This window comes from Glycine soja, chromosome 3 (assembly GCF_004193775.1).
Source record: "Glycine soja cultivar W05 chromosome 3, ASM419377v2, whole genome shotgun sequence".
NCBI classification, from domain to species: domain Eukaryota; kingdom Viridiplantae; phylum Streptophyta; class Magnoliopsida; order Fabales; family Fabaceae; genus Glycine; species Glycine soja.
Window position 1 is genome coordinate 28,489,697 of NC_041004.1, and position 124,683 is coordinate 28,614,379.

Genomic DNA, 124,683 nt, shown 5'->3' on the forward strand with positions numbered 1-124,683 from the left:
ACTGAAGATCAACTGACAGACATATTCACAAAGCCTCTTGCAAAAAGCATATTTGAAGATTTAAGAGAAAGACTTGGAATTTGCACCTACTGAAGCAAGGAGGAGTGTTTGAATGTGTGCATCAGTAGCTTTGATTTTTTATTTTTTACTTTCATGTTTAATTTATTTACCAAGTTTTAAGGAGTTTGTTGTTAGGTAGTTTGACTGTTATGTACTGGTCATTTAGTGGCTTGAGCTTAGTTGCTAAAGTTTAGCTAGTTAGTTGTTATTTTCTGTTTTTTCGTTTTCAACTCAATCTATTTAAGCAATATCTGATGCAATCAATAAAAGTGTGCATTTTTTGTTATCTACAATATTCAACTCTCCTCTTCTTTCATATATCTCCAACAATATAGGTTTTAATTAAATCCTTAGAATATATATTTGACTCACTTAAGCATTCTATGATTAAGTCTTAGACATAGACATGCACTTTTACTTCATAATTTGCATTCTAACTTAATGTTTCTGGTATGGCATTTGTGAACACTTTTCTCTCATATTTAAGTTCTTTTCTCATTTCTAATTGGTCACCAAGAACAGACTTTATAGCCAACACAACCTTATGGTGCTCAATTTGCTAAAAATGACTTCCAAACTAGCATTTTGTGTTGCATAAAGGTCAATCTGTATAATTTCATTCCCTAACTTGGTTGTTTTGGTTTTGTATGTTTAGATACATTCACACCAAATCCAGGCTCAATTAGCCTCAACAATAAGCCTCCAAGACAAATTGCTAACCAATTATGCACTAAAGAACCTAAAAGAGCAAAAATCACCTCCAAATGAACCTTTGGTCTCACAATTTATCCCAAATCTGCATAATTTGAATATCAAATGTGATTAGTCTAGTTTTTGTGTCTTCACACTCCTTTCCCATGTCTTAGTTCTATTTGCATCCACCTTAAGCATCCACAAATAAATTGATGACAAATCATGTACCCAAAATACCTAATTTATCAAGAATGACTTCCAATGAACTATTTATATGCATGAACTTGAATAAATTCTGCATATGCGTAACCTATACTTACATATATATCGAGCATCCCTATACTTACATATTGAAATCTAACCTAGTTTGCATCATCTTATCATGAATACCCATCACATCCATGGACTCCCTAAGCAAACATTCCATTAGCAAACAAAAATACAAAAGCAAGCACCTAAAAGTTAAGTTAGAATTACACTTATAGGTTCATACAATAATCAACTGAAACAAAATGACCTACAAAAGAGTAACATAATGTTCAAGTCAATACAATAAATGACGACCAAATGAATACTCATCTACTCATTAAATATGATTTAAAAGTTAAATAAGTGCAACATAAAATTACACATTGCTCATTTACTTCATTCCCCCATTTTAGCTTTAAAATGGCAAGCCACATGGACTTCCTAATCGGGGAAGCACCACCATGTTCCTTCTGACCAACAACAATCAACAGCATGTGTCAATAATCTACTACCTAGAACAAATATTTCAATTCTCATATTAAAAGAAGGGGAAACTGGTCACAATGAAAATAAGAAAATTAATTAACATACACCAACAAAACCCACAACTACAAGAGTAAAAACCTTTCAAAAATCAAAACTTTGGCGAGTTTGACCTTATAGTGTGAGAGTTAACACTAGTAAAGACACATACAATGATAGAAGTGGCGAGTAATAAACCAAGTAAACTATGATAGAACCAAAAGAGCTTCAACATTTTATTTCATCAAAGTTTTTAGAGATGTAAAAAATGAAATGCGACCTTGTACAAAAAATGATGTTCCCACAGCTACTGAGAACATAAAAAACCCTTCTCTTCAGAGACAAAACTCGCATTTCACCTTCATGCTCCAGTGTTTGGTCTCTTTTGTGACCCTACAATGAAACAAATATGAGGATGAGAGTGAGTGTGGTTTTGGGGGAAAAGAGGGAAAAAGATATTGACAAAGAGAAAGAGTGAGAGATGCAAAATACTTTGTGCGGAGAATTAGGGAAAAGAGGGACTGAGAGATACGGGGAAAAAAGAGGGAAAATGAAAAGTATAAATGGGATGATTGGGTTTTTCTTCTGTTAGTCACAATTACGATAAACGTGGCTATCTAATTGTGCCAAATTGTTGGTTTTCTCATAGTGAGTGTTGACACTTGAACTTGTATATTCATGGAGGGAATCTTAATACTTATGAATTCAACAACGTCTTCTTCCATAATTCCCGCCCAAACTTCCTTCCAATATCATCCTACGTCAAACATTAAGTTCTTAGGCCTCTTTAGTATTTTAAATTAAATATAAAAAACCAATATTTTGATGCCTCTTTCGATTCCTCCTTCCCATTAAATGCTCGAAGACTCATCAATATCAAATACATGATTCGATTACATGCAATGCAAACCTATAGTTTCATGAATTCCAATAAGTAAGAATAATGTAAATTGAATATAGAATTTATTAAATTGTTTATCTACATTCTCAAATTGTATCTCTCTCTCTCTCTCTCTCTCTCTCTCTCTATATATATATATATATATATATATATATATATATATATATGGGTTTGTTAACATACTCAAGAATATGTATGTTAGCAGACTACACCAACATTTTAAGATAAATATATTCATAATTTCTTTTGTTTTAGCCAATTCTTTTATGAAAATGTACATTTTCTCTCAATTCCCCTCTCATAACCTCACATCGATTTCCTATTATTCCTTCACGTAAATTATCAGTGAAGTTTCTTCTTCTTGGTGCTCTCACTCTGTCTCTTTGGATTCCACTGTTGTTGCTTGATGTCTTAGAGTGATTAATTGATGCCTTTTTTGTTAGTGCTTGATTCTACTGCTCTCACTCTTTGTCTTTTTCAATTTATACTTTTCATTGATCTCTCATATCACAAGGCAAGGAAGGTAAGTGTTTCTTTTCCTTTTTTTTTTTGGTTTACAACATATGATTTGCACCTTTTACCTATCGTTGGTGCTTAAGCTCATAACTTTTATCATATGTCACAATTCATCACCTTGCACACAGATACTGATGTACTATTTTTCCAAGTAAAGAAAATAAAACTAACTTCAACCCAAGTAAATAAAAAAGATAGGAATTGAGAGACCACAGTTAGAAGCTAAGAAAAATAAATAATAAGTATTCATATCTAGTTCCCTTTTTAATTTGATGAAGTCATAATAGAAAACTCTAATTATTCACCAAAAACAAATAGAAAACTAACTTTTTTCAATAATGTTTCATTTGCTGTTTATTTTCTTGATTGAGCATGTATTTTTGCATTTTTATTGTATTTGAGTCTTATGTTATTTGCATTCTAGGCTGCTAATTTTTATCGTTTTCTTGATTAAATTGTTATCTTAATTAAATAATTGAAACTAACGCAATTGTTAAGCTAGTTGTATACTATGATGATGTGAAAATTATTGTAGATTCATGTAGCATTCTCAAATTTCTACTTGCTCTATTTTGCGAATCCAATCATTCTCAAAATGACATTTGAAGATACAAATGATGTTGATGATAGACCCTCAAAACTTCTTAAATATTGTGTTTCTTTGTGTGAAGATGATGAAAATGTGATAACCTTTCAAGAGTCAAAAAGGAAACCTGAACCTCAATCAGAAAACATTGATACATGGGTTCCTTACGAAGGGCAAATATTTAAGAGTGATGAAAATGGTTATAACTTCTACTCTTTATTTGCAAAGAAAAATGGTTTTTCAATCAAACGTTACCGTGTCTGCAAATGTAGTAAAAGTAAGGGTGAGAAGAATTCTTCAGAAGTCTATAGGAGGGAGTTTGTTCATCATCCTACTAGTAATGTTAAACCTTAGAAAGTCATTGAATTGGAAAGACAAAGGAACCGAAATAGCTCAAGATGTAATTGTAGCACAAAATTATGGATTGCTAAAAGAGAAATTGGCTTTGAAGAACAATGGGTAGTTACATGTTTGGATAATACCTATAACCATGAGTTGTTGGATGATAGAGAGGTTTAGTATCTTCCTGCTTATCATGACATCCCTATTAGTGATCAAAATTGCATATTATTGTTGTCAAAAGTTGGTTGCCCTGTAAGTCTCGTAATAAGAGTTCTTGAGTTAGAGAAAGGAATAGATGCAGATCATCTACCCTTTTTGGAAAAAAAATATTAAGAATTTTATTCAATCTCAAAGTGGTATTGGTAGAGAGCAAGATGCTTCTGAGGTTCTCAAATTATGCAAAAGTTTGAAAGACACAAATGATGCCTTCCAATATTATTTCACAATAGATGAAAGTGTAAATTTAAGCATATTATATGAGTATTTGGATATTCAATTTGTGCATATGATGTTTTTGGAGATATGGTTGTCTTTGATACCACAAATAGAATAAATCATTATGATATGCCCCTTGGACTATGGGTTGGAGTTGATAATCATGAAAATTCAATTTTCTTTAGTTGTGTTCTTCTACAAGATGAGAAAATATGCTCCTTCACATGGGCTTTAAAGGTAAATTCCTATTCTTCATCATCATCATCATCTTCTTCTTCTTCTTCTTCTTCTTCTTCTTCTTCTTCTTCTTCTTCTTCTTCTTATTATTATTATTATTATTATTATTATTATTATTATTCTAACTTTGGGATTTTAATATTTTTTATTTTTAGAGTTTTGTGTCTTTTGTGAAGGGAAAGTATCCACAAACAATTTTTACTGATCAAGATCTTACACTTAAATAAGTTATTTCAACGGAATTACCAAACACAAAACATGCATTTTGAATATGGCATATTGTGGCAAAGTTATCAACTTGGTTCTCTTTTCCCTTGGGTTAAGGATATAATGATTTATTAGTTTTATAGGTTATATCATTTAGAATGTGCAAATGATTTTGAACAACAATGGAAATTGATAGTTGAACAGTTTGATCTGAGTATGGGTAGACATGTTGACTTACTTTATTCTCTTCATCAATCTTGGGATTTAACCTATTTGAGAGACTTATTTTTTCATAGGGATGACGAGAACTGGACACTCAAAATCTATTAATTCATATATAAAAAGATTTTAAGATGCTAAAACAAGTTTGGTAGATTTTGTAAATCAAGTATGAACTACCTCATATGTCTTGTTTTGGGCATTTTATTCCTTGAATCAATTAGCTTATAAATTTGGTATAATTAATTTGCTTTTGTATAGGTTAGTGTTGCAATCAATATTAGAAATCAAGTTGGAGAAGAGGCAAGAATGTGAAAGAAATACCATAATCCTCCAATTAGAATAGGTTTTCCCGTTGAGGAACATGTTACAACTATACTTACATCTTATGCCTTTGAGTTGCTCCAAGATGAGATCGAGCTATCTACAAAATATCTAGCAGCTAAAACTGTAATGACTCTTACCTGGTGCAACATCATAGCAAACTTGATGGATGTCACTTCATACGTTGGATAGAAGAAGAATAAATAGAATTTTCTTGTAAAGGATTTGAATTGTTTGGAATATTATGTACACATACTATTAGAATGTTATTGAAGAACAATTATTTTTGTCTCCCAACAAAATATTTTTCTTTTCGATGGAGACGAAAAAGTTCATTAATCTCAAAATCTAGTCACTTGATTAATTGTAATGATAAATCCTATGTTGAGATTTGATCTTTAGTTCAATGTCTTGAAGTTGAATGTTTAAAGAAAGAAGATCGAGTTAAAGTTGCTACTAAGGAGGTAGAAAGAGTTATTGAGTTGGTAAAAGGCATGGCTGAAGTTCAAGAACATTCAATTGAGTTGGAACACGATGTTTCAAATAACAATGAGTATGATGTTGAAAATCCAATGATATCTAAAGCAAAAGGTTGACCAAGAGGATCAAGGCCAAAAGAAAGAGTTGAAGTTGCAAAGACGTCTCGTCATTGTCATTTTCCTAATTGTGGTGGGACCAATCATGATTCGTGAAATTGTCCAAATAAAAAGAAAAAAGTTGAAGTTTTGGATTCTCAATATCCTAATAAGTAAGTTATAATCATTATTTAACTTATTTAGTTGATTCTTGAACTTATGGGTGCTAATCTTTACCCGATGCATATTTTTTATTTTTATAATTTTGTGTAATCTAATACGATGGAAAAAGGTTGGAGAAAGTTGTCTTAAGAGTCAAAAGAGTTGTTGGTGTGTCATTTTAATTATATTAGCAAGGTATGTGGTGTTTGACTTGCCTGTTAATGGTAGGTAATACTACCTTTGTTGGAGTATTTATTTTTTATCTTTAAAAATTGTAAGCATGACCCTTTTAACTTGTAATTCATATCCTTCTCTGGGATTATTCAAAAGTGAGGTGTGAAGAATTTTTCTTTGAGAATATTCATATAATTTTTTGGGCTTTTAATGATTGCGGGGATGCTTTGCAAGCTATAACTCTTCTTAAATTACTAATGGTGTTTTGAATACATGACTACTTCTACGATCACATGAAGACTTAAGCAATAGCTTTTTTTTAAAACTATTACTAACATCTTGTTATTATTGAAATGTTATCATGACTATACAAATATACTTCATTTTAGGAAGAAAATGAATTTGAAGCAGTATTGATCATGTTTATTTTTCATATTTCTCATATTAGTTTTAGCCTTGATAAAAATTAGGCTTAAATATATTTTTGATCCTTAATATATACCTGAATTTTGTGTTTGATCATTGATAAATTTTTTTCTTCCCATCTACTCCCTGATATTTGAAAAATTTTGTTTTAAATCCCTACTGTCAGTTAAGTGGTGACATGCCCATTAAATATTTGATAATGTGATTTGTAGTAACTCAAAAATTGACAATATTTGTTTCATAATCAAATTAAAAACAAATTTCTTTCTCTTTCCTGTTCCACCCTTCTTTTTTGTCTCTCTCTTTCGCCCTCTTCTCTTTCTTCTTCCTGGGTGGAAATTCAAAAAACCACCCCAAAACTACACACTAGATTTGGGTTTCAAATCTGGGTTTCCCTCTTTTGCATTAAGGGTGTGGTGGGGTTTAGGTCGAGGCACGGTGGTTGCAACATGACGTGAGACTTGATGATTTCCACCATCGACATTGACTCTATCACCGTCTTCGATGCCGATGGATTCTCTGCCCTGCCAAGGCTGTTGATCTCGATCTACGAAACTTACTCTAGCAACCAATTGAATCTTGATCCTAGGAGAACTCTGACATGGTGGATGGCAGCGGACGGAGCCCCTTGCTATTGAAGCCAGTATAACTCAAATTTGTTCTTCTTGTCTTCCCCTTGTACCCAAAGCACAATCATCGGGTTGAACAATGAATGGCTCTTGGCGTTGTGGCATCGGCAGCAAAAGCCTTGCCTTGACGATTGGGTGGCGATGACCTTTTCGATGAAGTCAACGTGGCAGCACGGGAAAATGATATCGTTCTGTTCCTGGATATGAACGAAGTGTGTGCAAAGGTAGCACCAATACGATATCGTGTCCGAGTTCATTTTTGCGATGCAAAAGTTTAGAGTGAGAAAGGATATATCAAATGAAATTTTATATTACCTAAGGGGTGAGGAATAAAGGTATGTTTCTTTTATTAAAAAAATTGAGATTTGTTATGGAAGATAAAAGTCGATAGGAGAAGAAGGTAGGTGAAGGGTTGGTGGATGACTTAGAAGAGGGTTCTCAATGTTTGATTTATTTATTTTTTACTTTAATTAATTTTGGCGATTTTTAAATGCCATAAAATTTAAATTTGTTTTTGAAACAGATATTGGTAGTTTTTGAGCTGCCAAAAATTGTGTTATCTAATATTTAAAGGACACATCATCATTTAACTGAAGGCAAATATCTAAAACAAAACTTTTCAAATATTAGGCAATAGATGCCAAGAAAAAATTTATCAGGAATCAAATACAAAATTCAGGTATATATTAGAGATCAAAAACATATTTAAACCTAAAAATTTAATTGCTAAATTAAGAAGAACAAATGTCTTTTTATGATAAAATGTAAGTAATAATTAGTAGTTGTGAGTAAACTGGATGATATTATGCAATTTAGGACATATCTCAAATTGACCGAACTTGAATGAATCCAAAGTAAATAACAAAAATGACTCACAATTCTACATTTTTTTTTCACTATCTCATGTGCTAAAGTAAGAAGTTAATTCATCATGACTCCTACCATCCCAATTCACTTACAAGGAATAGGAATGATAAGAAAACAAACACAATTTCCCTTAATAGAATAGCCCGAGGCACCATATTCCAAAGGATTAAAATATGCTTAATGTAACAAGGGTGCAATACCATTGAACAAAGCACAACACCTATCCATAAGAAATCTAATGATATGGAAATATAAAGGTTAATGTAGGCATAATATAGTCATATATATCCAATCATAGAATGAGCAAGAAAAACTTTTTCCTTTTCCCTTTAAGCGAATTCCAAGATCTTAATGTAATAGAGACAACAAATATAACAGTAGCTCAAAACTCATGTACTGGATAACAATCAATTTTGTTCATCAAGAAAATATACATATTCACCAAGAGCTTTAATTGAGCATAAGGATTTCTTCGATTCAAGACAGGAAATAGTTCAACCTATACATGCTTATAAGGCTACATTCACAAAATTGAGCATTAGTTTAACCTATACATGCCTGTAAGGCTACAAGAAATGGATTTACCCCCATTTCCTCTTTTAGTACTCCATAATCCAGGCCAACACATCAAAACATCTCAATATTCTGCCATACTCCTCCCACCATTCCTCTTGCCACCGTTCGCCGCTCATGGTAGCAGTTTCCAATAGCAGCGTATAAGTTTCTCTCCCTTTTTTCCTCAGCACTTCGAACTTCTCGTCCACCAAATAAGCTACGATGGGGAGTGTCGATGATAGAAGTAGCATTTGCACAAGAAGCCTCCCCAAAACACGATTCTTCCTCCACCGCAACATGGTCTTCCACACAACTCAATCGTGCCTCACCTCATAGAAATATTCTCCAGCGATAAGGAAACACATTGTTGTAGGGTAGGTGTGTGTCAGGTTGATGGTGCAAAATTATTGTCTCTGATATAGTGAGAAGATTGTGTCCATGATGCATCATGGAAAAAGGTTGGGGGAGGAAGCAAAAGGGCTTTCAGATACATACTCAAAGATGGGAGAAAAGAACGACATGTTTTGTAGAGGGGAGAAGAAAGAAAATGTATTTTCGTTTTTTTTAATTAAATATCTGATATGACTATAATATCCATAAATAATTGACTAAAACAAAAGAGATTATGGACATATTTGTCCTAAAATATTGGTGTAGGCTGCTAACATACTCTAACATGTGAGTATGTTAACAAAACCCATATATATATATGTGTGTGTGTGTGTGTGTGTGTGTGTGTGTGATAGTTGTGCATCTCAAAATAATTTGTGAGAAGTATATATCAAAGATGTTTTACTTTCTTTAAATCATACTAATTTATAGCAAAAATGTGTATTTTTATATATTTTTTCTTATTACATTTTATGCTTTGCACATACACTATCTATTTTTATGGCTTTTGTTTTTATGATTTTCATATTACATATATCCTATAGAAGATTATCCTTATTACCATAATGATGAAAAAAGTATCAAAGATCTCAAAAGGCATACTTATTGATGTGAAATATCTCCATGTTACATAAGTGACTCCAAGTGAGTTAATTAATTGTTGCAAGACCAAAAATTTTGTGCTTTTTCATTCATGGGCACTAATCAGTTTTGTATTGTATTGTTATTTTTTTTTTATAAAAAAAGATCCATATGAAAATGCTTTTGAGGTCAAGTGGAAAAGAAAAAAAAAACAAAGTATACCTTACAAAAGGAGCTAACAAAATTATGCAGTTTTATGATATTTTTGAAGGAGGGTGATTGACACTTATGTATGTTAGTGAAAAATTTTCATTCTACAAGTAAAAGATAGATATGGTGATAAAGTTTCATACCCTAAGGGACCTAATCACTTGAAACCAAGTAAAGATGACAATATTCCAAATGCACATCTTAACGCTTTGGAGGTTGGATGCATGTTTTTGTATCAAATTTTTATGAAGTTGTCCCCCATGACATTTCAAAAGGTTATTTGGTTAGAATTTTCAATTGAAATTTGTAATCTTTTTTTAAAATGTTGAAGAAAATACTATAATAATATTTTTCTTTAAACATTGTCATCTAAATTCTATTCCAAAGACAACAATTATGTTATGCTATTTAACCAGAAGGGTAACAATTGGCTATGTAACATAATTTGGTATGAAGAAGATAATTTTTCATGCAGTGGTTGGTTTCTTGTTGTGAAACTAATTTTGTTGTTGAAGGTTGTTCCATCAAAATTGGAGTTTATGAAAAAAAATTAATCAATTGTACTTTCAATTATTTTATATATATATATATATATATATATATATATATATATATATATATATAAGTTGAGATGAAATAAAAAAAATCGATGTAGTATCTTCAACCATTGATCAAATAAAACACGATCAGTTGTAATTATTTTAAATATATAAGATAAGATGATATAAATATTTGCTTTAAGGATCTTCAACTATTTACAACAATATTTTTTTTACATAAACTAAGCACAATTAGATGTTGAAGACAATAAATCATAAAAAATAATAATAACATTTTATGATAATTGTTACAAAAAAAGTAACAAAATAGAAAAAATGTTAAATTTATTTAAAATATATGAAAATGACTCATTTATGATAGTTGTTAATAAAATAGTAAAAAAATAAACAATAGTTTAATTCATTTAAAAGATATAAAAATATTTTAATGATAGTAGTTTAAATAAATAATAACAAAATAAAAAAGTTCAATTAATTTAAAAGATATGAAAATCTTTTTATGATAGTTGTTAGAAAAATAGTAACAATTACAAAAATAGTTCAATTAATTTAAAAGATATGAATTTTTTTTATGATGTTTGAAAAATAGTTCAATTAATTAAATTCACGTTAAAATTAAAAGAATATGACTATGAATATCGTTTTATGTTATTATGTGTGATATTAATAACAATGTAGAATCCATAAAGTTCCATTTTCTTTTTAAAAGTCTCTTCAAATCCATAAAAAAGGATAAATATGTGATTATAAATATAAATAACCTATTTCAACTTTGCTAACCTGGATCATATCAAAAAGTGGATAAGTAGTATCTTTGGCACATAACATTTGTAATTTATCCCACCTGCTTTTGAAATGACTACACAATTTTTATTAATCTCTAAAATATTCTTTGACAAACACAATTGGAGGTTAAAGATCCAAACTATAAGACTTTAGACTATACCAAAGTTCCAAAATCCAAATGAAACTTCAAGCTTGGAAATGGTCGTTCTTGATGAAAATATATCACTATTGTCTTGTAATCATATTTTTGAAGTTCAATGTCACAAAAAAAAAAACCTCTCAATAAAGTTGCTTTATTTGTATAGAACGAAACATGTGTTTGTTAGGAAGAAATATATAAAAGTGTTTGTGGAATTGATAAAGGAAGAAAATACTTATGTATTTGCAAATTTGTTGGTATATTTAAATGATCAAAAATTCAACTTAATGTTTGTAGGGGAAATAAATTATCTCTAATGCCTTTTTTGGAACAAAGCTAAGCTCAACTTGATATTGTTGAGGAATTCCAAACTAAATACTATATTATTTTAAGATTCCTTATACCATTATAAATTTTTATTTTATGTGGTGGAGTGGTTATAATATATATTATTTATTTGGCTCGTTATTACAAAATATGATGAAGGGGGATTGAACATCAACTTTCTCGATAAGTGAGCCAAATTTTTCTACAACCATTCATATCATTAGCTAACCATTTGTTATAGACCATAAGATCATGCACTGTCAATTCATATCATACCTTCAACAGAGATAACTTTGAAACAAATGCCTTAAACTATTATGCATTCTGCTAATAGAGGTTGATGCCATTTTTTTATACTTTTGAACAAAAACTTATCCAAATCAGTTATCAACTATAAGTATAAAGACTTGATACAAGTTTTCAAAAGTAGAATGTGAAGAAAAAATTAAAGTGAAACTACTTATTAGAACTCAAACATTTCCCTAATACTAATACGATTTCATTTTACAAGGCACCAAATAATGACCTCTTGACTCACCAATTGCAAAAGGGTATATGAGTAGCCTTTTAGAATTTTGATCATATTCAATAAATAATGCCTTGAAACCATTCAACAATAACAATATGACTCCTTGAGATTGAGACACTAAATTGTATAAGTAATGGTATAATTAATAATTAATATTTAATAATCTAATAATTTTTAGAATTGTAACTTGATTTAATATATAATGCCTTGAAACCATCCCACTTAACAATAGGACTCCATGAAATTGAGTTATTTAATTGTGCAAGTAATACTATAATTAGTAATTAATAACTTTTTATTTAAGCATTTGTTTAAATTAATTATATAAGTATTCATCAATTAACTATTTAAGTTTTACTAAATTAAGTAGTAAAAAATATTTATTAAGAACTATTAAATACTTATTAATTGATAATGATTTACTAACTGTTAGTAATTAGTAATAATAATAATTATTGTATAAAAGAAAGTTAAACAGATGTCTTGAGCTTAACCCATTTTTTACATTAAAAATCTTATATCATTGATTATAGCAACTTTAAATATTGACTAGATATAACATTGGCACAATATGACGACAACATATGATGCATTAATTTCAATAAGTAACAATTGATTTTCAAACTATATACAAAAATATTGGACACATATATAACTACATAACTATTAAACTAGAACTATAACCATATTACAAAATAACCATTACTGAATATCTGAAGTCCTAATGTTGTATCATTTGCCTTCTTTATGGAGAAGCTTAGACTATATATACTATATTATTCGATCAACATTTTATTCAAAACATTTTAGAAAAGTAGTGTGTTTTGGAATAATACATTTTTTAATGAAAGTAAGTGTTTTTTTTGTCAAAACACGAAATTTGCTTCTACTAGATTTGAAGAATGGATAATAAGAAATAATATTAGGAATCTCATTCAGCACAACACACAATGGTCTAAGTGGAAAAATAAGTTTTTCAAAGTTTCAAAATTTATCAACTGGTCCAAGTAATAGTTCTTTTTCTGAAGAAACAACTCCCGAACCTTCGTCGGTTTCTTCAAAAGGTATCAACTAAAAATTGTTGTAGCCCTTCATGGTATTGATTTCGAAGTTACAAATCAACATTCTAATGAAGTTAACTATTGTAATTAAATAGAGGGGAGGCAAGACATTTATGATAAGTTCAAAATCTATAGGAATACTAACTTCAAGGTTGCCATTATTTGATGTTACAAATGGTAACTTGAACAATATATTGCTATCATAAATTTCAATTTGTTTTTATTGAACAATTTTTTTTATTAACATTATTCTGTAATAGTTGTGATAATATAGGATCTTTAGCACGTGGATTGAATCATGACATAATCAATCCAAATAATAAAATTGATGCTAAAAGATTTACAATAAAAAAAATTGTGCAACTATTAGACCTCTATCTACCTATGCTTATAAAAACACCAAATTGGAGTACAACAACCAAAATCACAGCCAAATTTCAGTTAAAATTTCATTATATATTTTAAATTTTGAGCATATTTCCAGCAATGTAATCTAGGACTAAGCAATCATTTTGAGGTGTAAAAATTGTATATATATTCTTACATTCAATTTTACATATATTCAAATTATTTTGCTGATAAAATTTTTTTGTTTAAATATTCATCATAATTATTTTATTCAAATGAAAAGCTCCAAAAAGAACATAAGGATTCACTTAGCCTTGACAAATGTTTCAAATGATATTTCATTATTCATATTTAACCAGTAATAATGAACCTTTGTGTAAGTTTCAGATTAGAAAATAAGTCATTTAAATATTGTTATGTTCTTATTTTATTTAATTGTAACTTCCTATAACTTGAATCACAAATAATGAGGTAAATCATTTTCAAGGCACACTAACCATTCAAGGAATTTAGTTATATATTATTTGCATTTTTAGAATATACATGTAGACTGAAACTAACATAATTATCTTTTAATCATGTTCAAACAAATGCAACAATTTCAATGATGTTTATTTGCATTTCTTTGATTCTTGGTGCCAACCAAGACTTAATCTCACAAATGAAACATGATATCATTGGTGTATAATACTCTAACTAAAAGAAAAATTAATATAAATGGAAAATTTCCATGTATATTCTTTTTATCTTAATTTATTTAAAAGGTCATTGAGTTTTGAATTTTTATTATTGTTTCTTATTGTAGATAATAATGTAAAGTATTGGTACATTGGTGAACCAAAATGCATTTGTGTGAATTTTATGGTGCATTCATCTGGTTTGAAGAAAGAGTACAAAAGTGTTTTAGGACTAAAAATCCTAAGTTTGCATTATGCTACATGCAGGATAGGATGATTTTGCCTCAACATATGCCTCATCCACAACCATCATATGAATTGTTTCACAAGAATGATAACAAAAGCAAATAATTCCTTGAAAATATTAGGGCATTTAATAGCATATTTGTCTTCACATCTATGGGGGATAAAGTGATCAAGTCTATAAACAATGAAAATGTTCCTCCTATGTTATGAGTGTGGAAAATTTTCATCACATTGGAAGTTTGTTGCCTAATCCAGAATGTACACCTAAGTTTTCTCAATTGTATATATATGACACAAATAACGAGATAAGAAATAATATGTTTGTTGTGAGGTATGCATTTTCAGCACCATCATTATTTAAATGAGATTGTTTGTTCCACTATATGTTTTCATTTTTTTTATTATGTTTGTAATTGCATAGTAGAATGGAGTCAAATAATGATTCAAATAGAACATCAATAGTTAATGATATATATATTTTTGGATATTTTTATCCATATGCTAAAATTTAGAGTTATTAGGTTGCTGCAATGTATAATGCCTAAGCCAACAATGAAGTTAAGAATTTTGGGAAAAAGAGATCATGATTATAGGAGATATAACCTTCTAGTTGCGTTAGAGGTTGCATCTTTAATACCAGGGGATTTTGATTTCGCAGATGCTAAAAAAATATGTGATAGTTAAAGCTCATTATGGACTTTGAAAGTGTATATCAATTTTTGAACCTGCTTATATGCCTTTATAATACCCTGTTTTTTTTTCCTCGAGGAAAAGATGGATATAGAGATGATATATAGTTCAAGGAAGTTTCAGAAATAATATAAAAAGACAAAGGGTAACATAGAGAAAGTGGTTTGTTTACAAAATCCAACAAAAATAAGTTAAGAATTTGATTATAATGTTTGGAAAACGTCTTTTCCAACCATTTCTAGTAGACACTTATAGCACCATAGAGTCATTAATATTAAAATGGTTTAAAACACACCAAAATGAGAAAACCGAAATTTACAAGGGTGTTTTAGAGGCAATTCTTAGAGGTGAAACTGATCCATTAACATTAGGAAGGAGAATTGTGTTGTCATCATCTTTTGTAGGAGGAGCAAGATATATGCATAAGAATTATCAATATGTTTTGACAATATATCATATATGCATGGATTGGATACCAAATTTATTCATGACATTTACATGCAATCACTAATGGCCAAAATTGTCAATATTCCTTTCAAAGCACAAGCTTAAACCAGAAGATAGACCTAATTTACTTTTTCGGTTGTTCAAGATAAAAATTGATTATCTAATTAAAGAAATAAGAATGGAGAAATATTTGGAAAAGTAAAAGCATGTATAATTTATTTTGTTCTTAACTTATTGATTGAAATAACTTATTTCTAGATTCTGTTTTTCATTTGATTTATGGTTATCCTTATTTTTTTTCAGCTATATATACAATTGAATTCCAAAAGCGAGACCTACCACTTGCTCACATTTTTTTATTTATTTACGCATGTTGATGCTAAGCATGCTCATCCAAATGATATAGACAAAATAATAACTGCTAAAATTCTTGATGAAACAAAAGAACCTGAATTATTTAAGGTTATTACTTCTTTCATGATCCACAGACCATGTGGATCTCAAAATTTCAAATCTTCTTGCATGCAAAATGAAAACTACATAATTTTTTTTCCCAAAAAGATTTCAATCATAGCACTACTTAGACCATGATGTGTATCATGTTTCTAAAAGGAGAGATATTGGACTTGAGATTAAAAAGGGAGAATACTTTTTGGATAATAGATTTGTTGTGTCGTACAATAAACAATTATTGTTGTTGTTTAATGCTCACATCAATGTTGAATGGTACAACCAATCTAGGTCTATAAAGTATTTGTTTTAAGTTATGTTAACAAAGGTTATGACAGAATTACTACTAGCTTTTACAATAGTTCAAAGGAGGTTGATGAATCACAATGTATTGATGAAGTCCAAATGTATTACGACTTTAGATATTTGTCATCATGTGAAGTTGCTTAGAGAATATTTAGCTTTGATATTAATCATAGTGAACCTTCCATAGAGGGGTTGCCATTTCATTTTCCAGACGAACAAGTAGTTGGTTACAGAGATGATGATCCTATTCAGGAAGTTAATCAAAAATATCTTGAAGCAATAAATTTAACTTATAGTTATTTCCCTCGAGAGATATTTTACATGAGGACTTTGCTTAATTATGTCAAAAGACCACATTCATACTCTCAAACTAGAACAACCAATAATATTGACTATCCCAAATTCAAGGAAGCATGTTATGCTATGGGATTGTTAAATGATGACAAAGTGTATATAGATGCAAATCATGCAATTGTTGAATCAAGTACTTGGTACTCTAGATATTATATGCGAAATTTGTTTGCAACCTTATTATTTTCAAATCAACTAGCAAAATTAGAAATTGTTTGGAACAATACTGGAGAATTTTTTTACTGACGATATCCTGTAGATGCAAAGAATAATTCCTTAGATTCCAGGTTCATTACTTGTACTTTTACACCATAAATTCTATCTTTTAGGATTCATTATATTTTTCTGAGATTTGTTTACATATTAACAATTAATCTTATTTTTGTGTGTTAAATTTAAATATTAGTTTTAAATTTGGTTAGCTAAAATATATAATATATGCAAATTTGGTTCTTACTAACGAATAATAAAAAACTTTACTATGGTGGATTTGATTCTTTCTTGCAAAGCAATAATAGAAGCATGTCAAATGTCAAATTGGCCTACAATGCCTCAGCCTAATTTGTCTAATGTTGCAGAAATAGGCAATAGGCTAATTTATGATGAGTTAAATTATGACACGAATTTGTTGGCTGAACAACATTCACAATTAATGACAACAATGATTAAAGAACAAAGGACGATATATGACATTATAATGGATAGAGTTGCTAATGATAAACCAAGCCTGTTTTTTGTGTTTGGTTATAGAAGCATAAGGAAGACATTTATTTGGAGATCTTTGTCTACAACATTGCGCTCTAAATGAGAAATTGTGTTAACTTTTACATCTAGCAGGATAGCTACTCTTCTCATCCTTGGAGGAAGGACTAAAATTTGAGGTTTGCCATTCCTTTAAATGTTGATGAAAACTCAACTTGCGATATTAAACAAGGAAGTCAATTAGCAACATTACTTTCAAGAACAAATATAATTATATGGGATGAAGCACCAATGACACATAAACATTGTTTTGAAGTTGTTGATAGGACTTTTAGGGATATAGTTCGTTTTGAAAATAATACAGATACAACTATTCTTTTTGGAGGGAAAGTTGTGGTGTTGGGGAGACTCTAGGCAAATATTACTTATACCAAAAGGAACAAGACAAAAAATTGTTAATGCTACAATTAACTCTTCATATCTTTGGCATTTTTGTGAAGTTGTGACTTTAAATACCAATATGAGGCTGCAAACGGGAAGTTCTACTGCAAATGTAAATGAGAAAAAAAAAGTTTTTTTTGATTGGGTTCTAGGAGTAGCGGATAATAGTATTGGAGAATGTAATGATGTGAATATTGATTTTCCTATTCCTCATGCTTTAATTGAAAAAGGTAATTTTGAACTCCTTAAAGTGATTGTCAATTCTACTTATCCTACATTTTTGGATAACTTAAATGACAAATCATACTTCCAAGAGAGGGATGTGTTAGCTCCTAAGAATGATATTGTAAACATTGTCAATGATTACATGTTTACATTGATTCTTGGGGAGGAAAAAACTTATTTAAGTTTTGATTCTCTTCTATTAGTTCATGATGGAAATTGATATTACAAGTGATGTCCACAACCTTGAATTCTTGAACAAAATTTCTACATTTGGTCTTCCAAATCATATGTTGAGTCTTAAAATTGGTGTACCTATTGTGCTATTGAGAAACATAGACCAAGCATCAGGTCTTTGTAACGGTACTCATTTAATCATTACCAAAATGAGGAAATATATCCTTGAAGGAGACATAATATCTTAAAGTCAAATTGGTTTAAAGGTTTATATTCCTTGGCTTTCTCTAACATCTTTTGATGTGAGGCTTCCATTTAAGTTTCAACGAAGACAATTTCCTTTTAGTTGTTTCATTTGCAATGACTATTAATAGAAGTCAAGGGCAATCTTTGAAGCATATGTTGGAGTATATCTTCCTCAAACTGTTTTCTTCCATGGTCAATTATATGTCGCTATTTCAAGAGTTACATGTAGGCAAGAATTGAAAATCATGATAACTGATGGAGAAAAAAAAGATCAAGATAACACTTCTAATGTTGTTTTCAAAGAAGTTTTCAAAAATGTACGACAACAGGTCATTTGAAATTAACATTTTCATAATATTTATTTAGATTATGCATGTTAATTATTTTATCATCATAAGTATTAAATATTATGGTCAACTCTGCATTAAATCAAGTGCTAACATTTACTAATGCTGATTGCATACTGCTTTAGTACATTGTTAACTCATTGGCAAGTGCCCCAATTTGTCTCAAGTAGTAAAGTACTCGGAAGTCCGAGTGTCTAATCCGACTTTGTTTGTACTTAGATTGATGCAAACCCAATTTGCAAACAAGAGATAAGTAAAAAATATAATGAATTTAAATTAAAAGATAAAGAAAGGTAGAAGATAAGATAAAGATTTAAATTAAAAAATGATAAAAATAGAAGATAAAGATGATGATTAAAGGTAAATTCAGAATTTAAAATATGTTAGAGTCTAGCATGCCTACCTACCCTTGATGCAATGTTAAGATATTTCCCTATTTAATGTTATTCCAATTTCCACCCACATCTACTAAGACACTCAACCCTAATCCCTCATGATGAAGAGCCTAATTTATCTATTCTCTTTCCCAAATCCTTTTGCAAAGATAGAATAGTAAATCATATGAAGTATGAAGATGTATGCAGGGGCAAAACAAAGTCACTTTATCCCTAGCAATGAATTGTTTAGATGTCATTTTTCAGTTCTTTTAGAAATCACCATTTCCCAATGTATAACCCCTAAAACAAATGCATGGATGATCAAACCATACAGTAAAGATGAAGAGCAGAAAAGGAACAATAAAAACAAAAATTGCATTTAATAGATAGTAAAAGAGATTACATTACAAGGGTATTGACTACTAGGCTCCCAACAGAGGGGTTTAGCCTCTCATGGTCATAAGAGACTTTATACTTTAAGGGCTGATGTGGATAGAAGAAGAAAAAGGAATGGAGAAAGGAAGAGAAGGATATAATGGACATAGAAAGAAGTTTTTCCATATTAGAGATGCTTAGGCTTAGGATGTATTCATTAGAGAGCTTTGAGTCTTAGTGTGTATTTCTCTTTTGCTTCCTATTCCATTTATAGGCCTAAGGTCTTAATTTCCACAGACCTCATGCTTAGCGCGGGCTTTCGTACTAAGCGCGCCTTTGAGCTTCTACATGGGTCTTCTTCACGCTAAGCGTGAGCTGGCCGCTAAGCGAGAAGACGCGATGTGCTTGTCTTATGCGCTAAGCGAACTATCTCAATCTTCAACTTTTCTTCAAGGTTTTTTCTTCAAGTTTTTGCATCAATTTTCCTTTAAAACACTTGAAATTTTCTTCTTTTAACTTTTGCTAATAAAAAATTACAAAGATATTAATTTATTCATTATTTCATTAAAAAAATAATAAAGCGAAAAAATTATAATCATTTTTAATCAAAATTAACTTAGATCTTACAATTATCATACATTCTATTGTTCTGCCATGCAATTTAATAAAAAGGATTAACTTCCTATGTCTGTAAAATATTGCTTAGTTCCTAACATATAATATGAGAGATATGATGTACCGAGATACATTGATGATTTTTAATCAGAAAATATGATATATCAAATTGTAATGGTTATCTAAAATAAATTTCACTATACTTGCAGGTTACTGCTTAAATCTAAAAATTGGATTAGAATCATATTCTAAAATAACTTCTTATATGCCTTACTACATAAAGGCGTTACTACATAAAGGTCTATGGGAAGGGACAACAAGAAACTTAACAAGGACTAATAATAGAGCATTCAACCGTATACATTATTGGAGTTTTGACAAATACCAGCTTTGTTAATCATACATTCTGCTTTTTATTAATTGATTCAAAATGCATTTTAAAATGGCAGTATTATTTTGAAATGTGAGCTACTTCATATATAAGGCACTCATTGGTATCCATTTTGACTTTTTCAAAATTATAAAATATTAAAATGACAATATTAAAACCTACAATTGTTTTATAAAGTTTTTTTTTTAATTTACAACTTATGGTTATATATAACTTAAGAACTAAAAAATCATATTTCAAGCCCGTATGGGTTCTAATCTAGTTAGTGGAATGAAGATTAAGCTTGAGGAATCTTAAATTTCACAAAATAGCAATGAACAGCTAATGGACACGAAATAGGAACTGAAAGATGTTTTGTGTTACAATATGATAGTTTTGCCCTCTTTTTTGCACTTCTTGTAACATTTGTAATCGAATAAGGATTTGCCACGGGGATTTCCGAAGGTTAATTTGTATGTTTAAATTAAAAGTCTCAATTTGGTCTTAAAAAAATGCTCAATCTTTTTCAAAAAGATCCAGTTTCTGCAAAAGTTAGAAAAGGAAAGTTTCAATTTTATTTAAAAAACGGTTTAATCATTTTTTATAATTTTTTTTTCAAGAGTCACAAAGTATATATAGGTTTCAGCTTTTCAAGAAAAGATCAATTTTTTTTATAAGAGTTTACACGGTAAAATAATTTTACCTTATTATTTAATTACTCTAATTTTTTTTTACACTGTTGATCCATAGGCTATTCTCTCTTAATTATTTTTTTAAAGAATCAACCTTGGCAATAATTATCAAAAAAAGAAGGATTCATTCTTAATTCTACTAAATTTAATTGAAGTTACAAAATAAGGATTAGAACAAGTGTTGCTACAAGCTTATTACATAAATTATGTTAACATGGGATTGGAATGTGATTCCCAAATTCTTGAGACTTTCAGTATGAATATGTTGTGGTAATGTATATAATTCTTGTAAGCTTCATACATGGTTAATCTTCTTCAATCAACCCTTTTTCCTACTTACACTCTTTTAGCTTTACACAAATCAAATTCTTAATTAAACAACTACATCACACTTGCACGCCTAATGACAAAAAAGAATAGCAATGAGAAAAGGGCTAATCACATGTTTAATGATAAAATGTGATCAAACCCAAGGATGCCTCGAATAATCCTTTGGTGACACCCCAAATCAGCAAACAATGATGAAGCTTCTATGTCCAGATAGCAGTACACTGAAAAACCATGTGTTGGAAGGCCCCATTCTGATTCACTGTGTAATAGAAATTTTTATTAATATTTGCACTATTAAGGTATGCTTCATCAGTGGACCTAAATGATGATTCTTAGTGTTGTGATGGGTAGAAGCAAAAACAGCAAAGCCTTCAGCTATTTCCCAATTATTTATTGCCAAAATGTTGCCCTTTCCTAACTCCCAAATGGATACCCCATGCCCCCACTCTGTCATTGACTCACTGCCTTTTGGTAAAGCAAAAAAAAATATATAAAAAACAAAAATTAATGGTATTTTTTGTCCCTGGAAAATAAGTTATTTTTTGTTTTTAGTACCCAATTTTTAAAATCATGATTTTCCATCCTAATATTTTTTTAAATGCTTAGATTTTAGTCTCGAAAGCTATCATTCTAAGGGACGAAAATTTGAGGTTTTGGAGACTAAAAAATTATAATTTTCAAAGTAGAAGACTAAAAAAAAGGACCCATTTTTCAGGAATGATAAAGACTATTAATCCGAAAAAAATATGGATTGAAAATTTTATGTGAACAAGCCAAAACACTACACACCACCGACCTGTATTTTAAACAATGCCTTTATCCTTGACAAGACCCACATTGTCACATTTGGTTTGGCCCACCTTTTGCCCCGCGTCTCCTAAATTGAAGGTTTATCTTTTTTGTTTTTTGTGAAAAAAACAAACGTGTTGTTCTACGACGTGGTGTATTATAATTAGTTTATCCATACTCTTAAAAAATTTTAATTACTTATTTAGTTCGTGTAGTAGCAATCTTCATACTTTAATTTTTATACACAAAAATTATTCGTTTTAATTCCTTCTCCATATACTTTTGATTTGTTTTACTTCTTGTCGCTTAAAATTGTAGGAACTAAAATATTAAAAATTTATATGAAAGGACTAAAATGAGTTTAAAAAATATACATATTAACTAGAGAGTTAAATGAGTAATTTTTAAATGTATGAAAATATTAGTAAAAAAATATAGGATAATAATATAAAAATTATGTAGGTATAATGACTAAATAAATAATTAAAAAAAATACGTAATTAAACACAAGTAATTAATATATTAAATTTAACGTTAAATCATTTAGATAATATTTAAATTTAATCATTAATGAAAATAATTATTAGTTAAATTTTATTGATCGAATTTTAAATTAATTAAAACTCATTTTTTCTGATTAACAAGAAGATTGAGAAGAAAAAAAAAGTTTTTAAAATGTAATCAACATTACTAATATACTTCACGCAATTTGATCACGCCAATTAACCTAAGCTAGCCCTTGGTAATCAGTAATTACTTTAGGGTGGGTCTTCTTCTTAATGAGATTATGGTAGCTTCTTTGTTGTTTGCTATTTGGTAGGATGGGCAAATCCCAAATGGAAAAAGTTAAGAAACTCACGTGAGCCATCTTTTCAAATTAGTGCATCACAACTGTGCATGTATGGTTCATGAGGTGCCTTCGTTTAGCTAGGCCCATCTCTTAAAACATAATAACGCAGAAATAATTGAGAAGGACACTAGTTTAGGTGAAAATGAAAAAAAAAAATGAATGACTAAGAGATAAAGGAAATAACAATTTTGTGGAGGTACAAAAGATTATGTTTGTTTTTCATTTTTTTAATATTCTATTAATTAAAAAAGACAATATAAGTCGAGTTAGAAGATACCAAATGGGCAAATACCTCGAAAATAAATTTTTAAAAAGGCTTGAAAGGTGACAAATTGAGTAAAATATTCAATTAGAGTGAGGGAAACTGTTTAAACTGTGAAGTGTGCTAAATGTAAATGTATATCCCTCAAGCAAGACAAACTATTTTTAAAAATAAGTTAAAATAATATTGTCGGTTTAGTTTATTTTTCTTTAAAATATACTTGAGTATAAAAATAAATGATTTCATTAACAAAATTATTCTGAACATGCATGCACCTATAATTTGGAGAAAAAGCGTCAACTTCAAAAAGAAAATTGACTTCCTTTTTGGTACATGTACGAAAGAACATAGAAAGACTAAGCTCTAACAAAAACAAATGCATGTAGCAGCATTAGCCAATAGAAGCTACTCGTTGTCATGAGTGAAGAGAGCCATTGTATACATTCTTCATCTTAATTTGTTGGGTCCAACCTTTGTTGAAAAATTTACATAGTTGTTTCCTTCTTGCAATGTGAAGAATATCTCTAAGATAATAAATGAGTGATTATTGTGCTCAAGAACACATGCACAAAGACATTGTTAATTAACTTTTTAGATATACTCTTACGACTAAAGATTTTCTAGACAATTACTTTTATTTTATCTCTAGATAATTACACTTTTAAGCTTAAATTTTTTATTTCTTAGGTGTTGTTTGATTTTAGGTCCTCTACAATGCATGGCAACCCACCACAAAATATTCTTATAAATAGGTTATTGTTAATAATGTCAAATATGCCTCAGTCACAATTATTATCATTGGAAGATTCGGAAGATACAAGGTTGATTGAATGGTTAAGAAAAAAATATATTATAAGTTTAATTTTTTTGACAAAAATTAATAAATTAATAATTAATATTTATTAATAAAAAATTATTATAATCGTGCTAAAATCTTTATTGAATTAAGTGTTAAAGTATCTTTAGGAATATGTCAATCATTCATCACCAGCCATACATTATGGTGCCCCAAGGAAGAATCACCGTAAAAGCATCTTAAAACTTGATTGAAGACAACACCAAATACCTTTAGACAAGATAAATTACTAATACTCTCAATCATTATTAGTTTTTTAGCTACTAATTTATTAAATATGATGAAAGAAATAAAATTCTTAAAACAACTTTCTAATTTTAATGATTTTATCAAGCTAAATTATATGTGCATTAGACACATGGATTTTTTTTTCCCATCACCTAATTAAACTACCAAAGATATATATTCCTCCTTTAAATAATGCTTATGCATAAAAAATGTTAACATCAATTACATTACACTGCACAAAAGAAGAACACTGTGTTAACATCAATTAGAGCTTCAATTAAATCTGTGCTTTAGAGGTGACTGGTCAATTGTTGAGACCATATATATATATATATATATATATATATATATATATATATATATGTGTGTGTGTGTGTGGATGAGATATCGAGTCGCTAACAACTAAAGTATAACAATAATTGAATACAAAATTAACCACTTATAACTGGAACAACGACGACTGTTATATATTAATTAATCTTTAACTTAATAACAATAAAATTTAAGTCCAGTAAAAAAAAGTCCTTCACTAACAAATATGATGCTGCAATAATATGCAAGAATCTACCAAATTAATCCCGATCAACATTTTTTCTTTCTCTTGATTTATTAATATTTTGAGAGCTACTTCAAGACATGCAGTCACTCTGAAAAATAATAGCAGTGCAAAATTAGATTCTTAAAGTCACCAAATTTTAGTTACTTCAAAAAAACATTGGAGCACGTACTACATTCCATTTTAATATCGACTAATTAATTCAACTTGGTCAAAATTCTTATAAAATAATTTGACTGTTTACCTAATATGCAAATGCCATATTGGTGGCGCAGGACCTTAATCTATTTTTAATAAGAAAAAATGTAAATAATATAGAACCTTGGTACATAATTTTATATATAACATAATATACACAACATTCAATAACGATGCATGTAAATGGAATCTAAATTTAGAAGCGTACATCCATTACCAGCCATTGATATGATGATATCAATTACTTCTTTGGCACAGCTTGTGCTGTTAATATATTTTACCTTTGCAGATAAAAAAAAAATCAATTACTTTTCTTCACGTTTTCTCACTGGTAATTTGTACTCTTACAACAAAACACTTACAATTGTAGAAAAAAAAGAAAGAAAGAAAGAAAGCGCTTTTTCTTTTTGTTAGAGAAGACTATAGACCTTTTTATATATATCCATTTTGCACTGCTTGTTTTTTGCTTTTCAGCCTTTATGCGGTTGTTCTTGTGCAATTGAAACTGTTTATGCTCCTTGGCTTGGTTTTAACACCACTTGTCTTAAAGCTAGGTTGCGTTTTAATATAATATTCTCTTTGCATTTCAAAAATAAATAAATTAGACACTTATAATTGATCCTTCATTGGCTCTTCCATTAAGAGTAATAACTTTCAAATAATGTAATTAACTATATTCAATTTGTTACAATTCCTTCATGAATGTCAAATCAAAACCTATACATTATACTCTATGTACATTTATATTCAAAGGGTAATCCGAAGAGAATTTGTGTTCGTTATACTCTATGTACATTTATATTCAAATGGTAATCCGAAGAAAATTTATATTTGATTTTTATTGTATATAAAATTTTCTTGAGTCAGAACGATATTAATTTCTGACCTATCGAGTTAAGAAATACCCTTTATTTTTGGCTCAAAACAAAAAAAAAATATATTCAAATGCTAATTTGTAACACGTGATTGCTTTTATAAGAAATAATATCAAGGATTATTTGTCCTTTCTTAAAATCACACACTTAGAGGAGATATATGTCACTCCTATATTCATCGCAAAAGCATCTACTAGCTAGCACACAATAAGCCATTTAAAATTTCTTGAGAAGACATCACGTGTTTAATTCTAACACTTTCTTTTTTTTTTTGAAGGAATATACTGACATTTTCTAAACAATCTGTAAATTTTCGTTAATAATGATTTTAAAATTGATTACCCCAAGACAGATATCTTATTATGGCAGCTGCTACAATTGCAAGTAATCAAATGGATCTAGAGTCTAGACCCTCTCCACTCTCCAGCACTAATTTCTCTCCTCTCTCCAGCCAATATGTGAACCATAGGATTAATCTAAAGGGTCAGTTTTTAAAAGGGGAAAAAAAGGGACACAAGACAATTAGGCAATGAGTTCAGCTTAAGAAAAAATTAAAGGAAAAAAAAGGCTGAACGTTCCTATAACATTCAGATTTAAAATAATATTTTTATGTTTACAATTGACAATTTGTATTATATTTATATTTTTATTAATTACTATCATCACCAAAATAATAATAGATAAATATTTATAAGTTGATGCAAATTAAAAAATTTATCAAAGAGTTAAGAAAAAGTAAGGGAAAAGAATAAAACTAAAATTTTTAATTACACTGATTTGAATTTTACATATAATTTTGAAAATCAGTTCAAACAAAATTATGTGTGTACTATTTATTTATAAAGTACAATATCAATTTTATATATATATATATATATATATATATATATATATATATATATATAAATTATGTGTATCTTTTTTAGTTTCTTTTCTTCTTAAGCTGAACTGATTATCTAATTGCCTTGTGTTTCTTTTTTTCCCTTGTAAAATCTGACCCTTTAGTTAATCCTGTGGTTCACACATTTGGCTGAACAAGAAAGAGAGAAAAGGGCATTGGAGAGAATCAAAATTTGTAATAAATTACCCTATATATGTAGCAGTCAATTACTCTATGCATGATACAATTATCCAGATGGCAAAGAGGCCAGACCAATATTACTACTGGTTCAACAATGAAGTTCTCCCTAATCTTGCTCCACATGCAAGACCTTTCCATTATCAAGACTTATATGTCCAACCACTCCAAACTCCTCCTAAATCTAATTCGACTAAACATTCCTCATATTTGTTCCTCTTTCTTTTTTGATTGATGACAAAAGAGGGAGAATTTTAAGAGACTAGAAGAAGAGGAATTAGAAGCAGAATAGAAGTAGATCACATATGTAGAAGTAGGAGTTTGTGTTTTGTAATGGATACAATCTATGATGTATGTCTTGATTACTAATATTTTGTTATGATAAAGTGCATTGATGCATGGCATGTTTTGCTTGATGAATGAGAATCCATAAATTTTTCTACTCTCCTGTATATTAACTCTAATAAGAAAGAATATCACGAACCAAAATAATAAGAAAGGGAATACAGATTGAAGGGGAGTAAGATAAAAAAAAATTAAACAAGAAAAGAAGCATTTGTCACTACTAGAAAAACGCTGAATAACAATAAAATCATAGACCAACAAAAGTTGGTGACAGACCACAACTGAAACAGTTGCCCAAATAAGCAACCATATTTGCAACCGAATTTTTCAGTTGCAAACCATATAGTCGCTAGTTGGTGACAAACTGCGATCTGAAACAATTTCATGACACTTGTATTGTTTAAAATAAGTTGGAAAAATATATAATAAATAACATATTTACATAAATATTGGGAAAATGATTTTAGGGTGGTACAAGGAGAATGTTGAATAAAGGTCCTCCAAAAACTTAAGTTTTAATGACAACAAACTTTCAAGAAGAAAATCATAAGTTATATGAACTTAGCTTTTAATGATTGCTTTAAGATATGCTTTAAAGGTCATGACTTAATTCAGAAGCATGAAGAAAGTTGTAAAGTGTTGGCATATAGATGAAGTTTTCTTGACATAGATTTTGCATAATTAGAAGCAGAACTACTACAAAGCGAGAGCTAATCAAAAGTTGTGTTTGATCAAAAGCATGATTCAATGGGTAGCTTTAATCAAGGGGTAGATATTAGAAGTTGCACATGACTAAAGGATCATCAGTAGATGAGTTACTGAACAATTGAATAAGGACATAAGAGTTTATACTATTCAGAAGCGCATAATAAAGTTTACAAGTCATAATGCATGCACCCATCTACTGAAGCATAGATTCTAAAGTAGGAAGTTCTCTAGAAAACTTGAAGAAATTTAGAAGAAGGGAAGTAGAAGACATCAATAAGTCCTTACCAGAACAAGCGATCAGAAGACAAAGATTGAAGCACAAGCACTACAGTAATCAGAAGCATCTCTAGAAGACATGTTGTAGAACAATCTTTAGAAGACATCCCATGAAAAATATCAATAAGTCATAAGGAACCTCTAAGACCACACAACAAGAACCAATTGATACATTTCAAATTTGAAATATGCAATTTGTTGAGAGTATAAGAAAAAAGTAGAGAAAATATGCAGTTCCAGTAGATCGGAATTCAAGTTGCAAAAGACTTGGAGGAGAAGATAAATTTAATTGCTAGCTGTGTGAACTTGGACAACTCATACAACATTTGATATTTTTGAATTCTACCTCTAACAACTAGAAATTGTTAGCTCTAAGGCTATATCATGAAGCAAATTCAAATGAGCAAAGAGTAAGGAAAGAGTGTTAAATAAAGAGGGTAAGATAAAGAGTCAGCTCAAGAATTACTGTTATCAAAAGAATCCTTCTTAGCTAAAAATACTTTATGTTAGAGCCAGAAGCCAATTTGAAAGAGTGTCTGTAAACACCTTCATCAAAGAAGTCATAATAGAAGGTACCCCAAAAGGTGTAATTTGTCCAAATTATCATTCCTTCATCTAGCTTATGTTCTTCATGTAGCATTCAGACTAAATGACTCTTTGAAATTAAGTCGTTACTTCCACATGGTACGGGTAACATAGGAGACATATCTATTTTTGTTGGGGGAAATCCTTAGAATTACCACAATGATTAATTGTTGCTTTTGAAGTTTGTGTGAACATAAGTGTTGTGTGAGTCAAGTAGCAGTTGCTACTTTGGGTGTGAAATCTGAAAAGACTTTTTGAAAGAAAACTTAGGTAAAACTTATAGAGGCTTGGAGAATATTGGTTTAAGAGCCTGCAAAGGCTTAGAGAATACTAAGTAGAACCAGTAGAGGTTTAAAATATTAGGTTGTGGATTAGCCTGTAGAAACTAGCAAAGAATATTGAGTGCAACTTGCACAACTTATAGAGATTTAGAATACTGAGTGTAGGAGCCTGTGGAGGATTTAGAAGAAAGAATGCCACAAGTTGAGTGCTTGATCTTAGTGGAGAAAGCCTACAAGTGTATACTAGATATAAACCAAGTTGGGGTGAACCAATATAATTCTTAGGTGTGATGTATTCTTTTTTTTTGCTTCTCATTTACTTAGGCTTGCTTCATATTCATTTTGAGTTTTGAAAAAACGTGTTTTTACAAAAGTATATATAATTGATATTTCATTCAAAGGTTTTGCAAAATTGTTTTAAGATTTTGAAGCAACTATACTTTGCATTAGACAAGGGGTAAGGGTTTTGAGATGACAAGAGCAAGGGTAAGAGTTTTGAGAGAGAGGAATTTCTAGTTAGAAGGTTTTGAGAGAGAGGGAGGTGTTGGAGCGAGGAGTCATGTGGATGGTAAGGACGTTAGGATTTTGAGAAAGAACGATTTTGAGAGAAAAAGATGAGTGCAATGAGTGAAGATGGTCGAATTTGAAACATTGTGTAAGTTTTAGAAACAAATTCAATATCAATTAATATAGAACCGATGTTAAAAATGCAAATCATGCATTGACTTCTATATATATAATTGATGTTAACAATTCATATCTTACATTACATCAATTCCTATGGAACGGATGTTAACAACTTGTGTTGGTTATTTTGAAAATCGAGATGATACTGGATAAATCTGAAGTCGTGTATAACACTTTCAGATTGAATCAAATTTTGGGATTCAACCAAAATTGTTCAATCGGATAAAATCAGAAGATTATAATTCAAGAGTTTTGTTTTGGTCTTGTATGTTTTGTCACCCGTTATGCTTTCTGAACCAGAATGATTATTTATGATCAAAGAACAGATGGTTTTTGGCGGTTGATGGAAGTTATTTCTTTTTAAAAACTGTCGTTGATAGAAGTTTTAGTAACTTCCATGTAACTTCCAACCGTTGATGGAAGTTTTAGTAACATCCATGTAACTTCCAAAATTTGCCTAAACCGAACATCTCGTTATTACATTAAAACAAGGGTGCACTCTTATTTTAACATAATAAAGAGATCAATTACACTAAAATGTCCAACAAACCTCCCCCATTTTAGTGTAATTACCGATCAAATCACCAAAGTCATAACATACAACAAACTACTGCATAGATGAAATATCGCGACGATTGAATTTCATCTTAGCAAATTACACATTTCAAATATTCGAATATCAGGGTGTCACTAAGGATTGAACCCTTTCTATTCATAATGAATACATGAAGATAATTTGCACAATAGTTTATAACATTACTCTTGCTCGACACTAATTTACTAGCCTGTGTCCCTATCCTTCATAAGCATATCAAAGCCAAGTCCCAGCTTCTTGAAGCGGCTAAACTTCATGCTTATATAGGTAGTCCTTTTCTTTCTTGCACCTGCAAATGCAATTTTTCAAAAGAACCATTGAGAAGTTATACTTCAACCTCCTTAACTTGCAGAACCGAACACATACCTTTTGGGATACTTTCGATGATGTGTTCCAATCTCTACATGTTAAGCTTTCCACATTGAATTCAGCACCTAATGTCATATTAGATGGGAATTGGGTATCTTAACATAAGAGATTTCAGATGGACTTTAATCCTAATCCCACAGTCGACCTTTTCACGAGATCTCTACTTAACCCTTTGGTTAAATGATCGGCCAAATTATGCTGAGTTCTCACAGCCCTACATCCCCAAATTTTGAGATAACTTAAATTTGGTGTGTTTTTGTGCCAAAGTTCATATGGGGTAACCTTATTCCTTTTGTTAGGAATTCGGTTCAACAAGTAACAGGCTGTCAACATAGCCTCACCCCAAAATCCTTCACTTAAACCCGAATAGGATAACATGGAATTCACCATTTCTTTCAAGGTTCTATTCTTCCTTTCGGTTACACCATTCTGTTGTGGTGTATAGGGAGCTGTAGTTTGATGTATTATTCCAGTAGATTGAAAATAAACTGGATCATAATACTCACCTCCCCTATCCGTACGAAGAGTTTTGATTAGCCCATTTTGACGAAGTTCTACCTCTTTCTTATAAATTTTAAATTTATCAAGAGCTTCATCTTTTGTATTTAATAAATATACATAACAATACCTTGATGCATCATCAATAAAAGTAACAAGATATTTTTTATGACCTAATGATGGAGTAGCATGCAAATCACACAAATCACTATGAATAAGGTCTAAGACTTTAGTCTCACTTTTAACATCCTTAAAAGGTTTCCTAGTGATCTTGGTCAACATGCAAGTTTTGCATTTTTCAATGTTCATATCAAAAGGAGGAATCATACTTGTTTTTGACATATCTTTTATTCTTTTGTAATGAACATGTCCTAATCTAGCATGCCAAATTTCTGATTTTGTCATATTAGTTATAGAACTACACGAGGCCATACAAACAGATTCATGAACAAAAGGAACATCAATGTTTAATTTAAACATTCCATTACAACGATAACCAAATCCAACAAACGAACCATGTCTTGACAAGATGTACTTGTCACTTTCAAGTACTTGCTTGAAACCACAATTATTTAAAACCATACTAGACAATAAGTTCTTACGAATACCAGGTACAAATAAGACATTATCCAAATACAAACTTTTTCCGGAAGTAAAAACTAAATTCACACAACCTAATCCTAGGATTGGTTCAGTTGCAACATTGCCCATCTTCACAATAGAGCCATCATCGATTGGTCTAAATTCCTTGAACCAACGACGATCTTTGCACACATGGCTTGTTGCTCCCGAATCAAACCACCAAGCAACGTCATCATCCTGCACATAGAATGCATCAGATATTAGTGATACATAATTTGAATTCGTATTCGAATTAAAATTATTCACTACAATCTGACCTTGTTGCTTTTCAGGATCATTAGACCCACTTAGACCAGCCTTGTTCTTTCCTTTGAACACCCGACAATCCCTCTTTAAATGACCAGGTTTCCCACACTTCCAACATGACAATTTTATCTGTTTGTTTGGACCTTTGTTCTTATTTCCTTGAAATTTTCGTTTGTTACCTTTAGCATTGTAATTTTGCTTAACTGTTCCACTTTCCTCTACCATATTAACGGAAGAGGAACCTGCTACGTTTTTATCATTGACTTTGTCAATTTCCTGAGCCCTCAACGACTCCTCAATCATGAAATGACTACCGAGTTGAACCAGAGTCAACTCTTCCTTCTTATGTTTCAAGGTATGCTTGAAGTCTTTCCAAGAAGAAGACAGTTTATCAATTATAGATGAAACTGCAACGGATTCATCCATTTTCAAATCATGTTGAGTAAACTGACCCAAAATCCGCAGCAGTTCATTATATTGTTCCATAACAGACCTCGAATCAATCATTTTGTAATTAAAGAAATTACTAACTAAGAATTTGTTACTTGAAACATCTTCTGCCATATACTTGGATTCAAGAGAGTCCCATAATTCCTTAGCAGACTCAACATTTTGATAAATATCAAAGAGAGAGTCAGACATACCGTTCAGAATGTGTCCACGACAAATGTAATCGTCGTTCTCCCATTTCGAACGCTTCCTTGCTTGATCCAGAGTTTCGTCTTCCATAAACACCGACATCAGTGTACTCAGCACATACACTACCTTCAATGTTGTCAAGATAAAGTGCATCTTCTTCTGCCATATTCTGAAATCCTGCCCTTCAAACTTGTCCAACTTCGCAAACTTGCTTGTCATCTTCGAACTATCGTTCGTCATCTCGAAAGCTTTGATTCAATCTTTTGTTGGTTATTTTGAAAATTGAGATGATACTGGATAAATCTGAAGTCGTGTATAACACTTTCAGATTGAATCAAATTTCGGGGTTCAACCAAAATTGTTCAATCGGATAAAATCAGAAGATTATAATTCAAGAGTTTTGTTTTGGTCTTGTATGTTTTGTCACCCGTTATGCTTTCTGAACCAGAATGATTATTTATGATCAAAGAATAGATGGTTTTTGGCGGTTGATGGAAGTTATTTCTTTTTAAAAACTGTCGTTGATAGAAGTTTTAGTAACTTCCAACCGTTGATGGAAGTTTTAGTAACTTTCATGTAACTTCCAAAATTTGCCTAAACCGAACATCTCGTTATTACATTAAAACAAGTGTGCACTCTTATTTTAACATAATAAAGAGATCAATTACACTAAAATGTCCAACAACTTGCATATAATTGCAAAAATATCATTGTGTTACTTTCTATGTTAATTTTTTACACTAATAAAAAAAATACATTTTCACATGAATTTTCAAACATATTTCAAATGGATTTTAAACACTTTTTCATACAATTTTCGGACTAAAAACTAATTCCTTCTGAAAATCCTCGATGCAAGTTAAAGAATTCATCTGAAGTTTCGTCAGAAAATTTTTCAGACAGATTTGATACAAACTTTGGGCAAACATATAAATCAGTGTTTATATTTATTTTTGGTTTTAATGATATATTTTTCAGATTTCAAGCAATTTTTATAATACTATGTATTAGGATTTTGTTAATAATATTCAGAAGAGTTCAGACATTGAATTTGGGGCTTTGAGGAGACAAACATGCTACAAGCATTAGTTTATAATATAAAAAATTGGAAAATGCATCTAGAAATTCATATCAAATGTCCAGAAACATTTTGCGAACATTATGCTTTTGGATTCTGTCGAGTTTCTTAACTCGAGTGGCGATTTGCGGTAATTCTCCTTCAGACACAATGCGGACGTTCTTATGATCATCCCTTAAGATTTTTAAAAGGAATAATAACAGTTACTACTATTTAAGATAATAAGTAAGAATAGAAACATTTGATAAAAAATAAGCTAAAATAGAAACATAATTAATGTATTTATATATAATTAATATCACAACAAATCAAAATATAAAAATGAGATAAAATAGATTATAATAAAGATAAGAATATAGGGATATGAAACGTTATGTATTACTATAAAAATGTAAGCAATTTCACTTCTGAAAAAAATAAAAAATTAATTTAATTTATCAATAAAAATTTATTCAGATTTTAATTTTTAAAAAAATCCTAAATATTCCTAAAATATTTTTTTTTCAAGATAAAATTCAATAAAAAATATTATGATTCTTATTAGTAACAAATTATCTCTCTCTCTCTCTCTCTTTATATATATATATATATATATATATATATATAAATTATAATGCATATTAAATAAAAAAGAATAGCATAATGTAAATATATTATATTTATAAATTGTAGTTCACATATTAATTTATTTTATATTTATATTAATTATATATTTAGATTTTTAGATATATTTTTCTATATATGTTATATAAGTATATAATATAATAAATAAAAATTCTTAAAACAATAATGTATTCTAACAAAGTTTTAGATGGATTCGGACGGGTTTAAATTTCAGACAAATTTCCGACAAATTCTAGGTTCAAACAAATTTCAGAAATATAAATTTCATTAAAAAAATTCATATTGTAAAATTGACACAAAAGTTTCAAGCGGAATAGATATGAATTTGATACAAAATATGTCTAAATTGGAAAGTCTGTCTCAAATTAAATCTGTCTGAAATGTCTTTGAAAATTCAGACAAAATTCATTTCGTCCGAAATTTCCGTCTTTCTAGTAGTGTCAATAACCGTTATACAAATGACAACGTTACATGTATTTAGTGTAGTAGTGTAAAAGACCTTCATACTATCACTGTGTTATTTATAAATATATTTTTAGCTCTATTGATAAAATCTCAAATCTAATTAAATTCTAAAGGATACTATGTATCAATTATTTAAAGATTGAATTAATTTGTAAGTTTCTGAACTATTTCAGAATTTTTTTAATAAGTCTTTGTATTTTAAAAGTTTGTAATTAGGTCTTTTAACTTTTAAATCATCTTCCTTAAACATATTTTCGTTATGAATTTCATTTATCTCATTGAAAATTTTGATATAAATGAATGATCAAGTCATTAATTTAATTGTTTAATAGGTATCCAAATTGTTTTAAAATATTAATTAGTTAGGTATTATCTTTAACAGAACTTAATAGAAATATGGTTAAGGACGAAAGCAATTTAAAAATTCAGTAACCTAATTATAAAACTCAAATAAAACAAAAACGCAACACTAGAGTTATTAAAAACAACTCACAATAATAAGTGCTACTATTATGTCATGAAATGGAAAGTTTTTCAAACAATAAAGATAGTTTTAACTCAGCTTTTATTAAACTTTAAGTTCATTTCTTACCCTCATTTTATTTAATGCATTTAAGAAAAATAGTTAAACTTTTGGCATAAATATAAATTTAAGGCATCATGATAAGAAAGATAAATGACAAATAATTATAAAAATAATTCAATATGGTGCTCGAATTACGATGAACTACAAAAGTAATATGGTGCTTGAATTATCTGACTGTATATATAGCTTTGCTTTTCTAATTACTATTTTTATTTTAAAACTTATAAAATTATATTTTTTAAAATAGATTAATTCAAACACACTATTTTCGTTTTTCAACTCCAAATATTCTTTAGCTGGAACTAAAAACTAATCCTCCAAAATACTGAAATTTATTTAAATAATTAATTTTTTCAGCATATGATTTATTTTATACATACAAACCTATATATTAAATTATTGACTACATACTTAAAAACATGATTACATGTCAATATACATTACTTTCCTTACTACAAAACTTCAAAAGAAAAAAAAATCATATTTAAACCCACTTAAAAAAGAATCCGGAAACAGCCTCTTTGTATATGCAAGGGTAAGGCTGCGTACAACATCCCTCTCCCATACCTTCGCATAGCGAAGAGCCTCTGGGCAATGGGGTACGAAGTTTTTAAACCCACTTAAAAAAAATTAAACCCAAAAACTACCATCTGTGTCCAAAATTAACATTTGTATATAGCTTTGTTTTTTATAAAAAAAATAATTTTTTTCATTTTAAAACTCTTAAAATTGTAATTTTAAAAGAAATTAATTAATCACACACTAATTTTGTTATAACTAAACTTCGATGAGTCTATAAAAAAAAAACTTTAATGAGAGTCAAATATAAATCCAAAAACTAAAGTTTAGTTGTCCAAAATTTAGTGGGAAGTATCAACCATATGGTCCATATCATTAAATATGAAATTAAACATAAAAAGCAACATGTCCAACTTCCAAGGTTCGGTAACTTCGCTTAAAAAAAGACACTTGGAACAGTTGAGATTAATACAACAACTTACCCAGATGTAACCGGACAAAAGAGAATGATAATATAGTATCTTATTTTTTTTCCATGACAACGATATAAAGTATTTATTAATTTTATTAATAATTAATTTTTATTAAAAAATTTACCTGATTATTTTAATTAAATTTTCTCTAATAATAATATTTTTTTTACCTATAAAACTCAAACTTAAGTCATTATTTAAGAAATCTGATAATTTTTTCTCGTATCAATTCAGCTATGTATTGGTAAGTCATACCAAAGTTTAAACTTGGAAGTGAAAATTTGAAAATGTCTTTTTAACGGGCAACAAGTAGGGTCCCACCCCAAATGTTAGGAAGTTCAAACATAGGACATTATTGTAATAATAATTTGAATTTTCTCTAATTTTCTCTCTCAAAGAACAACTTTGAACTCTGACAGCTCTGAACTGTCCCATAGTGTTGGCATTGGCAACTCTCTCACTTCACACACACACCTTTCTTCATTCCTACCACCATACTTCAAGAAGCCTTTTTAAGACTAAAGTTAGAGAGAAACATTGAGATAGAGAGAAAAAAAAAAGAAGACGCAAGTGTTAGTTAAATAGGTACATTATTGCATTACATAGTTACATTAAATACATTGACATCGCATTACATACACTTCTCTAGTAATATTTCTCTCTTCTTCTCATTCAGTTATTCTTCATTTCCCATATTGATTCATTTTGTAGTTGAAACAGAAAAAGCTGAAGACATGTCTGGTCATTGGGGGATTCTTGTTTCCGATCCATGGCTTCAGAATCAGTTCACACAAGTGGAGCTTCGTAGCTTAAAGTCCCATGTAAGTTCCTCTTGGTTAAGGTTTTAAATTGGGGTCGCGTTCGCGGTTGCAGCTTTGTCATGGTTTTTGATATTGTGGGAAATTGTAGACAAATACGACCGATGTGATTGTGAAGACCACAAAAGCCTTGATGTCGTGGCCAAAATCACGGTTGCAAACTGTTTTTTAAGAATTTGATCTTGGTTGCAAATTGCAATCCCATTGATGGATGTGCTAGAAAATGTTAGAATCTCATGTTTTGAAAAATTGGATTTTTTTTATGTTGTTTTGTTGATTGGGCTTCTGGGTCAAGTTATGATCAGTGTGTGATTGGTATGTGTTTGTGTTTGTGTAGTTCATGAGCATGAGAAGGGAAAGTGGGAGGCTTGTGATTGCGGATTTGGCTTCCAAGATGTCAAGGGTGAAGGTGGTGGGAGAGAACCTGAGTGAGGAAGAGAGAGCTTCTTGTGTGAAGGATTTGTATCAGAACACTGAAGAGGAGGTTGATTTTGAATTGTTTCTCAAGGCGAGTTTTGTTTTGTAATCTTGATTTGCTAATCATCTGTTAACGTATCATCCTTCTGATGGTAGTGGATCTTTTGGGTTTTTTGAAATTCTATATCTATATTATGCATCACCTTTTTCCTTTTCATTTTTGTCTGATCCCCCTTACTGTTTTCTTTTTGGCAATCTTAAATCTATTCAATATCATTCAAATGTGGGAGAAGAATATGTAAGAAAGGAATACAATTAGTATTTTGAAACTGATGTTTCTGTTGCTTTAGAGCCCCGATAATAATCAAAGAACGGCTTATTGATTTAGAAGAGTTTTCTTTATTTTGAAGTACATTGAAAAAGAATAAAATAAAAAAAATTAAGAGAGGGGAATACTTTGAAAAAGTATATATGGTTTTGATTGTCCTTGTTTGAATCCTTCACTTTTAGCAAGTTTGTTTGCCAACCCAAACACTTTGCCAGAATGAAAAAAAAAAATCTTCTTTTGGTAGAATTGTGTCAAACCGTGCAATTTTACCCTTTGTTGTTGATAAAAATCTAATCCAAACAGCATTTAAAGGATATGCTTCCTATGTTTTGACTTTTTTTTAATCTCCTTTTTTTCTCCCTCAATTCAAAAGTACATTTTCATCCTTCATTTTGCTGAAATTTGCATTGAATTTTCTAATTATACTGGCTGCATGCCTGCATCTTATGTAAATGTATTTAATGTATAACCATATATTGTGTAGTATTAATTGAATCAGTAACCAAACAGCATAAGGGATATAGTTTGGAACTGGTTCATCACGTATAGAGTAGAAAAATAGTAGACGCATACTGAACAATCAGTTATTGTGGTCAAGTCAAATTTTGATCCAAGGATTACTTGTAATTGTGACATAATGATGGCAGGTCTATTTGAAACTCCAAACATTTGTGAATTCTAGAACCGGAAGTAGTCCAAAGAACTCGTTGGCATTCCTCAAGGCAGCTACAACCACATTGCTTCACACAATAAGTGAATCTGAGAAAGCGTCATATGTAGCACATATAAATCACTATCTAGCACAAGATGAGTTCCTCAAGAAATATCTTCCTATTGACCCTTCAACCAATGAGCTCTTTGAAATTGCAAAAGATGGTGTTCTTCTTTGGTACTGTTCATTTCACTTGGTTTACTATATCCACTGCTCTTGGAAATTTTGTTTTAAAAATAGTTACATGTTGTTGCAGCAAGCTTATCAATGTGGCAGTTCCGGGGACCATTGACGAACGGGCGATCAATACAAAAAAAATACTCAATCCATGGGAAAGGAATGAAAATCACACACTTTGCCTCAACTCTGCTAAAGCAATTGGATGTACAGTAGTCAACATTGGCACCCAGGACTTCATTGAAGGAAGGGTATGCTTGTAGGCATTCAAGTTTCCACCCATAAAAGCAGAATTATTGTGGGCGTGTACACTGCAGAACAACAAAATTTAAGATTAAATTTAATTTATAAATGAAATCCTTTGTTAAGTTATGAAATAGGAATTTTTTTATTTTAAAATCAAATCCTTTGTTCAGAAAGTTATAAGAATTTTTTTTTTTTTTTTTTTTAATTTTAGTTGTGTATACTACAAAGAAATCTGGTCAAATTTGATTATTTCTGGATCAAAGTAATTCTCAATCAAGTTACCCCCTTTTTTAAATGATTCCAAATACTGGTAAAGTATATTTATAACATGATACATTTTTTTACAGTCACTGCCTTTCTCTATTCTTTTGAAAATGCTACACATGAAATAGGATATTATGATGGCAATTACTAATAGTATTCTGTTATATTAGACTCAGGAAGTTTCTGCATTATTAAATTTAATCTTGTTTGCTGTACATCAGCTTTACTAGCATAATCTAAGTTCGCTTTAAAATAGATACAGACCAACTGTAGATTCAAGTATGAAGTTTTCTTGAACCAAAAAGCTTAAAAGTTATGTTAAGAGACCTATGTGCCTAATGGTTAAAGATCTTAAAAGTTAGGTTAAGTCACACATGTGCCTAAACTATGTTGAACTGGTTTATGAACAATTGTGTTTGAGATGTTTGCCAAGTGAAAAACATGATGCATGTGAAAAAAGGGGGTCAAGATTTATCTGTGATATTTACGAAGTTTAAGTGAGTTGATCAAGATATCTCTTGAGATTTTTTTTACCTAGTCATTTTTGTGCATTAGTATTTGATCATGGTAGTCAATTTCACATGAAGTGGTATCTAATATGTTTTTGTTCTCATTTCAGCGTCATCTGGTGCTTGGGGTGATTTCTCAGATTATTAAGGTAAACAATCATTAATTATACACAAGTTTATGGCCTTTTGGTTTAGATTTGTAAAAACATTTGTCAGATCCAACAAATAAATCTGGAAAGTTGCTATTTAATATAATTTTTGGGTTAATGGAATTAATGGTAACTACTGCATAATGCATGTTGCAATTTGTGGTGCCTGCTTTTGACATTCCTAATGGTGGTGATAAATTAGATACAATTATTGGCGGACCTCGATTTGAAGAAAACTCCTCAGCTGCTTGAGTTGCTTGATGATAGTAAGGTAAATATTTTCTTTCGTCATCTCTTCATATTTCCATTAATTATTGTATATGTTGTCTTCATTTATTTTTTTTTAAATTAACAGGATATGGAAGAGTTGATGAATCTACCCCCAGAAAAAATCTTGTTAAGGTGGATGAATTTCCATTTGAAGAAAGCAGGGTACAAGAAGATTGTCACTAACTTCTCCTCTGATGTGAAGGTAACTGAGTTTTTCGTAATTTGGTGAAAAGTAAATGTATTTATATTCTATTTTTTGCTATGGACAATTAGAAACACTGTTCATTCAGTACTATCTCAAATCCTAATGCAAAACTTGTGTTTTGTTCACTTCCTCTGGAATAATAATTTGATCATTTGATCCATGAAGTGAAGACACTCTCTTGTTTGAAGTGTTGTAATGTTTGATTGTTTTTGACTCCAACACTTTCCTAATATCTATTCGACACATGTCGAGTACTCCTCATTATTTGTCCAATTAAAAAATAATTGTCAGCTTACACACTTGAGCCAACACCTCTATACGGCTTGAACACTTGTGCCAATACCTCTGTTTGGATATAGACACTAGGATTATAAAAAAAAAAAACTCATTTTTTGTAGGAATATTTGTTACTTATTCTTTGCTCAGTATCCCCACAGACATAACCGTTAGATAAAGCCTTACTAGATTGGCGACTCCTAGACTCAAACCCTGACATTGTAGGTAAAACTTGCCTTAGTTGTAGTCCACTTATACTGTATCCATCTATTGTCAGGTTTAGGAATCTTTATTTTGTTATCCAATTTTTTTTTCTTCATTTTCAAGTTGAAAAATAGATAACTCTTAAGTCATAGGAAGTACAGGAAATTTACAAGTTTAGTCAGTATAGGTATTAATTTTAACCTAAGCTTCTCAATGCATTTCTTGTAAATAGCTGCTTATTGCACTTCTATGGTTCTGACCCTGCAGGATGCTGAGGCTTATGCACACCTTCTAAATGTTCTGGCACCTGAATACACCAATCCCTCCACATTGGCAGTTAAAAATCCCTTTGAAAGAGCAAAGTTAGTTCTTGAACATGCTGATAAGATGGGTTGCAAGCGATACTTAACTGCAAGAGACATAGTGGAAGGATCACCAAATCTTAATCTTGCCTTTGTTGCACATATTTTCCAGCACAGGTGAGAATAACCACCATCTAAACATTTAGAACATTTCATTTTTTGGATGTGGATAGATAAATCCAAAATAAAAAATGGAACATAATTCCAGGCTTTCATTAACTATTTTTTTTTATCAGTGGTTATTTGTTATTGACTTGTCTATTTGGCTAATATGCTGTACTTAACAAAAAAAATAGTCTTTAGTAAAATATCAAACCTTAGCTAAATTGTGGTTAAGGTCTGATAAGTTTGAATACACCCAACTTTTCTTTTGGTTTTTAAGATATATATGGAAGCTAACTCAATTTCCCTCTTGTAGGAATGGACTTTCAGCCCAGACAAAACAACAAATGTCTCTCCTTGAGACATTTCCAGATGACACCCAAGACTCTAGAGAAGAAAGAGCATTTCGCCTATGGATGAATAGCCTTGGAAATTCAACATATATCAACAATGTCTTTGAGGATCTCCGAAATGGGTGAATATCTCACATTTTTACTAGTTCTCTTGTTTACATTTTATATTATGCTTGAACTGGTTTTGTCAAAAGCATTTTTGTATAGAATTGAAACTACTAGGAAACTAGCACCAAAAAAAAAACTACTAGTAAACTATAGTTAATTGAAATTTTTTATTTTTATTCACATTACATTTCATATTTTAGTTAACTAATGTAATTCCTTTAAATTTCATTTGCTATGTTGAAATTATTCTGGCATATAGAAAACACAGTGATTCAAGATAGCTTCCTTTTTTCTTTTTTATCTTTTTTGGTCTTTAAATGAACTTAATGATGTTGTGTGCTCTATGTAGCTGACCTGACCTAGTGGGATAAGGCTTTGTTGTCTTTTGATTCTCCATTGAGTTGTGATGATGTTGCTTCTTTACAGGTGGGTTCTTCTTGAGACTCTTGACAAGGTGTCACCAGGGATTGTCAATTGGAAGATTGCTAACAAACCTCCAATTAAGATGCCATTCAGAAAAGTAGAGAACTGCAACCAAGTTGTGAAAATAGGGAAACAGATTAAATTTTCGCTGGTAAATGTTGCTGGAAATGACATTGTGCAGGGAAATAAAAAATTAATACTAGGTAGGTTGACCTCCAAATTATGTGCTGTTACCTAGTTGTAGTAAATCAATTTATCTATTGAGCATACTCCATTAAATTCAATGATCCCACATAAAGAGTCTAAATCAAATACTATTTGATTATTTTTTAGCTTATCTGTGGCAATTGATGCGATACAATATCCTACAACTTCTCAAGAACTTGAGATTTCATTCTCGAGGGAAGGAAATAAATGATGCTGATATTTTAGAGTGGGCCAACAGCAAGGTTAGCAGCTCTGGAAGCCAAAGCCGCATGGACAGTTTTAAGGTATTGAAATTGTACAGTCCATTCACTCAAGCATCTGTTTATTAATTTAGATTTTTGGCCACATTTTCTTTGTTAATAATGTCTATTTTAATTGGCATTTGGTAAGGTTGAAAAATGTATTTAGTGATCCATACAACAACAACCTACTCTTTTCTCACTCAGCTACTGGATCACGCGACATTGTAGTATTCTATTGTGAATACTACAATGGAATTATGTTGATGCTGAATGTGAAATTTTGAATTTGATGCTTGATTTGTGGAGGAGCATTCCAAATTAGCACAAAAAATATCTTGAGAATAGCAGGATTGGTAAAATTGCCAAACACAATTTTTGTAGCATATTGCAACAAACAAAAATTGCTTAAGCATATGATTTTATCTGTATTTTGTAGTGAACATACATTGAAATACTGTCTTAGATAACGTTATTTCTTTTACAGAATCTGAATTTTCTTGAAACAGCATTTTTAGCCTTCAGCGTACTATAATCTAATCGCTTGGATTAATTGGCTTGTTTAATATTGAAATCACACGATAGCCTTGCCAAGTATTTAGAATAATTTTGTTTAACCAGTATATTTCTTTTCTTGTAAATATTCTATGTATTGATGTTGCATTTTTCATTTTTGACTTGTATGTGTGCCATGTGTTCTGGTTTAAATGATTACAAAATAAGTTCATTACTTAATTAAGTATTACAATTTCAAATTTCAGGATAAAAGTTTATCCGATGGAATATTTTTCCTTGAGCTTCTTAGTTCAGTGCAGCCTAGAGCTGTGAATTGGGGTCTTGTAACCAAAGGAGTAACCGGTATGTTATGCTTTCTCTTTACTCTTTCATGATTAAACCACTGTATAATATAATTTAATATAAGTGAATCATCATTTACCATTATTGTAATTGAGTAGCATACACCCAGTTTTGAAAAGTTTGATTGGCAGATAAAATAATCTGTCTGTTTTGGTTTTCTGCTATATATCATATGTTCTTGACAAAATTTATTAATGTAATATATAAATCAGGAAATTGTCTTTAGCTAAGCTGAAGTTATCTCTTGGCTGCCACACGGAATGAACTACAAGATTGTGTCTTTCACTTTCAATTACATAACTGATGTGTGGACTTGTATGTAATTGAAAATCCTCACTTATAACTTCTGTATTACATGCTTCATGTAGACCAAGAGAAAAAAATGAATGCCACCTACATTATCAGTATTGCAAGAAAGCTTGGATGTTCTATATTCCTGCTTCCTGAAGACATCACTGAGGTAATTTGGAATCACTACTAATGTTGCTTGCGCTTTTCTTTGATATGCACCAAAATTATTACTATTACTATTATTAACTAAACTTCTGAAACATTCAGTTGTGGTTTCAACTTTCAGCTTTATACAGCTTTTGGGGAATTTCTTTAAAAAAAAGTCAAATAGCATTCATTAACCCATGTTGTTTGTTTCTAACTATGTCAACTAATTAGAAATCATCCTTAGATTATAGTAATTATTATAAAGTCAATATTTTGTAATAGATTCAATTCAAATGCATGTAAGGCTCTTTTATATTATTATCCAATCACAGATTATCATGTATAGTAAAATTGTTAATGCTTATAATAGTTACTTTAAAACATACATTTTGAATGATTTCTAATTGATTGATAGTTTAGAAATCTTTACACTGTCCTATCAAATTACTCTTTTAATTGTACGACAAGCTGTGATTTTGACGAGAGTGAAAAAAGATTTTACATTGTTAATGTATTCCAATTAAATTCTTTTTATTTGCCAAGCTTACTTTATGACAAATTGACAATGCTGTTACACAATTTCAGGTGAATCAAAAAATGATCCTTACACTAACGGCTAGTATAATGTCTTGGTGCCTAAAACACCCTCGTGAAGAAAGGACAGTGGGAACTTCAGATAATGAGAGTGGGAGTCAATTGGAGACTACATCAAATTCAACACTAGATGACTCTGCCTCTGATTCATCAATAGATGAGAATGGGAACATGTAAATATATGCCTCGAGTGAAACCGTTTTTTTCTTTTTAATATATACATATATTTGAACCACTCTTTTTAGTTGATCAAAAGATCAATGTATGACACTAGGTAATTTAATGGTTTCAAAGCAAATTTTGTTCAAGCAGCTATGTAAATAGTGAGGTTTTTATTTTTTGCAAGTTTGGAACCTCAGTTATGAGGAGTGCTTTTTTCCATATCCACTTTGAAAGAAGAAAAAAAAACGCTACTGAACATTCAGTATTAACCAGAAACGAGTTAAGCATACTTTTATTTTTTTATGAATTATTATGCATTATTTCTAAAGCATGTTCAGAAAAATAGTATTCTAAATGCAATGAAAGTTTTAAATAGATATTATTATAGCTTAAATATGTTTTTAATCTTTGATAAATTTTTCCTTCCTATTTTTTGAAAAGTTTTGTTTTAGATCATTGTTGTTTGTTAAGTAATGACCTGTTTGTTAAATATTTGATAATGTGAATTGTGATATCTCAAAAAATCATCCGTATTTGTTTCAAAATCAATTAAAATGAAAAATAAATAAATCAAACATTGAGAATCTCCTCCTTCGCACGCTCTCATCTTCCACTTCTGTCACTTATGACATCTTCTATCCTGACATACATATTTATATAATATCATACATGAAAATGCATAATTAATTAAAATGATTTTATTCAATAAACATAAAGGAGTTTACGTGGGTAAAAGGTTCACATTCGCGTTAATCATCAAATTAAAAATTTATCAAATAAGGGTATGAAAACATCTCTAGACCAAAACAAGGTCATCCAATTTTTTTTTACAAAAGGAAACAAGTTAAGCAATGAAATAACATAAAGTAACATGCTCAAAACATTATGCAAATAATACAAAAACCCATGTCACAATGTCACATCCTATCAAAGCATTGTGTTTCAGCATCCTCTAACATGAGATTCTCCATAGTCATCCACCTAACCATCTACTCCCATGAACACAAATTTTGAGATCATCATAGGATCCAACACAAACAACATACATGGAGTCAGTTATCACATTCCTAATTAATAGAGATAAATGAAATAACATAGATATACATATCATATAAATGAAATACAACTTACTTAAACATAACTCACGCCATTCCACTACTTATCATGTGACACTTATCACGTGACATCATATCTCAACATCACACGTCTCACATTTTCACATCATTTACGTACTCAAGGATCAAAACATAATATCACTCAATCAATCAATATCGATCAATACACAAGCGTTATGCAACAAATATACTAAGACTCGATCTTATATGCAATGTGGTATCATGTCGGTAAAAAACCTCGTCGGGCGACCAGGAGCACATGATAAGACGACCACACACTGGTAAGTCAAGTCACCTTCACTAGGTAAAATCATAGGGAGATCAATCAGGGTCACACTGTTTTGTGAGAATGCTCCAATCATGTGAAATTGACACATGCTTAAAGGAGCACTCAAATCGAGTGTATTTACCCCCAAGGCCTAGACTCCGAAGAGTCCTTGAGAGCCTCTCCCTCCTAATTTAGGTCCAACCTAGGAAACATTTTAGCACACAGACTCTATCTATGAACTGTACAAAATACACGATTCCTCAATTATTTTCAAAATAATTTTAACTCGTCATGCCTCAAAGTGATTAAACCCATCATACTCCCATAGTGGATCCCATCACAATACCCATCGCGTATTAACTCGTTGTCCTTAAAAGGTTTTACAATCATGTGATTGTATGATTCATAACTCACAACTCAATGCACACAACATCTCAATACGCATGTGTGATCTCACAATTTAACACACACTCAACTTGTCACTACATAGAGTTCATCGCACTTCCATAATTTCAAGACAACACGTTATCACGTCTCATCCATTATATACATGTCACACAATAATAATATTAATATGTTATGTTCATATGATTAAACTCCTTAAAAAATTTCACATAATCATATCAAAATCAAATGAATCAAAAATCATAAGTCAAAAATATGAAAACACCAAGAACACTCAATTTTATCAATTAATTTGCATCAGAACATCAATGGTCCTATCAAACACAAAAATCTCGTAATTATAATTGTAAAGGAAGAATCAAAATACAATAAACATCCCAAAATAAATTACAATTTGATTCTCTAAGGATCCCTACACATGTTCATTATAACCCCAATTGTGATAAACTCATCCCTTACCTCTAAGCGGGTTCATGTGTGTAGTATAGGAGTGATAGTGACATCTCTAGCAGTTCTCTAAGATTCCTCAATTTTTTCCTTTGGTTGCTCCGTTAGGGTTTTCAAGCATTAGAGAGAATGAGAAGAGATTGAAGCCTCCATTTTATTGTCTTCTTGTGAGGGACATTTCTCTCCCTAAAAGCACTATTCCTTAAATCCCAACAGTAGGGATGTGTGAAAGTGAGTCTCAAACTTGGTGTTCAAATTTCACGATGATCCAACGGTTAAGAAGTCTAGTATTATAGTTTTACTCGGACAAGTTTAGGTGTATAAGGAAAAAGAGAATTTCGTGCGAAAAACATTTCTCTCACCACACGTATTATTTTTTAAATCCCAATGGTGGTTATGTGAGAAAATGCGTTCTAAACCAGGTGTTAAAATTTCACGATGATCCAACAGTTAACGTGTTCCGGATCATAGTTTTACTTAGACAAATATGAGTATATGCGGGAAAAAGAGGGAGTTTTGGACAAGGAGAAGAAAAAAAAAGAATTTGAGAGATGTATTATAAATGTAAAAAGTGACATAATATGTTTCTATTTATAGCTGGATATTCAGTCTATTATTTACTCTATTTTTTATATTATTTTATAAAAAGAAACCCTATTTTACTTCCTATCAAATGAATAAATAAAATATTCTTTTTATTTTCTAAGAACATATTTATTTTAATTACCTTAAAATCATTATTTTAATTAATAAAATTATTTCTCCTTATTTATTTAATTACAAAAAATCTTATTATTTTTCTAAAATTCTATTTATTTTTAAATAAAATATTTTTTTTAATTTATTTTACGAAAAATGAGGTGTTACACCACCCATCACCCCTTCCCCCTCGACTTATCCCCCTCCCAACTCCTCGACCTTCTCTATCGCCAACCCAACTGCTCCTTCACCCAACCCAACTACTCGACCCACCCCTCCGTCTTCCACGAGCTCCTTTGCCAACTCAGCCACACCAGCTCCCACCTCCTACCACTCATCCTCCTCGAAACCTATGCCACCTCCCACCACCTCCACACCAAAATCAACCCTTTCTTCCTCCTCATGGAGTGCGACTTTGCTGTCAAATTCGACATGCGCTTCAACAATGTTGCCCTCAACCTCCTCATCGAAGCCAACTAGCTCAAGCTCGTCGAAATGCTCCACTCGAAGATGTTCACTGACACACTGTTCCACTCGATGTCTCCACTTTCAACATCACGGTGCCAGAAGATTACTACGGTGGTGAAAGCCCATGATGGTGGTGGAGTGGGAGCCCACCATGGATCGGCGCCAACGAAAATGCAAAGGACACAAGAGTGGATGAAGGTGGTGGCACGAAGAAGGAGGTGGTCGCAGAAGAGGAGGGAGAAGGTGAGGACCTTCTCTTAAAAAAAATTGAGATCTATTTCTTTTAAACAGAAATGAGATATGTTTTGAAATAAATACTAATGGTTTTTGAGCCATCACAAATTACGTTATCAAATATTTAACACGACATCATTTAATTAACGATATGGATCTAAAATAAAAAATTTTAAATATTAGAAAATAGATGCGAAGAAAAAATTTATCAGGGATCAAACGCAAAATTCAAATATATATCAAGGATACAAAATATATTTAAGTCTATTTTATTAATAGAGTAAAACTCTTTCATCTTTCTGTTAACAAAATAAGTTATTTAAAAAGGTAAATTGCTTACTTATACGTATTCGTCTATAGATTAGCATTCTCTACATTTTTTTCATATTTTCGGACTTGTCAAAAAAATATTTTAACGGAAAAACTAATCAAATTTCACTAAAAGTTATTTTTTTTCACTTAAAGTTCTAATATCACACCACATTTTTATACAATCTTTCAAATTTACGAAGTTTGCTGTAAATTCTCATTTTAAATTTTTTGTAATTACTTTATATCTCAAATCCATTATAAACATCTAAATATCTACGCATAAAATAATAATTGAAGGCATCAATTAGAATAGTTATAGAAAGGACAAAATTTACTTTTAATTAATTTGAAGAAAAAACTAGTGAAATTAAAATTACACATTTTAAATTGAAAGGTAAAATCTAATTGAGTCAAATAATTTAAATTTGAATTTTTTTAATCCTCTAAATTTAAAATTATTTTTTTAGTCATTAAAATCTATAAAATATTTTTTTCCGTCCTCCACACTATGAGTCAAAAATAAAATAAGAGATTCATAATTTGTAACTTTTCATCATCTGAATTTGATTTTCTATTTTCTATTTTAAAGTATGCTTTAAGAGGTTAATTTTGAATTTTAAAGCATGGTTTTAGAGGTTAAAAACTATCTTAATCAAATAAGTAAAAAATTTAAAAACACAATAGCTTTAAAATTTGCTTTAATTTTTGTTTTATTGACTTAATTTAATAGTTTAAAACCATCAAAATATATACTTTAAGATAAAAATAAAAAAAATAAATTCTTACGGTAAAAAATGCCAAAAAATATGAATATTTTATTTATTATTTGACTCACTTTGCAAAAGGACTAAAAAAATATTTTGTAAATTTCAAGAACTTAAATAAAAAACTTCAAATTTGAAAAACTAAAAAAATGACTCTCATTTAAGAGACTAAAAATATATTTAATCATAATTATTTATTAAAAGTTTAAGAAATTATATGTATAATGTGCATTTATTTGTCTAACAGTAATTGTAATGTAATAGTCTAATGAAAATACTTAACTGGTACGCAACAAATTATACTCATTGTTTTACTCACCCAACATACTTTATGTTGTGAAAACCCGTTTTTTAAAAATAGTCCTTATAATATTTTTTTTAACATTAATCCTTACTGATACTTAGTCGTCATTAAAAGCTGAAATAACCAAAAAGTCAAGGACTACAATTAAAAAAAAGAAGCATTAGGACTAACATTTTTTTTTATTTATTCGTACCCCATTGTCCAGAGGCTCTTCGCTATGCGAAGGTATGGGGGAGGGATGTTGTACGCAGCCTTACCCTTGCATATGCAAAGAGGCTGTTTCCGGATTCGAACCCATGACCAACAAGTCACCAAGGCACAACTTTACCGCTGCACCAGGGCTCGCCCTCAAGCATTAGGACTAACATAAAAACGAATAATGTTTATTCAGTAAAAAAAGAAAAACCAATAATGTTTACAAAGACTAAACTAAATTAAGTAATGTGTCCTTTACAACACAGGCTGAAGCAAAAGTTATCAACAATTGGAATAGTTCAATGAGAACTAATGATTCCTAGTAAGATCTTATCTACCAAGCAGAAAACCACAGGACCCAAATAATTGTTGCCTTCGTAGGCAAAATCATGAATTGCTAAGCAAATTTTAGCAAAAACGTATCAGAAAACACTTGGAAACAAAATAAAATTATTCTCAATTCCCAAACATAGGTACACACACAACCTTGTGAGAATGTCAATAACACCTATACTTGAAAATCACACTTCCTTGTGCATAATTGCTTAAATCCAAGTTAAAACCCATCATAAACCATTCTTTACATTTTTAACACCAAGAAGCCATTGTGCAAGATGAGACAGATATGGCTCTGCCTGGGAGTTACTACTCAAGATTGATCCAAGACTCTGAAGCTCAGTATTAAACTCTTTCTCAAATTTTCTGCAATTATTTATTTTGGTCAGAATTTTCACATGACAAGAAATGATTAGTATAAAATAAAATTATTACTTTTGGCAAATGTATTGATTTTGGACTTACAGGACAGAATCGGTGACTGCCACATTTCTGGTGGTTGACTTCAGGACCTGACCTGATTTCCATTTGGCTTTATTCAAGCCTTTTGAATCATCAATAGGTTCAACTGGATTATGTAATTCAATAGAAGATGAAATAAGCCATTGAGTTGCTGCTGCATATTGTAGGCACATGGATTTAAGCCTCTCCACCTTCTGCATTTGAGAAAAACCAATCATGAAAATCACAAACCTTTCCAATTAACAAATAGCACATATCAGCCTGTACTTCCTTTTGACCATAAAATGACGAGTCACCTTATCATGTAAAACAAATAATCAAGAGAACATATTTCTGATTAAATTTATCAAAGTCCACATGTATCACAAGGTAAATAGCAAACCTGAAAGTTTCATGTTAATACACGTCCATCATTTGCCATCTACACTCCCAGACATGCTTGTAGTAGTATATGGAATTTAAAAATTATAGTGTAGCAAGATTACTATCATATACATAAAAACCCTCTCATTTAGTTTTTATCACAAATTAGAATTATCTTGCGTTTCATAATCTTGGTTCTTGTGTAAAGTGTCTTTAATTTGAGAACCAAGAGATTAAGGTTTCATAGCCTGATCCAGACAATGAGCTGAAAATCTTTTTCAGTCACCAACTGATGCATATGCCAAACTCCCTTTATCATGCGACATTAGTTTTCAAGTTTGAAATAGGTAATACAATAAGACTGTAATTGCATAACTATTAGAGTGAAAAACAGAAAATTATATAATAACAAACAACAAACAGAAACTAACCTTCAGCAGCTCAGGTAAAAGAAGTAAACACTCTCTCAAACATTTATCAAGGAAAAAATCATGATGTTGTATAACCTGTTTCAGACAGAAAATGTCAGACTTTATCAAGCATCCACCACCCCACCCAGCTGAAAAATAAAACCCACACAGAAAAAAGACAGACATACACATTATTTTTATATACATAGCATGTAATCTCTAACTGTGTAGTAATACTAATAACTTTGCATCAGACAGGAACCTTGGAAGAACTACATCACAAAAGTTAGCAACTGTAGTTGGAGAGCTCAAGGCCTTATAAACTCTGCACCAGAATCCCATAATTCCAATGAGGAACTCAAGTCCCACATGCTTTGCAATTGGATGCTAACATTCCACCACACTCCACAGCCCTAGTGCCCACACAGGGATGACTATGCAGTATGCACTAGCCTGCCTCCTAGGTGAACACTGCAATGCCAGCATCAACACTCGGGCCACTCATTTACAGCTAAGTGATATGGTGAAAAGTGAAAACTCTAACACCAATTGATGACCACCTTGAGAGAAACACGCCACAAAAAGGTATTGTAATTGAAGAGCCCAAAGTCTTATGAACTCTACACCAAAATCCCATACTTCCAATGTGGAACTAAAAGCCCATACCTCAATTTGGTCTTTACTATCTTTGTACATGGGCAAAAGTATGTACTTCATTTTAACAAAATCTTAGACTTGTAAAAAAAATATTATGTACATAACATGTGGTATGCATCAGTTTTGAAAATGTAAGACCACAATAACTTACCTCATCTATGCTTTTTGCTGACTGAAGTTTGTTATACATCAGATGCCAATTGGGTTCAATAACCTAAAAAATAAGGAAAATAGTCATATACCAAAAATCCACCTAATTGCTCAATTAGTCACAGTTTGGACACCAAATGTATGAAAAGAAGAAAAGGCTACACACTTGTACCCAACTCTAAACGTCAAAGAAAAATAAAGCTTGCCTCAAATGTCAGATAGTGCAAAAGGCTATTAATAAATTTAAGCATGCTCCTGCAAAGAAGAGATGATCTGGAGATAGCAGTTCCATGTGTATTGAGAGCACGAACTCCCTACAATATAGTACCAAAATGATATGAAAGAAGATGAACACAACAGACCAAGTAAACTAAAGTAACAGCACTCGTAGCCATACTTGATGTACTTGCCATGCTCCACATAACTGACGGTCAACATGTTTGCAGTGGAAAAGAAATCGAAAAAGTAATTGGTACTTTATAAGGGCTTTGCTTGATAACACTATAGACAGTGGCCAGTGAACCTGAAACCAGAACCAAAAATAGAAGCATTAATGATGCAAACACAAGGAAGACTCTGAGAAACTTATAGAGAAGAAAAGACCTTGTAACTTAGTGAAAATGTTTCAAGACCAGTGATGCTAACAGGCTCCTCCAGATCATTGTCACCAGAATTTCTCAGAGTAACCTCAAGATCATTAAATGTGCCCAACCTTCTAAGCAGAGAAGATCTTTCCTGAAAGTGAAATGTTTGCCTCGTGTGAATATACTGAAGTTTACAGCTCTGAAAGAGTTTCTTACAAGCTGAATTAGTTACTTGCCACAACACAGGTTAAGCCTTCATGAAAAGGATCTGCTGCAGCTGCTGTAGTACGCAATGCAAGGTCTAGAAGAGACTAAACAACAGAGAGGAAAAACAAGAAAAGAGAAAAGGAAAAGCACATACTTAGAATCTAGGTCCCTTTCAAAATTAAAATAGACAATTGCCAGTTTAAATTTACTAGGAGAATAAAATTTTTATGGTAAACTGAAGGATATTTCATTACTATACCTGCAGCTTCTCAACTGAGACTTCATCAGGCTTTTTAGCCAGTTCATCTCGTGCAATATCCATAAAATGTACTAAGAAATCACCCTGTGTGATAATGAATATTATGTTATAATACAATGAGTATAAGCCAAGAAAAAGGGTGTTTCTGAAGAGTACATTATCATTGGGAATTGATTTCCGCAAGGAAGAAGAAAACCAGTCTTTGATATGCATCTGTACAATTATGGATAAGCCCCTAAATTAGTCTTTGGAGTCAATCACTTTAGTCCCTGACTTTTAAAGATTCTCATTTAGTCCCTGACTTTGTAGTCATTCATTGTAGTCCTTAATGTCAGTGAAAAATGAGATAGAAAAGGCCTAAGGACTAAGGAGAGTGCCTTTTTACAAAATTAGGGAGTAAATTTTAAAAAGGGACTAAAGTGATTAACTGATACAATCTTAGGACTAATTTGAGGGTTTACTCATACAATTACATTGCCTTTGTCAAATCAGCAGAACATTTTCTTCCAATGAATAAATCATCAAACACCCAAAACTCAGAAAGTTCAAAACAAAGACTTCTATTTTGTAAAATCTTTTTTCCAGCACACAATATCTTACATAGAATACAGATACATAAAGGGGAGTTTAATTTGAGAAAAGGTCTCCTGTTTCCATTTTAATTACACAAATGTTACATCATAACATATAACTGCCTAATTCCAATTTAATATAAAATAATTGTGCAATAAGTTCCTAATACAAAAATTGTAACTTCCTAAGTCAGAACTTGGCCTATCATGTGCTCATGCAAGAAATGATCTTATGAGTTATGATTAGTGGGAATCATTGTAACTTTAATTGGAAAGATTTCCAAAATAGACAAGTATTAATGCTTCTGAATGCTTTTCCACTGTATTTTTCCTTCCTTTCAATTGACTTGTTAGTTGCAAGAAACCTCTATAAATGACAGTGCCTATAGTAATTATCATTAACATAATCATAATGCCATCTTCAACGGTTCCATAAAGCCCCAAGAATATGATATTCAACTTGATAACCTTAGGTACTGTCAAGAGCCAAAAAAATTATGCTTGATTCTTAATTATCCCAGCTATTTTGTTCCTAGTTTCCTAAGTCCTCCTTTTCCATCTTATAGCCCTCTCTATTTTCTTCTAGCCAACAAAAATTAGCAAATCATAATTGCATCCCCATCAAAAGTTTAAATCCATCTAATTACTGAATTTCATGATTAATCTCATGAATCATGATCATAAAGCAAGGATGCAAAATTCTATTGCTATTAGAAAAGATTCAGCTCGTATAATTTGTTTAGAAAACTAAAGTACAAGCAACAAACATTACATCAGCATTTAGAACTATGTTTATCGTTCTGTTCTATCCAAAACTGCATTGAAAATACAAATAACCCAGTTATGCTTAGGGTGCATTTGATTTGCTTTTTTTCATTTTCAATTGATATTTCATGTTAATAATTACAAAATTGTCTCTTTATTTTATATTTTCAAGAATTTGCGAATGAAAATAAGTGAAAAAATGTCATTTTTGTAATTATTAGTGAAAATATATCAACTGAAAATAAAATTAAAAAAACACTAATGTCACTTTTGTTTTTCCAGCATAGCTAATGGGTGTCTCCAAAATTAACAAAAATGATCATGATCATACCTGATCAAGAAGAAGGTAGTGTTTTATAGAACGCAGCCTTCCCGTTAGATCATACTAAACAAAAACAAAATTTACCATCAGAACTAGGATTTTTTAACAATAACTATTGCAAAAGTATTAGAATATAAGCTGAGAAACTTATCACCTTATTTATATTCAAACTCACCTTATCCTTAATGAGATTCAAGAGTTCACCGCTTGCAAAGTTATAAGCAGCCTTAATACATTCAAGATAATGATGATTTGAGCCAAAACTCATTAGTTTTGAATTTTCTGATGGAGGGACCTAAAGTAACAAGTAATTACATTTAGTGAAGAAATCACTTTTACAACAATAAAATGTTTAATAAGCAACATACAATGTTAAGGGTTGAAAAAAACAAATATTTATTTTATATAGTACATGCAAAGTACAAACATAACAGTGACAAACCTGGACATTATGTCCGCATTCTCTCATGACATTTAGATATTTTCCTGTCGTCAAAATTGTCCCCGCAATATTTGCAAGGAAACTAGGAATTCCATCTTTGAGGCTGTAACGTTGTCGCCAATACTTAGCTTCATAATCTTGAGTGAGACTCTCCTATAGAGAATTTTAAACTGAGACCGTATGAAAAACAAGTTTTGATATTTTGGGCTGTTATAAATGATAAAAGATTTTGATCTACCTTTTGAAGAGATTTATCCTCTGCGATGAAAAATTCACCGTAAGGATCATCTATTACACCTTCGTAAACCCATCTTCAGTATTGTTCAATTCCCAAATGAACAAGAAAGTGAAATGCTAAACAGAGTCAAATAAAGCTTAATAACAAGCACACAAGACAATGGTAATTATTTTGCAAAAGTGCTAAATATTTTTTTTTATCGCATAAAAGGCCTTCTTTGAACATCCATGCCAACTGATGTTCATTTATCAACCATCCAATATAGAAAAAAGAAAACTCTACATCGCATTCATAACATAAGAAAGTCTACATCACATTCATAATAAAAATTAGGAATTTAGGATAATTGACCAATTAAACCAATAAAACTGAAAAAAGTCGGAAAACAAGATTTAACTCATTTTTAACATCTTTTTCTGATGCCTCGGACATCAGAAGTAACCAAGCTAGCTCTATGATTAGTCAAGACAAGTAATACATAATAAAGCATTTGAAAAGGATGCTTGGAAATTATGTCCCCATAGTCACCACAAAAATTGAACATTAACTTGACTAGGTGTATGGCTTTTCTACATTTTAATGATCAGGTCAAGGTTAATTAGATTGGACAATCGAACATAGCCAAGGCTTTGTGCAAGCATCAAGAGTAAGTCTACAAGGAGGAAATGGGAAGATAAGTGAGGGTTCCTTTCGTATGATATGAGGGTTTTATCTATGAAAGAAGAGAAAGAAAATGAATGATTTTCAAATGATCTGCCACTCCTATGCCAAAAATATTCCTGCCATTTTGGGTGATTTTAAACATCCAAATTTCAAACAACAGAAAAGAGAATAATTACTTAACCTCCACCCACCCCAATTCTCTTCCATTTTCTTCCTTAAACATCTTCCATTCCCTTCTAACATCCAAACATACCCAAAAACTAAAAGAAGATGAAACCATGGATGGCGTGTTTCCATGAAAGATTGGTGCCAGACTAATTTGATTAAGAAAAGGGGAATGTGTGTGTGTGTGTGTGCACATGTGTATTTAAAGAAAACAACCTATTGACCAATAATATATATATATATATATATATATATATATATATATAATCTTATCATTTGTAATCTTTAAAGAAGGAAAATATTTGCTAGTCAAGGATGAAGAGCAAGGAGACACCTTTCTAGTATGCTCATGTAAGCACTACTCGCACATTGTGCCATTTTCTCCAGCATCATCCTGACAGCATTGTCTCCAGCCATAGCCTTTGCCTAGATACAACAGAACCCACAGTGGAGAGAGTTAAGTGCTTAAAGAACAGACTCATGAAACAAAAGGAAGTGTTGATGTACACAGAGAATGGTAGCAAATGCAAGGGAATTTCATACCTGGCTCTGCAGTAAGTTAAGAACAGCAGAACCAGAAATATTGTTAACTGAAGCCCTCTGTATGACAGTGGATAATCCCTGCATAGACCTCATCATGGGCTGAAAAATATCATTGAAAGCACCATTAGAAAGCAATTGCCAAATATTTACATTTAACTCAAAAGTCAAGACAAATCCATACCTGACAATAGAACCACAATCCTTGAAGAGAAAGTCTTCCTAGCCGAAATTGGTGTTCGAGCTGTGCCACCATAGCCTGGTAATCCTGGTAAAGATAACCCCATGATGATAAAAGTAGGTTCATATTCAAATAGTGTATTTTGATTTTTTTTATCAAAGCAATATGATATGTGCAGAAGTGCTGCAGAGGCAAACATCAATGATGTTACTTTATGTTACTAATTGTTGTCTAGTACAATCAGTTTAGCTTGTTCATTCTAGTCATTTCTATGTCAGATGATCATCACAAACCTAAGGCATGAAGTTCCAACAAAAAAGGCAAAAGAATACAGAACATCATGGTATACAACAGAATCTACCTAAAAATTACTACTTGTAGGTTTACCTTAAGCAAGACTAGTTAGCCCATCAGACACAATAACAGTTTTACAATAGAATTTATGGCCCAGTTTGACTGCTTCGAAACAAAATAATTTATGGTAGCCAATAACCATTAACTGCCATCTGGTCACTGGTCTACTCAACCCACCCCCATTTTTTAGTTTTTACCATTGCCCTTTTGCTTGTTAATCAATTTCATCTTACTATTTTTTGTTTTGTAATGAGGAACAGACAATCATCCCCAATACTTTGCTTTGGTCAAGCATAACTGACATTCATTTTGGTTATTGTGAGATCCTTCATTGGGAGGGCAGGCCTTGGTGCAACAGTAAGTCTTACAATTTGGCTTAGGGTCTAACTCAACCCCACAAAACCGGCTTATAGGGTGAGGACTACCCAAGCCTTATAAGGACTAAATTTGTCATATCTCTAGTCAATGCAGGATCTCAACACACACTCTGGAGCGTGGACAAAGGCAGGTGGCTCAATAACAACACCCCCTCATGCCTAGGAATTGACATTTAGGGTGTAGAAAAATACAGGTTGCCCAAAAACAGATCCAGGATAGGCTCCAATAATCTTAGATTTTGGGCTTAAGGCTTAACTCAAAAACAAAAACCCAACTTGTAAGGTAAGGACTGCATTGATCATATATCTAGTTGATGTGGAATCTCAACAGCAAAGTTGTTGCCTTGTGACCTGGAGGTCATGGATTCAAATTTAGGAAGCAACCTTGCCCCATGCAAGAATAAGGCCGAGTACATCTACCCTTTCCAGACCCCACTAGGTGGGAGTGGGAGCCTCATGCATTGAGAAACCTTTCCTTTAATCATTTGTTGAATTTCAAACATAAATGATTAAGCGTGTCCTATTGACACCTCAATCTAAATGTCGGATGAAAATGCTCAGACCTTACAGAAATAGACACCACAATACAAGAAATATTCAAAACATAGCCCAAATGCCCAATTGGCTGATTCCAGCTACAAAAGTGAATATGTATATCTAAAGAAACAAACAACCATTTCATGCAGAATGTAAGACCAACTGACTCACTATTCAGGAAAACCTACGAGAAGAAGTGCTCTCAGTGCAGCAGAAAAGGCATGATTAACCAGGCCACTCTGGAACTGAGACCTTGACTCCACAAACTGGTTGATCAACAGAAAGCTCTTGCAAAGAGGGAATATCCGTTTTGCCAACTCCTGCAGCATAAAAAATGTCTCAGGCACTGTTACATACAGTCTATCATTCAACGTGAATGTAGGATGCATATATGAAAATTAGAATGCATAATGTGGTTATACATTATGCAGATAAGAAATTATGTAATGGGCACCCCTTGTACTCAAAGCAAGCATGTTCCCTATTAATAAAATTCATTGCTTATGAAAAAAAACACCATTACATTGCCCATAATCTAAAGTCGTGCTGTTTTATAATTGCAGCTCAAAATATAGTCACAAACATTATGAAAAATCTCACCTGCAGGGCCAAATCCATTGATGGGTCAACCAGGAAAGTAATATCATTGCTCTTGCCACAAACTGTTTTGATTAAGATGTAATGTCCCTCAACGCCAACCATGGCAGAGAGCACATTATCAATAACAATAAGCTCCTACATTTCAGGAGAAAACAAACAAATAGCTGAAACTTCTACAGCATGAAACTCTAAGCTGACAATGAATGCAGATATCAACAGTACTTCAAAACAGAAACTTCAACAAAGCAGAATACACATACATATAAATACATACACAAAAGGAGACACTTAAAAATCCAATCCTAGAACTGTACCAAGTCAAATCAGGCTTTGCTTAATTTGTACACAAAAGTAGCTTCTCAGTTCCCAGTCAAGTTCACTCGTCATTTTCATCATAACCTTTTAAGAACACAAAATAAACTAATCCAGACAAACATATTACACAAGCCACAAATGCAGAACAAAACCTTTGGTAATTCATTTTCAATACCTTCTCTAGCAGTCTTAATTATCACAAAAAAACAAAAAAAAAACGCATTATAGTAAACTCCATCATTCGGCAAAACAAAACTCGCATTCTCTGAATTCCTAGCACTGCCACAAATATTCCTTAATAAAAAAAAAACTAGAAATTTGTTATTTCCCTCACATTAGGGCAAAATTGTATGCAGCATAAGCCAGTTGCCATAATTAACAACGAGAAACACAACCAATTCACGCAATAAACACATTCCGAGAGAACAAAACCTGACAACTAGAGCCAAAACCTAAACGTAAATTCGCAATGAAGCATAAAAAATGAGAGGGAACACGCACACAATAAAAAACAAGAAAAAAAAAAATGAGATCACAGATGCCCTCCAACCTACTGCTGGCTTAGAGACTAATCCCATGCACGACTACTGCTGGCCAAGGAAATTTTACACATGATAAAAATCAAACAGTGGTTCTCTTATTAAATAGATCGTTCTCACTCATGTGAAGCCATGAGTTATTACATCGTCAACCCTTTTGGGTTGAACAATGCTTCTTTCTAACACTGAATTCGAGTGAAATTAGTTACGAAAATTGAAATAAAAGCAATTAAATTGAATAGCAGAAAAAAGTGAAAAGATAAATAGAGGTACTTGAACCGATGGAGAGTAACAGCCTATTGGCTTTTCGAAGTTGGCAATGGCGGTTTGGCTCATTTTGAAAGAGTGCAGATCGGAGAGACATGAAAGAAAAAAGTTACATATGTTGAGTTGTTGAGTACTTCCATTTTTCACATTCTCTTAAAAATTAAAAAATGACACGTTGATAAATTATTTATTATAAATTTAAATATATTTATGTCTTAATAATTTAATATTTTTTTTATTTTCATCCCTTTAATATTTGTTTTTAATTTTTATAAAATATGTTTATTTTAATTTTTTATAAATAATATTTTTGTTACTTTTAAAAATATTTTTTATTTTTTAAAATGTTATCTAAAGTAATTTAAAAATAAAAATAAAAAAAATATTTTATAAGAATTAAAAAAAAATATGAAAACTAAAATAAAAAGAATATTAAATTACAGAAATAAAAATATATATAACCCTTTATCTATTACACCTATATAAATTTCTATGATACACGTGTTACGTTTTTATCAATTTTTTCCCGCTCAAAATTTCAAGCTTTTATATTTTTTTTTTCAGATTGTGGAATGCATTAGTTACACGAGAATTTTGAATCTCTTCCTTCTTTCTCTCACTCACGGCCTCACCCATTCATTCCCTTCTTCTGTTCTCTTCCATCTTTTTCTCTCTTATTCCAACAATCTCTCACCGAAGATCCTTCCGATTATTGTTTCCGACCCCGATTCCGATTTTGCTTTCTGAAAAAATTCCATTTATCTTTCTCTTTGATTTGTTTCTGATTTAGAATCTCTTACGCTCCTCATTTGCATCTTCTATATCCTAAATCCCATATTGGTTTACTATTTATGCTTTTCGACTGATCTGAAATCAGAAAAGGGGATGCCTTTGCCCGCCACCGTTAACTACAACTTCTTCGTTTTTTTTTCATGATTTGTAGTGATCTACAGCAACAAAGGTAAACAATTTTAGAAACACAAATGAAGATAAGACTCAAGAGCTAATAGAGCAGCCAAGCAGGTACTAACAACTACTTTCATTTCATTTTACTGTTTAATTTTTCTATGTGCTGCAATGTTAACTTGTGCTTATTTGTGTTTTATTTGAACACTAGCCACAGACAGCTTTCAAATTTTAATAGTTATATACAATATAAATTTTTTAGCATGGTTCATGTTTTCAAGGATATTGTATCATTAGAATTAAAGTCAGTGTTCATAGTATCATATATAATAGCTATGTTTTTCATGATAATATCAAGGTTCTATCAATTTTATTAAAGGCAGAAAGATACTTGGATTTGGACTGCTAATTTTACTGTGTGCTTTTTACCGATTCTACATATTTATTTTGAACCTTATGATTTATAATCCTACTTTCTTGGATGGTTCATGTTTTTTAAACAATTGCCAAATGTTTTTGTAAAATGTGGTTAGTACTAGAACTAACGCACACCTAATAAATAGGAAAAGTAAAACACCTAATAAGTACTAGAAGTAAAGTTAGTTAACCCAATTATAACACTATGGAGAAAATTGTCACAAGCAAATTATGGTTTCTTTATCAAATAGGGATAAAATTTTACATAATTTTTTAATTTGGGATATATTTTAAAAAATTATTCAAAACGGGATAAGCTATGACTTCTAACTCAGAAGTTGTAATACCTGTTATGATTTTTTATTTAATTTTTATTTTTTTAATTGAAGTGGTAAAATTATTTACAACTTCTATTAAAATATTTTTTTATGACTTTAAAGTTGTAAATTTTATTTTTTTTTAAACTAAAGTCATAAAATTATTTATGACTTTAGTAATTTAAGATTTCTTTTTTGGTTTTATGACTTTAAAGTTGTAAAACTTTTTTTTTAATTTTTTAAATATTTACAACTTTGAAGTCATAAACTTGTTTTTTTTTTTGTAAACCTATTTTTTAAAAAAAATTTACAATTGTTTGCGATTTTATTTTTATTTTAAATAAAAAAATATATATTTAAATATATAATAAATAATATTAAGTTGACTTACTTATTAATATATTTTTTATGATTTTATTTGATATGTTATTATTTTATTTTAATGTTTTATTATTTAAAATATGTTATATATATTTTTAATATAGTTTACTTTAAATGTTTTTTTATTAAAGTTTAAATAATCTATCAATAAAAATTAAAAATAATATAATTGATACATTAATATAAAACGCACAATACAAATGAAAGAAAAACATAAAAATTACAAGTTATTTTAGTCACGATGTATTTATTTATATAAACAGTTAGTACAATTATGTCCTTCACTTTTACATAATGAACATTTCTTGGGGTTATTTGGAATTAGTTCGTCCATCTCATTATATATTCGAGTAGTGATCGGTCTGCTTGATGTCTGTCATCGTTTCGAAGGATCAAATATAAAATATGGACTTAAATATTGAGGCCATGTGTCTTCACTTCCAAGGGAATGAAAATGATGTTGATAAACTTTGAAAATGTTTTTCCAACTTGTATACAAGGTCAATAAAGTCATCATAATTTAAATTGCAAAAAGAATACACTGCAATTGCATGCGAGCAAGGTAGTCAAAGTGTTTGAAATTGTCCACAATCACACGACCATTCATTCAATTTGATAGTGCATGTCATTGCTTGTCAACCAAGTCGCATATTTGTAATTTCTTGAACCTCAAACTTTCCTGTTTCTTGAACATAATGTGAGGTAGCAATGTGTTGATTTTCTTGCATCATGACATATACGTCTTCAGAGTACCTATGTCTTGCCTTTATCATATTCATGATTTTGATGTCGTTAGTAACAAATGAATCATTTATTTTATTAAATGTTTCACTGACTAATGCAGTAATAGGTAATGTTTGGGCTCCTTTCAAAACAAAATTCATACATTCAGCAAGGTTGGTAGTCATATGGTCATATCGTTTTTCTTCATCGTAGGCCAGAGTCCATTTATTCTTAGGAATTTGATCCAACCAATCTGTTGCTTGTGAAAACTCTGTTCGCATAGCGAGCAACTTAGCCTCAAATCGTGGTTTCCTCATCTCATACCCTATGCGAAAAGATAGAACAATGAGTAATAAATTCAATGAACATGTAATAAAGCAAGAATATAATGCATGAAATAGGAAGAAACATACCTATATTGATGACTTGTTTTTTTAAGTCAATATTTTTAAATTGTTTGTTTAAATTTGATGCAACGTGACGAATGCAATATACAGACGAAACATCTAGTTCATTCCAGCCAACACGTTCAGATTGTAAAGTTACTAGCAAACGACTCTCCTGTCTGATATAATACACAAATTTGGTTGCGATGTAACATATCTTCGCAAATAATGCAAGAACCACATTCAAGCTTCTTTAATCTCACTCAACAATTGCAAAAGCAAGTGGAAAATTATTCCTACTATCATCTTGTTCGATGGTAGTCAACAAAGTACCACGATATTTGCTAGTTAAAAACGTCTCATCTACTTGCACAAGTGGCTTGCAATATTTGAAGCCTTCAATGCATGAATTAAACGTCCAAAATACATGATTAAGAATCATCCTAGGAGGGTCAACGTCACCTTCCTCCATTGAAGTTGAAGTTTTGTATTTTACTACGGTACCTGGTACAAAGTGTTGAGCAGTTGTCAACCATACAGGCAGGTAGTTGTATGATTGTTCCCAACTTCCAAATATCATTTCAAGGGCTTTTTGTTTAGCTGTCCATGCTTTTTTGTATGGAACAGTGTAACCAAACCGTTGATGCATGTCTGTAATCAAGGTTTTGATTTCGATACCCGAATTTGTTTTCACTAAATGAACAATATTATGGGCAATTAAAGAAGAATCTAACCTAATATGATCTTGTGATATGATAGAATTTGTATAGGTGTGAATACCGTTTAATTTCTTCAATTCTCACCTTTTGTGTATTTTGCTTAACTATACTCTTACCCTCCAATAACATCTATTCCATATTGATTACACATGACAACGTACTTGTCACTCTTGTTCTCGACCACATCAAAATTAAATGAATACATAAAATGAAATTGTTTAATGGCATTCACAATTATTTGTTTTGATTCAAATGTCAACCCTTCATAAAGGTCATTTGTACTAACACTCATTGTCCTTTGATAAGGATTTGAGTACTATTGATTTTCAGAAAGTTGACTACTAATAGTTTCAAAATATGAAGATGACTCACTTTGATTGCTTGGTTCATCATGTTCATCAAAATCATGTTGTTGCTCGTCATCACTGAAGTCATTAACATTATCTCTTATTATGGGTTTTTCACTAGCCATTTGTAAAAAAAAGTTATTTATTAGTAAAATGGAATCATTGGATTGTATGTAACGTAAAAAAAAACCTTTTTAAATACCTTTTCTTGTATGTAACACTAAAAAAATTATGTCAGTATGACTCTAAGAAACACGTCAAAATTAGAGAATCAATTGATTGTTTGGATGCAACAGATGCATCGAAGTGAGAATGAACCTTCCTTTTATAAGTTTCATCGAAGTGAACAGTGTTTGTTGAACAGTTCATGCTACATGTATCCACCAATATTCTAAAACATAAAATAATAATTTAACAAAATTAATTTAACATGTACAATAATTTATCTAATTAAATCATAAATTAATAATAACTAAACACTAATATTCTAAAACATAAAATAATAATTTAACAAAATTAATTTAACATGTATAATAATTTATCTAACTAAACCGTAAATTAATAATAACTAAATATTATACTAAAACATAAAATAATAATTTAACAATACAATAAAGTAATAACGAAATCAATACATGATCTTAGATTTCAAGAGCTAATAATCTAATGGTGAACACGACAATCTAATGTATGATTAGGTATACCGATATAAGTTTTAAATAATATTTTTTGTTGCTAATTTATAGTAATTTCATGCTGATATTCTCTTTTTATTAATCTTCTAATCCAAACTATTATGGGTCTTTGACCTTGCTGAATTAGTGGATTATTAGTTCAGCATGCAATCTAATTAATTACTTTCACTCTTAAATACATCACAACACAAACAATGGGGAATAAAGCTACTAAAGATTTATTGAATAAATTCAAAACTCAGTGACGAGTTTTTTTCAATGGTAAAAAATAAGAAATATTTAACTTGAGTGTTAAATGTTTATAATAAGAAAGTAATTATTTAATAAATCCATGATGCAAACATAAAAGTTTATTATTTAGTGACTTAAAAATCATCCAATAATCATTGATGAACATGTTATTAGCTTCTCATAAGTGGAATATATGTTTAAGCAAAATTTTCATTTAATTCAATTTTGGTTGAGATTATATATATATATATATATATATATATATATATATATATATATCATTAGCTAGATTATCGTCATCGTAAAATTGAATAAGGTCTAAGAGTTGTAGCTTAAGTGATATTCAAAATGCAAACTGTAATGAAATAATATTTATAAGAAATCATGGATTTGGAATACCAATTTAGCAAATGTCTCGTGCTTATCCACGCCATCCAAGGTATCAATGATTCAATCTACACCATTTAACAATTCAGCAAATGCAGGTATTAGCATGCCATTAAAGTGCTACAAAGAAAAAGCAGAAAACAACAAAAAAAAGTAGAAAACAACATGCCATTAATGCAATATATTGTTCACTCAATGTGCAACAAAGAAAAAGCAGAAAACAACAGTGATTTAATCTCGTGAACCTACCACATGACTTCAATTTATGATTCCTGAACCTATCAAGGAAATAGCTAGGACTGAAAAAACATGAGCATGCAGTGTTTTAGTGTTTGCACATGGTAGCTTTAGAACAAGCTTCGTAGGCTCCAATAATTTACACCCGTGCAGGTTGCACATGCATGAATAGTATAAAAGTAAATTGGTGTGTAATACGCATGCACATGCTACTCACAGATGCTATATCTTGAAGCATGCTTATAGGTATATGAAATGATATATGAGACCTAGGAATCTTGTCATTCAGAGTACCTATCTCGTGAAGGTATCTCATGAAGCATGCTTATATAGTCATTTATGGTGAAATGATTTATGATACATGGAATCTTGCTAGAAATAAAGTAGTCAGTAATAACTTATGTTGTCAGCAATAATGGTACTCTAATAACTTAAATCATGGACCAACATGCTTTAAGTTGTGTATATTAGACTTCAACAAGTGTGCAACAATATTATACAAGTTAACATATTAGAAGGTTTTACTTTTGCAAAAAATCATTGTGTCCACGAGTACCTTACACCACCATTTCATTCTTTCTCATTCTTATTTTCATCATTCTATCCATTTACCAATGACATATGCACAACCCAGACCAATTGATGACTCCTTATTGCGCTTACAAGACAACCATATTTCAAATCAAGTGTGGGAAGGCCAAGAGAGAATCGTTCGTCTGAGGTATACTTCTGTTTGGGCTTTTACCCACTTGGATCAAATAGATAATCGAGTAAAAAATCTAATCACGTTAGCTGGTTTTGGTCATGTTATAAATGTTGAAAAGGTTGATATTAACCAGCATTTGGTTAGTACGTTGGTTGAACATTGGAGAACGGAGACGCACACATTTCATTTTCCACATGGAGAGGCAACCATTACTTTACAGGATGTGGCCCTACAATTGGGCTTGAAGATTGATGGATTGCCAGTAACCGGTTTCATCACCGGTGATGTAAGTGTTGCTTGTCAGACATTACTAGGGAAAACTCCACCTGACAAATATGTAAAGGGTAAAATGATTTACCTAACTTGGTTGCGGCAAAATTTTCAGCAACTTCTCGTTGATGATGATGATGTTGTCATTGCACAGCATGCTAGAGCTCATATAATTATCTGTTTAATTATATCATATCATTGCATAGCAACTGGCCGCGAGACATTTATCGTAGCAAATATGATGCAACACAGTGGATCGTAGCAGCTCGAGCATATTTATTGCATCTAATTGGTTGCACACTCTTTGCTAACAAGAGCACCACACACAGCAATGTGGTATTCTTGGATGCATTTTGTGACCTCAAGCAATCTGGAGGCTATTTATGGGGAGCTACTGCACTGGTCCATATGTATGAAAATTTGAATGTTGCATCCAAGCATACGACAAAACATCTTGCAGGATATATCACTCTGTTACAAGTAATTATAATTATTTTTGTCATTGTTGTATGTGTTAAACTTTATATGTACTATTGATTAAAACTTTATTTGTATTTTTTAATATGTGCAGTCATGGATCTACGAGTATTTCCCTACAATTGCATCCATTATTGTTGATGAGGATTACCATGAGAAGAAACCATGTGTTTCTCGCTAGAAGTCTGGGAAGGCATTACCAGTGACGACCTATCGTAAGAGCTTGGATAGGTTGACGCCAGATGCTATATGTTGGATACCTTATGGTGACCACCATACATTTAGAGAATTTGAGCTTATTTCATTATTTTTTGGACATATCAGGCGGGGTTCATCTATTGTCAGACACCAACCAGAGAGGATAATGCGATAATTTGGTTATGTTAAGATCATTCCTCCACTCCCTATTGCTCCATCCTTATCCACACATGAGATTGACGATATATGGCTTTAGTTTTCAGAATACCTTGCACCTGTTGGACAAATTTGTAGTTCTCTTGGTCAGTGTGCATCAAACTACTTGGAGAGGTTCTATAGGATATTTCACCCATTCATGAGTTTGCCACAGCTTAGGGAACCTCCTAGACATCCACCCATGATGCATGATGATACATTTATTGTACCAGATCCACCTATGTTGCCCGCTCACTCAGCAGTTATGCCACAACCACATGCACTTGCAGTTGTCGATCCAGACATGCCTCAACATGCAGCGGCATAATATATTTTCAATTCACTATTATTCATTTTTTGTGTGATGCTTCCATTAATTATGTTTTACTTTTTTGTCAATGTCGTAGGCCGCTTGCCAAAAGATAGCATAAAGTTTGGAACACATGATCAATAGAGGATGGTCACTACTAGAATTGATGCATACACTTTGACTGAGCATTATCTAAGATTAGCCAGGGTGTCACTAACCAAGGAAATGTTTATGTTCAGACCATATGAAAAAGGGATACACAGGACAAAGATGATGGTGGATGACAATGAAGACAATTGCAATTAACTCAATATTATAGGATATTTGTATGCAATATGATTGAGCAGTGTTTAATATTTTTATGATTTGACTCATTATGTATATTATCCATATGGTTTTCATTTGAGTTTATGTGGTATTTCGTTGTTATGTTCTTTGGCTAAATACATTTTTTTTACACTTAAGCCCTAACATAAGTATACCCTAAAACCCTAAACACTAAAATAAGTATACCTAAAACCCTAAAACAAGTAAACCCTAAACACTAAAATAAGTATACCCAAAACCCTAAAACAAGTTAACCCTAAACACTAAAATAAGTATATCCTAAACCATAAATCCTAACCTGTAAACCCTAAAACCTAAAATAAGTAAACCCTAGATCCTAAACCCTATCAACCATAAACCCCCTAAACCCTAAAATAAGTAAACCCTAAATACTAAACCTCGTCATATGAGCGTCCATTCAAAGTAATGTTAATTACCACATTACATGCATTATCCATCATGTCATAATTATTTAAGTTACAAACATTGTCCAAACAATAAAAAAGGTTCAATCTTCTCCTAAATCAACATATTGTGTGATCAACCTCATGAAATTGGTATATCGATGCATTCTACTAATATAAGGAGTAGGTCACTATTTTGCTTGATAATGACAATATGTTGACCATAACAAAGTTGTTGGTGGCAAGGGACAAGCATCTCTTAGAAATACCTATTACATAGACAAATACACACTCAAATGTTCATAACACATGTTATAATAAAAAAATGAACAAATAGGATGGTCATTGTTATACCTGAACAAAATGATTGTCATACACATGACTAATACATATGATGTGATGTATAAAACTATATGTCGGTTGTTGACTTCTAAGAGAAAAAAACTATCCATGAATACGTAACAAAAAACTTATCCTTGATGCAATCACATAACTCATATCGGTTATATTCATCCGCTTATCATTGGTAACCTGCACGTAACAATTTTAATCAGTATTATTTTTAAAAAAAATTATCCATAAATATGTAACAAAAAAATTATATACCACGAATAATCCATTAACAAGTAACGATCGCTTTAACTCCTTATATCTGTATATGCCACCAACCAGGTGTATATACTCATCAGACCATTGTGCAAGTTCTTTTAGCAAATAGTTGCGAACCAAAGACCATGAATCTTCACCCATACCTAATAACATAGCAATTGCATGATATCCACAATTCAGCTTTGACATCGAAAATGTTTTCAATGAAATCATGAATACATGGATGAAATTGATCCAACATCGGCATCTTCCTATTCGGTTTTGGTTGTTCAGATGAAGATGCATAATATTTCATTGAAGAATTGCTATTTTGCACAAAATGTAATGCATCGACATACTCCCAGTAAGACGGATCACACTTCATTGATCTTTGTTGTTTGGTTATGTGTTTCTTTTGAACACCTTTTGTTTTGACCTTTTCAGGAGGAGCACACACGAAATTTAGATCAGGGTAGGAAATTTCCCGAAGTTTACTCGTTAGAGTCACTTTTACACATACATCAAGCTCTTGAAACTGCTTGGATATGGCTTCCATCTCTTCGGTTATGCAGACTTCGGGCTCAGATAAACATTGGTAAAAAAAACTTAGCCTCTGCCAAAACATATGGATTGTGTCAAGTGGTATGCTACCAAAAACATATCTAGCTAGCTCACATGCACATGGAAGACCATGAGTAGTTCTCATTATACGCCCACAACGAGAACTATCAATGCCAACATAATTTACTCACTCAAACTCAACCACAGTTTGGTTTAACGCATACCTTGATACCATGCCAATTAGTCTCTTGTATAAGGTAACTTTAAACACATATCCGACCACATGTGTGCTTATCTCAAAAAATGCCTTAATTTGAGTGTATTGTAGAGTGATCATGTTGTTCATAGCTTCCCAAACACTACACAGGTCTCCAAGGTTATTCTACAGTAGTCTTTTTAAGGCCCAATTTGCACACTCAACTCTGCATTTGAAAAACACAAACAATTATTTTTATCCATTAATGTGTTGTTATTAAAACCAATATACATTTACAATTTTCATACATGTTAGTTGTTGTGTTTCCTAGATGCATCACCTTATTCGTCCAGGCTTTAACAAATCTTTGCTTGTGGGAAATTAATCATGTTTGCTTGACATACTCAACAAACATTGGTCATGGTGAGCAAACCATTTCAAACTTCATAAGGTAGTCATTGAACTCTTGCTCAGAAGGATAATCCACCAAACTCTCATATGCTTCCATGATATAATCCCAAGCATTTTTTTGGCCCGCAAGGTTTTTACATTTTGCCTTCACATTCTTATCAATGTGAAACCGACACAACAAGTTAGTTGCTTAAGGGAAAATAGTTTTCACTACATTCATCAATCCTAAATCTCTATCGGCAACAATAACTTGAGGGATTGCATCACATCTCAGAAAAATACCTTGAAACTATTCTAGAGCCAAAGCAATATTGTTAATACGTTCTCCCTCTAAATAGGCAAATGCAGTTGAAAATCTCATCCCAGTAGGTGTCACACCAACAATGTCAAGTAAAGACAGCTTGTATTTGTTTATTTGTTGGTACTATCTATGAGAAATACCAAATTATAAGCATTGGTTAATTTCAATGCATCTGGATGAGTCCAAAATATATCATGTTAAACATCTTCATCCTTCACTCTATGCCAATGAATATATTGATCGCCTTTAAGAAACTTCATTAGTTGTTGCATCTCACTATTAGTGCCTTTTATAGAAGAACAATATGCATATCTTGCAATGTATACTTGCTTCATTGTTGTATAATTGTTGGCATTGTACTCCTTCAAACTGAGAAGAATATTCTTTGGTTTGATCATTGACTTTGTGGTATCACCAATAATAATCTTCTCATCCTTAGTCAGTCGACCAACATATGGATGTCCAATGAATGACTTAGTCAATGCATGATTATGAGTCCCACATATTAACTTCACCATCCATCCTTCACCTCCCAACACTAGTTTCGCTCACAGCTTAAAGGGTCACCCAAATTTTCTACTATCATTCATTGTTTGTATTAAATCTTTCTTGTATACTCTATATTTTCCACTCCTCTCACAACCAATTAAAACATATGAGGTCCTTCCTCTCTTTCCAGTATCTGTGTCTAACCTTATTATCACCGCCACAAAACCAATATCATACGCAACAGAGTGAATCCATTGCAAAATGTCATCATGGATAGCAAACACCTACAAAAGGAATAATACATGTTTAGTCTTCAAGGGACATTCATTTACTTACTTTAACAAAATAAAAAATCATGTCAATACCTGACAAGTATTAAAGGCATCAGAACAATCAATATTTTTAAATACACCAAGTTCCTCTCCATTGTCTTCATTCATATTAACTTCTTCAAACATTATATTGTCATATATCCACTAATCTTCGTCCATCCTAATAAAACATTAAAAAATAAATCAATGACAAAATAACAACATATAGTGACACCATACATAATTTTACTTATTTATAAATAAATCTATTTATTTTAAAAAATTACATGTTGAAATTTATTTTAAAATCTTCTACACTAGATAAGTATGTCGATATATCAATAAATATATTTTTTAAGATATACTATCACACAATTTTATTATTTTTCTACTACATATACTAATATATTACATTGAAATTGATAAGCATATATATGAAAATTTATATCTAAATTTTCATATTTTATACACTTGCATAAACTAGTTAATGTAATAATATTTACCTAAATATTATAAAAAATATAACTAAATTTTAAAAAACATTAAAAATAAAATTTATTAATTTTTTAAATTTTTTTAGGTTATACGGGTTGACTATCCATATTATCAATTCGTATGAAATTTATGGATTATTAATCCGTATGAACCATATGGATTGTCAATCCATAAGTTTTATATGGATTGTTAATCCGTATGTTTATTACGTCACAGATGGAAGTTGAAGTTGCAGATGAAAAAAAAACTTATCTCATTTATCGTTGCACTACAATACCCACACGATGACAACCACAAACTACGAATGACCACAATGACAGTTCACCTCGACCAAACCATCCATAAGACGAAAGGAGGAACTTAGCCGAAAGGATACGAGATTGAATGGTATATGAAGAAAAAAAACAACAAATGTAAAACAAGAAGTTAATAGGGGTATCTTTGGAATTTTCAAAAAATTGTTCGATGTAGAAAAATTATGTATGGTGTAGGAAGAAAATCCTCCACATTTATTAGGAAAAAAGTTATATGTTGACAAAAAATAGCCAATATATAATTTTCTCATTTAAAATAAATCATTTCTCTTAAAATTTGTTTTAGGTCTCACTTGTTGGATGGATCCTTAGCGAAGCCTAAAAATTATAAAGTTGAAACTAAAGCATTCAAATATTTATATTTCTATTTTCAGATGATTAAATTTGAAAAGATAATTTTATTTAAACATATGACATGATTTATGAGGATATGTTCAAAAAGAAATTTGATATTTGTGTAAAGGATTGGAAAACGTAAATAAAAGTGAGATTAATTTATTAATTTATTAAAAGAAACATACAATTGTTATAATTTATATCTCTAAGTAATCTTATGGCTAAAACTCATAGGCATAATCTTTATTCAAACATAAAATTTTAAATATAAAGCTTGAATCATTATAAATAAATGTGAGAATTCAATCACATGTTTGTATTACACCTATCAAAGGATACAATACACATGTCAATCACACAAAAATTTAGATAACACATGTTATATGGTGCTTCATAAATATTTGGTTTGATTACAAAGCATAATTAAAATGATTAGATTTATCATTTTATATACCTGAAATATTAATTTTTGTAACCAATCTGAACTTTTATGCAATTTATACATGTATTTCAACCTTTGAAAGCTACTCTACACGTGTAATCCGAACCTATGATCGAATTATCATATTTATTTAAAATGATTTGCAGAATAAATTTTATGTTGATTAGTTTTTTTTTCCAATGCCTATATTTATCGATTGGTTTAAATGTTAGGCTAAAATATGTTTTTTATTCCTAATAAATATGTGATTTTGTATTTATTACAACCAACTTTAGTTAGCTTAGCTTAATTAGTCCATCATGATTAGTTGGTTAAGTTGTTTTTGATAATTAGTTTCTCTTTTTTTTTATAATTTTGTTTAAGCTTTGTGGCTAATATTGGATCTGTTATTGTATATATTGTACATTGTACAATGAGCTATAATGAATGAGAATCATTTTTCTTCTCTATGATCTTGGCTCTCGATGGTCGAAACAAGTTGGGCTACGTCGATGGCAACATCCCAATTCCTGCTTCCAGTGATACTACAAAGCTTCGCATGTGGAAAAGAAACGACAACATTGTTGTGTCGTGGATCTTGAATTCACTCACAAAGGAAATTAGCGCGAGTGTCATTTACTCAACCTCTGCACCCAACATTTGGAATGATCTTGAGAAATGTTTCAACATCAAGAACGGACCCAGAATCTTCCAATTGTGGAAAGAATTACTCAATTGTGTTCAAGGAACGAACTCAATCAACATCTACTTCACGCGATTCAAAGGGCTTTGGGCTAAGCTGGGTGAACTCAAGGCCAATCATAGTTGTAATTGTGGCAGGGTTGCTCCACTTCTTGCTTCCATCAAAGGGGAATTTGTCATGTCATTTCTGATGGGGGTCAAAGAGAGTTTTGCCCATGCTTGAGGTCAAATATTGTTGATGAAACCGACTCCGAATATTGATGATACCTTCTCATTATTTCTTCAAGATGAAACTCATAGGCTTGTTGGTGTTCAACCCAATTCTGCTCCTCCTGCTGAAATGGCTTGTGTTGTAACCCAATCCAATGCCAAGGGAAAACCTACTCGCAAGGATAAACCGTTCTGCTCTCATTGCAACATCCATGGACACACAAAGGAAAAATGCTTCAAGATCCATGGATACCCTCCAAGCTTCAATAAATCTGGGAATACTTCAGTTGCAAATAACTCAGTGAATAACATTCTTGAAGCTGCATTAGGAGAACAAAGTCAATCTTGGTCTCAACAACAATGCCAAAAAGTTCTTGCCCTCCTTCAAGCTCAAATGGCACAGTTGCCTGGTGCCTCTCAGCAAGACTCCTCTGACACTGCAAGTATTGAAACCATAGGCATGCCAAACTCTACTTTAAATTCCCTTTTCAAAGCACCTAATGCTTGGATTGTTGATTCTGGAGCAACAACTCACATTACTTGCTTTCTTGAATTTCTCTTTAACTTCAAATTCTTGAAAAACAAGCTTGTGCTTCTACCAAATGGAACTAGAGTTCAAGTGGTTGGAACTGGTTCTGTTAGGATAAATTCTCGCATTGTTTTGCATAATGTCCTTTATATTCCCTCTTTCCATGTCAATCTGATTTCTGTGCCTAAGATCACTCCCAATTATAAAATTGGTGTGTTGTTTGAAGACACTTTTGTTCTTTTCCAGGACACTTAAACACACAAGACGATTGGAAAAGGTGATCTCCATATTGATATGTTTCTTCTCTATCCAGAGCACACACTTACATTTGTCGCTTCATGCGCACTTATGAATTCACATTCTTCAAATTGTAATAATGTAGTTACAAGTTGTAATGTTCTTAATGAACAATCTTTGTGGCATTCATGTTTGGGACATGTATCTGACAAGATTTTGAAACTTTTTGCAAATAAAAATTCATTGCATTTGACATCTCATAGTTCCAAAGATTGCATGGTCTGCCCCTTGTCCAAATTTAGAAGGCTCTCTTTTATTTCAAATAACCATTATTCTGAGTCCTCATTTGATCTCATACATGTAGACACTTGGGGACCATATCAACATGCTACTCATGATGGAAAGCATTACTTTTTTACTATTGTTGATGATATTTCTAGGTTTACATGGCTATATTTAATGAAAAATAAGTCTGAGGCTACTCAGTTGATCAAGAATTTCTTTGTTTTTGTTAAAACAAATTTTGACAAGCCTATAATGCAATTGAGATCTGACAATGCCAAAGAACTAGAACTTGATGACTTTCTAAGTGAACAAAGGACATTTCATCAATTCAATTGCCCTTATAGGCCTGAGCAAAATTCAGTGGTGGAAAGAAAGCATCAACATTTGTTGAATGTTGCTAGGTCACTATTGTTTCAATCAAAGGCTCCAATTCGTTTTTGGGGAGAATGTATAAACACTGTAATTTTTCTAATTAATAGAGTACCTACTCATGCTCTTAAAGGCTGTTCACCATATGAGATTCTCTACAAAAAGCAACCACCATATGAACACCTTAGAGTCTTTGGCTGCCTGTGTTATGTTGTTGTACCATTGCATCAGAGAAACAAATTCTCACCTAGAGCAGTTCCTACTGTCTTTCTAGGATATCCTTTTGGTTATAAGGGGTATAAACTATATGAGATAGTTAACAAGAAGTTTATTATATCAAGAGATGTTGTTTTGTTGAACATAAATTTCCCTTCACATCTGCTAGTGAACCAGCAAGCATTGAGGATCCCTTTGAGCACATTGTCTTGCCCAAACCTCTTGAAACACACACAATTGACCCTCAAACAGAGCTTGTATCAACTGCAAGTGAACCTCCTGTCACTGTAGAAAATGAACCAATTCCTACAGTTGAACCCACTATTCCTGCAGATGAACCAAATGAGCCTAGTAAAAAAAATGAACCAGCCACTGTGACATAACCTGATACTGTCCTTAGAAGATCAACTTATGTATCTAATGCCCCCTCCTACCTAGATGCTTACATACATCAAACTACTTACCCTATGTCTAACTATATGAGTTTCTCTTCTCTATCCACTCCTTATCAAACATTCATATGCAATATTGATCAACATTACGAACCAAAATACTATCACCAAGCTGTAAAGTATCCTCAATGGAGGAATGTTATGAATGAGGAAATAAAAGCCTTGGAAGAGAACAAGACTTGGTCCATTGGCACTTTACCTCCAGGCAAACAAACAATAGGCTGCAGGTGGTTGTATAAGAACAAATTCAACTCTGATGGTAGTCTAGACAAGCATAAGGCATGTCTAGTTGCTAAGGATTACACACAACAGTTGGGTGTAGACTTTGCTGACACTTTTTCACCTATAGCAAAGTTGACTACCGTCAGGTTATTGCTTGCCATAGCAACTCAGAAATAGTGGAATCTCACACAACTTGACATCAACAATGCCTTCTTAAATAGGGATTTATTTGAAGAAGTGTACATGGATCTGCCCTTAGGTTATCCTGGAAAGGGGGAGCATCAAGTGTGCAAGTTACACAAGTCCTTGTATGGCTTGAGGCAAGCATCAAGCCAGTGGTTCCAGAAATTTTCCAATTCCATCATCAAGCTGGGATTCAATCAATCTATTGCAGATGGCTCTTTGTTTTCTAAAGGGAGCAATGATTCTCTGATTCTCCTATTAGTCTATGTGGACGACATCATCATAGCTCCCAAACAAATCTCTAATTAAAGAAGTCACTGTTCAGTTGCAAGGGTTGTTCAAACTCAAGGTCCTAGGTGATCTAAAGTATTTTCTTGGTTTGGAAATAGCTAAGTCTGTAAAAGGCATTCACTTGAACCAAAGGAAATATACCCTAGAGTTGTTAGAATATACTGGTTTCACCAATTGCAAACCTGCAAAAATTCCAATGGATCCTAGTCTTCAATTGGATGCCACTGCAAGTGAAGTTCTTGAAGACCCTACTCAATTCAGAAGATTGTTGGGAAGGTTAATGTATTTGATTATCTCAAGGCCAAATATTATTTTTCCCATAAACAGGCTTAGTCAGTTTATGCAAGCTCCAAGGACACCTCACCTTCAAGCTCTTCATCAAGTCCTTCAATACCTCAAAGCAGCTCCTGCCCAAGGTTTGTTCTTTTCTGCAAACAACAATTCCACTGTCACAACTTATGTAGACTCTGATTGGGGCAATTGCAAGGATACTAGAAGGTCCACAACTAGTTTTTGTATCTACTTAGGCTCATCTCTCTTATGTTGGAAGTCAATAAAGAAACTCACTGTTGCAAGGTCCTCAGTAGAGGCAGAGTATAGAGCTTTAGCTTCTCTTACCAGTGAGTTATTGTGGCTACGACAACTTCCTCATGTGTTCCAGATTACTCTTGGTTCCACAATGATCATGTGTGACAATAAGTCAGCTATTGCATTGGCTGAAAATCCAACTTCAAATGATAGGTCGAAGCACATAGATATTGATTGCCATTTCATAAGGCAATATGTGCATTATGGTTTTATCAAGCTGATATACTTACCTACTCATCAACAGATTGCTGACATCTTCACCAAGGCCTTGCCTTACTACAAATTCTTTGTTTTTTTGTCCAAGTTAGGCCTTCTAGACATCTATGCACCTAACTTGAGGGGGGAGTATTACAACCAACTTTAGTTAGCTTAGCTTAATTAGTCCATCATGATTAGTTGGTTAAGTTGTTATTGATAATTAGTTTCTCTTTTCTGTTATAATTCTGTTTAAGCTTTGTGGCTAACATTGGATCTGTTATTGTATATATTGTACATTGTACAATGAGTTATAATGAATGAGAATCATTTTTCTTCTTTTCAATTGCTTTTACCTATTTGTTCTAATAGTATTTGTTCTCTAATAAATTTTTGTTTTACGATATGTCTTTAATAAAATAACAATTTTGTTTTTGGTCATTAACACTTATTTTTAACCCCTAATAAATTAGTAAATTTTATGTTTGCTCCATGATAAATATTTTTCATTTATTATTAATACAAATTAAAACAAAATTTATTAATTTATTAGGGAGCAAACATAATTTTTTTTAATTTATCAGATACTAAAACAAAATATCAAGGATAAAAATTAAAAGTGTTATTTTATTAGGGACTCTATGCAAAACAAAAATTTATTAGAAAGAAAACATAAAAATTGAGTATTTATTAGAGATCAAAAACATATTTAAATCTAAATGTTATTTGGCATGAAATACTCATTTATTAATTTATTCAAAATGAGATATGATACATGTGAAACAATTCGTACAACAATTTATACAATATTGTTTTATGTGTTTATCTCTTTCTATCATATCATTTATTTCATTTCAAAATTTTCTATTTCTCTTTTCACTTTTCTCCCTTTCTCTCTCATTGTTGTAAGATTTGTTGTATACAAATATAATTTCTCTTAAAAAATGATCACCAAAGGTGTATCATTCATTCATCTTTCTACCTAGCGTGCTGATCAACTTGAACGAGTTGTTTAAGCTTAATTAATTAATTATATCATGTTTAAATTATGGATTGCATTAAATACTTAGAGGCAAAGTTTGTTGCCATAGTAGACCTATCAAGCTTAAGTAAGATTGTCTTGATACATGTGGTTTATACAAAACAAAACAAAAAATCCTCCATCTTCTTTTAGCAATTGGCCCTAACATATGATTGTTACATATAGATTCTAAACTTGATGTGGTTTGTGTTGTACCCTACCAATGAAAATAATATGTGATATATTTAGATTAGTCCTTATGATCAAGGTTTGTATCCCTTAACATGGTTTATTTTAATTTTATTTCACCTTTTATAACCAAATATTAATTAAGAATTGTTCAGTTATGCAAGGAGATAAAATTGGTGCGATAATTTGCATACACTTATCTATATCTTTGTATCCAAGTTGATAGATGGGGAGGTATACATGTTATAAAAGTTCGTTGTAAATTCAAACGGAAAAAAGTATCACGCAATAAGACATGCATATAAATTGAGTTTTGATATAAAAAAGTATTGTTGCAAAGCCACTTAAAGCAGTTGTACCACAAAACATAGTTAAGTTCACCCCTACTGATGTGTTATATGACAATTTTGATTACAGTTACTTTGGTTGGTTAGTATTTTAGGATCAAGCAATATGATGATTTTGTTTATTTTAAATAGTGGTTGAATTATTGATCTACAACAAATTAAATGTTTTTAACTCCATCACTTTCAAACATAACGAGAGTCCTTATTAATGTTGGGAATGAATGAGCATACATGAAAAAAAATAGTATCAAATCTAGGCTTATAGTCGTGGAGATTGATAATGAATGGTAAGACATCCCAACATTATGATAAATTTATTTTCTATACCCTTATAATTTTTGAAATGTGATTCCCATATTTTACAACACATGAAAAATTTTATTTATTTTGTTTTATGTTCCACAATCACTTTTTCAAAGTCATTTTGTTTGGTTTGGAGTTTCCGTTTGAGTTAAACCTTTTTTTTTTTTTTCTTGCAATTGGCAAGGAAATTAATGTTGTAGTTGTTGTACTATTCTCCAAAGTGAAGATATGGAAGACAATGACATTTTGTTTTTTATATAAAATATTTATTAATTTTATCAATAACTAATATATGTGGAAGAATCTATATGATCAAATTTAGTAAGATTTTTCATTTAAAAGGCTTAAACTCAAGACCTTATTTAAAGAAATCAAGTCCAGTTCTATTTCGACAAAAAAAAACTTGTTGGTTGCTAATGACATTTTAGAAAATAGTGAAATTCAATTACTAACCAAATTAGAAAATTTGTTGTTATCTCGGGCTTTCTTTTATCGATTAATTAACATTCCTTCTAATATTCTAATTTATTTATCTGTAAGGAATAAAAACATTAGCAACACCTTAATTTACTTCACAATTGATGTTGAACCCAAACATTCTTGAGGTCGTTAAGTTGAAATTCAAGATTTCTGGCACATTAGAAACTCCTAATAAAGGATTAAGCCAATTGAAAGATATATCTAAGATGAGCTTAGAAGATGACTACCAAAATTTTACTCCAAGGGCCATTATTCAATCAATATAGGAAGCATATAAAAAGTAATATGAAGGATTCCAAAAAGGTATTTGGATTAAGAAAATGTTTAGTTTTTTCGCTAAACATTTCTTTATCAATTAAATATATGTTTGTAGGATATGATTTTTGTGATATCTATCATTATTAATGTTTTTTTAATGAGGTGATTGATATTGCGCTACGTGTTGCCCACAAAAGATATTTCTAGACTTTGGAATGTACTATTATGCAGATGCACTAAACACATCAAATGTCACCACAAGCTAATTAATTATACCTACATATTGTAAAAGTTCTCTATTTTTATTGTAACATGTAATAATGATATTTTTTTAAAAACACTAAATAAATATTAAGGTATACAAATTAGGGGTGTGCATTAGCTCAAGTCAATCAGGTTCAATGTAAAAAATTCAATTCGACCCAACCCAATGAGTTAGCATATAAGATCTGAACCCACCCAACTAGAATATTCGGTTTAGGTGGGTACGGATTAGACGATGAGTGCTGCTAGGTGCACCCAGCAGTTTTGCTGGTGCACCCAGCAATTTGTGGGAAAAGACTTAAAAGTCCCTCAGGAATTTTTTTTAAAAAATAACTCTCGCCTCTTTCTCTCCCACGCCTGCTTCTTCTTCTTCCTTCCTTGGACGGTTCTGCTTCTGCTTCTTCTTCTGCTTCTTCTTCGAGATTCTGCATCTTCTTCGTTCTTCTTCTTCTTCGCGCCGCGATTCAGCATCTTCTTCCCAAGTGAAGGCTTCTTCTTCGCGTTTCTGCTTCTTCTTCATCTTCGTTGCCGCCATTGTTGCCGGGGTCAAGTGGAAAGCTTCTTCTTCGTGTTTCTGCTTCTTCTCCGAGTTTATGCTTCTTCTTCGAGGTACGTTTCTCCTTCGCGTTTCTGCTTCTTCCACCATTGTTGTTGGCGATGGCGGAAACCGTTATCGGGAAGTTGCTGGACTGTTTACGGATCACCTGATCCGTAAGAGGCTTACAGATCAAGTGATCCGTAAACTGTTTGTTAGTAGTTTACGGATCAACTTGATCCGTAAGTCTCTTATGAATCAACTTGATCCGTAAGAGGCTTACAGATCAGGTGATCCGTAAATACTAACAAACAGTTTACGGATCACTTGATCCGTAAAAGTAACAGTTTCATTTTAATTGAAAAAAATACCAAATATTTGATACATTGTGAGTTTTTTTTGAAATTAGGGTATTTTAATTTAGGGTATTTTAATTTAGACTGTACAATCATTGCCTACAAATCAATGCTCCCCCTTTAATTAGGTTTGCTTGCCTTATTTTGTTTTTGGTTGTTTCAATATTGTTGAACTTGAACATTGTAATTACTGACAATGCTCCCCCTTTAATTAGCTTTTTTTGGTTGTTTCTTGGACACATTAGAAAAAAATCTTATCCTGGTTAGCACCTAATATCCCTTTTTCATAGACATACATATTAGTTAGGATGCTCCCCCTTATATGATGAATAGAATAAAATACACATCAGTGGTTACATTTATAGGTCTATTTAGATAAACTTTTCTATATATATAGATATATCCTCTTTTAGGGAATTATCCAAATAGTATATATTGATTAACATTTTTTTACCAGCAAAATAGGATATATATATATATATATATATATATATATATATATATATATATATATATATATATATATATATATTAATAAAAGAGTACTAGAGGTACTATAATTACAACGTGTTATAAAAATCCTAGTGGATCCACATGTGATGCTACTTTCGGACTGATGTGATCCACCCTACAAAAAGAATACATCAACAATACCCCTTGGCGTTGAATGATTAGCATGAATTACTTCATTTAAAAAATTCCAAGAGATACCTAGTGCTTGTATGAAATTATCCAAATATTCCAAACCAAATATTGCTAGTAAAACTAGTCTCATTATTACAAAGATAAAAATCACAACTAGAGTAAGCATGGGCACAAAGATGCCACCCCCACCAACACCTTCCACAGTCCTAAATGTTGATTCCTAGGAATCCTAGGAATCCAATCATATATTTTTGGTAAGTGTTACACTCTTAGGTAGCATTTGGTAAACATATTAGAACAGAAGTTACAAAATGGAACATAACCAATGGGTTCTATTCTAGCTTTGGTGAATTATAAAAATAGAACAAAACACAATATTGTGTTGAGAAATGGTATATTTTGATTCTATTTCGTTTATCCACACACATCAAACACTATCTTAGCATTAATTCCTAATTTTCGTTTATCCACACACATCAAACACATCAATCCTGGTTTGATTTTATTTCGTTTATCCACACACATCATTCCTTCATGAATCATTGTTTCTTAGATTCATAAAGCTCAGCAAGTTTCTCTCTAAGCATTTGAGATGCTGTTGACCATTGTTTATGCTTAGTTTGTTTATCCACACACATTTGAGATGCTGTTGACCACAAAAAAACACCTTCCGGAATCAAGTTCAATACCACTAAGAATTTGAGATGTTGTTGACCATTGTTTATGCTTAGTTTGTTTATCCACACACATTTGAGATGTTGTTGACCACAAAACAACACCTTCCTGAATCAAGGTCAATACCACTAAGCATTTGAGATGCTGTTGACCATTGTTTGTCAGATTCATAAAGCTCAGCAAGTTTCTCTCTAATAAGTAAAACATATGATAAAACAACAAGTGGCCATTAGAGTAATTGAATTGAGTTAACGAAATGCTTGAAATTTGAGAAAATGAAATGAGTGATGGATTTTGCGGTACTCATTTGCAGATCCTGGTTAGGATTAGAGGATTAGGTCGTGCCTTAGGTCAGGTCACTGGCTGAGGTGTGGGCAGAGGAGATCGTGATGATTCCGATGATGCTCCGTAGTGTCGACGACCTACTACATCCGCACGGAGGCAACGAGTCGCTGTGACTACGGATCACGTCGATAAGCCAGTCATCCCTGCGCCAGATGTTCAGGATGACCCGGTGGAGGCACCAGCTGCTGTAGAGGACATTCTTGCGGACGCAGGCGCAGAGCCTGCTGAGGACGTGCATGAGGGATTTTCGAGTGGTCCGAGCGACCCATCCGTGTTGACCCTGTATGCGGATCACGTTGCTTGCAGCGTATGGACGGGAGAGGTATTTATACTATTTAATTTTAGTTACTTGTAATTAGTTTTCCTTTAAATGATGATTTTAATGAATTTTGCGTTCCTTTATACTTCAATTCAGGAGCGTCCTGAATTGAAGCTATCCTCTCATGGGAGGAAGGTCCACAATTTAGGCAGGCCTGTCCCTACCATTGAGGGACTTGTTGCTGGTACATGACTAAGTCCTCTGATCGCGTGTTCGGTAGACACCGGCGATTAGGGACTTTTGTCCGCGTTTGTGGAGCAGTGGCACCGGGAGACGTCTAGTTTCCATATCCCGGTGGGAGAGCTCACCATCACATTGGATGATGTCTCCTCTCTTCTCCATCTTCATGTTATTGGCGACTTACACGCATTTGAGCCCTTGCACGTGGACGATGCGATTCAGATGCTGGTGGACTTGTTGATGGTCTCTCCAGAGTCTGCTAGGGCTGTGACAGTCCAGTGTCGCGGACCGTACATATGCCTGCAATGGGTAAGTGATATATATGAGTGCCGATGCCAGGCAGGTCATTGGACAGTTGCGGCTCACACATATCTTCTTCACCTTCTGGGTTGCACTCTGTTTGCTAACAAGAGTGCAACCAATGTACATGTTGTCTACTTGGAGGCCCTTCGTGACCTCAGTATGACGGAGAGGTACGCTTGGGGAGTGGCTGCTTTGGTGCATATGTACGACCAGCTGAACGATGCATCTATGAGCCACAGCCGACAACTCAGCGGTTACATCACACTGCTGCAGGTAACAAATATGTTTTTTATTCGTTCAGCCTCAACAATGTTCAACTTTAAATTTTGTTACACTTTCATTATTAATGTTTATAATTTTGATGTTACATCTGTAGTGCTAGATTTAAGAGCACTTTCCGTCGGTTGCGGACTCCACTGCTGATCAGGAGTACGACGAGGATTCTCCGCGTGCGTGTAGGTGGATTGCGACCAAGAAGACCGTGAAGAGCATTCGTACGCCGGCGTATAGGGAGCGCCTGGACCGACTCCGGATTCCGGATGTCTATTGGATCCCTTATGGGGAGCACCGAGAGGTCCGGGACTTCCACGTTAGATCATGCTATTCTGGTCTCTTGCGCTGGGGGCCTGTTGCTGTTTATTACCGACCGGAGAGGGTCGTGCGGCAGTTTGGCTACACGCAGACCATTCTTGCTCCTCCTGTCGATTCATGGGTCTCGTATGATGATATACACGACAGGTGGATGTACTACGAGGATTATATCATTCCAGCAGGTGAGGTGTGCGTTGTGCCAGGGGCATGTTCCAGTGACTACATGGACGGGTTCTTCTGCATCTCCCATCCTTTCATGACACCAGGCCATGAATTAGATCATTTGCCTCATGGTCACGCCCCGTAGCCTCGAGTCGTCCCTCAGGCCCCGCAGACAGATATCCCTCGCGTGCCGGAGCCAGGAGCATCGTCGACATCTGCGGAGGAGCCCAGACATGCAGTGGTAAGTAATACTAATAATTTACGTCATTTACCTCAATATTTGCATAATAATTTGTGTAATTAGTTTGTTTTGTATGTAACAGGAAGTTTGTGATGACATTGCTGAGAGGTTGGAACGCCATCTGAGTCTAGGGGTGGTCACGCCTTGCTCATCGACACATGAGGTGATCGAAAAATGCCTCAGGTTGGCCAGGAGTGTGACACAGGATTTTATATTGATATTCCATGTATATACAAATATTATACATGAACTCATTTCATGTATATACAGATATTATACATGAACTCATTCCATGTATATACAGATATTATACTGCGGAGGAGCCCAGACATGCAGTGGTAAACAATACTAATAATTTACGTCATTTACCTCAATATTTGCATAATAATTTGTGTAATTAGTTTGTTTTGTATGTTAGATCTAGACGCAGGCGGCGCACGAATCAAGCGTAGTTTATGTACATATTTTATATTGATATTCCATGTATATACAGATATTATACATGAACTCATTTCATGAGTATTGTTGGTTTTATTTATTTTCATTAATAATGTTAGTTTTATTTATTTTCATTGATTGTGTATTCCATTTGTGTCTATATACACGTGTGTTATTAAAATGGTCTAGTTAACTTAGTTATAGTATATGTAAATTATTATAAATGGTCTAGTTAACTTAGTTTACCAACTAATAAAAAATAATTTAAAATATGACTTTAAATATAATTGAAATAAAGAAGTTGAAAAAGGTGTAAAAAAAAAACTAAACAAAAAATGGGCATCATTCGTTATCCAAGATCCTTATTTTATATAACGTACTAATATTTTTAAATTCTCTTATAATTACTATTTTCCCACTTATACTAATGATCATGTAAAAAAATGTATTATAAACTAGTTAGTATTTTAATTTTTAATATAATACTAATTATTTTTTTATATTCTTTATAACATTAATGATATGATTAATTCTTTATAATATTATCTTTTATGTATTTATTAATTTTTATTAATATGTATAAAATAACCTTAAACAATAATTATAATGGGACTGAGTAAGTATTTTAAAATCATCTTCTAAACAAATTTATTCTAAAAAAATATATTAAAAAATTAATTATTTATAATAAATCAATATTTATAAATATATTATAATTAATAAAATAAAAAATATATATTTAATTATATTATAAATAAATATGCTGTATCTTTAAAGTATATTATAATTATTTTTCCTCTTACGGATCAAGTTGATCCGTAAGAGGAAAACCAAACAAGGACAATTTTGTCATTTTTTAAGAATGTTGGGTGCACCTAGCAACACTCTTAGACGATTGGTTGGTTTTGTTATGTGCTTTAGTTGCCCAAAAATTATTTAAATAGCCAAATCAAATTTAACCTTTTTTTTATAAAAAAAAAATCAAATTGATTTTCGGACAATTGCACAATTCTTTAAGTTTCTATTTCATATTATGTAGCTTTCAACTATCACCCATAACTTTTATATATATATATATATATAACAAGATGAGAGCATTAAAAAATTAAATAAAATTATAATATCTTCAACATCAATACATCATGCATCCACTATAAAATTAAGGTGTTAATAAGTTTTTGTTTTACATGGCCAAATGAAAACGTGTCTATAGTGGGATAGAAATCAAAATTTTAGCACCTTGTAGTTTGCAGTTTGCAACGAGAAGAAATATAACAAGACTACAGCTTGATCCATCATGTTTTGCAATTATTTTGCTTTACTACATTAAATTTTAAAAAAATTATTTTGGTTTTTTATATTTTTAAAATATATCATTTAGGTCATTTTTTTTAATTTTCTGATAGAAACGTTACTTTTGTTGACTTTTAACTTTTAAAATAATTTAATATCACTTTTGGTCTATTATATTTCACAATTATTTCGCTTTAATACATTATGTTTTAAAAAATTTATTTTGGCCTTTTATATTTTCAAAATATATCATTTTAATCATTTTTTTTATTAGAAATGTTAGTGTTTTTTAGTTTAATATATTTTAGAATAGTTGAACTAACATAGTGTTGACAAAAGATCGTCATTATCTTTTTTATTTAAAAAATTAAAAAATACTATGTAAGTGAAGAAAAGATGGATTTAAAATCACAAATAACAACAACCTTTACTCTCACATTATTAAACTCCCAAAATGCTCTATTGTTCAAAAGGACCTATCCTAGGGCTAATCATGGGATGAATTGAGGCTTAAAATCTAACAAAAAATGAACCTTGTTTTTCTTAAACTATTTTTTTTACCATGGAATGCTTTAGTTTGTCGATTATCAAGTATAACGGGTTGCAATTGTTTGCAAGTGAGTTGAAGTGGATTTGTATAAATAAATGGTTTTTTTAAGCTAGTATCTAACCAAAAAATATTGTGTCACTATAAGTTATAACTCCGACAACCTTGAATGCACGGGCAATAGTCATGTCTTCTGTCACTTTGATCTAAGTTACCATCCTTCGATGTGAATTTAGTGAACATCTACAACCTAGTGGTCCTACAAGGTGGTTTCGGTGAAGCAACAAAAAGAGCATAAGAAAAAAATGGTGAGAAAAATGTAAAGTTGAGTGTAGAAAGAGAAACCGATCGACGGGGTGAGATATTTATATTAGTGTAAAGTAAGTGCAATAAAATAAAGCAAAAAAAGTTGATTTGAATAATAAAATATTACTTTTCGTTGCTTATTGATTCCTATTGTGATGTTATCTTTCAATACCAAATAGTCAATACCAAATAGGTTTTTTTCATTCAAATATCAAGAAATATAATTGATTGTTATACTACAAGAAGAAAATATTAAGAAAAATGACCTACCAATGCCTTTTGTCTACAAATATGAATTAACATAGATAAAATTCTACCATTTGTATCTACCATTGTTTCGGGTAGTAAAAGTTCATTAAAACTCAAAAAAACTTTTACCTATAACTACTTTGTGTAGGTAAAATTCTATAAAAATTATGTCTAAAATTGATTAGTGTAAGTAAAACTCAAAAGAATTAATGTCTACTAATATTTCATGTAAGCAAAATTCTCAAAAATGTATCACTACAACTATTTGATGTAGATAAAACTTCATAAAAATTGTACCTACAATACAATCCGTTCGTGTACGCAAGTCTTCCACCTACAATTGTTTGGTGTAGACAAAACTCTTTCACACCCTTAAATTAGAATACTAGTCTCTCTTTTTTAGTAAATACTCAATTTAATCTCAACAAATAATCATTAAATTTAATTTAATTTTAGTGAATAATTATTCAAAACGATAAAGATAAAATATGTTAATCAATAGTTTTAAGAGTTAATTTTAATTTTAATGATATTTTTATGAATTAAATTAACATACTTTGGCTTTTAAAATATTAAATATGGATGTATGAAAGATTAAATGATAAAAATTTAAGATATTATTTAATAAATTAAAATATAATTAGGTATTTATTCTTATTTTATTTTATTCACAAATCAAGATCATTCTAACCATATGATTTAATAAAGTAGGATAAAATGAAAAAAATATGAAGAAAAAAACAATTTACTTTTGCAGACGAAATATTTCCATGGTCTCTCTTCCATTACGCTTACACATCTCCCATTTGAATCGAGTCCTAATTTTGCTCCATTTTTTTTTTTTTTTTTGCAATCCACTCTCACTCTTCGCTGTTCTATTTTCTCTTATGATCTCCCATTTAAATTGAGTTCTAATTCTGTTCGATTTCGCGCAATTGCGTTATTTTTTATTTATTTTAAATTTGAGTGAATGTGTTTGGATTGAGATGGAATTTGGTTTTGTAGCATCATATGAAGAGTGCTGCAATGGTTATCAATTTTAGGCTATCAATTTGATGAAACTAAACTAGATTTATATATACAAATTCTTACAGGTCTAAATTATCGTACATTCCTACTACATAGCACATTGTGATTTGACAAAAAAAGTGATATTTGGTATATATTGTATGCAAAATGTGTGCATGTTGATTTGTTTTTAGTAACTGCATTTTTATTATATATACTTTGAAATTCACTTTGCAAATTTTAGACAGTCAATTATAAAATTCATAACAAGGACTGGGAAACATTCAAAAAGAGGTTCAAACATATTTAAATTGATGAGGAACTATCATTTATCATGACTGCAATTAGATTGAAGTTTGTTAAATACGAACAAAAATATATAATTTGAGGAACTACAAAATATAACAATGAATTAGAAGGCCAAATACTCTTAAATTTGGTTGTGTCCAAGTCATATTGGATTGTATCAAACAATTAAATTCTTAAGATTTTGATGTTAACAGAATATAAATTTTAGGTTTAATTAAGTTTTTCATACATGAAATATAGGTCGTTTTCATATTACTACCTAACATTTATATTTTTTCACTCAAGAACCTGAAAGATGTTTCAGTTTCATTTTACTACCTGTCATTTATCGTCTTCCATTAAGTGACGATGTTGCTGACGGAGTACCACGTCATCACGCCTTGTCACAGACATCTCATCACCACATCATCACCTTCAATGATGTGACAATGATGTGTTAATGACAAGGTGCGATGACGTGGTACTTCGTCTGCCACATCATCATTGTTGACTCTTTGACAAGTGCACCAATTCATCCAAGTAGTATTTTAAAATGGTAAAACCAAGTATCGTTTCTACAGGGATTTTGTTTGTAGTCAAACTTGTGTATATTCAATTTCTGTGCAATTAATGAATGAATTTTAGGAATGCGAAGCCAATCATTTTGTTTGTAAATTAGACAATCATGTGATTTTAAACTAAGACTGAGCAAAGGAAACAAACACTGAGAATGGCGAGGAAAAGTGAATGCAGAAGTTGATTATGTTGGGGGCTTCCTACTGAGACTTCTGTTGATGTAATTTAGTTAATTTTTCTCTATTTAATAGTACTCTAGTTATCACCTACATCTATTAAAGTACTCTAACCGTGATTCCTCACATGAGAGAGCCTAATTCCCCTATGATGCAATCCTACCCCACAAGAGCATTGGATAGAAGACTTCAAGAAGATTGGGCCAGAGATGCAAGAGAAGAATCTAGGATTCTCATGAGCCTTAGGATAGATTTTGAGCCCATGGGCTAAGTATGAGCCCGCTTATCTTTGTACATATTAGATTAAGGTTTCATTATTTTTTTGGCTTTGTATTTAGGGCTCCATAATATAGGTAAGGTACCCTAGAAATGTAAGATTTTTCAGCATTTGTATTATATGGCACCTAGACTAATTTTTGTATTAGGGGTAGTTTTGTAATTTCACATGCATTAAGTGAATATTTGATGTGTGTGGTTGGAAATAAATTTAATTGAATTGGGAGAAGCCCAATCGAATTAAACTTTAGGGAGGGAGGTGAGCATTTGCTTGCTACACCCCATTGCCACATCATATAGTCACACTTTATGCATGTTCTTCATGTTTTAGATGCCTAATGACATCTAAGCACACTTAGTGGAGAATCTTGGACTTGATCTTGGATTAGTGGGCTGAGTCATAACTAAAATTCACTAATCATAATTAGTGAAATTTTGGATCCAAAATTTGGCTCCACAAATTCAATTTCAAATTCAAGTGAAATTTGAATAGAAATTCAATTTTCCCTCCAATTTTGTATGACACTTAGGCTATAAATAGAGGCTATGTGTGTGCATTTTTTCAACTTTGATCATTTGAGAATTAAATTTCAAAGTTCAGACCTCATTTGAGGCACAAAATTTCGTGCTGCTTCTCTCCTTCTCCCTCCACTCATCTTCTCCTTCTTTCAAGCTCTTATCCATGACTTCCTATGGTGGTGAGCTTCTTCTTGACTCATCTTCTCCTTGAAGTGGCGTCTCCAATCATCTTTCTTCCTTCTCCATTCCACTTCCATTGATATTAAAGAAGCAAAGGACTCCATTGATGAAGAAGATCCAAGGCCTACAAGCTCCACAAGGAGCTACATCATGTGATATCAAGAGCATCTTCATCTAGGTGATGTTCTTTTGCTTCCTCTATCTTTTTGTTTAATCAATTCACTTTAAATCCTTGTTATTCATCTTATTATCCATGTATATCCTCCATTTTCTTGTGGTTTGGTGTTGTTTAGAGTAGATTTTAAAAAAATAAACCGATTAAATCTTAGATCTATACTTGTTCTTGCATTTCTATGGTTCAAATTTTATAGATATACTCTTGAATCATGTTTTTGTGTTGATTTTAGGTTCTATCATTTTTCAGTCATAATCTTCTTGTGCTGAACCTTTAGATCAAAATTTCTTCCAAAATATTGATTATAAAAAAAACACAAAAATCTAAGTCTAAATCACTTAATCCATGTTGTCTTAGAGTCATGTTTAGTCATAATAATTGTCACATTATGTTCTATGTTTGTGTTAAATTTTTATTTTGTTGATTGAATTCTAGATACATTTGTTCATGTATTCTTGTCATTCTTAGCCTATCTTTTGAATTTTGAGTCTAATTCATGCATGTTATTTAGTTCATAACATGTTCTAAATCAATTCCTAGAAGTAATCTTGTTGAACTTTTTTTTGTTTTCTAAGTTTCCTACATGATGCCTATGATGAAGTTGAGTTGTGGTGCTGAGTTGTGGCTGGATTTGTGAATCAAAATAAGTCTTAAGCTCTCTTGAATTGTGTTATTCAAGATAATTGAGCATAAGCAAACACAAATTGTAACTATCCAAGCCTTAAGCAACATAAACACTACTCTTGATTTTTAGATTGAAATCGCTAGTGCTGGCAGCTTGAACATACGAACTTGTATAAATTACTGGGAATTGGTCACTACGAAGTTTGAGCTGAATTTGTTACTAAGCTTTCTGGACATCTGCACCAAAATTATAAAAAAAGAACCAAGTGATTTGGATAAAAGTAAAAAATAATAAAAATCATACAAGTTGGCGGAAAAATCAGTGTCCAGGAAAAAAAAGTGAAAGGGAAGTGTGCTTGTTGTTTTGGCTCGAAATTTGTTCTATAATTGGTGCCAATTTTATACCAATCTTAGTTCTGATATTTCAATTGAAAATTATTGTGAAAACAAGTTCCAAAACTAGAGGTTTCTTAAGTCTTTTTTTTTTAGTTTTTCTACTCTACTCTAGAGCCATTCAAGGTTTCTCTTTGAGTCCTAACTTGCTTTTGTGTGCTTTTCATTGCTTTAATTGTTGAATAATCCTTGAAAATTTGTCTTGTTAAAACTCTATTGGTTTAGATTTCATTTCATTTTTTTGGTCTTTGGTTATTGCTTGTCTCTTTGTTTCCTTGTTTATGAGTTGCCATATAGGGAATTGGAAAGAAGGATTGGTGCCATCCCTTGAAGAATTTGAGTCAAGAAGCAAGGGGCCAACCACCTTAAGAGCTATTAGACTAAGAAGCACTCCTAATTGAGTGAATCACCAAAGAGAGAACAACCACCAAAATTGATGACCTCTTTGTAATTTTTTTAATTGATAATTTACTTACCTTCATTGCTTTCAAATTTTGTAACAAAAGGGCCTTTCATTGGAAGTAAGTTGGGAGTCTCCAATAGGTCACCCTACTTCCATTTATGTGTAATAATTTTAGACAATTTTCCCTTAGGATAGTGAGTGTTTTGTTGGAACCTTAAATGAGATCATCCAAACACTCTCAGGACCCGCCTAGTTTACATTTCTTTCACTTTAATTTCTTGCTTACTTTCATAGTTTATTTTCTTTACTAGCCACACCTAGTTTATCTTGTTATTGCATAGTACTTTCTTCTTTATTATCACACTTATCTTGAGTTCTTTTGAAACCTTAACTTTTACCTTTTTTACAAACCCCCAACAAGAAAGAACCACAACTTAGGAACCAACATAAGTCATCATTCATCTAGTGTGAATGGTGTGGGTACTAGTCATAAGGACCCTCTATCTAGAATCTTAGATGAGTTGAGTTCCCTCAAGTTATGGAAAGAAAAACTAGAAAGAAAAGAAAAAGGAAAAGAGAGGGTAAAAATAAATCAAGACGAGAGGGAACAAATAAGGGAAGAAAAAAGAAGGAAAATACTAGAAGAGTTAAGAAAAGAAAAACATGCCTCCTATAGTAGTCATAACTCTTGCAAGAGCCTAAGTGAAGAACTTCGTGACTATTATGAAGGAATGCATAGGTCACATCTTAGATCTCACTCCCATAGGATAGAAAAGGAAAGAAAGCCTCAAGAGGCTAACATTAACCTCCCATACTTTCATGGAAAGGACAATGTAGAGGCTAACTTAGATTGAGAAATAAGGGTAGAGCAACAACTTAAAATGAAGTCTACTTCAAAATCTTATGGCTCTCACTCTTATCCAAAGAAAGACCAAGGTCAAGGCATCTTAGGGGTGACATCTTCTAAGCCCAAAGATGATAAGGGGAAGACAATAGAAAAGCAACCCCTTAAGGCTAGTATGCAAGAGAAGACTAGCTCCATGAAGTGCTTTAAATGTCTTGGAAGAGGACATTACTTCTCAATGCCCCACCAAGAAAACCATGATTATGAGGGGCCAAGACATTTATAGTAGCCAAGATGAGGCTACTACTTCATCTTCCTCTAGTGGAAGTGAAGAAGCAAAATAGGAAGAATCTAGTGAAGAGATCTACCCCCAAGAAGAAGGACAACCTTTAATGGTTAAGGAGGAGTGCAAGGAGGTAAGTGTCTCCTCCAAGAGGTTAACTATGAAGGAAAGAAATTTTGAAATAAAGACAAATATTAAAGAAATTTTCCCTCTTAGACAACCTCCACATTTTCTCCTTTTTAAAAAGACACGTGTTAGCATTGCCACACCTCTTAGGCTTGAGTTTATTCCTCAAGTACAGGAGTTATTGGATGAGGGTTTGGTTCGCAAGAGCTTAAATCCTTGTGCTTTGTTGGTGCCCAAAATAGGCATTATTAGGCACCGAATCCCTAAAATAGGTGGTATGATGAATGTTTTGAGTGGTGCAACCCTCTTTTGTAAAATCACTTGTGCACCCAACATCTTCATGATTTGTGTACGTAGGGACTCATTAAGTAGGTTTGTTCTTATTTTTAGTTTCAATACAAACTTAGGTACTCATGTGGGACACCTTAGGTTTGTCATACTTTTTGGTAGGAATAATCAACATGAAAATACAAAAAGGTATGTTTTATTGCATTACTTTTCTTAATTTTTTAAATAGTGATCAAGGGGTTCCATGAACCCTAAGAGAATAAAGGTCATTCCTGAGTGGCCCACTCCACCAAGTATAAGAAAATTTTGGGGCTTCCATGACTTAACAAACTTTTACAAAAGGTTTGTCCCGTATTTTTCTATACTTGTAGCACCACTCATTGAGTTGGTGAGGAACCATGTTCCTTCATGGGAAGATGCCCATGAAATGGGTTTTCAGACCTTACCTTACTTCAACATACCAAACACCACTAATACATATGTTTTTGTTCTTTTTACAGGTGTTAAGGAAAAAAGCCCATAGTTTCAAGAACCTCAGGATTTGAGGTCAAATCCTTTTCAAGGAGAAGGGAATGATGCAATCCTACCCTGCAAGGGCATTGGATAGAAGAATCCCAGAAGATTGGGCCAAAGATGCAAGAGAAGGCCATAGGGTTCTCATGAGCCTTAGGGTAAATTTCGAGCCCATGGGCTAAGTATGAGTCTGCTTATCTTTGTACATATTAGATTAAGGTTTCATTATTTTTTTGGCCTTGTATTTAGGACTCCATGATATAGGTAAGGTACCCTAGAAATGTAGGATTTTTTAGCCTTTGTATTTTAGGGCACCTAGACTAGTTTTTGTATTAGGGGTAGTTTTGTAATTTCATATGTATTAAGTGAATATTTGATGTGTGTGGTTGGAAATAAATTTAATTGAATTGGGAGAAGCCTAATCCAATTAAATCTTAGAGGGGGAGGTGAGCATTTGCTTGCTACACCCAAATGCCACATCATATAGTCACACTTTATTCATGTCCTTCATGTTTTACATGCCTCATGACACCTAAGCACACTTAGTGGAGAATCTTGGACTTGATCTTGGATTAGTGGGCTGAAGCATAGCTAAAATTAACTAATCATAATTAGTTAAATTTTGGCTCCACAAATTCAATTTCAAATTCAAGTGAAATTTGAATAGAAATTCAAATTTCCCTTCAATTTTGTATGACACTTAGACTATAAATAGAGGCTATGTGTGTGCATTTTTTCAACTTTGATCTGTTGGATCAAGTGGCCTCAGAATAATTAAGAAGGGGGGGGGTTGAATTAATTATTGATGTGCCTTGACTAATTAAAAATCTAACCTTCTTAATGTTACTAGATTTAATTAGGCTTTTACTACAAAGTTAAGAAAGTAAAGAACAATAATTGAAACTTAACCAAAAGTAAAAGCGATAATTAAAGTGCACGGCGGAAATTAAAAGTGTAGGGAAGAAGAAGACAAACACAAGAGTTTTATACTGGTTCGATAACAACCCGTGCCTACATCCAGTCCCCAAGCGACCTGCGGTCCTTGAGATTTCTTTTCAACCTTGTAAAATCCTTTACAAGCAAAGATCCACAAGGGATGTACCCTCCCTTGTTCTCTTTGAACAACCAAGTAGATGTACCCTCCACTTGAACTGATCCACAAGTGATGTACCCTCTCTTTTTCTCAATTACAACAACCCAAGTAGATGTACCCTCTACTTGTACCACAAAGGATGTACCCTCCAATGTGTTAAGACAAAGTTCTCAGGCGGTTAGTCCTTTGAAATCTTTTGTTTATGGGAAAGGGAAGAATCAAAAGAATTTTCAGACTGTGTCATTTTGAATTCTTTGACAAGGGAGAAGGGAGACACAAAAGAATTCAGGCAGTTAGTCCTTCGTTCTTTTGGAAAAGGGAGAAGAGAGACACAAAAAGAATTCAGGCGGTTAGTCCTTGGCGAATTCTTTTTGGCAAAGGGAGAAGAGAATGAAAAGATATAGCACACTTTTGTTTTCTGTGAAAGAACAAGGTTTGGAAACCAGAAGACTCAGAAAGCTTTTGACAAAGGAAGAAGAAGAAGAAGAAGTTCAGAAAGATGTTCAAAGAGATTCAAAGGTTCTAAAAGTATATCTTAAAAGTTATTGAAATGCAAGTCAAGGTCTTGCTTTTATAGACTCTTCATGTCTGGTCAAGAAAAACCATTAGAAGAGTTATAACCTTTAGAAAAACCTAAAAACCATTAGAAGAGTTATATCTTTTGATTTTTATTCAAAACTTGTCACTGATAATCAATTACCAAAACCATGTAATCGATTACACAAAGCTTTTTAAGAAAGGATATGACTCTTCACAATTGATTTTGAATTTCAATGTTCAGATACACTGGTAAGCGATTACCAATATCTTGTAATCGATTACACCATTTTGAAATCAATTGGAACGTTGCAAATTCAGTTGAAAACTTTTGAAATCAAACTTTGCCACTGGTAATCGATTACAAGAAACTGATAATCGATTACAGAGAGTAAAAACTCTGGTAACTTAAGAAAATTTTGAGAAAACTCTTTTGAAAAAACAAAACTGTGCTATGTTTGTTTTTTGAAAAAACTTTTCAATACTTCCCTTGTGAAGTCTTCTTGATTTCTTCTCTTGAATCTTGAAATCAAATTTCACTTGATTCTTGAATCTTCTTGATTTCTTCTTGTTGACTTAATCTTGAAATCATTCTTTGGGCTTTTTGTCATCAACTTTGTCATTATCAAAACTACTTGAATCAACTTGATTCATCATCATGAAGCTTGCTTCTACATGATCATTTGAGAATTAAACTTCAAAGTTCAGACCTCATTTGAGGCACAAAATTTTGTGCTCCTTCTCTCCTTCTCCCTCCACTCATCTTCTCCTTCCTTCAAGCTCTTATCCATGGCTTCCTATGGTGGTGAGCTTCTTCTTGACTCATCTTCTCCTTGAAGTGGCGTCTCCAATCATCTTTCTTCCTTCTCCATTCCGCTGCCATTGATATTAAAGAAGCAAAAGACTCCGTTGATGAAGAAGATCCAAGGCCTACAAGCTCCACAAGGAGCTACATCATGATGGAGAATGAAATTTTGTGCCTCAAATGAGGTCTAAACTTTGAAGTATAATTCTCAAATGATCAAAGTTGAAAAAATGCACACACATGACCTCTATTTATAGCCTAAGTGTCACACTAAATTGGAGGGAAATTTGAATTTCTATTCAATTTTCACTTGAATTTGAAATTGAATTTGTGGAGCCAAAATTTCACTAATTATGATTAGTTAATTTTAGTTATGGTTCAGCCCACTAATCTAAGATCAAGTCCAATATTCTCCACTAAGTGTGCTTAGGTGTCATGAGGCATGTAAAACATGACGGACATGCACAAAGTGTGACTATATGATGTGGCAATGGGGTGTAACAAGCAAATGCTCACTTCCCCCTCAAAAATTTAATAGGATTAGGCTTCTCCCAATTCAATTAAATTTATTTCCAACCACACACATCAAATATTTACTTAATGCATGTGAAATTACAAAACTATCCATAATACAAAAACTAGTCTAGGTGCCCTAAAATACAAAGGCTGAACAATCCTACATTTCTAGGGTACCTTACCTATATTATGGAGCCCTAAATACAAGGCCAAAAAAATAATGAAACCTTAATCTAATATGTACAAAGATAAGTGGGCTCATACTTAGCCCATGAGCTTGAAATCTATCCTATGGCTCATGAGAATCATAGGGCCTTCTCTTGCATCTCTGGCCCAATCTTCTTGGAGTCTTCTATCCAATGCCCTTGCAGGGTAGAATTGCATCACCCTAGTTTCTTTCTTAATCGCTCAAGAACTAAACTAGTTGAACCACATGCTCAGTAGAGATATACAATTCGGCTAAACCACCTCACACTATCCCTAGCGATGAAGAATTTTAGATGCTCTTCCCAGTTTTAAGGATTAACCACATTTTCCAATACTTAAACCCTACCATAGCATATAAATGGATGATCAGACCAAATACATGGAAATAAACACAAAAAATACAATAAAACTAGTAATACGATTAAATAGATAGTAAGAGTCTTTACATCAAGAGAGTTTAGTGAGAAGCTCCCCAACAATGGGTTGTTTAGTTCTTCAAGGTCATGAAGTGCTTAACTGTACAAAAGGGTGTAAAAGATGAAGGGGCAAGGAATGAAGATGAATTCGTGGAATAGGATTGGATGCCAATGGTTGTCTTCTTCCTCTAGCTCAAGCTTTAGAGCTCTATTCTTATCTGAACACAAACAACCCTTTTTCTCTTTATGTTTTTCACTTAAAAACCATCTTGAGCTTGAGATTTCGCAAATATGCACTAAGCTCGCCTGCATGATAAGCATGAGTAAGTGCCCGGGCTCTAAGCGTGCTACGGGCACTAAGCACCCCTTCGCATGACTTCAGATTCTCCAAGCTGTTTCTTCAAGCTAAGCGAAAACCTTCCCACTAAGCGACAACAGATCGCTACGCGAGCCTGGCGCGCTAAGCGTGAATCTTTAGGCTTCAACTTCTCTTCCTATCCCTTGCCTGTATTCCTACAAAATAAAAACCACCAAAATAATATGAATTAACAGTTTAAGACACCTATTGCACAAAAACTCAGAGGATGCCAAAATTCAATGATTCACACAAAAAGAAGCAATAAAAATGGGAGAATATTGCTAATTCTTATATGTTATAATTATATAATCTACTAATGCACATGAATTATCAATCGCTTAATGGAAGACAACTAATGACAGGTAGCACTATTAGAAAATACACCTTCTACATCGGTTATTTAGGACTTTCTACATCGGTTTTTAACCGATGTTGAAAGTAACAATGTTGAAAGTATTATCGTTAACATCAGTTTTACAAAACCAATGTTAACGTAAAATTGACAACATCGGTTATCTAAATAACCGATGTTATATAATAAGAATTACACCAAAAAAAGATGTATGAATGTTGATAGGTGACATCAGTTTTTCCACAAAATCGATGTTAAGTTATAGATTAACATCGGTTTTGTACAAAAATCGATGTTAACTTATATATTAACATCGGTTTTGCATAAAAATCGATGTGAAGATAGAAACGTTAACATCGGTTTTTATACAAAACTGATGTTAATCTACACGTTAACATCGATTTTTATACAAAACCGATGTTAATGTTTATAGGTTAACATCAATTTTTAAACAAAAACTAATGTTAATCTATAAGTTAACAATGGTTTTTACCAAAGCCCGACATTAACGTGTAGATAAACATCGGTTTTGTATATAAACCGATGTTAAGTTACACAAACAACATCAGTTTTTTGAGTAACCAATGTTAAGTTGTGTGTTAACATCGGTTTTTTTTGAAAAACTGATGTTGTTGTGTATATTAACATCGGTTTTCATAAAAAAACAAATGTTGTTTTTAGGTTTTTTTTAATAAACTTTCTGTTTTTACATAAAACCCAAAATTTAACCTGTAAAATTGAAATCAGACCATAGATCACAACATATATCAATTGCATTCTGATTTCAAACAATTTTTAGCAGAAAGTTATATTAAACTATCAATTGATAACTATGAATAAATGATTTATTAATCAATAAATAATATTCAATGTTCAAATGACATAGCAATTGGCAAAAATGTAAAACAAGGTAGTAAACTAATTAAGTAACCTAAAATGAAATAGTTCCCTAACATCCTAAGTTCCCTAAAATCCTAACTTTCATTTCTAACTTTGAGATAAAATTGTGCCCACTGGATGCGAAGCGCCTTCAATCTCTCTGCTTTCAATGGTCTAACATCGTTAAAATACTGCATGATCAAATAAAACATAAGTTAGTAATGTAATACCAATGACAAGAAAATAAACTTTGTTTGAAATAAAGAATTACCATTTCCCAATTATTCCTGAAAGTTCCTAAGGTTATCCTGGACATCCAATGCATGACGTAATAGCCGCACTCAATGCTTCCATTTTGTCTATTACACTAAATACATAAGCAGTATATATAAGTAGAAGTTTTATTAAATCACGTACCTTAACAACAATCCACCTAGCACCAGCCTTGGATTTAGGCTGTGGAGTATCATCAAGTCCTTTCAAAGCACTGTTGAATATGAGGAATGTTAAAATACTGATGTTGTTCAGTAATGTTAATGCAAATGTATTGAAAACAAGAATGACCTGTTAATTATTCCCTTAAGATAGTTTTCTGGCCTGTTATGCAAGGAACAAAACCAGACAACAAGGTTTTCCTTAGGCAGAATGACGACCATTTGCCAGTGGTTATTGTAGTATTATACATTATTTAAATTTAGTTGTTTTGTTTGACTTACCTATTCAGGTAGGCTCCAAGGTAGACATCGCATTTTGAACTCTGCATCCAACTCTTGATGTAACTCTCCGATTCAAACTGCGATTGCCTAGATCTCTGAATGGACTGTGGCTTGAGGAATCCATACACATCAGAATTCCCCGCTCACATACTTGTCTCAGTCAGATGCCTGTTGTTGTTAAGACAAAGTTAATTATGTATGAATTTAAAACAAAAACTTAGGTAATTAACAATAATCTAAATTGGCTTACAGAATTCACAACTATATAACAGATATGCTGAGACATTGACCACCGTGTGCAATTTCGGAGAGATCTTCGTGCTTGATGTATAATGGGAAGTCTGGATTAAACACCCCAAACACGGTAGCATCCCACATAACCTGGAGAGGCTTCAAGAAAAGTTGTGGGATGGTCAATGCCATCAGATACAAGGGATCATTGACCTTAGGATCCGGCCTATCTGGAGGCTTTGCTGGAGACACAGCTGCTTATTTATCAAACATAGTGAAATAACATAATTTAATTACAGTGAACAAATCAATTGAAAAAAAACATATAATCAGAGTAAAATACCTGTTCTGATACATGCTTCACGAGATGTGTCGGCTAAGCAAGGAAAGTGTTCAGTGCCTGCCCCATTAGTTGAACCTCGTCAGTGGGTACAGGAACGAGAGCCTCTGCATCTTTAACCTCTTCAACACCAACCTTCACCTGGGCATGCAACAAAGGGATGTTGTGAACAATTATGGATCCTTCATAAACTCTTTGATCGAGGCCGTACCCGAATCAAATAAACATGAAAATGCAGTAACTAGGAAGTGATCCTAGGTCGTTTCCCAACAAGCAATGACAAACCAAATGTTCATAATATACTTGCACAGTAACAGTAACGATGGGGGGGGGGGTTGTTTGTTTTGTGATTAAAGAGCAGAACAAGTAAACTAGAATATGAAACTACTAATATTAAAAACGGGTTGTTTCCTCTGATTCAGAAGCCATTCTCTTATCCTAGGTTATGGAGAATTCGTCCCTAATAGTCAACCACTTAATCCAACCCTATTTCAATTTACTAAGCGAAAATCAACTTAGGGTTGTCAATACGTGATTAGGCACCACATACACTAGTTAGCCCTTCGTCCATTAAGCATGAACGCAAGTTAGGCTCAGAGGCAATTAATCGAACACGAAGCTTGCACTGATTAATGTTCACGAATTTGGGATAACTGGTGAAGGGAAAACTGCCAGGAAACCACATTACAAACGAAACCTCAAAGAGAATTGGGCTTCGTCCTCAAAATGAAACAACACCAGAAAAACTAGCCTTCCATAGATTCAAACAGAAAATGCAAATGAAACATGAAGCAGAAACGTAAATGAGACAGAAACGTAAATGAAAGTAGAAGAAGAAGCAAGAACGAAATTGTAATTAGAAGCAGAAAACGGAAAATTGCATTAAGAACGAAAATAGTAGCCTTAGAACAAAAAAACGTCAAAACCTATAACAAAAGCTCTGAATAATAAAATAGCATAACAAAATAGCCTTGCACGAATCCCAAGGCTGCTATTTAAAAAGAGTCACTCAAAGTCACTGGGCCCTATTACAATACTCTGACCCAAAACGAAATAAACACTGAACAACATATAATAAAATTGCGAAATTTCCTAATTAGAAATTAACTAAGGTAAGCACTGCTTTATTTGCCCTCTTCAAGTCCATAACCAAAATCCGGATTAAGCCCAATGTTTCATTAATTCCTGAAATTAGATTAAAAACATCAAATTAGCTAAATGAGCCCAAATAATAAAACTGCCTGATTAATTGACAATTAAGACCAATCAGTAATTAAAATGGTGCAAAAAGGGTTTAGAAAATAGAAGAAAATGATGGCACATCAAAACCCCCCATACTTATCCTTTTGCACTCCTGGGCAAAATGAAACAAAGAACAAAATCCAAGGATATCAAAGAGATACAAACAAAAACATTCACATATTTCTCAATGAAGATCAAGGAATGGGTAACATCTAACATAAGGAGATCCAAAAAGTCAAGACATTCATGAAAATCATCCAAGCAACCCAATCATGGCAAAATAGTTAATCAGCTCAAGAATGAAAAGTGATAAAGCCTCACAAGATATACACTCTATATTTCAAGTGTCTAGGCTACTATTTACCCTCAAAGCACCCATGAAAACAAACACCACATAAACTTGGCAAGATTCTAAAATTGACAATCAACCCATAAACACAAGCACATGAGGATCAAAAGGTCTTTTAAGGTTGTAATGGGGCCAAGGACAAGGTATGGACAAATATGGAATAAGTGGCTAAATCCCAAAGGAGTAGAGGAGCAATGGGGAATAAGTGCATATTAAGAAAAAATAAGAAAATAAAAAGAAGTAAAGATAAAATTTAAACATAAAGAGTAGAACCAAGAGTTTCATCATTCTTTTGCCATTTAAGATCTTATTCAACTTTATTGCTTTTCTTTTTCTTTTTTTCGAATTTTTTTTTTACTCTATAGCCTTTGAGAAACAACATTTCATTCAGCATGTCCAACATTTAACCAATATACAATGTACATCAAGTATGGCCCAAAATACATCATGAAGCATAGCCAACAAAACAAGTTATCCAATGAAACAAAACCCCCCCACACTTATTCCCAAAACAATTCCAAAGCTCCAAAATTCCTTAAGGATATGGTGATATCATGGTTTTTCATTTAAGGCTTGTAGTGAGCTTCAAAACAAGGAAAGGGAAACAAGGCTCAAAAGGGCTATCAAAGGAATTAATTCAAGGTAAGTCCATTTGGCTAGAAGCTTATAAGAACAAAATTGCCTCAATCATTTCCAAATATGCATGTGAATTAGGAAGCATCAACAAGAATCAAGCCAAGGCTATTGTGCAAGCAATCAATGGGGCAAAACACACCAAATGATTATGATGATGGATGGCTCAAATTCTCACAAAGGTAAACTCATCACTTTCAAATTGAGCTTTCAAAACTATCATGACATGTAGAGGAGAATCAAGGATTTCAAGTCACAAAATGTCAAGAACTTTTATTTTCAAAACAATTACCCATTTCTTGAACATATCCTATAATTCAAAGAAAAACATGCCAAGTCGTACATGCACACAAAATTGACCCAAAATATTAAACTAAAAATCCGACAAAACTAACAACATTAAAAAATTAACACAACTAACAAATTAACAAAACCAACAAAACTAACAAAAACCAAAGAACACTCCCCCCCCCCCCCCCCATACTTAAACAACACATTGTCCTCAATGTAGCACAATTAAGAGATTAAAAACAATTAAATAATCAAATAGAATTGGACAAGTGTAATAAAAGCAAGGAAGGAGATAGGAAGAGAAGAACTCCCTAAGTCATGGTGGAGGAAGAGTAGGGTGGAGTAAGGAAGTCTCTTCCACCACTACGTCCACTAAAGAAGGGTTCGTGAGGAATGGCTTAAGTCGATGGCCGTTGACCTTGAAGCTCTTGTTTGTGGAGTCGCTTTTGATCTCAACTGTACCATAAGGAAAAACATTAGTAACAACAAAAGGACCAATCCACTTAGACCTCAACTTACCACTCATGAGTCCAAGCCTAGAATTATACAATAGCACTTTTTGCCCCACCATGAAGTCCTTCTTAATTATCATGCTATCATGGAACTTCTTGGTCTTTTCTTTGTAGAACTTGGCATTCTCGTAGGCTTCTAGGCGGATTTCATCTAACTCACTCAGTTGCAACTTTCTTTCCTCACCAGCTTGATCCATGGAGAAGTTGCAAGTCTTCACTGCCCAGTATGCTTTGTGCTCAATTTCCACTGGAAGATGACATGCCTTTCCAAAGACAACTCGATAAGGAGACATTCCTATGGGTGCTTTGTAGGTAGTCCGATGTGCCCAGAGAGCATCATCAAGCCTGGTACTCCAATCTTTCCTGCTTGGCTGCACAATCTTCTCTAAAATTCTCTTAATCTCCCTGTTAGAAATTTCTGCCTGTCCATTGGTCTGGGGGTGGTATGGTGTGGATACCCTGTGTACCACCCTGTACTTTTTAAGCAGGGCATGTATTGTTCTGTTGCAAAAATGGGTTCCTTGATCACTAACAATTGCTTTAGGTACTCTAAACCTGCAAAACAGATTAGACCTGACAAAATCTGCAACAACTTTAGCATCATTAGTTCTAGTGGGCTTGGCTTCCTCCCATTTTGAAACATAGTCAACTGCAACGAGAATGTAAACATAACCAAAAGAGACAGGAAAAAGGGCCCATGAAATCTATACCCCAGACATCAAACACCTCACAGAATAGCATAGGTTGCTGAGGCATTTGTTGTCGCCATGTAAGTGTATTTCCTGCTCTCTGACACTGCTCACAAGTGCTGCAGATCTTCCACGCATCCTTAAAAATGGTAGGTCAATAAAAACCACAATCAAGCACTTTGCGAGCTATCCTTTGAACACCCAGATGACTTCCCGGTGCGGAAGAATGACAGAACTGCAGGACTGAGTCAGTCTCATGATCTGGAATGCATCGTCTAATGACCTGATCACTGCACAATTTCGACAAGTAGGGGTCATCCCAAATAAAATGCTTAGCATCACTTTTAATTTTATCTTTTTGGGCTTTAGATGCTAAGGGAGGAAAAACAGAAGCAACTAAATAATTGACAATGTTAGCAAACCAGGGAGTAGAAAGAGAGTCAGAAATACTATACAGTATATACAAATGATCATCCGGGAAATCATCCCGAATGGGTGAATTCGCATCCGATACACGTTCGATCTGACTCAAATGATCAACAACTAAATTTTGTGCTCCGCTCCTATCACTGATTTCCAAATCAAACTCTTGAATCGGATCAACCTAGGCTTAAAATCAGCCTTCTTCAACAAGTACTTTAGAGCTGCATGGTCAGTATAAACAATAATGCGGGTACCAAGCAAATAAGATCAAAATTTTTCAAGAGCAAAAACTATGGCTAGAAGCTCCTTCTCAGTAGTAGTATAATTCGCTTGGGCAGCATCTAAAGTCCTAGAAGCATAGTATATCACCCTGGGCAATTTATCAATTTTCTGAGCAAGGACAGCCCCCAATGCATAATTTGATGCATAACACATAAGCTCAAAAGGGGCTGTCCAATCGGGTGCCTGGATGATGGGGGTGGTAGTTAGCGCTCTTTTGAGGCAATCAAAAGCCTCTTTGCATCTGTCATTAAAGTCAAACTCCACCTCCTTTTTCAATAAGTTGGACAATGGAAGGGCTACTTTGCTAAAATCCCTTATAAAGCGCCTGTAGAATCCTGCATGACCAAGAAAAGATCGCACCTCTCGCACACAAGAGGGGTAAGGCAATTGTGAAATAACAGAAATTTTTGCAGGATCTACTTCAATACCCTTATTGGAAATAATGTGGCCTAAAACTATACCTTGCTCAACCATAAAATGACATTTTTCAAAATTTAGAACAAGGTTAGTTTCAATGCATCTATTCAAAACTTTTTCCAAACTATCCAAACAACCATCAAAAGAGGATCCATATACAGTGAAATCATCCATAAACACCTCTATGCAGTTTTCTAAGAAATCACTGAAAATACTAATCATGCACCGCTGGAAGGTACCAAGGGCATTGCACAGGTCGAAAGGCATCCTCCTATAGGCAAAAGTGTCGAAGGGGCAGGTGAATGTGGTCTTTTCCTGATCCTCAGGAGCAATAGTAATTTGCATATAACCAGAAAAACCATCAAGTAATTTACCTGCCAGGCGTTCAAGCATTTGGTCAATGAATGGCAGGGGAAAATGGTCCTTTTTGGTAACTTGGTTCAGCCTCCTATAGTCAATGCAGACTCTCCAACTGTTCTGCACCCGAGTAGGAATCAGCTCCTCCTTCTCATTTTTGATCACTGTGAGGCCGGTCTTCTTCAGGACTACCTGGACGGGACTCACCCATTGGCTATCGGAGATGGATAAATGATTCCAGCTTGCAAAAGCTTGGTTATCTTCTTCTTCACTTCATCAAGAATCACCGGGTTGAGTCTCCTTTGTGGCTGTCTTACTGGTTTAGCTCCATCCTCTAAATTTATTCGATGCATACATGTGGATGGGCTAATACCAGGAATGTCCGCCAGGGTCCAGCCTATAGCCTTCTTATGCTTCTTGAGAACAGACAACAACTTCTCCTCTTGCTCATCAGCAAGGGAGGCAGATATAATCACTGGAAAACTCTTGCTATCATCCAAGTAAGCGTATTTTAAATTTGATGGCAGAGGCTTCAATTCTGGTGTGGTCGGCTGGATAGTGATAAAAGGAGATGGTTTCTCAGCCTTTACCTCATAAAGAAAGTCAGAGGTATGTGTACTTCCTGAAACATGGTTAGTCCTATCTGACTCTATAAAATCAATTTCGGAGGTAAAACACCACCACCAGACATGCAATCAATATCACTCTCGGATTCACTCTCAGCATCAAATTCAGACATATGAGCAAGTACAATTTCAGACTCAATGCATGAAGAGTGAGAGGCATGCAGATTAGAATAAAGATCAGTCATGTATTCATCAACAACATGGTCAATTATTTAAGCACAAAATACAGAAAGATCTTCAGATAGGTATTTCATAGCATCCAGAATATTAAAATGAACAGTTATATCACCAAACTCCATGGATAGTGTGCCTGCATATACATCTATCTTAGTTCTAGCAGTTTTCATAAAGGGTCTGCCTAGAATGATGGGAACTGATCCTTGAGAAAATCCATCCTCCATATTCAAAATATAAAAATCAACAGGGAAAATCAGTTCACCAACTCGAACCAAGACATCTTCTATAAACCCAACAGGATAGGCAACACTTCTATTAGCTAAATGAATCACCACATCAGTTGACTGCAAGGGACCTAGAGGTAGAGAATTAAAAATAGACAGAGGCATAACACTAACAGAAGCTCCTAAATCAAGCATGGCATTGTCAAACTTACTATTCCCTATAATACAAGGTATACTGAATGTACCTGGATCTTTACATTTTTCAGGAACTTGGGGAACAGATTTACCAATCAATGCGGAGACATTTTTGCCCATGCTAATTCGTTCACTTCCTTTAAGCTTCCGCTTATTAGTGCACAGCTCCTTCAAGAATTTAGCATATCTTGGAATTTGCTTTATTGCATCCAATAGAGGTATGTTTACCTCTACTTTTCTAAATGTTTCCAAGATCTCTTTCTCTTCCTCTTCCATTTTTTTTGTTGGAAACTGCTCTTGGAGGGAATGGAAGAGGAGGGATGTGCTGCTTCTGCAAATCAAAATTGCCAGTGGAAGATTCACCTGCACATAAATTGTTAGGTAAATTTTTGTCATTACCTTTTTCTGGGTTAGAGTGAAGTTGGGCAGGTTCATTTGCAGATGAGGAAGGTGCTACGGGTTGAGGTCCTTGACACTGCTTTCCCGACCTCAATGAAATGGCACTGACATTTTTGGGATTTTGGACAGCTTGAGAAGGCAGCTTGTCAGAATTCTGGGACTGTTGTTGATTCAATTGGGTAGCCAATTGTCCCATCTGATTGGTTAAGCTCTGAATGGAGGCTCTGGTCTCTTGCTGAAACTGCATGTTCTGTATAGTTATTTGCCTCACAAGTTCTTCGAGGGAAGGTTGTGGAGGGGTCTCAACTGTTGGCTGTTTCTGGGGCTGTTGTTGTTGTTGGATTGGTGGAGGAATGTATGGTCTGCTTGGGCCAGCAACATTTTGGAAGGAAGGAGCAGGCTGCTGTTGTTGCTGTTGAGGGCTAGACCATCTGAGATTAGGGTGATCATCCAGGGTTGTATCTGTTGCTGGAGAGGTCATAATTGTTCTACTATGGTTGATTTTGCTGCTGAGGTTGAGGATGTCTATTGTAAATGTTTGCAGCATAAGCTTCGGGTTGCTCAATTGCTCCAGGTTGTTGCATGGAAGGGCAAAGGTCTGTATGGTGGTCAGCAGAGGAGCACAAACCACAAACCCTTGCGACAGGTACAGATTTCTGATTCAAGGCCAGCTGGGTTACCAAGTTAACCAATGCATCCAATTTGCCTTCAAGCTTCTTAGTCTCAGATGATGCAGCTGAGTTTGTAGCTACCTCATGCACTCCTCTAATGACTATGGCATCATTTCTGGCGCTAAACTGCTGGGAGTTGGAAGCCATCTTCTCAATTAAAATTCTGGCTTCAGCAGGAGTCATGTCTCCAAGGGCTCCACCACTGACAGCATCTATCATACTTCTCTCCATATTACTGAGTCCTTCATAAAAATATTGGAAAAGAAGCTGCTCTGAAATCTGATGGTGGGGGCAACTGGCACATAGTTTTTAAAATCTCTCCTAGTACTCATACAGGCTCTCTCCACTGAGTTGTCTAATACCTGAGATATCCTTCCTGATGGCTGTGGTCCTGGAAGCAGGGAAAATTTTTTCTAAGAATACTCTCTTAAGGTCATCCCAGCTCGTGATGGACCTTGGAGCAAGGTAATACAACCAGTCCTTTGCCACTCCCTCTAATGAATGAGGAAAAGCCTTCAGAAATATGTGATCCTCTTGGACATCTGGGGGTTTCATGGTGGAGCAGACAATACGAAATTCCTTCAAATGTTTGTGTGGGTCTTCACCTGTAAGACCATGAAACTTTGGAAGCAAATGGATCAGTCCAGTTTTAAGAACATATGGGACATCCTCATCAGGGTATTGGATGCACAAGCTTTCGTAAGTGAAATCAGGTGCAGCCATTTCCCTTAGAGTCCTCTCACGGGGTGGAGGTTGTGCCATGTTCTCAGAATGTGCAAAATCAGAATGCTCAGAATCAGAATGCTCAGAATTGTAATGTTCAAGATCAGGATGTTCAAAATCATCAATAACAGAATGCACAGATTCACCAGTAATGGAATGCTCAGAATGATCAAAAGGTATAAAATGATGCCTAACTAATCTATGAAATGTCCTATCTATCTCAGGATCAAAGGGTTGTAAGTCAGATGGATTGCCTCTAGTCATACACTACATTCAATATACACAACTAGTTGCCTTGTCATGTAAATAAAGGTGTAGGTTTGAACTACAGCTACCCTCAAATGATATCCAAATGACTTGAAATTTTGTGAGCAACCTTATAAAATGATGAGAAGATAGCACAAAAAATTTCAGGCAAAAATTCAAATTCTAACTATGGAAGCTAAAAATGGTAGGTTAAGAAAAATAAGTGAATAAAACTTGAAAAATAAAAAACTTTTGACAGAATCACTATTTTTGGATGATGGAGACCTCAGCCGGCCTATGGCAGGCTGCCACGGCATAGGAAATTTTTTTCTACCCCAAATACATATATAATAATTGCGATTCTGATAACCGGAGCAAAAGTTATGGCCGTTTGAAGTTTCGACAAACACAAAATTTGCTACTTTTTTTGGAACTTTCAAATCTGACCAAACTAAAGGCTCTAGCTATTTTTCCCACAAAATATAGGTTAAAAGAAGTTACCACAAAAAAATTCAGCCAAAAATAACAACCCTAGCTACTAAAACAAAAAATCTCAAATAATTTAGCATGGGTGGTCGCTAAAATCCGTCTCTACTTGATTTGTACTACTACTCTGTTTTGCCGCAAGCAAAAGTGGTCACTAAGTCCGTCGTAAAACACTATTCACAGCAAAACACCCAAGACTGAAACAGGGGAAACGCTTAATGGGAAAACTGAAACAGAACACACACTAAACAAAATACCAGGACACTAAACAACACTAACACACATACTAACACAATACTAACAATTAAACATAAAACACGAAAGGATTAAACACACAACACTAGCTAGCTATTATGAACCTTTGGACACTGCTCCCTGGCAACGACGCCAAATTTGATCGAGGCCGTACCCAAATCAAATAAACATGAAAATGCAGTAACTAGGAAGTGATCCTAGGTCGTTTCCCAACGAGCAATGACAAACCAAATGTTCAAAATATACTTGCGGAGTAACAGTAACGATTGGGGGGGGGGGTTGTTTGTTTTGTGATTAAAGAGCAGAACAAGTAAACTGGAATATGAAACTACTAATATTAAAAACGGGTTGTTTCCTCTGATTCAGAAGCCATTCTCTTATCCTGGGTTATGGAGAATTCGTCCCTAACAGTCAACCACTTAATCCAACCCTATTTCAATTTACTAAGCGAAAATCAACTTAGGGTTGTCAATACGTGATTAGGCACCACATACACCAGTTAGCCCTTTTTCCATTAAGCATGAACGCAAGTTAGGCTCAGAGGCAATTAATCGAACACAAAGCATGCACTAATTAATGTTCACGAATTTGGGATAACTGGTGAAGGGAAAACTGCCAGGAAACCACATTACAAATGAAACCTCAAAGAGAATTGGGCTTCGTCCTCAAAAGGAAACAACACCAGAAAAACTAGCCTTCCATAGATTCAAATAGAAAACGCAAATGAAACATGAAGCATAAACGTAAATGAACAGAAACGTAAATGAGACAGAAATGTAAATGAAAGTAGAAGAAGAAGCAAGAACGAAATTGTAATTAGAAGCAGAAAACGGAAAATTGCATTAAGAACGAAAATAGTAGCCTTAGAATAGAAAAACGTCAAAACCTAAAACAAAAGCTCTGAATAATAAAATAGCATAACAGAATAGCCTTGCACGAATCCCAAGGCTGTTATTTAAAAAGAGTCACTCAAAGTCACTGGGCCCTATTACAATACTCTGGCCCAAAATGAAATAAACACTTAACAACATAAAATAAAATTGCGAAATTTCCTAATTAGAAATTAACTAAGGTAAGCGCTGCTTTATTTGCCCTCTTCAAGTCCATAACCAAAATCCGGATTAAGCCCAATGTTTCATTAATTCCTGAAATTAGATTAAAAACATCAAATTAGCTAAATGAGCCCAAATAATAAAACTTCCTGATTAATTGACAATTAAGACCAATTAGTAATTAAAATGGTGCAAAAAGGATTTAGAAAATAGAAGAAAATGATGGCACATCACTCTTCATAGGGCAACCAGGCGGGAAGGATTTTCTTCGATGTACAACCCACATTTGTCTGAGTCACCCGTCTTTGGATCAGTCAGTGAGGGATCAACACAACTCCCCTTTGTGCTAACACGAGCAGTTGAGGGACCAACCTCAGGCTCCGGAGACAGTGCAAGTCCCTGTGATTACATTTGTGACTGAAGCTGGGGCTGCATTTGGCTGAAGGATGCCATGAGCTGCCCAATCACTTTTTCTGTGATCGACTCCTCCAGCTGGTCCCTGATTTGTTGAGTGAGCTGCTCGAGTTCTTCGGGAGGGATGAAGGAGGAAATGCAGGAGCTTCGTGGAGCGGAGCCAAAGTATTGCTTGATGGTGACACCGGCTCCAGCAACACGCACACGACTAGGGTGTTCGGGTCACCCAACAGCAGCAGTCAGGACATCCTGACGACCATAGGGGTCAAATGAACCCTGTGACGCCTGCTCCTCCAATGAATCATGTACATAACACATATATTTGTCCAAGGCATTCACATAATAAACAAACATAATTACAATTCTTAATTTAAATTTGACTTACAATATTCTCAGCGATTTCCTTTACGGCCCCAGATGTCATCTGCCTAGTTTTCTTGGTGCGAGCCATCTTCCACTTCATGTATCATTTGATGGGAAATGGAGTGTTAGTGACGCCCTCAGTGCTTCCGGACTGAGCAGCTTCCTCTAGTTTTTTCTTTGTCTTCTCAGCCATCAGCTTCTGTTCTAAATAATCATAACCCTCACGAGACAACACGTGGGGGGCGGTGTTTTGCTTCTGGATGGCCTGTGCTTTTTTCCGCACATCCTTCAAAATTCAAACATTAATCAAAATGATTTCTATAATCTATTATAAGAACTGAATTTTTAGTGGAAACAATTCAAATTACAAAGTACATACCTCCCATGAGGGATCTCGGCGGGTCTAACAAAACTAGGCCCATTTCTCCTTGCTAATGTTGTATTTTTCACAGATAGTGTCGTCCACATCATCCTTGTGGGCTGCAGGTGCCCATTTCCTGGTCAAATCGGATTTAAACTGCCTCCACCGCTCACCCACTGTCTGAAGAACTTTCTTCTTTGTCCTATTGTTAGAAGCTTCAAGGATTTCAAATTCTGCCTGACAAACAATAAATTAGGTTTTATTGTTAGTAAATTATAAATTTTGCCTACTAAACAAAATCAAAGAAGAAAACAAACATACCTGTATATCCTCCCAAATATGTTCTTAATTTCTTCTTTTGGGGATCGTCGGCCTTGCTAGTCACAGGATCGACGTGGACCACTGGTCTCTCTGCCCCAGGTGGTCTAGTGGCCAAGGATCGTAGCCATGTGGCTTTGCATGTTCGCTTTATAGTAGACGGAGATGTTGAGGGGTCTGCAGGAGGAGTAGGAGGAGGAGAAGAAGAAGGAGAGGGAGGAGGAGGAGACGAGCCAGGTGGAGTAGCCATGGTTCTGTAAACAGTAAAAGTTGAGTTAGTTAACATTATCAAAAACAACAGTATGAGTTATGTAAATCAATTTACCGAAATCAAATACATAATTAGAAAATTACATTAGACGATGTTAATTAATTCTCCTTCATCATGATCATTACGATTAGCATGAACGTCATCAGCTTCTTCTTCTCCGATGACGTTAGAAGTCATTTGTGTGGACAAAGGACTAACATAAGTATCCGTGTATGAATCATCATCTTCTACATTAACACCAATTGTTTTCCTGTGTAGAACCACGCATCACCTTTCATCACAAGGGTCTTGCACATAAAATACCTGTTTAGCTTGTTCTGCCATGATGAAAGGGTCATTGTGGTAACCTAGTTTCTTTAGGTCTACCAATGTGAATCCTACATCATCGGTCCGCACACCGGTGTTGCTCTTAACCCATTTACATTTGAAAAAACACACAGTAAATTTGACATAGTTAAGCTCCCAAATTTCATCAATGAACTCAAAGTAAGGGATGAAAGCTACACATGGATTCTCATCATGCACACTTGCGAAGTGTTGAGATTCAACCCTTAGGGTGACCCCGTTGTTTTGCATTGTACTTTTGTTGTCTTGTGCTTTTGTGTAAAAGGAATACTTGTTTATGTCGTATCCTTTCCAAGTTATACCATTTCTTTTAGGCCCATCTACTAGCTTTCTTAATGTTTCTGAAGCATTTTCATCAGCAAAGATTGTATCTTTAAACCAATTAGGGAAGGTCTTGTTATGCTTTTTCAAGACCTAGTTCTTTGAAATTTTTGGATTATTTTGTTTGACTAAAGCTTCATGCTGAAGTATGTATGGCAAAACTTCATTATTGTTGTTCAACACATACAAGTGAACTTGTAATAAATCTTCTACACTTGGAGTGATAACATGCAATCCTCTTGAACCCTTACCACCCACTCTGTCGTCATGGCGAGACTCGAGAAGGCCAACAGGTTTAGCCTTTTCAATGTACTCTGAACAAAATTCAATGGCTTCTTCTGCAATGTACCTTTCAACAATAGATGCTTCTAGACGATGTAGATTCTTGGTATACCCTTTTAAGATCTTCATGTATCGCTCAACCGGGTACATCCACCGCAAATAAACAGGACCACAACATTTGATTTCTCTGACCAGATGAACAATTAAGTGAATCATGATGTCAAAGAAAGCAGGAGGAAAATACATCTCCTACTAGCATAGTATAATTGTGGCCTCATTTTCCAGGTCATCAAACTTGATAGGATCAAGGACTTTGCTACATATGGCATTGAAGAAAAAGCACAAGCGAGTTATGGCTAACTTGACTTTGTTAGGCAAAATGTCTCGGATGGCCACGGCTAACAATTGTTGCATCAACACGTGACAATCGTGAGACTTTAACCCTACCAGCTTAAGCTCCTTCAACTGCACAAGGCTCTTAATATTTGAAGAGTATCCTTGTGGGACTTTCACCCGGTGCAGACACTGACAAAAACTTATCTTCTCCTTTCTGGACAAGGTATGACAAGCTGGAGGCAAGTATATTTTTTCCCATCATACCTTGGATGCAACTGCGATCGTATACCCATGTCAGCTAGATCATTACGGGTATTAAGACCATATTTCGTCTTGCCTTGAATGTTAAGGAGCGTCCCAATGACACTGTCACATACATGTTTCTCCACATGCATAACATTAATACAATGTCTAACATCTAGATCAGACCAGTACGGAAGATCAAAGAAAATGGACCTCTTCTTCCGTATGAAAGTCTTACTTTTATCCTTCTTTTGGGTCTTTCCAAATACATTATTCAGGTGTTCAACCCGCTGGAAGACCTGCTCACCAGTCAACGGTATTGGCGCAGTTTCGTGCTCTTGACTTCCATTAAATGCTTTTTTCAATCGCCTGTAAGGGTTATGAGGTTTTAGAGAACTTCGATGCCTAGTGTATACTATTTTTCTACCATGTTTTAGTTGTATGTAGCTTGTGTCTTCTTCACAGATAGGGCATGCATGATGACCCTTAACACCATAAACGCTCAGATTCCCATATGTTGGAAAGTCATTAATGATACAAAAAAGCATTGCACGCATTTCAAAAGTCTCCTTGCGAAACCCATCAAACACTAAAACCCTCTTGTCCCACAACTTTCTCAGGTCTTCAATCAACGGACTTAGATAAACATCAATGTCATTTCCTGGCTGTCTTGGGCTTGATATCATCATAGACAACATCATGTATTTTCGCTTCATGCACAACCCAGGAGGCAAATTGTAAATTACTAGTAGAACTGGCCATGAACTATGTTGAGTGCTTAAATTGCCATATGGATTCATTCCATCACTAGCTAATCCAAGCCTAAGATTTCTTGCCTCTTTGCCGAAATCTGGATACAAACCATCAATCTTCTTCCACTGGGAGCAATCAGCCAGATGACGGACCATTCCATTCTCTTATCATGCAATCAGTAACTTTTGTTGCTTACACCTTTGTACATATCACTGCATGTCATTGTCACTTGAGGACAAGTGGGTTGTAAACCATCAATCTTCTTCCACTGGGAGCAATCAGCCAGATGACGGACCATTCCATTCTCTTATCATGCAATCAGTAACTTTTGTTGCTTACACCTTTGTACATATCACTGCATGTCATTGTCACTTGAGGACAAGTGGGTTGTTCTCTTTTTGCTTGAGGACAAGCAAAACTGTAAATTTGGGGGAGTTGTTAGTTGGTGAAAATGACTAACTTTTGTGTATAAAACTTGTGTAAATTGTATCAAACTCTTCCAATTTATGGTTATTTTGTAGTGTTATAAGTATTTTCTGTTAAGTATAGGTAATAAATACTTAGTACTTCCATTTTGTGTGTTTAATAATCATTTTCTCTCAATTTCAGATTAATTAGGCAATCTTTGGAAAATGTTGTTTTTCACCTTCTCGTTAAGCCAATCTGCTGGCTTAGCGAGCGTTTGCTAAGCGCAACACTCATGGGCTAAGCGCGAGGAAGACTCTAGAAGAAGATGAGTTGTACATGTTTTCTAAGCGCACCGCTTCATCTCCCTAAGTGCACCGCTTCAGTTCATCCGCTAAGCGAGAAAGGCACGCGCTAAGCCGAAATTCACTAATGTGCGCTAAGTGGTCCATAAGTGCGCTAAGCGCACGAGCACGAACAAGGCCACCTATTTAAGCCTGAAATCAGATTTTAGAGAGAGAGTTTGGATTAGGATTCAGAGCTTTGCATGTCTAGAGTTTCTAGAGAGAGAAAGGTCCAAGTTCTAGAGAGTTTTGAGAGATTTTGTTATGTGAAGATCTGCAGAGACCAGAACTTGAAGTAGGAGCTGATTTGAGAGCTTGAAATGAGTTTGTGAGTGATTGTGAGATCCTAGAGGTGAAGGAGACATCCTCACCACTTGTATTTTTGCAATCTTTCATCTTGTTCTTCTCTTTGTTGTAAAGAAGGCTTCCTGGTATGGAAAGCTAAATCCTCTATTGGATCTTCCCTGTAGGTACCTGATGTAAATATATTTCTATCTATTTAATAATGTTTTGTGTGTTCTCTATGCTATCTGCTTTTCACTCCAGTATGCCTTTACCTTGATCAAGTAGATGCATGCTTTGTTAGGGTCATTCAACAGTGGAAACTGGTCTGACTCTAAAGTCCTTGATAGTGCAGGGCTAAGTTGTCGTACTATCATGAGGAATCGGGGTGTGATAACTTAGTTGTGTATGTGTGTCTTAATGCGGTCTTGGTTGAGTTTAGTCTTACAAGAGGAATCTGCGGATGATGCTTGATTAGGACTAGGCTAAACTATCATGAGGAATCGAGGTTTAGTATCTCAGGAGACACCATAAGAACACATGAGCATTTTTTAGCATCAAGCACCTATTAGGAAGACCAACGTGTTTCTACTTGTTTTTACACATCATTTCTCTCGCGTGATTTTCTTTCTTTTTGCACATATAGTTTATACACCTGTTCATATTCACACTTACATTTACACACCAGACACCTATTTGCTGAAATAGCTTACCAAATAACACAAGTTTCCGAGAGTTCGATGCTCAGTTCTTACCGTTTTATACTACTTGTGTGATCCGGTGCACTTGTCGGAATTCTGAACAGTAGGCTTAAAGTTTAAATTTGCTTTAAGTGCTTCATCAAATGAGTAGGTTGTGTGTGTGTGTGTGTGAGTGTGTATGTGTGTGTGGCTATGTGCGTGTGTGTGTGTGTATGTGTGTGTGTGTGTGTCTCTATGCAATAATGACCAGATTGTTAATGGATAAAAAAGTGCTAATAAACCAGAAAAAAACCAACATTTATTGAAACATGCAAAAAACTGATACAAAGAAAGTTGCAATCTTAGATTTATAATGCTCTAAAATATGACAGGAATATAGATAAAGTTGTATTGTTGACAGCTGTGTAACTTACTTAACATCTTGCTGCTAATTAATAGTAAATATTATAGAGATTAAAACATGGCTTCAGCTTTCACAATGGTGGCAAGGGCTTCCTAAAAGCAAGCAGTAGAGGTACTCCCTACGCCTTGCAACTAAAGCTGCCGCAGAGAAGCAAGCAAAAGCCAAAATAGTTGCCACAAATGCACTTACCATAAGGCTACAGAATGAAGAAAAATGACAAAACATCATTCAAAACTCAGCACTAGTCACATAAGCAATTGTCCATTAATCACAAAGAAATTAACTCAACAAATACCCCAATCACAAAGCAATCATTATTTCCCCTTTCCTAGAAACAATTACTTTCTGGTTTCCTCATTAAGCCCTTCTTTCCTTATAATTGACAAACTTGATTCACTAAATGCATGCAATCTACTCTTTAAAGGTTTAGTTTGATTTCTCACATTCAATTAGTTTTTTGTGAGCTACTCACAAAACCTTAGAATCTAATTTCCTTGGTCACAAAGAGTTTGAAACAATGTCCATTTATGTTAATGATGTTATCCTAGTTATAGGTCCATCTTATCTAAACCACAGGATTGGTAATTTGAGTAAATTACGTAGTAAAACTGCAAAACTGGATCAATCAATAGAAAGAACAATGCTCAAGTTGCAATGAATGTCATGTTAAAGCACCAAATATTAGAGAGAACCATGCTCAAGTTGCAATGAATGAAGATAATATGAAGACAATGCTAATGGTACATAGACTTCTTGCTTATGAGTACATGGCTAATGGTTCATTGGATAAATGGATATTCAACAAGAACAAAGAGGATTTTGTGTTGGATTGGGATACAAGGTATAACATAGCACTTGGAATAGCAAAAGGACTTGCTTATCTACATGAAGATTATGAGTCAAACATTATTCATTGTGACATCAAACCAGAAAACGTGCTCCTAGATGATAATTTTAGGGTCAAGGTTTCTGATTTTGGTTTGGCTAAGCTCATGACACGTGAACAAAGGCATGTGTTCACGACACTTAGAGGCACTACAATGTATCTTGCACCTGAGTGGATCATAAACTGTGCCATATTAGAGAAAAGTGATGTTTATAACTATGGTATGGTGTTGGTAGAGATCATTGGGGGAATGAAAAACTATGATCCTAGTGAAACTTCAGAGAAATCCTATTTCCCATCTTTTGCTTTTAAGATGGTGGAAGAAGGGAATGTGACATAGATTCTTGACTCAAAGATGGAAACTTATGAAAATGATCAAAAGGTTGACATTGTTGTGAATGTTGCATTGTGGTCCTAATCATAAATATTGCTCTAACTATAAATATTGCTTTAAGTAGAGACATAGTCCTAATCTCTTACATAAACTATGACATCCTAAGCCTAGGAGTACCACCAAACACAAACTTTAAGGCAATCCTTACTTCTCATATAGTTTTTATTTCATTTTTAGTGAATTCAATTTATAGTAACAACTAACAAGGTTTTAGGCTAAGCAATCCAAAACAAAATGGGATAAATACCTTGGTCTTCAGATTTCACCTCAATAAACACAGCTGATGCTTCATGTGGTTGCAATGTCTGAACCACCTCTGCAGCTACTTCCTGCAAGAAACAACACAGATTATTGACAATTGTAAAATATATATTGTAGACAACTGTATTGTGTACACAATTGTGTAGGTAAAGGGCTGTTTGGAGTGTGTATGTGTGTGAGGTTGAGTGTGTATACTGATTTACGTGTTATCATGTTGAGTGTGTGGGAAGCTGAGTATCTAATCCTTATCCAAAGGAAGCTTTCCCCTCTCTTTCTCTTTCTCTATACTATATTTATGTGTTAATAAAAAGCTAATTTGTGTTAAGTGTGACAATTATCTCCACTCATTCAAATTCAAGTTCTGGAGTATCTCAAATCCTTAAGCAATGTAGTCCTAAATTTTCAACAACAATGATGGGTATATATTAGGAACTGGAATTAAGTTAGGGCTGAAATTATCAATGGGGGGACAACACAGATTATCAACATAGATGATGACAGCATAAGTATAGGAGCAGTAGAAAAAGCAAGGGATTATTTTGCACTGATGATGGATAAGTATGAGATCGAGCCATCGTGCATAAGTAGAAGCACAAGTTTTTGGCAATTTGAACAAAATGAAGGAAGAAATCCAGGAAAAAGAAGCAAAGGAAGAATCTCAGCAAAAGGAAGAAAAGATGCTGCCAAACCCTACCTGGAAAACTCAATCAAGTTGCTGCAAAATCAATTTGAAAATCTGGACCTATAGTTTTTAAGCCACAAACTACCTATATATCATCAGAAATTATGCAACCTACAAGCAAAGGAGAAATGGTAAGACTTTCATTTTTAGTTGTTCATGACACAACTAAAGAATTAGGATGCAAATTTGATAACACAAACTGAATCTATTTCAGATTTAGATCTAGACAGTTATTCTCCTGTCCTCAAACATCAAAGATGTTTATTCTTTAAGAAAAATAACAGAAAAAAAAGGAAGCGACAACGCCCAATGCTCTACCTTATGTTGCTGGAGAGGCTTGTCTCTACCCATGTTTACAGCATGTAAATTCACATACCCCTCTTCAGTGACTAGGAAGTTTCTTTAACAACACAAAGAAACAGGTTGAGGAGAAAAGGGCCAATTGCACTTGAGCAATTTTTCTATTCTGGTTGTTACTGTTATACTTTTCTGATGTGTATTCGGTTTAGTAATATGTGTATGATATCACAACATGTTTACATTTATCAATGTTTCTTGTTGAATTTGGAGGGAGTTAGGAGGGAATAGCTTGATTGATATTGCTTGTGGTGTACTGCTTTTTCAGAGCATTTGGTTATAAGTATTTGAAACTAAAAAAGAAGCATTTGGTTATAAAGAAGATAAAAAATTGAAACTAAAAGGAAGAGTGCCATTTAAGTGTTGAAAGCTTCCATAGTGCTGGGTTGTTTTTGGCAGGTAAGAAGAGAAGCAAGTTGCAACAAGTGATAATTGGGAGTAAAAAATTCAAAAAGCAAACTCAAGAAACATGTTCTAAATCCTATGTTAAACCGGATAGCTCATTCAAGAACTTGATTTCAAACATGATCAAAGGATGCTCACAATCAACTCACGATGAGGACAAGTCTTTGGTTCTTAACCTTGAAAATCATAATCATCATCTGTTGGATCAAGTGGTCTCAAAATAATTAAGAAGGGGGGGTTGAATTAATTATTAATGAACCTTTACTAATTAAAATTTACCCTTCTTAGGCTTTTACTATGTTGTTAAGAAAGTAAAGAACAAAAATATAAACTTAACCAAAAGTAAAAGCGGTAATTAAAGTGCACAGTGGAAATTAAAAGAGTAGGGAAGAAGAAGACAAATACACAAGAGTTTTATACTGGTTCGGCAACAACCCATGCCTACATCTAGTCCCCAAGCGATCTGCGGTCCTTGAGATTTCTTTTCAACCTTGTAAATTCCTTTACAAGCAAAGATCCACAAGGGATGTACCCTCCCTTGTTCTCTTTGAATAACCTAGTGGATGTACCCTCCACTAGAATTGATCCACAAGAGATGTACCCTCTCTTGTTCTCAGTCACAACAACCCAAGTAGATGTACCCTCTACTTGTACCACAAAGGATGTACCCTCCAATGTGTTAAGACAAAGTTCTCAGGCGGTTAGTCCTTTGAAATCTTTTGTTTATGGGAAAGGGAAGAATCAAAAGAATTCTCAGACTGTGTCATTTTGAATTCTTTGACAAGGGAGAAGGGAGACACAAAAGAATTCAGGCGGTTAGTCCTTTGTTCTTTTGGAAAAGGGAGAAGAAAGACACAAAAAGAATTCAGGCGGTTAGTCCTTGGTGAATTCTTTTTGGCAAAGGGAGAAGGAAATGAAAAAGATGAATAGCACAAGTTTTGTTTTCAAGGTTTGGAAAACCATAAAACTTTAGAAAGCTTTTGGCAAAGGAAGAAGAAGAAGAAATTCAAGAGGATGTTCAAAGAGATTCAAAGGATGTAATCAATGTCTTGAAAATGCAAGTTAAGGACTTGCTTTTATAGACTCTTCATGTCTGGTCAAGAAAACCATTAGAAGAGTTATAACCTTTAGAAAAACTTGAAAACCATTGGAAGAGGTACATCTTTTGATTTTTGTTCAAAACTTATCAATGGTAATCGATTACCAAATTATTGTAATCGATTACACAAAGCATTTTTGTGAAAGGATGTGACTCTTCACATTTGAATTTGAATTTCAACATTCAAACACACTGGTAATCGATTACCAAATCATTGTAATCGATTACACCATTTTGAAATCAATTGGAACGTTGTAAATTCAGTTGAAAGCTTTTTGAAAACAATCTTTGCTATTGGTAATTGATTACAATAAACTGGTAATCGATTACCAGAGAGTAAAAACTCTTTGGTAAAAGGTTTTGTGAAAAATTCATGTACTACTCAATGTTTTGAAAAACTTTTTAGTACTTATCTTGATTGAGTCTTTTCTTGATTCTTGAATCTTGAGTCTTGAATCTTGTTCTTGATTATTCTTGATTCTTGATTCTTGAAAACTTGAAACTGGAAACTTCTCTTGATTCTTGAATTGTTCTTGACTCAATCTTGAAATCATTCTCATGGGCTTTTTGTCATCATCTTTGTTATCATCAAAACACCTTGAATCAATCTTGATTCATCATCATGAAGCAATGAAGCTTGCTTCTACATCATCTTCAGCAGCCAGATCAGAAACTTCTCAAGTGCAACAAGAATGAATATTTAGTGCTAAAAAATGCAGGGTTCAGATCAAATTTTCAGTCTATGGTTAGTACAAAATTTAAGAATGTTGGAACAAGAATGTCTCAAGTCGGAGAGGCTTCTAAAGATTTTGAGCCAGGTACCAAGGTACATGGAATTGATGCCATTCCAATAACCTTATATGCAAAGAACAATAGCCTTTACAAACAGTATTTGCAATCAAATAAGCTTGAAATATCTGAAGGGAGATTTGATGCTTGTCCCCCCATATAGCCGTAGATAAGACCTATAAATTCTCTCAACAGTCATCAACAGTGGAAAAAGATTTCGTTGAAGTTGTTCAAGTTCCAAATCTTGGTTTGCCACTATAGCAAGCAAAACCCGGATGGATGTATGTCTAACCACAGGTGAAAAGATTTCGTTGAAATATACTCCTTCTTTCTGGCTGAATCCCTTGGCAACTAACCTAGCCTTGTATCTTATCCCTTCCTTTTCTGAAAGACCAGGTTTCCTCTTGAATATCCACTTGTAACCTACCACATGTCTTCCTTTAGGTAGTTCAACAAGTTTCCATGTTTGATTCTTATATAGAGATTTCATTTCCTCTTTCATAGCTAACAACCAATTTTTAGCTTCAGGATGATTGATAGCTTCTTTGTAGGTGGCAGGTTCATTTGAATCTATTTCTTCAGCTGCATGTAATGCATAGGCAGCCATGTCTTCAAAACCATATCTCTCAGGAGGCTTACTGACCCTCTTAGGTCTCTGACTGATTCCAAGATTGAAGTGTGCAGGCTCGGGTTCAGCATTCTGATGAGCCTCATTTGCACTGGAATCTTTTGATTGCTCACCTTCTTGAGGAACAGGAGATCTATCTGTATGACCCCCTTTTCTGAGTCTTTGGTTATAGATTATACATCCTTTTCTTGAAGAGAGTGGCATCTCTGTGTTCCAGTAATTGGAATCTCAATTTTTGGATGGAGCAAATGTGATTCATAAAAAATTACATCTCCGTTGAGAAGAACATTCCTTTCAGAGGGTGACCAGATCCTGTAACCTTTCACCCCATCACCATAACCCATGAACAGACCCTTTCTTGATCTAGGTACCAACTTTCCTTCATTGACATGATAATAGGCATTGTCATACCCTAATTTCGTCCGGGGATTATTATTTGATGATATACAACCTTTGATTGGCCGCTTCGAGATACTTGGCACCCTTTGTTGCACAATATGTGAAGTCCCGAGACGTGCCGAAAATCAAAAGGAAGCAGGCTTACGCGATCCGTGAAAATTCCGTAATGTGACGGAAATCGAAAGGAGGTGTTTTCGCAATCCGTGAGTTTTCGTAACTTCTTCGAAAGCTAAAAAAGAGTAAATACATAATCCGTAAGGATTCGTAACCTTGCGGAAGGAAAATAAGTATCATTATGAAATTCGCAAAGTTTCGTAACGTTACGGAAAAAGAATTACCAAAAAAGGTAAAGGGGGTGCATTTAGTAAAAAGAGGGGTACAAATAGCAATCAGGCCCACTTGGGCCTTCCAGATTCTTCCTCCAGAAGGCTGTTGCTTCTGGAGGAAGCAACCTTGCTCGCCTGGGCGAGCTGGGTGGCAAGCTCCTCCCTTATTTTGCTATAAATAGGGGGAGGAGTGAAGAGGGAAGGGGTTCAGCCTTCTTGGCACTTCTTATTTTCTCGAAATTGCTGAGGAAAATTGTTTCCGTGAAAAAAATCCAAGCCGAGGCGCTTCCGTAACGTTTCCGTAATGTTTCCGTGAGTAATTACGTGAAGATTTTCAATCGTTCTTCGACATTCATCGTTCGTTCTTCGTTTTCTTCAGTCTTCAACTGGTAAGTACCCCAAACCGAGCTTTTCAATTCATTCTATGTACCCGTGGTGGTCCACA

At 33.0% G+C, this 124,683-nt stretch overlaps 3 protein-coding genes across 9 annotated transcripts; 2 read left to right on the forward strand and 1 right to left on the reverse strand.

Annotated features, from left to right (window-relative positions):
* Positions 1–37,406: 37,406 nt before the first annotated feature.
* Positions 37,407–45,597, forward strand: LOC114406372 (fimbrin-2-like). 4 transcript variants are annotated; one of them, XM_028369060.1, is made up of 15 exons: positions 37,407–37,565; positions 37,692–37,801; positions 38,136–38,306; positions 39,191–39,432; positions 39,512–39,683; positions 40,562–40,600; positions 40,803–40,871; positions 40,956–41,072; positions 41,823–42,034; positions 42,336–42,494; positions 42,907–43,106; positions 43,237–43,394; positions 44,111–44,207; positions 44,576–44,667; positions 45,231–45,416. In XM_028369060.1, exons 2-15 carry the CDS (start codon positions 37,715–37,717, stop codon positions 45,414–45,416), a joined length of 2,001 nt encoding a protein of 666 aa, XP_028224861.1. In that variant the 5' UTR covers positions 37,407–37,565; positions 37,692–37,714. The 4 variants fall into 4 exon arrangements, with proteins under 4 accessions (XP_028224861.1, XP_028224862.1, XP_028224863.1 ...); XM_028369061.1 differs by having other exon boundaries at positions 37,701–37,801; XM_028369062.1 differs by lacking the exon at positions 37,407–37,565 and adding an exon at positions 37,607–37,628 and having other exon boundaries at positions 37,701–37,801.
* A 5,232-nt stretch (positions 45,598–50,829) lies between these two features.
* LOC114406373 (gamma-tubulin complex component 2-like) lies at positions 50,830–61,055 on the reverse strand. 4 transcript variants are annotated; one of them, XM_028369064.1, is made up of 19 exons: positions 60,924–61,055; positions 59,797–59,931; positions 59,385–59,516; positions 57,932–58,015; positions 57,751–57,849; positions 57,542–57,633; positions 56,380–56,452; positions 56,142–56,294; positions 55,875–55,994; positions 55,709–55,762; positions 54,041–54,124; positions 53,811–53,885; positions 53,594–53,725; positions 53,388–53,513; positions 53,197–53,304; positions 52,992–53,054; positions 52,205–52,279; positions 51,414–51,604; positions 50,830–51,314 (listed from the first exon to the last, which is right to left on the reverse strand). In XM_028369064.1, exons 1-19 carry the CDS (start codon positions 60,984–60,986, stop codon positions 51,179–51,181), a joined length of 1,995 nt encoding a protein of 664 aa, XP_028224865.1. In that variant the 5' UTR covers positions 60,987–61,055; the 3' UTR covers positions 50,830–51,178. The 4 variants fall into 4 exon arrangements, with proteins under 4 accessions (XP_028224865.1, XP_028224866.1, XP_028224867.1 ...); XM_028369065.1 differs by lacking the exon at positions 60,924–61,055 and adding an exon at positions 60,666–60,866; XM_028369066.1 differs by lacking the exon at positions 60,924–61,055 and adding an exon at positions 60,662–60,866.
* Positions 61,056–83,805: 22,750 nt separating this feature from the next.
* On the forward strand, positions 83,806–112,557 carry LOC114405087 (protein MAIN-LIKE 1-like). The gene is made up of 8 exons (XM_028367764.1): positions 83,806–83,844; positions 83,938–84,192; positions 84,286–84,366; positions 84,451–84,945; positions 85,064–85,450; positions 85,571–85,666; positions 85,749–85,829; positions 112,363–112,557. The coding sequence occupies exons 1-8, from the start codon at positions 83,806–83,808 to the stop codon at positions 112,555–112,557; spliced, it is 1,629 nt and encodes a 542-aa protein (XP_028223565.1).
* Positions 112,558–124,683: the final 12,126 nt, after the last annotated feature.

Excerpts from the sequence above, each read along its gene's own strand:
- LOC114406372 (XM_028369060.1), top strand. The coding sequence starts at position 37,715 with ATGTCTGGTCATTGGGGGATTCTTGTTTCCGATCCATGGCTTCAGAAT. Across the intron at positions 40,601-40,802 it reads TGATTTCTCAGATTATTAAG|ATACAATTATTGGCGGACCT; the intron begins GTAAACAATCAT and ends GTGATAAATTAG. Across the intron at positions 44,208-44,575 it reads TGTAACCAAAGGAGTAACCG|ACCAAGAGAAAAAAATGAAT; the intron begins GTATGTTATGCT and ends TGCTTCATGTAG.
- LOC114406373 (XM_028369064.1), bottom strand. The coding sequence starts at position 60,986 with ATGAGCCAAACCGCCATTGCCAACTTCGAAAAGCCAATAGGCTGTTAC. Across the intron at positions 56,453-57,541 it reads TACATGAGCATACTAGAAAG|ATGGGTTTACGAAGGTGTAA; the intron begins GTGTCTCCTTGC and ends ACAATACTGAAG. Across the intron at positions 54,125-55,708 it reads ACTACCTTCTTCTTGATCAG|GGTGATTTCTTAGTACATTT; the intron begins GTATGATCATGA and ends ATTATCACACAG.
- LOC114405087 (XM_028367764.1), top strand. The coding sequence starts at position 83,806 with ATGAGTGATGGATTTTGCGGTACTCATTTGCAGATCCTG. Across the intron at positions 83,845-83,937 it reads GTACTCATTTGCAGATCCTG|TGTCGACGACCTACTACATC; the intron begins GTTAGGATTAGA and ends GATGCTCCGTAG. Across the intron at positions 84,946-85,063 it reads GTTACATCACACTGCTGCAG|CACTTTCCGTCGGTTGCGGA; the intron begins GTAACAAATATG and ends TAGATTTAAGAG.